This window comes from Chiloscyllium plagiosum, chromosome 31, assembly GCF_004010195.1.
Source record: "Chiloscyllium plagiosum isolate BGI_BamShark_2017 chromosome 31, ASM401019v2, whole genome shotgun sequence".
Taxonomy (NCBI): Eukaryota; Metazoa; Chordata; class Chondrichthyes; order Orectolobiformes; family Hemiscylliidae; genus Chiloscyllium; species Chiloscyllium plagiosum.
In genome coordinates this window covers 660759-804937 of record NC_057740.1, presented here as the reverse complement: position 1 = coordinate 804937, position 144179 = coordinate 660759, and the positions used below count along the sequence as shown (strand labels likewise).

At 42.2% G+C, this 144179-nt stretch overlaps 2 protein-coding genes across 3 annotated transcripts in view; both read left to right on the top strand.

The window, feature by feature from the left end:
• fam32a (family with sequence similarity 32 member A) overlaps positions 1-2380 on the top strand; it is a 24671-nt gene extending 22291 nt beyond the window's left edge. The window contains exon 6 of the mRNA XM_043721589.1: positions 1528-2380. Coding sequence (XP_043577524.1) covers positions 1528-1596 — 69 coding nt within the window. The 3' untranslated portion in view covers positions 1597-2380. The remainder of the gene's footprint in view (positions 1-1527) is intronic.
• A 21364-nt stretch (positions 2381-23744) lies between these two features.
• Positions 23745-123495, top strand: LOC122565126 (AP-1 complex subunit mu-1). Of its 2 annotated transcripts, XM_043720762.1 has the most exons (12): positions 23745-23920; positions 25916-26072; positions 35590-35657; positions 36698-36828; positions 41005-41152; positions 42170-42296; positions 49994-50136; positions 52542-52613; positions 54811-54969; positions 58431-58556; positions 92464-92539; positions 118402-123495. In XM_043720762.1, the coding sequence occupies exons 1-12, from the start codon at positions 23879-23881 to the stop codon at positions 118422-118424; spliced, it is 1272 nt and encodes a 423-aa protein (XP_043576697.1). In that variant the 5' UTR covers positions 23745-23878; the 3' UTR covers positions 118425-123495. The 2 variants fall into 2 exon arrangements, with proteins under 2 accessions (XP_043576697.1, XP_043576698.1); XM_043720763.1 differs by lacking the exons at positions 92464-92539; positions 118402-123495 and adding an exon at positions 59230-59321.
• The last annotated feature ends 20684 nt before the right edge of the window (positions 123496-144179 follow it).

Genomic DNA, 144179 nt, shown 5'->3' with positions numbered 1-144179 from the left:
TGGGGTGTAAATGCACAGCGGGTCAGGCAGCATCCGAGGAGCAGGAGAATTGATGGTTTGAATTCCTGATGAAGGGCCTTTGCCCGAAATGTCGTCTCTCCTGCTCCTGTAAATAAAAGTAGTTTATTTGAAGGCAAATGCAGAATTTTGAATTAACTAGTGTTTGAAGATTTCATTCTTGAGATATGGGAGTTGGTGATGAGGTCACCCATTCTTAATTGTCCCTGCAAAGTGCTTGATTGGCTTCTATCTGGAACTGTCAGTGTGTGGGGTGAAGCTAATCGCATAATGCTGTTAGGGATGGTTCTCCAGGGTTTTGACCCAATAACAGTGAAAGAAAGGCCAATGCATCTCAAGGATAGTCAGTTGACTTGGTGACAAATTTTGAGGCAGTTGTTGAAACTAGTTTAAGTAGAATCACAGACTCCCAGGAGTGTTAACAACGCAGAAGGAGGCATTTTTGCACATTGTATCTGCACCGTAAATGCCAAAACATTAGCCAAGAGAATGGCTGCTGGTATTTTATTTTTGAAAAAACCAAGTAAAATTTTTCTTCAGCTCCATCCCAAATTGTACCTTCCCTTTTGCCTAAAAGGAAATTTCAGCTGAGCATCACTTTGAACAATTGTCCTTTATGACAACTGATTGCTTTTGCTTTCCATTTTAATCTTTGAGTAAGTAGTTTGCGGATGGCAATTAGCTCAGTGCAGAGTTGTCTTGATGGTATCTGTGCACATGCACTGCATTTCTGTTGTATTGTTAAGGATGAGGAGAGAACATAGTGTTTTGGATGAAGAGGAGTGTGTATTGCAGTTTGATCTTCAATGAGCTGCCAGAGGAAGTGGTGGAGGCTGGTACAATTACAATATTTAAAAGGCATCTGGATGGGTATATGAATAGGAAGGGTTCAGAGGGATATGGGGCAAATGCTGGAAAATGGAACTCGATTAATTTAGGATATCTGTCCGCATGGATGAATTGGACTGAAGGGTCTGTTTCCACGCTGTCCAAAGATGTGCCATGCTAAATTGTCCACAGTGTTCAGGGATTTTGTAGGTTGGGTGCATTAGTCGGGTAAAATATAGGGGAATCGGTCTGGGTATGTTACTCTTCAGAGGGTCGGTGTGGACTTGTTGGGCCGAAGGGCCTGTTTTCACACTATAGGGATTCTATGATGATCTCTACAACTCTATGACTCTTGGGTTTTGGGTCTGGATGGGATGTGAGGGTGAGTCTGCTTGGCATCTACTGCCTGCATGAGTCCAAAAAGCTGGTCAAAACCAGCTCAGTTCCGAGTCATGGGTTGATTGAGAGTCTGGCTCTGTCTAGAAGCAGGGGTGCCCTTTTGAAGACTCTTGTATATTCCAGATTTACTTCCTTTAGCATCCCCTCCACCAGCACTGCCATCCACTGTCCCTGAATCTCCACGTCATACCCCAGCACAGCCAGACTGAGTGGCTCCTCTGGGCACCAGTTAGTTTGTTTTGTTATCCAAAACACTCATTTGTCACTTTGCTTTTCTTGCAGGAGTTTAACCGACATCTGGATACGCTCACAGAACATTATGATATTCCCAAAGTCAGCTGGACGAAATGAGATGAAGAAAGCTTTTGGGCATCTTTTTATTGGGATTTCTGTTTGTTTTCTGAACTCATTTATCTGCAGTAAATTAAAATGGATTTGCTGTCTGTATCAGTTGGTCTGTGAGGAAGAGACCTGAGCCGTTGCAGATTAATCTCTCATTAGACAGTTTAACAGTTAGTAAATATAATGTTTCTGTTGACCTGATTCTTGTGGTTACATATTCTCTAACTTTAGAACAGTTTGCAATGCTGTGAAAAAAACAATAGCTGATCATGTGACTTTGAGTGGGGAGTCAACTATTCTGTGGCAGAATTGCTTTATTTCTCTCTAATTTTTGTATGTCTTCCTGCAGTAATGTATCACAACATTCAGATCTAAAGCTAACCAGCTTGCTGATCCTTGCATAAATGCTGGGTATAGTTTTTTTTGTTTTAAACACATAATCCCTTCCAAACATAGCCAACATTGAATTAGTTTTGAATTTGTTTTTGAGTATGACTGAAAGGAAACTCATGGGCAGAGGGAGGGAAGTGGTGATAGTTGAATTTCTGGGATGCCACAGAAATTTTATAAAGGAGCTGATTGATGTACCTTCTATTGTTGGGAGTCTGACCAAAGTTGATGCCATTCTATAACATCATTGGACTGTCAGCTGTACCTTATAGATATGTGAAGGAATGTAATTCAATCAGTTGAGCTCTTGCCCTGTGGCTGAGCCAGATTCATTGGTTGCTGTTCATTAGGGTGCCTTCCTCCTGATGTTCAAAATCTGGCCAAATAAAACTCTTAACATTCACTCCTGCCTTAGAAAAATATTTGTACTTTATGTAAAGCACTGATAATTTCCAGGAAAAGATTTTGCACACACATCTGTCCTTTAGCACACTCTGATATCTAGCTCTTTATGATACTTTTTTAAGGTTGGGCAGTGAGGATGAGGAGTGGTTTGACATGATCAAAACAGGAGCTGAAAAATGTGGCGCTGGGAAAGCACAGCAGGTCAGGCACCAGCCAAGGAGCAGGAGAGTCGACGTTTCGAGCATAAGCCCTTCATCAGGAATGAGTGCCTGCATATCAGAATGGAACATGAGGGGATATGGTTTGATCATGTGAATGTAGAGTGCTGCCAGCTCCTCAAGCAGTTATTCCTGCTCACTGTCAAGAGACCTTATCTTAAACCAATGATGTGTGCACGCAAAGTAACACACCACCTAAAACCATTGACTTTAGAACCCTTGGAAAATTCTGCCTATAAGTTATCATTTGAAAGAAAGAACCTGCTTTTATGTAGTCTGAGGTGTTCCCAAATCAGCTGCTGTTGTGAAATCAGATCCCACAAAAAAAACCATGAAATATATGATATCATCTCCTTCCCACAATGAAGTCTGGATGGACCATCCAATATCAGACAGAGAACAGAAAATGACTGACAAACCTGGCCTTATAGGGATATAACTGCTAGACTGGATCTGTGACAGGTGATGGTGGAATCAGCAAGAGAGAAGTACTTGATCCTGTCGTCACCAGTTTCAGAGGCAGATGTGTTTGTCTAGTATTGGTAAAAGTGACCACCAGACAGTCCTGGGGGCAAGGTTCCATCTTCACATTGAGGATACCCTCCATGATGTGTGGCCAATGTGCTAAACAGCACAAATTTTGAACAGATCTAGCCACTCATCGCTTTGTAAGCTATTAGTAGCAACAAAGTTTTTTCTAACCACCATCTGTAAGCTCCCCTAGTCTACTATCACCCTGGTTCCAGGAGGCATGGAGAAAGACATGTCAGACATACCTAAAAATGAGGTGTCAACCTGGTCAACAAACAACATTTGACGACTTGTATGGCAATAGATGGGCTAAGTGATCCCACAACCAACTGATCTAATCTAAGCTCTGCAGTCCTGCCACATCAAATCGTGAATGGTGATGGGTAAATGATTAAAAGGAGGAGAAGGCTCTAAAAATATCACCCATCAATAAAGGGAGAGCCCAGGATATCAATGCAAAAGAAAGGCTGAGGAGTTTGCATCCATTTTCAGCCAGATGTACTGGGTAAATTAGATTAGATTACAGTGTGGAAACAGGCCCTTCGGCCCAACAAGTCCACACCGACCTGCCGAAGCGAAACCCACCCATACCCCGACATTTACCCCTTACCTAACACTACGGGCAATTTAGCATGGCCAATTCACCTGACCCTGCACATCTTTGGACTGTGGGAGGAAACCGGAGCACCCGGAGGAAACCCACGCAGACACGGGGAGAACGTGCAAACTCCACACAGTCAGTCGCCTGAGGCGGGAATTGAACCCGGGTCTCTGGTGCTGTGAGGCAGCAGTGCTAACCACTGTGCCACCGTGCCGCCCACGGTGTCTTGGCCTCCTCCTGAGCTCTTCAGCATCACAATAGTCAAACAATTCAATTCAATTTGTGTGATATTGAGAAGCAGCTGAAGGCACTAGAAACTCTGACCTGACGATGTTCAGGCAATAACACTGAAGACCAGCATCCATGGAGAGAAAGCAGAGTTAATGTTTTGGGTCCAGTAACCCTTCTTCAGAACTGATTTTTAGCTAGGAAAAGCTTGTATTTATGCTGAAGGTGGGGCAAAGGGAAGAGTAAATGATAGGTGAAGATGGAGTCCAGAGAGAGAGAGAAAAACAGTTGAGAAAGGATGGATAAAGATTAGCTTGAGAGAATCGATAGCTGCTGTTGGGGATTGTTAGTGGCTGACAATGGGTTGTTTATGGTGGATGGGGATGATTCAGGCCTTTTTTTCCAGGAAGAAGTGGAGAGTCCTGAGACCATCACATGGGGGATGGACATATTTATGCTCTCTGACTCTCCAGTATCTGCACTATCTCAGTGTAAAGGGATTGCTCATCCACGATGAAGAGGAGGAGGCTGGAGCCTGTGGATTGACAATTCTGAAACAGACATGAAGCATCAGAAGAATTGTGGATGTAAGTGGGAAGGGACTGGACAAGGGGGAGAAAAAAATCAAATTCAGGTAGGAAGAGATGGCTTTTGTGGGGCAGGAGCAGGCAGAAACAAGAGGTCTGCCTGGACAGTCCTATTTTGGGAAGGAGGGAGAAACAAGCTATGTGGGGTTAGGGGAAGATGAACTTGGAGGCATTATGGAGGTCATCACCAAATGAAATAAGGTTAGTGACTTTTGTGGACAGATAGCCCAATGTTTGATGATGGGCTTATTGTCCAGGGGGACATAGGAGGAGATAACGGAGAGCTGGGACTCAGCTTCTGCAGTGTACAGGTCGGTAGGTTGTTTCCATAAAGGTGAAAGGTGGGACCAACAAAACCAGAGAACCACGGATGTCGGGGAATGTATAGACTTGGAAGATAGGGAAGCTTTTGGTAGATACTGAGGATAGATACACTGGAAGCCCTAGAGGCAAATAGAAAGCCCAGGGCGTTTCTTAAAAAAAAACAAATTAAGGAAGTGAAGACGAGGCATGAAAAAGCATTGGTGAGTTAAATAAAGGAAGATCTAAAGATATTTTATAATTATATATTGGGAAGGAATGAGTGTCATTAGGGATCAAAGTAGCAAACTGTGTGTGGAGCTGGAAGATGTAGCTGAGGTTTTAAATGAATACTTTGCATTTACAGGGAAGCATGGTGAATGCATTGAAATCAGGGAGGAGGACTGTTGTATATTTGAACAAATTACAATCGAGAGGGTGGAGGCAATATGAGTTTTAATGGGCTTAAAATTGGATAAATCCCCAAGCCAAGGTGAGATATATCCCAGGCTGCTGCGGGAGGACAAGGAGATTGCAGGACCCTGACATTTAATTTTTGCAAGAGGGGTTCCAGAAGATTTGAGGACTGCTCATGTTCCATTGTTCAAGAATAGTAGTTGGGATAATCAGAAAACCACAGCCTAGTAAGTCCAGCATCTGGTGTAGGGAGCTTTTGAAAAAGTTCTGAAGAACGTAAATTAGTCTCACGTACAGATGCAAAGCATCAAATTCAAGAACAAGGAGTTTATGATGGAGCTGTATACAACATTAGTTAGGTCACAGCTGGAGTACTGTGTATAGTTCTGGCTGCCACATTATGGGAAAGTTATGATTGTGTCAGAGAGAGAGCGCAGAAGAGATTCACCAGGACATTACTTGGGCTTGAGCAATTCAGCTATGAAGAGAGACTCGATAGGTTAGGGCTGTTTTTGTAGCAAAGAGAAGACTGAGGGGGTACCTGATGAGGTGTACAAAGTTCTGAGGGGCATAGGCAAAGTAGATAGGGGAAAACTGGCCTTTAAATGGAAGGGGGAGGAGTTATGGCACAGATTTAAAGTGAGGGGTGGAAGGTTGAGAGGCAATTTAAGAAAATCCTAAGGGGGTGAGATCTGGAACCTACTGCATGAAAGAGTGGTAGAGGTAGGAATCCTCAAGATATGGAGGAAGTATTTAGATGAGCACTTTACATGCCATAGCATACAATGCTGTGGGCCAAGTGCTGGAAAATGGGGTTGGAGTAGTTAGGTGCTTGATGACAGGTGTGGACACGACGAGCCAAAGGGTGTCTTTCTGTTCTGTAAAACCATATAGCTCTAAGAAAATAAATCCTTTCATGGATTTCCTTTACAATGTTAATCAATCTTATCCTGTGATTGAAGATATTGGAGCAGAATTGATCTCGATATGCCTTACAGCCAGTAACATCTTTTGAAGTGTATTTCCTGATATAATGTCAGAGAACACAGCTGTCAGGTTGTGCAAACTGTATTCCCATGAACAGTAATCAGGATTTAGAAGATCGAAATATGACATACAAATCATTGAGACAAACAGAAATTCTGAAGAAGTTTGATAGAATGGTGCTGAGGAATTGTTTCTGAAACACATCGGCACAGCTTTAGGATAGGATTGAGCTAAGGAGAAATGTCTTCACTCAAAGGCCTGTGAATCTATGGAATGTGAGAGAGTTGTGGATGCTCCACCTGGCTGGGTTATGTAGATTTCAATCTCTCAGCAAATTGAGGAATTGGCAGGAAAGTGGAGTTGAATCCCAAGGTCAGCCAAGATCAAGTTGAAAGATAGCACATGCTTGATGAGCCAGATGACTTACTTCTCTTATTGTGAAAGAGCAATGATGGTCTGTTTTTTAGTGATGTTGAGTTTGGGATAAATGTTGGTTAGAACAATAGGTGAATCTCCTTGCTTTTGGAAGAGCACTGTGAGATATTGAACATCCATTTGTGAGGTCAAGAGGCTTCTATACCTTATGACTCATGCTTAAGATGGTACTACTGACAAGACAGCACTGGAGTATACTGGAGCAAGTAATATTCTGGAATGTTAGTCTGCATTATGAACTCAAGACCTTGGAATGGCACTGGAATCAATAGTCTTCTGAATCTCAACTGAAATTACTATCAGTGAGATATGATGACCATGGTGTTGGGGAGTCTATAAATAGCTATTCTGCACTGACATGTAATGTCTGACAGATGACATGTCAAACAAAGGCTGGCCAACCTTCTTGATGGGCATTGAAGATCCCACAGTTCTATTCAAAGCAGGGTTTCATTCCTGATGTTCTAGCCAAAACTCTCTGAATAAACATAATCAAAAAAAGTCAGACAATGTTTGTCATTTATCTCATTACTGTCTGTGGGAGTTTCCAGTGCACAAATTGACTGTCCTATCATCCTATGGCATGTTCTGGGATAAGATTCAAATAAGTCTAAGTGGAGTTGAAGCCATGATCAGATCAGTTCTTATTGAATGATGGAGCACGATTAAGAAATTGAGCGGCCTATTTGGTGTTGGAGAAATGGCTTTGCAGAATTGTGAATCTTTGGAATTCTGTAGTTTTGTGGACACTCAGTCATTGAGCATATTCATGATACAGATTGATTGGATTATTGGACACAAAGGAAAGCGATGCAGAGGGAAAAGTGAGGTAGATAGTCAGCATGTTCCACAGTAATCAGAACCATATTAAAAGTTTCTTTGGATAATACTTGTGTACAGAGATGTAGGGGAAAGGCAGGAGACTGACATTAGATCCACTGCAGGCATGGCCTCCGCCTGCCCTGTAACAATTCTTTGATTTTGTGATTGTTTATTGTTGAAAGGCTGTTTGCCAAATGGCTGACTCCTGCAGCTGTTTCTTGCATTATGACATCAATAGGAGCCACCTCACAGATTGGAGAGCCACAATTTGGGCGGCACGGTAACTCAGTGGTTACTACTGCTGCCTCACATCACCTGAGCTTGATTCCAGCCTCAGGTGACTGTCTGTGTGGAGTTTGCACGTTCTCCCTGTGTCGACGTGGATTTCTTCTGGGTGTTCCAAAGATGTGCAGATTAGGTGGATTGGCCATGTTAAATTGCCCAGAGTGTCCAAGCATCTGCATGCAAGGTGAATTAGCCATGGCAAATGGGGAGTTGTGTGATGGAATATGAGTCTGTGTAGGATGACCTTCAGAAGGTCAGTGCAGACTCGTAGGCCAAATGGCCTCTTTCTGTACTGTAGGGATTGTATGATTGTATTCTTGATCTGAAGTGACTTCACTCTTTTATTTCAGTAAATAATGGATCCTTGTTTTACTAAACTCAAAACAGAACTGGTTCATTGCATCACATGATACCATTTTAAAATACTGCAGTCTAGTCAGCAACTCTGCCATCCCATTAATCTGTTTGACCTGTGCACAAGCCCTTTATAGGGAAGTGATTCAAATGAAAATAGGAATATTTGCAAGTAAAATGTAAGTTAATTTGCAACTGGGCTTTAGCAAGGGATCTGAATTTAATGGGAGATGCTCGGTCAGGTTTGGAAATACTTTGCTCATTGAAATTTGAGTGAGGCTGAAAAGGTTTGGCTTTTAATAATTGAATTAATTTCTCAAATAAGGGGTCTGGCATTATGAAAGTCGCTAAAATCAACTTAAATTTCTGGCAGCAATGTTCTGGAACCTGAAGTGTCTTTGCCTCCCACCATCCAGCCAATCATCTTGTGCCAGATCATCCACACAATCTGTATACCTGTTTATTGCTGTATGTTCTTTCCTTGATAGAAGTTTGTATAATAAATGGATGCATAGAATCCTTTTCCCAGGGTTGAAACATCTAATACTAAAGGACATGCATTCAAAGTAAGAGGTGGAAAAGTTCAAAGGAGATGTGAGGGGCAAGTTTTCTATGTGGTAGATGCCTGGAATGTGCTGCCAGGGCTGGTGGTGGAGGCAGGTATGATAGGGCCATTTTTAAGGGGCTTTTAGATAAGCACATGAATATGTAAGGAATGGAGGGGTATGGACCATGGGCAGGAAGAAGCGATTAGTTTAATTTGGCATCATATTTGGGACAACATCGTGGGAAAAGGGTTGGTTCCTGTGCTGTACTATATCTGTGTTGTCCGTAACCAGGGTAAAACGATTCACTGGGCTCACATCTTGGCCCAGGAGTAATTGGGCCTTCATTCCTGAGTCAAGAGAAACAGGTAATCTCTCTTTAGGTTGGCTGAGGTAGGCATGCAGGCTCCAACGGCCAGAGTTTCAAAGAATTAGAGATAAAAAAAACTGTAGCTGCTGGAATCCTAAGTAGAGGAGCAGGAGGCTGGAACAACACAGCAAGCCAGGCAGCATCAGGAGGTGAAGAAATCAACCCTTCTTTAGGAATGGAGATGGGTGTAGGGAGAGCTGCAGATAAAGAGGGGGAGGGTTTGGGTGGAAAGGGGGCAGAATGGTGAGATTGTGATAGGTATGATCTGATTGGTCGATGGGAGGAATAAATCTGGTTGGTAGCTGGAAGCAAGGGGGGAGGCAAGGACTGGAAGGGCCATTCCCTTTGCCACTCCTTAGTACATGCCACACTCCCCACCAATCTCCCCGGTACCTTCCCCTGCAACTGTAAAAGATGCAAAACCTGCCAGCATATCACTAACGTCACCTACATCCATGACTCCAAACAGTCAGGTGAAACAGAGGTTCACCTGCCTCTCCTTCAACTTACTTTACTGTATCTGCTGCACCCGATGTGGTTTTCTCTACATTGCTGACACCAAACATGAACTAAGGGAATATTTCACCAATCATCTCAACCAGGCCTGTAAAGGCCAGCCTGAACTTCTGATCACAACCCATTTCAATTCCCCTTCCTATTCCTTTACTCACATGTCTATCCTCAGCCTCCTCCATTGCCACAGTGAATCAGACCACAAATTGGAAGAACAACACCTCATCTTCCGCTTGGGCAGCCTACAGCCCAGAGGGCTCAACATAGAGTTCTCCAATTTCAAATAACCTTCCCACTCATCCCTGGACTCTGTTTCCAGTCCCGCCTCCTTCCTTCCATCCCTCCATCTGACCCTTGCTTCCAGCTACCAACTGGATTCATTCCTCCCATTGACCAACCAGGTCACACCCATCACCTGTGTTTGCCTCTTCCTACCTCACCACTCCACCCCTCTCCCCACCCAAAATCCTCCCTCTTTTATCTGCAGCTCCCCTGACCCCCACCTCCATTCCAGAAGGGTTATATCCGAAACATTGACTTCTCCAATTCCTGATGTTGCCTGGCTAGCTGTGTTCTTCCAGCCTCCTGCTTGTCTACTATAGTTTCAAAGAGTAGCAGGGAAGTTGTCCCAGTGCCAGTGAATGATTACAGCCACTGAAGGAGGCCGTTCAACCTGTCTTAGCTAAGATTTTCCTCTGCAAGAACAACTCCCCCAGTACGAGACCCCAATTTTTTCCACATCACCTTGCAGGTTTTTCCTACTCAGATAATGATCCAAGGCCCTTTTTAGTTATTCTCCAATCAACCTGTTCAGGGATTTTATTACACATCTAGCAGGTGGGACTTGAATCCAGGTCTCCTGGCTCAGAGGGAGGGTCACTACCACTGTGCCACAAGAGCTGCAATTCCCTTTTAAACACCACGATTGAATATCGTGGCCCATATACAATCTTGAACCAGTAATCAAAATTGGGTTGTTTGGTCAATCATTCATTTGCAATTTGGGAGCCTGTACAAATGGGCTGCCTTGTTGACTTTCATTTACAATAGTGACATTATGTCACAAGTAATTTATTGCTGTAAATTGATTTGGAACATCCCAAGTCTGTGAAATTTTATGTAAATGCTTTGCCTTGCTGGTGCTCACCTTCCCAAAAGTTTCTTGAATGTAGACAAATCTGCTGAGGTCTCTTCAACAGCATCCTTTAGGAGACACACTGGCATATATCCTTACTAACACAGGACTATTGCAGGGAGGCTGATGCTATAGAAAATAATCAAAAAGGCAAATGGAATACTGGCTTTTTTATCTAGAGAATGGAGTCCAAGGATGGAGAAGTTATGCTGCAGTTATACAAAACCCTGGTCAGACCCTACTCAGCATTGAGAGCAGATCTGGGCACCACGTCTTAGGAATGATTTATTGACCATTGAGGGAGTGTAGCATGGGTTTACATGAATGATACTTGGCCTTCAGGGACTAAGTTATGAGGAGAGATTATACGAATTAGGTTTGTTTTCTCTTGAATTTAGAAGCATATTAACAGGAAAAGACAAGGTTGATAAAGATAAATCATAAATAGGTTGTGAGTTAGAACTTGGGAGCGTACCTGAGAATTAGGGCTAGATCATTCAGGAGAGATGTTAAGAAGCACTTCTTCACACAATCACTGGTAGATGTTTGGAACTCCTTCCACAAAGTGCAGTGGATGGAAGGTCAGTGGTTAATTTTAAATCTAAGGTAGGTAAATTTTTGTTAAGAGAGGGTATTAAGGGATATGGGCCAAAGGTAGGTATGCAACGTTAGACGACAGATCAGACATGATCTTATGGAATGGCGGAACAAGCTTGAGGGACTGAATGACCTACTCCTGTTCCTCTGTCAGCTGCTGTCCAGTTCATGCTCAGCTCAAAGGAATTTCAAACTTTTCCCATGATGTGGCTCAGCAAATTTACATATCAAGCTGAAGGATAATTCTGCCTTTAAATGCAGGCTGATCTGCTTGAAATGTTAAATGGCAATTAACATAATACATGCTCAGTTTCAAAGGTCAGAAAGCTGGCTTGTAATTAATTCCAATTTTCCCTACAAGCATTCACGAATCACCCGTGGAAATTGATGGGCAGATTTGGATTGAGTGCAATGTAATGGTTTACTGTTAAAAAGTTGCTCTAAGGTCAAAGTGACCGCAGTCTACAATGTGCTAGCTGTGTATACTTTGTCCAGGAGTTGCTGTAAATTGACAGCTCCTGCGCAGTCTGGGGTAGGTACAAGTACTGACAGGTTGCTCCTTAGGTTAATGACTGCCAAGGTCTACAGTGTGACATACTTTCCTGGACTGTACGATCACACTTGTGTGGCAAGAACTAATGGTAATGGAGTCAATTACATTCTTACACCTAAAGTACAGCTCACAAATTTGGCCCAAAAGGGCACTGCTGATATTTTTGCTGTACATGAACCTCCTCCCGCCTCACTTTAATCTCAGCTGGTTAGCAGACTTTTCCATTCTTTTAAGAAAACAAAGAACTGTGGGTACTGAAGGTCTGAAACAAAAACAGATATTGTTGGAGAACTGTGCAGGTCTGGCACCATCTGTGGAGGAAAAAACAGAATTAATGTTCGCCAGAACTTTCTATGGAGAGAAAGCAGAGTCAATATTTTCAATCCAGCGACCCTTCTTAAGAACTTTCTCCAGCAATTTCTGTTACTGCTTTCTATTCCTTTCTCTGTTAATGTACTTACCTGTTCTGTTAAAGACCTCTGCTCTATTCAACTCAATTACACACATTATAGGGAGTTCCACATGTTCACCAATGGATAACACATTTCTTTTGAATTCCCTACTGGATTTACTAATTATGATCTTGGTATGGCCTCTGGTTTTATTTGCCATGTATGATTGCAGTTTCAGATTGATTTTGGGGTGCAGCTAACACTATACGGATTCCATTAGGAAAAAGAGAAATTTCATTTATATGTAGTATTTCATGATCCACCCCAAAATGCTGCACAGCTCTCTAGCAACTAATTGGACGTCAAATATTTATCAGAATATTTCTGTCAAAATAACAGGTCCACAATATTTTAAAAAGGGAGAAAGGCTGGGATGGGAAATCACAGACCGGTTAGCTTGACCTCAGTCATGGGTAAGATTTTGGAGTCCATTGTGAAGGATGAGATTTCTGAATACTTGGAAATGCATTGTAAATTAGGGCTGAGTCAGCATGGTTTCGTCAAGGGGAAGTCATGCCTGACAAATCTGTTAGAATTCTTTGAGGAGGTAATGAACAGGTTACTAAGAAGAGCCAATGGATGTTATCGATCTGGACTTCCAAGAAGGCCTTTGACAAGGTGCCGCACAGAAGGCTGCTGAGAAGATAAGAAGGGTTACACCCGGAAACGTCAACGTCTCCACCTCCTGATGCTGCCTGGCTTGCTGTGTTCTTCCAGCCTCCTGTCTGTCTCTATTGAGGAAGATACGGGCTCGTGGTGTTAGAGGCAAGGTACTAGCATGGATAGAAGATTGGCTGTCTGGCAGAGAGTGGGGATAAAAGGATCCTTCTCAGGATGCAGCCGGTGACTAGTGGTGTTCCACAAGGGTGACTGTTGGGATGACAACTTTTCACTTCATACGTTTAATGATTTAGATGAAGGAACTGAGGGCATCCTAGCTACATTTGTAGATAATACAAAGATAGGTGGAGGGACGGGTAGTATCGAGGCAGGGAGTCTGCAGAATTTAGACAGGTTAGGAGAGTGGGCAAAGTAGCATATGGAGTACAACATGGGAAAAGTGGGGTCATACACTTTGGTAAGTAGAATAGAGGCATGACTGTTTTCTAAATGGGGAGAAAATTCAGAAATCTGAAGTACAAAGAGACTTGGGTGTTCTGGTCCAGGATTCTCTTAAGCTAAACTTGCAGGTTGAGTCAGTAGTCAGAAAGGTAAATAAGTGTAGGTATTTACTTCGAGAGGACTATAATATAAAAGTAGGGATGTACTTCTGAGGCTTTATAATGCTCTGGTCAGACCAGATATAGAGTATTGTGAGCAATTTTGGGCCCCACACCTCAGGAAGAATGTACTGGCCTTGGAGTGGGTTCAGAGGAGGTTCATGAGAATGAACTCAGGAATGAAAGGCTTAATCCATGAGGAACATTTGAGGACTATGGGTCTGTACTTGATGGAATTTAGAAGGATGAGGGGGATCTAATTGAGACTTACAGAGTACTGTACAGCCTGGACAGTGTGGACATTGGGAAGACATTTCCATTGGCAGGAGAGACTAGGACTCAAGAACACAGCCTTAAAGGGAAGATTCTTTAGAACAGAGATAAGGTGAAACTTCTTCAGCCAGAGAGTGGTGTATCTATAGAATTTACTGCCACAGAAGGCTGTGGGAGCCAGGCCATTGAGTATATTCAAGATAGAGATAGATAGGTTTTTGATTGTCAAGGAGATCAAGGGCTATGGGGAGAAAGCAGGAGAATGGGGTTGAGAAACTTATCAGACATGACTGAATGGTGGAGCAGACCTGGTGGGCTGAATGGCCTAATTTCTGCTCCTATGTCTTACGGTATTATGTTATATTTTTAAATTTATTTTTTCTCCAAAAAAAAGCAGAAACCAACAGCAGCTGGAACACACTAACTGTGGTCCAACCAACATAGAGTCAGTCCCCTAATCTGAGGGGATTCTAAATCTCCTGGTTAATTTTTATTACTTTTTACCCCCACTCTGCCACCTAACTGCGGTCGTGCTTATATTTTCCCCAGCACCCATGTTGTGTGTGTGAGACACAGTGAAACACAACAGGTGGACAAATCTTTACTCAATTTCCACCAGCAGGAAGAAAGCAAACACAAGGGTGGCCAGTGACAAGCAATGCCCTTCTCATCAAAGAACAATGCTGTGTGATCAAAAACAGTGAAGGGAAAGGCAGGGAATTAAATCAAAATAAAGTTGGAGGGAGAAATAAAGCACTCCACTCCCTGCAGTGCCCATCTCTTCCTGAACAGCTCGAGGGAATTGGTAGACACCGCGTGTTCCTTCTCCAGGGACACCCAGGCTCTGACATAACCGAGGAAGAGGGGCAGGGAATCGGCCATCATGGCCCGCTGCCTGGACCTGTTTATGACCAGTTTGACCAGGCCCAGGAGCAGATCCATGAGGAGATCCTCTGACCTACCCTCCCCCCTCCACACTGGGTGCCAAAGATCAGGAGGGTGGTTAGCAGCAGCAGTCTAATACAGAGTCCGCCGTGATATGTCCCTGAGGGGGACAAAACTAAACTTCCAAAGGCTCAGGTTGTGGAGCACAGGCTCCTGCAGGAAGTATGGGACCTTGGGGCTAATGTGAAATTCCGTCCAGGCAGAGGTAAGTGCACAGGGGAATTCCACTGCACACCTGAGCATCCTCGAACTGGTGCACTATGTCGGGTCTGAGCACTGCCGTCTTGCCACTCAAACCTAAAAGGAATGCCTAGCTCATGATTATTTATCATTGTGAATAAGTTGACCTCCTGTGGCATTGATGATTGGGAGTCAGAGGATGTGGAGAAAGTGAGGACTGCAGATGCTGGAGATCAGAGCTGAAAATGTGTTGCTGGAAAAGCGCAGCAGGTCAGGCAGCATCCACGGAACAGGAGAATCGACGTTTCGGGCATAAGCCCTTCATTCCTGAAGATGTGCTTATGCCCGAAACGTCGATTCTCCTGTTCCTTGGATGCTGCCTGACCTGCTGCGCATTTCCAGCAACACATTTTCAAGTCAGAGGATGTGTTAAACCAGTGATTTTAAACTACTTTCCAAAACAACACAATTAGGCAGCACAGTGGTTAGCATTGCTGCCTCACAGTGCCAGATGTCTGGGTTCAATTCCAGTCTTGGGTGACTGTCCGTGTGGAGTTTGCACATTCTCTCTGTGTTTGTGTGGGTTTCCTCCCACAGTCCAAAGATTTGCAGGTTAGTTGAATTGGCCATGCTAAATTTCCCATAATAGGTTCAGGGATGTGTAGGTTAGGTGTATTAGTCAGGGGAAATGTAAAGTCATGGGAATGGGTCTGGATGGGATACTCAGAGAGTTGGTGTGGACTTGTTGGGCCAAATGGCCTGTTTCCACATTTAGGGATTCTATGAGCATGTTAACACTTGGAAACTAATACAACCCCAGAACCAAAACAATAAAACAGCTTAGTAACTTCCAGTTCATTATGATTAAAGTTTGACAACATTGGTCAACATATCTGAAAACAAGCAAAGAAAATCCAGGGCCCTGTCAGTCACTAAATTTAGGTTGAAACTTTATTGCTGGAACAGCACAGCAGGTCAGGCAGCATCCAGGGAACAGGAGATTCGACGTTTCGGGCACAGGCCCTTCTTCAGGAATGAGCAGAGAGTGTTCAGCAGGAGAAGATAAAAGGTAGGGAGGAGGGAAATTTACTAAATTTAGTCACTAAATTTACACCTGTCTCCATCACTACTGCTACAAGACACTAATCTGGAAACTTTTGATGTGGTTATCTTGATACATTGTTAGGTCACAGCAAGCCTGGTCAAAGTGTCCCAATATCAGGTGTTTGTCTGCATTTGATTACTTCCCACTGGTAGGATAGGGATGAGAATGGAGAAGAGGTCATTGGAATCACAAAAAGCTAGCATCCAAATTCAGTGAGTAATAAGGAAAGCAAATTGATAGTTGACCTTTAATTCAAAGAGAATGGAATAGGTAGAACAGCATCTCATTTTCCACTTGGGACTCTGCAGTCTTTGGGCCTCAATATTCAGTTCAATAGTTTTGAGGCGAGCACCTTCTCCTGTGACCATACCCCAAGCCCCACGCACCAGGCCTTGTCATCATATGGGCTGCTATCACAACCAACCCATTGTCAACTATTAAAGGACCCCATTAGCACCAATTGATCCTCCCAGGCTGATCTTTACCCCCTCCTTTGTCTGTCCAACTGTTGTTCTCTCGCTCTCTGGGTTCGATCTCCATCTATTTTTCAACTCCTCCTCTCTCCCTATCTTCAGCATATATATCCACCCTTTCCTCGCTTCAATCAGTTTTGAAGAAGTGTCACCAGACCTGAAGTGTTAACTCTACTTTCCCTTCACACAAGCTGCCAGACCTGCTGAGCGTTCCCAGCAATTTCTGTTTTTGTTTTCGATTTTCAGCATCCACAGATCTTTGTTTTTTCTGAATAAAAGTAGGGAGGTTTTGCTGGAATACTGTGAATAGTTTTCGGCCCCTTATCTAAGAAAAGATACACTGACATTGAAGACAGTCCAGAGAAGGTTCACATGACTAATATCAGAGACTGTTTAATGAGGAGAGGTTGAGTGGGTTCTGCCTGTACTCACTGGAATTTAGAAGAATGAGAGGTAACCTTCTTGAAACATACAAGATTCTTAGGAACCTTTACAGGGTAGATGCAGAGAGGTTACTTCTGGGAGAATCTAGGACAAGAGTGCACTATCTCAGAATAAGTAGTCACATATTTAAATCAGAGCTGAGAAGGTATTTATTCCCTCAGAAGATGATGAGTTTGTGGAATTTCTTTTAATATTTTAATACCTGGAAGTTCCATGAAAGGAACTGGTTTTAATAAGACAACAAAACACTGATGTAAATGGCTGCAATAATCAGCTGACCACTGAGATTATCTAATCTTCATGAAATGGGGAATAAACAAGATCATCTGATCTAGAATTTATATTTCATCAAATGATATTTGGAAAGGCAAGGACTGACTAGGGACAATTAACATGACCCCGAGGGTGGGAAATCACATCTCATGAACTTGACTGAGATTTTTGAAGAAATAACGAAAAGGATTGATGAGGGCAGAACAGTGGAAGTGATCTATATGGACTTCAGTAAGACATTCGACAAGGTTCCTTATGGTAGACTGGTTAGCAAGGTAGATCACACGGAGAAGGAGAACTCACCATTTGAATACAGAACTGGCTTGAAGGTAGAAGACAAAGGGTGGTGGTGGAGGGTTGCTTTTCAGACTGGAGGCCTGTGACCAGTGGTGTGCCACAAGGATCAGTGCGGGGTCCACTGCCTTTTGTCATTTATATAAATGATTTGAATGTGAACATAGGAGGTATAGTTAGGAAGTTTGAAGATGACACCAAAATTGGAGGTATAATGGACAGCAAAGAACGTTACCTCAGAGTACAACAGGATCTTGATCAAATGGGCCAATGGGCTGAGAATTGGCAGATGGAATTTAATGTAGAAAAATGTGACATTCTGCATTTTGGAAATATAAATCAGGACAGGAGTTATACACTTAATGTTAAGGTCCTGTGGAGTGTTGCTGAACAAAGAGACCTTGGAGTGCAGGGTCATAGTTCCTTGAATGTGGAGCCGCAGATGCGATAGTGAAGAAGGTGTTTGGTATGCTTTTCCTTATTGGTCAGAGCATTGAGTATAGGAGTTGAGAGGTCATGTTTCAGCTGTACAGGATGTTGGTTAGGCCACTTTTGGAATATTGTATGCAGTTCTGCTCTCCATCCTATCGGAATGATGTTGTGAAACTTGAAAGGGTTGGGAAAAAGGATAACAAGGATTTTACTGGGGTTGGAAGATTTGTGCTATTGTGAGAGGCTGAATAGGCTAGGGCTGTTTTCCCTGGAGCGTCGAAGGCTGAGGGGTGACTTCATAGAGGTTTATAAAATCATGAGAGGCGTGGATGGGATAAATAGACAAGGTCTTTTTCCTGTGGTGGTGGAGTCCAGAACTAGAGGGCAAAGATTTAGGGTGAGCGAGGAAAGATTTAAAAGGGACCTAAGGGGCAACCTTTTCACGCAAGGGTGATGTGTGTTTGGAATGAGCTGCCAGAGGAAGTGGTGGAGGCTGGAACATTTACAATACTTAAAAGGCATCTGGATGAGTATATAAATAGGAAGAGTTTAGAGGGACATGGGCCAAGTCCTGGCAAATGGGACTAGATTAGGTTGGGATATTCTGGTCGGCATGGACAAGTTGGACCAAAGGGTCTGTTTCCGTGCTGAACATCTCAACGAGTCTAGATAGGGAAAGTGCTAAATGAATACTTTTCTGTATTCATACTGGAAAGAGACAATGTTGTTGAGAATACTGAGATACAGGCTATGAGACGAGACGGGATTGAGGTTCACAAGGAGGTGTTAGCAAGGAGTGTGAAAATAGATAAGTCCCCTGGGCCTGATGGGATTTATCCGATGATTCTCTGGGAAGCCTGGGAGGAGATTGCAGAGCATTTGGCTTTGATCTTTATGTCATCATTGTCTACAGGAATAATGCCAGAAGATTGGAGGATAGCAAACGTTGCCCTCTTGTTCAAGAAGGGGAGTAGAGACAAGCCTGTTAATTATAGACCAATGAGTCTAACTATACTTGTGGGTGAAGTGTTGGCAAAGGTTATAAGAGATAAGATTTATAATCATCTAGAGAGGAATAAGTTGATTAGGGATAGTCAACATGGTTTTGTGAAGAGCAAGCCGTGCCTCATAAATCTTATTGAGTTCTTTAAGATTTACCAGGTGCTGGCAAATGGTGTAGATTAATTTAGGATTGTGTCTTTTTTAAGTTTTCTCAAGGCAGGCAGACAATAAAATTGCTCTTTCTTTTACACATGTAAACCTCTTAACTGTCTTCTTACTGATACAGAGTTGAGAGTGTGGTGCAGGAAAAGCACAGCAGGTCAGGCAGCATCCGAGGAGCAGGGGAATCTACGTTTCGGGCAGAATGCTCCTCGGGTGCTGCCTGACCTGCTGTGCTTTTCCAGCACCACATTCTTGACTCTGATTTCCAGCATCTGTAGTCCTCACTTTCTCCTTCTTACTAATACAGCAGACATTAAGTAACTACATGGTCGGCATGGACAGATTGGATCAAAGGGTCTGTGTCTGTGCTGTACAGCTCTCTGACATGAAAACTAGCCCACCAAGCCAGCCATGAAGAAACCCTTGACTCCTATTTTGATTATATTTGGATGATAAATTTCATGTATTGGCAAAGAAAAACTTCATCTGAAATGATCCATTTTGGAAATAATGAAGTGAGACATTGAAATACAAAAGCCAGCATTTAATCTTCATTTTGTGATAGAAGCATTCCTTTTTTAAGTTTGGACTTGTGTGTATGTGAGCTTGACACTGCATCGTTATTACTTTTCTCAAGGTAGGCAGATAATAAAATTGCTCTTCCTTTTACATAAGGAAACCTCATAATTGTCTTCTTACTGATACAGCAGACAGTGATAACTACATTTTTGTTTCAGAGAGGGTTATCCTTGAGTCTAAAAAGGATTATTAAATCTGTATTGTGGCCAACTGAGGAGTTTGAAAGGGAGCTGGTTCACCCTCTTCTCACCTTGCCGTAACAGTAGACACTATTTAAATATAAATATAGAGTCATAGAGATGTACAGCACAGAAACAGACCTTTGGTTGAACCAGACCAGACATCCTAACCTAATCTAGTCCCACTTAACCCATATCCCTCTAAACTCTTCTTATTTGTATACCCATCCAGATGCCTTTTAAATGCTATAGTTGTACCAGCCTCCACCACCTCCTCTGACAGCTCATTCCATACACGCACCAACTTCTGCATGAAAACGTTACCCCTGAGGTCCCATTTAAATTTTTTCACTCTCACCCAAAATCTACAGTTCTGGTATCTTCCACCCCAGGGAAAAGATCTTGTATATTTACCCTATCCATGCCCCTTATGATATTATAAACCTCTATAAGGTCACCCCTCAGCCTCTGACACTCCCAGGAAAACACTCCCAGCCTATTCAGCCTTTCCCTATAGCTCAAAATCTTCAACCCAGCAATATCTATGTAAATTTTTTCTGAACCCTTTCAAGTTTACTAACATCCTTCCAACAGGAGGGAGACCAGAATTGCACACAATATTCTAAAAGTGGCCGAACGAATGTCCTGTACAGCCGCAACATGACCTCCCAACTCCTATACTCAATGCTCTGAACAATAAAGGAAAGCAAACTTTCCTTCTAAAGGTATATCAGGAATAAAAGAATGACTAGAGAAACATTAGGGCCAGTCAAGGATAGTAGTGGGAAGTTGTGTGTGACAGACGTTTCTGCGGCCAGCAGTGGAAAATCAGAATGGTGTGTTGCCTCCCTGGTGTCATTATCAAAGATGTCTCAGAGAGGGTACAGGATGTTCTCAAAGGTGAGAGAGGCTAGCAGGAGGTCATTATACACATTGTTACCAATGACATAGGAAGGGACAAGATGAGATTCTGAAGGGAGAATATAGAATGTTAGGCAGGAGTTTAAAAAGGAGGTCCTTGAGGGATTACTCCCAGATTACAAGCTAGTGAGGGTAGGAATAGGAGGATAGAGCAGGTGGCTGAAGAGCTGGAGAAGGATTCACATTTTCAGATCATTGGAATCTTTTCTGGGATAGAAGTGATCTGTACAAGAGGATGGATTGCACCCGAATTGGAAGGGGACTAATATACTGGCAGGGAGATTAGCTAGAGCTGCTCGGGATCTGCTTTCAAAATGCAGCACCTCACATTTATCTAAATTAAACTCCATCTGCCACTCCTCAGCCCATTGGTCCATCTGATCAAGATCCTGTTGTAATCTGAGGTAATCTTCTTCGCTGTCGAATACACCTTCAATTTTGGTGTCATCTGCAAACTTACTAATTATACCTCCTATGTTCATATCCAAATCATTTATATAAAATGATGAAAAGTAGTGGACCCAGCACAGATCCTTGTGGCACTTCACTGGTCACAAGCATCCAATCTGAAAAACAACCCTCCACCACCATCCTGTCTTCTACCTTTGAGCCAGTTCTGTATCCAAATGGCTAGTTCTCCCTGTATTCCATGAGATCTAGCCATGCTACCCAGTCTACCACGGGGAACTTTGTTGAACACCTTACCAAATGTCCATATAGATGATGTCCACCACTCTGCCCTCATCAATCCTCTTCATCACTTCTTCAAAAACCTCAATCAAGTTCATTAGACATGATTTCCCAGGCACAAAGCCATGTTGACTATCCCTAGTCAGTCCTTGCCTTTCCGAATGCATGTAAATTTTGTTCCTCAGGATTCCCTCCAACAACTTGCCCACCACTGATGTCAGGCTTACCATTCTATAGCTCCCTGGCTTTTCGTTACCACTTTCTTAAACAGTGGCACCATGTTAGCCAACTCCGGTCTTCCGGCACCTCATCTGTGACTATTGACGATACAATTATCTCAGCAAGGGGCACAGAAATCACTTCCCTCGCTTCCTACAGAGTTGTAGGATACACCTAATCAAGTCTTGTAGAATTATCCACCTTTATGCATATTAAGACATCTATCACCTCCTCTGTAATATGGACATTTTCAAGATGTTACCATCTATTTTCCCACATTCTATATTGTCCACGTCCTTCTTCACAGTGAACACTGATGCCAAATACTCATTTAGTATCTCCATCATCTCCTGTGGTTCCACACATTGGCTGGCTTGCTGATCTTTGAGGGGCCTCATTCTCTCCCTAGTTACCCTTTTGTCCTTAATATATTTATAAAATCCCTTTGGATTCTCCTTAACCGTATTTGCCAAAGCTTTCTCATATACTCTTTTTGTCCTACTGATTTCCCTCTTAAGTAAACTCCTACTGCCTTTATCCTCTTCTAAGGATACATTTGATGTCTCCTGTCTATACCTGACATATGCTTCCTTCTTTTTCTTTACCAAAAATCTCAATTTCTCTAGTCATCCAGCATTTCCTACACCTACCAGCCTTGCCTTTCAAGCTAACAGGAATATACTGTCTCTGGACTGTCATTATCTAATTTTGGAAGGCTTCCCATTTTCCAGCTGTACCTTTACCTGTGAACATCTGCCCCCAATCAACTTTTAAAAGTTCAAAGGCTATGCAAGTGAGAATGGTGAGTCAGGGGGTGGAGTTAAAGTAGGTAGGTTGAAAAGAGTGAAGGGAGCGACATTAGACTCATATGAGAATATTAAAGGATCTACGAGTCAGTGGGAAAGTGCGATTTAACTAGAATTATCTGATCAGTACCATATTGTTGTTATGGTAATGCAAATTGAGTAAACTGTCTGCTATGTGTCCAATGTTCCAATGGGGTGACTCCACTGAAGGATCTGTTTCTATGCTGTATGACTCTACAAAATGGCAGGTACTGAATCCACCCCAGGTAGAACAGTATAATTTTGGGCACTCTATTGATGTTCCCATTATGAACGTGTAGGTTTAATTGACTTTCCAACTTGCTCACTTCTCTCACCATCACCTCATTCCTTCCTGCTTCTTCTATTCCCTTCTTCATTTCCAGAGTGGGCCGACCACTGACTATACACTCCAAGTCCACTAACTTCCACAGTTAACCTCGACAACACTTCCTTACATCCCACTTCCTGCAAACTCTGTACGTAATCATATTTCTGATATGTCTCCCTTTATCCTAAACCAGGGCCTTCCACCTCAGTGCGGTGGGCAGAGCCTTCTGATGTGTTCAATCCATTAGCCACACTTTTGCCCTCTGCCTTGGGTCTTGTCCTGTTTCATCAACCTCTGCATTCATAGAATCCCTACAGTGTGGAAACAGGCTATTTGGCCCAACAGGTCCACATCAACCCTCTGCAGGACATCCCACGCATGGCTGAACCACTTAGCCAATACATCCCTGGACACTATGGGCAATTTTAACATCGCCAATCCACACAAGTGGTACATCTTCGGACTGTGGGAGTAAACCGAAGGAAATCCACGCAGACGTAGGGAGTAAGTGCAAACCGGCGCACACAGACAGTTGCCTGAGTTGGAATCGAACCCAGGTCCCAGAGAGCCATCATTGATGCCACCTCTCTCAGAACACTAGCACCTGTCCTCCTGCCCAACCCTGACCTGACCTGGCCGTTCACTTCCCTCCAGAGCATCCGTGTCCGTTCCTGAGGAGCTCCCTTGCTCAGGCTCACATGGCGTCACGCTGAGGGACGACCCCTTGAAGACGGTTAAGCGGCCGAGGCACGTGACCGGGGCTCGCGCTCTCGCGCGCGCGCAGGCGGGCGGGCTCCCGAGCGGCTTCACCGGGACAGCAGGCCAATTAGAGCGTGCGATGTTGGCGGGTGCACGGAAGTGACGCTACTGTTATGGTGACGCTGCGGCTGAGATAGCGGGTTGGAAGCGGGGTGTGAGTTCCCTTTTAGTTCGGTTTCGCTGGCAGGGAGAGGGAGAGCCAGCCAGCCTGGGATAGCCGCGACAGGCCGAAGGGAGTGAGGTGGAGGTGGCAGCGGGAAAATGTCGGCCTCGGCCGTTTATGTGCTGGACCTGAAGGGGAAGGTGAGGAGCATGCGCGGGCGGGGCATTACCCAACATTCCACTCTTCAGGGTGGGCACATGCCCCCTCCTCCGGGTCTGGGTTGACAGATGGCCCTCCCTCCTCTGGGTTGGATTGGGCTGGGCGTATGCCCCTCTCCCGGCACATGTCTCTCCTCTGGGTCAGGGTGAGCATATGACCCCCCACCCCCTTCCTCTCTCTGGGTCAGGGTGGGCATATGACCCCCCACCCCCTTCCTCCCTCTGGGTCAGGGTGGGCATATGACCCCCCACCCCCTTCCTCTCTCTGGGTCAGGGTGGGCATATGACCCCCTTCCTCTCTCTGGGTCAGGGTGGGCATATGACCCCCCACCCCCTTCCTCTCTCTGGGTCAGGGTGGGCATATGACCCCCCACCCCCTTCCTCCCTCTGGGTCAGGGTGGGCATATGACCCCCCACCCCCTTCCTCCCTCTGGGTCAGGGTGGGCATATGACCCCCCACCCCCTTCCTCTCTCTGGGTCAGGGTGGGCATATGACCCCCCACCCCCTTCCTCTCTCTGGGTCAGGGTGGGCATATGACCCCCCACCCCCTTCCTCTCTCTGGGTCAGGGTGGGCATATGACCCCCCACCCCCTTCCTCTCTCTGGGTCAGGGTGGGCATATGACCCCCCACCCCCTTCCTCTCTCTGGGTCAGGGTGGGCATATGACCCCCCACCCCCTTCCTCTCTCTGGGTCAGGGTGGGCATATGACCCCCCACCCCCTTCCTCTCTCTGGGTCAGGGTGGGCATATGACCCCCCACCCCCTTCCTCTCTCTGGGTCAGGGTGGGCATATGACCCCCCACCCCCTTCCTCTCTCTGGGTCAGGGTGGGCATATGACCCCCCACCCCCTTCCTCTCTCTGGGTCAGGGTGGGCATATGACCCCCCACCCCCTTCCTCTCTCTGGGTCAGGGTGGGCATATGACCCCCCACCCCCTTCCTCTCTCTGGGTCAGGGTGGGCATATGACCCCCCACCCCCTTCCTCTCTCTGGGTCAGCTCCCCCGTCCATCCTCCTTAGTCTTGGCCTTTTACTTTCCTAATCTGACTACAATTAGAGCGACTAGTTCAGCAGAGAGATCAAAATGAAGCATTTCTGGTCCATAGTAGAGTGGCAAATCTATACCCTGTCTTTAACTATCTCAAGGCTGCAAGTTATTAGCGTGTCCAGCCTGTTCAGTCCCAATCTTGTCGTTATCAAAGAGCAATGTTTTATTCAAGTAAACTTAAATCAGTCCTCTGTTCTCCATTTACTTTAACACTGAAATTATGAGTGGTGAGAGTGGAGATGTGTTTAATAATGTGGGGATTCTGTGCCGAAATATAACAAACTGTAGACAGACTTGCCGATGGCTGGATGGTTTATTTTGGTTGGAGAAATAAGAATTCTGCTTCTTTGGTGACTCCGCACAGTGGTTTATGAAGACTCTGGAATAAACATGGCAATTAACGGAGGACTTTTTTCACACTGAGTAGGTTAGAACATGAAACTTGGTTCCACAAAGTTGTTGAAGCAGATAGCAATGATGCACTTAAGGGGAGGTTTGGCATATAAATCTGGAGGATAGAAAAGAAACATAAGAGAAGGGTTGGAAATGGTAATTGGAATAGGAGGAGAATCCTATGCAGTTCTCCAGGCCAATTGGACTGAATAGCCTGCTTATGTTGTAAATTCTACTTAAGGTTGCCCATGCTTTGGCGCGCTCATTTAGAAGTCACCGAATGGGCAGTGTGCTCTTTGTATGATTTTTATCTGAAGTTGGACTTGGATGAAGGAACTTAGATCTACATCTGGCTATACTCATTTGGCATGAAATTGTTAGCTTTATGTTTTGGAAATGTACAAATTCCATCTCCCTGGCACTGACGGTTCAGTTGTGAAACTGCTGTGTTGCACGTAATTATTCTCATAATTCAGTGACTCAGTTTCCTTAAAGAATTGTACCTATACAAAATACCCATTTCTTCTGTTTATCAGGTCCTGATTTGTCGGAATTATCGGGGAGATGTGGAGATGTCGGAAATTGAACACTTCATGTCTATTCTGATGGAGAAAGAGGAAGAGTGCTCCCTCACGCCAATCCTATCGCATGGAGTGGTTCGATTCATGTGGATCAAACATAACAATTTATATCGTATCCTTCAAAAAGCTGGTTCTGGGCAGTTGCTCTTAAAGATCACAGGTGTTGGGGTCCTGTATTAGCAAGCAGTCACGCTATGGGAAGCGAGCTTTCACATTTAGCAAATAGCAGTGGACCCTTCCCAAGGGTGTTGTTAATTCTTACAAACAGATCCATCCAGAATTGACAATGCCCACCTAATAGATCAGAAAGCTTGGGGCAAAATGGGTCTCTTGTACCCCTGAGGTGTGCATTTGTAATTTAGTATGTTTGTTTCGCAATTTGACTGTATTCAACAATTAGCATCAATGATATGCATCTCAACCTTTGTACACTTGCCTCGAAATGCCAAACCTCTCAAAGTAACATAGGTTATTTGCTAATCAATTTGAGCTATTTGGTTTACCTTATCTGCAATATTTAATCTCCTTTGTGCCTTTTTCTTGATGGATTTATGAGTCAGTCTGAGTAATGGAGAATGTAGTTTTAGTTACACTTGCCTAACTTTTGCTTCTGGTAAATAATGTTTCAATTCTCAGTTGGTCTGTCTATCAAGTGGTAACTAGCTAAAATGAACTGTATTGAAGTTTCTTATTTACTGAAGGCTTGTTGTCAAATGAGAAGTTTTTGATACTGCACATGGATAATAAAATTATTGAACTTTGTCAGCAGCCAACTTTCCATACCTAGGTTATGAGGTTTGAAATGACTCGTTTTAAGATTAAAGTTAATTGAGATCTCAGGATTTTTAGGAGGTTTGTGCAGTCACCAAGCTCTTCACAGCAAAGACTTCATGTGCTGCATTATAACAATGCTATGCCAAATTGAAAATTCTCAGATCTCATTTTCAGTAAGTGTGTCTGGGATACACTTGATCATTTTATAATGTCCAGGAATATAGTAGGTCATCCACCCATGAATATAATTTGCCATTCAGTTAGATCATAGCTGATCTATATCTTTACTGTGGCTCTTCACTGTCTCCTGTAACTCTTAATATCATTTTACAAAAATCTACAATTTTCCTTTTGGAAAAGTTCAGTTGTCTCCAAAACCAGAATTTTTAATGGAGTGTGTTCCAAATTTTTACCTACTTTTGAATTTAAAATATTAAGTTGGAACTTTGGAGAAAAAAAAAGTCAAAACAGTGGCACTTTCAAAAAGAAGGACAGACAATAGGCAGCACATGGTCTGTGCAGGAAAGAGAGAGAAAGAAACCCACACTGCTAACTGACACAGCAGTGAACCTGCGCAGTTAGTGTCCTTGCTGTCTGAATTCATGTATTACTGGACGTCATCCAGGAACACTTAACAAACAGCAAAATTCACAACTGATCTTGGAGGAACCTGTTTGGGAGAGTTCACAGCACAGGAACAGATAAGTGGATATTTTTAAGAGTAGCCTTTCTGTAAATTAACAATAGTGAGAAGAATGGGTTCTTTCTTGATTATATGTTTCATGAAGGTATGTCTCTCAAGTCAGAAATATAAAGTTAGCCTGGAGCAGTGTTATGTAGAGGAATAAGACGGTGCTGTTTTCTGAGTCTGTAGATTGGAAGAAGCAAAGATGGCCTTGAGTAGAGTGATGTGCACTTCTTGTCTGATGTGAAAGTTTGTGTTACTCATGATTATATCTACAATAAATGCCATTAGTTGTAAATCCTATCAGAATGGATTGGTTGAAGCAATAGTTAGAGGCAGTGAGGAATTTACAAGAGCTAGGGGTTGTGATGGATGGCAGTTATAGGAAGGGAGAAAAGCTGCATATACAGTCCCGTAGATGGGTTAACTCTAGGAAAGGTAAGAGAGGTAGGCAGGTAGTGCAGGAGTCTCTTGTAGCTATCTTCATTTCAACCAACTATGCTGTTTTGGAAAATGGAGGGGGTGATGGTTATTCAGGGGAATGTAGCACGAACAGCCAAATGTCTGGTATCCAGACAGGCTGTAATGTAATGAGGGGTGTGTTGGGTTCTAAGCAATCGATTATGTCAGGGGGCTCTCTAGTCAGATGACCTGCTGGAATTTTCCAGCACCACTCTAATCTTGAGTCAGATGCACAGACAGATGTTTCTGCAGCCTGCAGCACAAATTCACAATGGTGCATTGCCTCCCTGGTGCTGAGATCAAGGATGTCTCAGAGAGGGTACAGAATGTTTTCAAGGGGGAGAGGGACCAACAGGGGGGCGTTGTACACATTGGAACCAACGACATAGGAAGGATTGCTGGAATTTCTTTTGGGGTAGAAGTGACCTGTACAAGAAGGATGGATTGCACCTGAATTGGAAGGAGATTAATATACTGACAGGGAGATTTGGTAGAGCTGCTTTCAGGTGTATTTAAACTAATAAAAGGTGAAGGGGTGGGACCCAGGGTTAGGTGAGGAAAGAGATCAATCTGAGACCAATAGAGTTGAGAAAAGAAACCAGTCAAACAGTCAGGACAGGCACAAAGCAGAGAATAAGGTAGGATTGATAAATTAAACTTCATTTATTTTGATGCAAGAGGCTTACTATGGAAGGCAGATGAACTCGGGACATGGTTAGGAACATGGGACTGGGATATCATAGCAGTTACAGAAATGTGGCTCAGGGATGGACTGGACTGGCAGCTTAATGTTCCAGGATGTAAATACTTCAGGAAGGACAGAAAAGGAGGCGAGAGAGGAGGGGGAGTGGTGTTTTTGATAAGAGGGATGATGTTAGAGCTGTACTTAGGGAGGATATTCTTGGGAATACATTGTGGGAAGTTATTTGGGTGGAATTAAGAAATAAGAAAGGGATGATCACCTTATTGTGATTGTGGTATAGACCCCCCCAATAGTCAGCGGGAAATTGAGAAACAAATTTGTAAGGAGACCTGAGTTATCTTTGAGTGGTTATGGTAGGGGATTTTAAATTTAGAAATATAGACTAGAACTGCCATAGTCTTAAGGGTTTAGATGCAGAGGAATTTTATTCAGTGTGTACAAGAAAATTTTCTGATTCAGTATGTGGATGTACCTACAGGAGAAGGTGCAATACTTGACCTACTCTTGGGAAATAATGCAGGGCAGGTAACTGAGGTGTCCGTGGGGGAGCACTTTGGGGCTAGTGACCGTAATTCTATTAGTTTTAAAATAGTGATGGAAAAGGATAGACTGGATGTAAAAGTTGAAGTTCTAAATTGGAGAAAGGCTAATTTTGATGGTATTAGGCAAGAACTTTCGAAAGCAGATTGGGGCCGGATGTTTGCAAGTAAAGGGAACGGCTGGAAAATGGGAAGCCTTCAGAAATGAGATAACGAGAGTCCAAAGACAGTATGTTCCTGTTAGGGTGAAAGGAAAGGTGGATAGCTGTAGGGAATGCTGGATGACTAGAGAAATTGAGGTTTTTGTTAAGAAAAAGAAGGAAGCATATGTCAGGTACAGACAGGAGCGATCGTGTAAATCCTTAGAGTTTAAAGTCAATCTCAACTTCCTTATCTGTTAGGCCTCTTGCATAGAAGTAAGTATAAAGGCAGTAGGAGTATACCTAAAGAAGGAAATCAGGAGGGCAAAAAGCGGCCATGAGATAGCTTTGGCAAATAGGGTTAAGGAGAAGCTAAAGTGTCTTTACAAATACATTGAGGACAAAAGGGTGACGAGGGAGAGAATGGGGCCCCTCAAAGATCAGCAAGGAGGCCTTTGTGTGAAGCCGCAGGAGATGGGGAAGATACTAAACGAGTATTTTGCATCAGTGTTTACTGTGGAGAAGGACATGGTGGATATAGAATGTGGGGAAATAGATAGTGACATCTTGAAAAATGACCATATTAGAGAGGAGGAAGTACTGGATGTCTGGAACTCTGTGGGAAGCCAGGGAAGTGATTGCTGGGCCTCTTGCTGAGATATTTGCATAGCCGGTAGTCACAGGTGAGGTGCTGGAAGACTGGAGGTTGGCTAATGTGGTCCCACTGTTTAAGAAAGGTGGTAAGGACAAGCCAGGGAACTATATAATGATGAGCCTGACATCAGTGATGGGTACATTGTTGAGAATCCTGAGGGACAAGATTTACACATTTGGAAAGGCGCAAGGACTGATTAGGGATAGTCAACATGGCTTTGTTTGTGGGAAATCATGTTTCACAAACTTGATTGACTTATTTGAAGAAGTAACAAAGCAGATTGGTGAGGGCAGGGCAGTGGGCATGATCCATATGGACTTCAGAAATGCGTTCGGCAAGGTTCCCCATGGGAGACTGGTGAGCAAGGTTAGATCTCATGGAATGCAGGGAGAACTGTATATTTGGATAAACATTTGGATGTAGAACTGGCTCGAAGGTAGAACACAGAGGGTGGTGGTGGAGGGTTGTTTTTCAGACTGGAGGACTGTGACCAGTGGAGTGCTACAAGGATCGGTGCGAGGTCCAATACTTGCCAATTATATAAATGATTTGGATGTGAACATAGGAGGTGTAGTTATTAAGTTTGTAGATAACACCAAAATTGGAGGTGTAGTGGACAGTGAAGAAGGTTACCTCAGATTAAAACGGAATCTTGATCAGATGGACGAAGGGGCTGAGGAGTGGCAGATGGAGTTTAATTTAGATAAACGTGAGGTGTTTCATTTTGGGACAGCGAATCCTAGCAAAACTTGTACATTTAATCGTAAGGTTCTAGGGAGTGTTGCTGAACAAAGAGACCTTGGCATGCAGACTCTCAGCTCCTTGAAAGTAGCGTCACAGTTAGACAGGATAGTGAAGAAGGCATTTGGTATGTTTTCCCTTAGTGGTCAGAGTATTGAGTACAGGAGTTGGGAGGTCATGTTGCAGCTGTACAGGATGTTGGTTAGGCAACTGTTGGAATATTGTATGCAATTCTGGTCTTCCTATTGGGAGGATATTGTGAAACTTGAAAGGGTTCAGCAAAGCTTTACAAGTATGTTGCCAGGGTTGGAGGATTTGAACTATAGGGAGAAGTTGAATAGGCTGGGGCTGTTTTCCCTGGAGCATCAGAGGCTGAGGGGTGACCTTTATAGAAGTTTATAAAATCATGAGGGGCATGGATCAGGTAAATACACAAAGTCTTTTTACTGGGCTGGGGGATTCTAGAACTAGAAGGCATATGTTCAGGTTGAGAGGGGAAAGATATAAAAGAGACCTAAGGGGCAACGTTTTCACACAGAAGGTGATGCATGTATGGAATGAGTTGCCAGAGGAGTGGTGGAGGCTGGTACAATGGCAACTTTTGTGCCAAGTGCTAGCAAATGGGACTATGTTAGGTTGGAATATCTGGTTGGCATGGACGAGTTGGACTGAAGGATCTGTTTCCTGTGCTGTACATCTCTCTGACTCTAAGCTCTCCATCTAACACAATGACGACTGACTTAACACTAACTTTTTTTTTTACAAACCCACCAACTCCCACAGCTACCTGGATTATGCCTCTTCCCACCTTACCTCCTGCAAAAGTGCTATCCTGTATTCCCAATTCCTCTGCCCCCATCGTATCTGCTCCCAAAGGACCAGTTCCACCACAGAACACACCAGATGGCCTCCTTCTTTAAAGACCGTAATTTCCCTTCCAACTTGTATGAAGATGCCCTCCAACGCATCTCATCCATGTCCTGCTCCTCCACCCTCAAACCCCACCCCTCCGGTCCTCACCTTCCACACTACCGACCTTTACATAAACCGCATCATCCGCCGACATTTCCGCCACCTCCAAATGGACCCCACCACCAGGGATATATTTCCCTCCCCACCTCTCTCCGCTTTCTGCAAACACCATTCCCTCTGTGACTACTTGGTCAGGTCCATGCGCCCCAACAACTCACCCCCTCTTCCTGGCACCTTCCCTGCCACCGTATTGCAAAACCTGTGCCCACAACACCTCCTCCGCCTTTGGAGCCTTTCACATCCATCAAAGTTTCACCTGCACATCCGCCAATATCATTTATTGTATCCATTGTTCCTGATGCGGTCTCCTTTACATTGGGGAGACTGGACGCCAATCAACCTCACCACCCCGTGGCCGAACATTTCAACTCCCCTTCCCACTCTGCCAAAGACGTGCAGGTCTGGGCCTCCTCTACTGCCACTCCCTCACCACCTAACACCTGGAGGAAGAATGCCTCATCTTCCGCCTCGGAACACTTCAACCCTAGGGCATCAATGTGGACTTCACCGGTTTCCTCATTTCCTCCCCACCCCACCCCCACCTTACCCGAGTTCCAACTATCCTTATGACCTGTCCTACCTGCCAATCTTCCTTCCCACATATCCGCTCCACCCTCCTCTCTGACCTGTCACCTTCATCCCCATCTCCATCCGTAATCTTGGTTACCTTCTCCCCAGCCCCATCCGCCTTCCATTTATCTCTCCACTCCAAAGGCTCCTGCCTTATTCCTGATGAAGGGCTTTTGCCTGAAATGTCCATTTTCCTGCTCCTAGGATGCTGCTTGACCTGCTGTGCTTTTCCAGCACCACTCTAATCTAGACTATTGTACTTGGGAACTGTGAAAGCAAATGGCAAACCACCTGTGGGCTGGCGTCCACCACTTTAATGATCAGTGGCTTAAGTAGCTTATGCCAATTTACTGACAAATCCACAGAGATAATTGGCTTCATGTGTAGTACTATTACATCTTAAGGATTGATCTTCTGCAAAGGTATACCTTGTAAAGGCACCCCATAGCAAACAATCTAATTGTGGATGGATGAATACCAGTAAAAATGGGAAATAGTGTTCCTGATAGCATCCGTGAACAACTTGGGTCTAATTTTAAAGTGATGCTCCCTTGTTATAGATTGTCCCAACAGACAAGATTAGAACATAGAAAAATACAGCGCAGTACAGGCCCTTTGGCCCTCAATGTTGCGCCGATCCAAGCCCACCTAACCTACACTAGCCCACTATCCTCCATATGCCTATCCAATGCCCGTTTAAATGCCCATAAAGAGGGAGAGTCCACCATTGCGACTGGCAGGGCATTCCATGAACTAATGACTCGCTGAGTAAAGAATCTACCCCTGACATCTGTCCTATACCTACCACCTCTTAATTTAAAGCTATGCCTCCTCGTAATAGCTGACTCCATACGTGGAAAAAGGTTATCATGGTCAACCCTATCTAAACCCCTAATCATCTTGTACCCAGAGTTTTATACAACTGCATCATGACCTCAGGAGTCCGGAACTCAATTCCTCTACCAATAAAAGCCAGTACGCCATATGCCTTCCTCACCGCACTATTTACCTGGGTGGCAACTTTCAGAGATCTGTGTACATGGACACCAAGATCCCTCTGCTCATCCACACTACCAAGTATCCGACCATTAGCCCAGTACCCCATCTTTTTGTTATTCTTCCCAAAGTGAATCACCTCGCACTTAGCTACATTGTATTCCATCTGCCACCTTTCTGCCCAGCTCTGCAGCTTCTCTATATCCTGCTGTAACCTGCCACATCCTTCTTCACTGTCAACAACTCCTCCGACTTTCGTATCATCCGCAAACTTGCTTACCCAACCTTCTAACCCCTCTTCCAGGTCATTTATAAAAATGACAAACAGCAATGGTCCCAAAACAGATCCTTGCGGAACACCACTAGTGACGGCACTCCAAGATGAATATTTTCCATCAACTACTACCCTCTGTCTTCTTCCATCCAGCCAATTCCTAATCCAAACCTCCAACTCACCCTCAATGCCATATCTCTGTATTTTTTGCAGTAGTCTACCATGGGGGACCTTATCAAACGCCTTACTAAAATCTATATACACCACATCTACCGCTTTCCCCTCGTCCACCTCCTTAGTCACCTTCTCAAAGAATTCAATAAGGTTTGTGAGGCACGACCTGCCCTTCACAAACCCATGCTGACTATCCTTGATCACATTATTCCTATCCAGATGTTCATAAATCCTATCCCTTACTAAGATGTTCATAAATCCTATCCCTCTCTAAGACTTTGCCCACAACACAAGTGAGACTCACCGGCCTATAGTTACTAGGGTTATCCCTACTCCCCGAGGAATCCTGAAGAAGGGCTTATGCCCGAAATGTCGATTCTCCTGTCCCTTGGATGCTGCCTGACCTGCTGTGCTTTTCCAGCAACACATTTTCAGCGCTTATCCCTACTCCCCTTCTTGAACAATGGAACCACATTTGCTATGATTCTTTCTCTTTTTGCCTTATCATTCCATCCCTTTGAATTCAGCCCTATTGTGATGAAAGACAATATCCAATCGCGTTTTTAAAATTTACTTTTGTACTTGTCCACTAACTTTGCTTTGGTTGAATTCCTAAACCTGCTCCAGCACAGTTCCTGACTTGTGACCCTTTGGATAATGTTCTGATCTAACTTTCTTTGAACCACAGTGAATGATGTCATGGTCTCCCACATTGGATTTTTTTTTTCATTTCAGTTTTGCTGACTCACCTTATCTATCCATATTCCATGTAGCTTTTTGCTGCTATCCACATTAGTTGCTGCACTTTTTCAATGAGAGTTGTGAGCATATTTAGATATGCAGCTCTATTCCTTACATATTGCTTTATTTCTATTTGTAAGTAGTGTTCCTGGTATGGATCCCTGGAATATACTCCCAGTTTGGTGCATACAGATCAATGAACTTTCTGACTTCTGCCTTGTAACTAATTCCCTATCCAAGCAGACATGTTACCTTCAATTCAAAATGCTCTTATTTTGTTGGTAGTCTCTTCGATGAAACTTTGGAGAATTTATATGAAAGTCCATCAACAACAACATCAATATGTGCAATCTCAACAGCTTCACCAAGTTAGTACCAGATTTGTATAATGCATTGTATAATCTCTACCCACTTTTCAATTATTCGTTTACTTATATTTCTAAAAGACTGGAAAGCTGTCTGAACTGGATGTCATCTCATCCCCTAACGTCAGTCACTTTCAGGATCTGAGAGGAGCTCCTTCATACTGGTCAGCCTCACAACTTGGCAGAATCATTCAAGTTTGTTGTTCATGTACCGTATGTTATCATCAGACTAGATAATGCAGAGTGCCAGTTATGAGACTAAACTCTGACTCATTTATCTGTCATTGACTAATTTGTCAATTAATTGTGTTACCATTGAATGTTTAATAAGCTAGATAAAAGGCTGTCTGTCCAATCCACACAACTCTATTCTTTCCAGCTATTATGCTGCCTTTTCTCATGCCAGCTGGTCCACCAACCTTACCCCATGCTATTATTGCTACAGCATAATGATTAAGCATTTCCTTATCTCTTACCAGCTGCACTGTTTATCAAAAAGACACTCTCGACTTTGCCTGAAATCACAGAACTTTCTGGTTGTTTTTGCTCACATATTAAAGTGTGTAGATGCTATGCAGATTGCAATGTGTTCTTTTGTGCTCTATTATTAAGTGATATCTTTTGTTCTTGTTTTACTGCACTCAATATTTGAAAATTCTGTAGATGGTTCTTAATTTTCTCCCAGGAGATTACATAGTTCCAGTTGCTTGGAGAGGATGTGGGGTGGCGTACGCAATTATGGCCATTAGGTTAAATGCCTTGACTCTAATCTCTGCAGTTGTTGCAACCTCGAAGAAGAATGCGTGTGTCTCTCTGGTGTTTGCTTTTCTATATAAGGTGGTTCAGGTGAGGATATTAGTTTTATTTCTTCCTCCTGTCCCCAAAATGTTTTGCTGGTCTGGTGAATCAGTAGCTTTCCCATTTCCTTTTTAAATGTTTTGAGGGTTTTAAAATTGGCTTACATTGAGGGTGGAATTAAACAAGTTGAAAGACTCCCTACGTATTCTGTTATTCACCCATATATAGAATGCAAATGTTCACTTGTGAAATGTGTAATTTCAACCAACAGTTTGTTGCTTAGTTACAGAGATGGTGATTCTCCAATTATTTTTGAGAACTTTGGAGCTCTGTTGAATGTGTTAAATGCTTAATTGTGCTGTCAAACATCACAAGACTCTTCTAAGTTTGTAACAGGTCGGTAAATGAATTCCAGGCCAGATGGTGAAGAATGAAATCAGACTCGCATCCTCTTCTTGCATGTCCTTTTACAGCTTTACATACGTTTGTTTATGACTCATGACTTTGCTGTTCAAAACTATCCAATTCATGGTCAAGCATTTTCAATGACCTAGCTTCCAGTGTTGTCTGGGAAAGAGAATTACACAGACTAATGACTCTGAGAGGAGAGAAAAAATTCTTGTCTCAGTCTCAAATGTGAATCCTCTAATTTATTAACTCTCCCCTGATTCTAGACTCTTCTGCAGGCTGTTTCTGAGATTAACTAGCATAGCTAAAGCCAACGACGTTCCTGTTATCTATCAGATTTGCCTTCCAGGTACTGGTTGAGATGGCTGACTATTAGACTTGCCGACAGTGACTGAGATTACCTAGCCCTGAATAGAATGACATACTCAGCTACCTCTGTGTAATCAAGGCTTTTGGGACTTTTGTTGACCTTGTCTTCTTTTGTTCCTTTCCTAACAATAGAAGCCTGTTTCTGCTTGGTGGAGGTTGGAAACTGTTATGTGGGTGTTACAAGCTTGAGTTTGCATTCTCCTATCTGCAGTGAAAGGTGTTGTTTCTGTAGCTTCATCGTTGCATGAAAGTTTGAACTGTAGGGGTCATGGTATATCGACATTGACATTTCTATCCCCTTTTCTTTCCAGGTATTTTCTGAGTATTTTAAAGAGCTGGAAGAAGAAAGTATTCGTGATAACTTTGTTATAATCTATGAGCTACTTGATGAGTTAATGGACTTTGGTTATCCACAGACTACAGACAGCAAGATTCTGCAGGAGTAAGTGACTTAATGTTTATTGGTGTATTGCTCTAAGATAAATGGTAATCAGCCAGGAGGTAAATACACCTCCAAAAATCTTAGCCTTTTTTTAAAAAGGAAGAATCTGTGATCTTTTTGTTAGTGATTGTGTAATTGCTACATTTGTATTATTCCACTGGATCCTCTTACTGTTTTTCTGAACCATCCCAGAGGTTTCAGTTTCCCATTGGTAACTCTTCGAGGAGAAAGTGAGGTCTGCAGATGCTGGAGATCAAAGTTGAAACTTTATTGCTGGAACAGCACAGCAGGTCAGGCAGCATCCAGGGAACAGGAGATTCGACGTTTCGGGCACAGGCCCTTCTTCAGGAATTCCTGAAGAAGGGCCTGTGCCCGAAACGTCGAATCTCCTGTTCCCTGGATGCTGCCTGACCTGCTGTGCTGTTCCAGCAATAAAGTTTCAACTCCCATTGGTAACTACCACTTTGCTGAAATTCAGCATGAGCAAAAATGGATCTATTGAATAACTGCTCAATAAATGGCAGTGAATGAAGGCTTAGCCCATGCCCTCATCCCAGTATGAATTATTTTTTTAAAAACTCATCTCTGATTTACAGGGTTAACTTATACCCTGTATCTGTATGCTACCTTTTGTTTTTTTTAAAAAAAGTTTAATTCCTTACTGCGGTTAGTTTTTTTCCTGCTTATGATTATTTATGCATCATAAATAGCACAGAAACCGGGAATGCAGCCCAAATGATCTTTGGTAATGTTTATGTTCTGGAGGAGCCTCCTCCCACCTGTGTAGATATCCTTATGTTGACTTTTCCTGACAAGTAATAAAGTACCTCATTACCTAACTGTTTAAAAATTCAGCATCAATGAATGAATTTGCACATTTGGTTCCCAACATGCTCTTTACTTGAAAGATACATCAAAGTTAATAGTTGGACAAGTTACATTATTAAGTTAGACTATCAGATTTAACACTGAAATTAATGATGTGGCATTTATCTCACAAGTACTTGATGCCATAACGCAATTTTTGAGAATGGAAAGGTTTTTAAAGCTGAAGTGAAAATGGATAAGGTTTCTAACAAATGGTGGTACAAGGGTATGGATTACTTTCTTCACTGATCAGTGCATCAGATCAGTGTAGCTTTAAGATTAAAACATGATCAGGTCTTTGATAGGGTGTACGTTCCTAGGCATTTGCTGTATTGGCATGTCAAACAGTTTTGTTTGCTTTGGAGATGGTGCTGTTATGAATGTAAATGCTTTGAGACAAGAAGGTATGCAGTGAATTAAAGCAGATAAGTAAATGAGAGCAGGGAAATGTGCTGATCAGTTTTAGCTTGTTTTTTTGTAATATATGCACCAATTTCTTGAAACTCTTGGTAGTTCCAAGACCATAAATGCTGAGTGTTTTTTGCCATTACCTCTGAGAAACTACTTTTGTTGGCTAATAAAAGCTCATTCTATCTTTTTTCCAATCACTGGCATTAAGGTCAGTTGTAGTGCCTCAGCATTGCCCTGGCTGTTTGGTTATCTCAACGCAGACCTTTCTAATTTGGTAATGTGAGAAAGAAAGCTTATCTTTTTCTGGGCATGTCCACCCTGGCAATCTGTTGGTCTCTCTGCTAGCTTGTCCCCGTGTCTCACTGTCATTCCATCCAGAGCCAATCTACCATGCATAACCTTGAGTTTATCTAGAACTCTGCTGCCTGTTTTCAAGAAGGCATCCACCCCTCTGATCACTGATCTACAATGAATGCATGTTAAGGGTGTAACATCACAGAGGCAATGTTACTAGACCACTAGTTTAGAGGTGTAGAATGATGACCCCAGTGTATGAGCTTAAATGCCATCACAGCAACTCTGGGAAATTGATCATACTCTCTGCCTTTCCTACCTGAGACTGTCCTTCAGCAGCAACTGAATCAGTCAGGCACAACCTTTTGGCATGAGGCTGCAACCACTCAGATGGACTCTGGACATAGTAAGCAGTACCTGGCTGGCTCGGATTCTGAAAGCTTTATTGCTTTTGCTGGTCTGAGGGGTGATCCAGTAATAATACTTCCTTTAACCCTCTTGTCCTTGCTGCCTTTTGATCTGAAGAATACTGGCACAGTGGAGTCTGTCAACCCTTTGAGTGTGGCCCAAAAACTTTAGGAATTGACTCCAGAGATGGGGCATTTGGAGACTGGATCTCCTGTGACGACACCCAGCGAAATGCGTCCAACCAGAGTTAGCAATGTAACAAAGGGTAGTACCAGATTTTTTTTGTGCACTCCTAAGAGTAGAACAGACAAAATTAACATGAGGTCTGATGTGTCCAAAATTGCAGAGCTTTGATAATATAAATTTAAAACAAGACAATTTCCGTTCTTCCTGGTATTTGTAACTAGAGGACAACTGATTTAAATGAATCACAGGGCAGACAGAGGCTGATTAAGATTCTTGGTCCTTAAGCAATTTCTTTTGGATGTGAAAACTGGAATCAATCCTGTAACTTTTCAGGAAAGAAGAGGAATATCTGTTGAAACATTATAAAAGTATTGGGCGAAGACCAAGAAATTTGATAATGGGATGATGGGAGGTCATTCTCTGAGATCTGGTGCAACTGGGTGGATCAAAACATTCTAGTTTTCCTCGAACCATTATCGGAAGACTGAAAATCTTTTGATATCTTGTGATTTGTACACATTCTACATGTATTAATGTAAACCTGGAATTGCTTTTCTATAGTGTTGAAGTGTACATTTGCACTTATACAGAGAAGGCAAAAACCTGCCCTCCTGTTCAATGAAGCCAAACACCAAAGTTTTCATTTGTATCTTTAGTTGAATTTTGCTTGGTCATAAAGAATATAAATATTGTGGTTTTATGTTTATTTCACTCTACCCTTTTCTTCATTTTGCTTTGCTCTATAACTATCTGGTCATAGGATACAATAGTGGCATATTATTTGCTGAGTGAATGGTTTTTAAAATGAAGTTGCCAATGAAAATAATTGCTAATGAAATGCAGGTACTCCTTCTGCTTTGCATAATGCTATTACTCAGTAACAGTTTGTTTTCCCACAGGATGGTTGGCTGCAGTTACTGTCTGGCCATTTCAGTGTACTTTTAATCAGACCACCCACCCAATCTGGGAGCTTTTCCTGGATATCTGTGACCCTTTAGTGAATGGCACTTCTTATCTTGTGCCACTCTCGCAAACCCCCTCTGCTGCTTTGAAGTTAAAATGAAGGTTATTCAAAACCCCTCTTAACCAGAATGTAGTGTTTATAATAAGTTCGGAAGCGCCTAATCTGAGACAGGTGTTCTCTATTTGAAAATGGTAAAACAGTTCTTGAGTTGTAAGTACTGCTGGAAAGGTTTCTCTTGGGAATATGTTGGTGAACTTCCCTCTTTGATTGGCACAGGCAGCTTGGTGTCGCAATGGAATTGCTAGTATTGATAAAGCTCTGATGAGTCATCTAGACTTAACGGCAGTTTGTTCTGTCCACGGATGCTGCCTGACCTGCTGTGATTTCCAGTATTTTCTGTTTTGAGCAAAATATAGGTCTGGAGTTTGAGGTCCCAATAGCGGTGAACTGGGGAGAGCAAAACTGTGATGGTAGGGTTGGTGAACGATGGGAGTTGAGCTGAGGATATCCACATAGTGGGGGACAGTAAAATGGGCAAGCAAAGCTAGATGTAGAGGCTACTGGTTGGACAGTGGGAAGGTGCTGGGGTAGTGATAGCTCAAATTAGAAATTCACTGAAGAAAACACTTCGGTAATTGTTGGTAATTATTTTATCATTAGGTTGAAGGTGAATCTCGAGGAGCTTGTCGTCATTTCTTCATATCAAATGGGAAATGGCATTCCAGGATTATTCTATGCCACAGGACCCCTCTGTTCACCCTGCCACTGAATCCCCACAGCAGCCAGTAGAGAACTTCTGTTGCCTGCAGCAGCAGATTGAAGAGCATAGTTTTAAATGCAGTCAGTGGGGTATGTCTCTGTATTGCTACTGACTTGGGAAATCCAAGCAATATTTACCCATCCAGCACCAAAGTGTTAGGACTGGAATCAAAGCTGTAGATAGATTGAAGAAACATGACTGCTGTACAAATTCAACATCTGGGTGTCACTTGTTAAGTTGGCCTTGTATTGGATGAATCTCCACCTTGTGTTCATTCCAATCTTAGGTACATCACGCAGGAAGGTCATAAGCTGGACACTGGGGCTCCCCGCCCACCAGCAACAGTCACTAATGCTGTATCTTGGAGATCAGAGGGCATCAAGTATCGGAAAAATGAAGTTTTTCTCGATGTTATTGAATCTGTCAACCTACTGGTAAGTTCATGCTCCGTAGACTATTTGTGCTTAGCAAAGTTCAAGACTTCCAATTCATTTGGGAGAGGGAGGAGAGAAAAGTCAAATCTGTCAAAACAAACAACACTCTTGAATGAAGCACCAGGCATTGGTAAATGCTCAGATCCTTCATACGAGTGGCTTTCCAGTTAATGAAGCCGTTTTATGACCTATGGATCATCCCTTAAATGAGTGCTGAGACCTGCATCCAACCTATTTCACTGCACAACTTAAAAAGGCCACTTGTATGCATTTCAGGTGATCTGGTGGCTTTTCCTCTACTTTGGTCTATCTACTTGACCTGTGTATGACGTATAGATGCAAATGTTTCCCAGTAAGTTGTGAGTACTACCTTGTGACAAGTATGAGGCATATGCAGCTGGGCTAATGATATGGGCTGCTCACAACGTTTTAAAGGAAGCATTGATACTTGAAAGGTGTGTGGGATACAAAAATATATTTTGAGTAGTATCACGGCAGCTTTCTGCAGTGGATAAGTGCATTCACCTCTGAATCCTGGTTTTGATTCTGCCGCTTGCTATTTGGATAAATATACAAGCTGCAATAATCCTGCTTCAGCCTGACAGTGACCATAATGCTGATAGTCAGTGGAACTGATGTTTATAAATTGGTAATGCCATCTGAAAGGGGACAGACGCAGGCAATGGATGTCATCCTGAGGCAGTGGACTTCTATGAAAGTTTGGGTTTTGTTGAGGCAGCTGTCCAAAGCTCGGTATAGGAATGACTGTCCTTAAAGTCACAGCAAAAGAATTAAAAAGTTGCCATTCCCCATTCTGATGTTGCTCACCTCGCTGAGCATTAAAAAAGTTAAACTTCATTTCTTGAATGTTTTTTGAAGTGTTGTCCCATGTTCAGTGCCTGAATGTTTCATCGTTTGATTTTCTAGTTTGCATCAGTAAAAACTTTTATATACTTTGTTTGAAAGGAAAATCAATGTGAATCAGTTCTACAGTTGTCATCTTTTCTGTCACTCTAGGTTAGTGCTAATGGAAATGTGTTACGTAGTGAAATAGTTGGCTCTATCAAAATGAGAGTATTCCTATCGGGCATGCCAGAGTTAAGACTTGGACTTAATGACAAAGTATTGTTTGAAAACACAGGCCGTAAGTATTCTTTTAGTTACTGTGACAAGCAAATTGTTAATTGTTAACCCTTCTGTTTCTTGTGCATAAAGAAAATATGGCTAAAACTCTGTACTATACTTGTGGGATTTAGCATAGGGAATCTTGGGCAGTTTCTTGAGATTTTTAACTCCTTTTAATATCCAAAGGATATAGTTTGTAAAATTGAAGCTACCAGTTTGATGAAATTTGGAGGAAGTGGAGTTAAATGTTCCAGATGTGTCCTCTTGGAAAGATCAGAAATCATATCACATCACACCAAGTTATAGTCCCAACAGGGTTATTTGAAATCACAAGCTTTCAGAATGCTGCTCCTTGGTCAGGTGAAGTAAAGGGAAGCACACAGGCACAGAAATAATGGACAGAGAGATCATACAAATGGTGTGAGTAGAGTGTCTACAGGCTGATGGAGTGAGTAAAATGTCAATAGCTGAATAAGCAAGTGAAGGGATGACCTATATGATTAATTAAGGCAGAGAGATAATTACAAAAAATTAATAATAAGGTGGTGGAGACCAACCAAATGGCTGGCATAACATGATTGGTATTTTTCGCAGTCTTCAACAAGTCATCAATGGCGACGAACTGTAATCTCGGAAAACTAATTAGGGCGTAGTCATGTAATGTGTGTTGCAGTGTAGGAAATCGAGAGTGCAAAGTTATTCCAGGGTCAAAAGACAAGATACGAGTAACTGCGAAAGGATAGAAAAAAGCTAGAAAAAGTATTGAATGCACCAAACTGGGCAAAAATAAAAGGATATGCAATAAAAGCTGTAAATAGGGCAGTGACCGCACTGTATCTGGTGGTGTTGCACGCCCATTTGTGGAAGAGTTGTGCAGTGCTATGTGAGAAGCATGTGATGAATTGTGTGATTAGCAGTGAATTGGGGGAGCTGGCTGTGAAACCTGCTAATGAAAGGAAATCACCTTAATTTGTAGAATGTCCTTTTACAATTAGATTGCATCCAATCACTTTGCAGGTAAGAATTACTTTTGAAATGTGATCCCACGGTGTAATGTAGAAAATGCATCAGCTAATTCACACACAACAAGATCCCATGAGGAGTGTAATTCCCGTAACATGACAGACTCTTAAGACACAGAAGCTGGCTATCTAGCCTAGATTTCAGAAAGCTGGCAAATTTAGTTCCACATGTCTTTTTTTTTGTGATCACTGGCAAACTAGTTTTCTTCAGTACATGGTCAATCTTATTCCACCATCTCTTCAGGCAATGTATTCAGATCTTAACAATCCTCTGTATTATATCATCCCAAGTTCATTTATCAGTTACTTTCAATTTGAGATCTATGGTTGTCTTACCTTTGTCAGAGGATATAGCTTTTTCCTACTTGCTGTATGAAAGCCTCTCATAATTTTGAATGCCTCTGAGGTTTCCCCTTAACATTCTCTGCCGTAAGAGAGCAATTCCAGCTTCTCTAATTGCTCCATGTCAGTTTGCTGGATGACTTGGGTGTAGATGATATGGGTGATTGAACTATCAATGTCTGTACTGGCTGTAGTAGTTCATGGAAGCCTGCATCTTTCTAGCTTGATGCAGAATGGTGCTCTTCAGGCTGTTTCTCTTTTAGAGGCGTATATGGTACTATGTGGACTGAGGCTTAAGTGATGCTGAGGCTCCTTTGTACCCATTTCAGGACCTTGATGTTCTTCCTAAAGTATGGTGCCCAGATTTGTGCACTAGCTAAGGCTAAATTGAGATTTGTAAAGGTTTAATACTGTTTCTTGTTTCTGTATTCTCTCTTCTTATTTGTAAAACCAAATATTCCACAAGCTTTCTTGACTGACTTCTCAAGTTGCCATTTTGTCTTCAAATGTTTGAATACCCAGCCCACGTCCCTCTGTTCTTGTAACATTTAGATAACATTGCTTGCCACATTATTTCTTCAAATTGCATCACTTTACAATTGCACAGAGTCATTTCATCTTGGATCTGCCTATTTTACCAGTCTGTCTTCAAGTCTTCTATTTTAATTTCCCAGTCTCTTCCCATATCCCTTAGCTTCCTAAGACCAAGCATCAGTCCGTCTCAGCCTTAAATATTTTCAGTAATGGCACATCCACATCTCTGAGGTAGAGAATTCCAAAGACTCTCAAGTCCTCATCTCAGTCTTACATAATTGACCCCTTTTCCAGAGGCCATCCCCCTGTATTCAAGATTAAATAAAAACAAGGACTGCAGATGCTGGAAACCAGAGTCTAGATTAGAGTGGTGCTGGAAAAGCACAGCAGGCCAGGCAGCATCCGAGGAGCAGGAAAATCGACATTTCGGGCAAAAGCCCTTCATCAGGAATAGAGGCACCCTGCCTCTATTCCTGATGAAGAGCTTTTGCCCGAAACGTCAATTTTCCTGCTCCTTTGATGCTGCCTGAGTTGCTGTGCTTTTCCAGCACCACTCTAATCTAGACTCTGTAATCGAGATTGCCCAGCCCACTTAGTGTCTAACTTGTCAAACCCCTTAAAAAATATGCTTCTGTTAAGACTTGCAAAGTATGAGCATGTTGTAAGTAGTGTTATCTGCAGACTTCTGGAATTAGCTACTCCCTACTATCTACTCCTAATTCCTGGTCACCTATGTAAAATGAGAACTGATTGGTTCCAGTATAGACCTTTTCTCCCCTGTCAGACAAACACCCATTTACTCTTCCATCTGTTCCTTGGCCAATTTTATACCAATGTTGAATCCAGCTTGTGTTTGTTGAGAGACCAACACTGGGCAAGATTCTGATGAGAACTCCCCAACTCTTTTAGTGTATTATAGCCAGATAAATACAGAGTCAACGCTATGTACAGATTCTCCTGCTCCTTGGATGCTGCCTGACCAAAACCACACACTCGACTCTGATCTCCAGCATCTGCGGTCCTTACTTTCTCCTATGTACTGATCTGCCAACTTTGCAGTTGTCATGCTCTTCATTGCTGCTGCTGTAAGAAGAACATAAATAACCTTCACAAATAAACCAGATTGCTCACTTCTCTAAAAGGCCAAATGTTATTTTTTACAAAACCAATTAATTTCCAGATGATGTGTTGGCCAGGAGTGATCTCTTGCCCACAAACCACCAGTTGCCTTGTTTGTGCCAGCAGTCCTCGTGCTTCCTGCAATTAGGAGCCAACTTGACTTGTGCCAAACCATTTGGAAGGTTGCTGCCCCGTTTTGTGCCTTGTAATTTCACTGGATTAAAGCAGCTGTTTGTTTAACCAAAGCAGAGCTCTAATGAAAACACTGCAGTCAGTCAATAATTGTGTTTTCCGCAAAATGCTTATTTATATCAGAGAGAGAAGTGGTGGATCTGTTGCTATGATATGTTACATTCAGTTTATGATGAAGAGAACCTGCACAGATAAATTGAGCGACTGATGTGACCTGGCTCACAGTTACTAGAATGGTTGTGAGCCTTCGCAGACACATTTCACAAAGTGCCTCCACTTCTGGGTGGGAAGGGGAGAGAAGGAGGGGGAGGGAAGAGTGATTTTTACAGCAGCAAGTGGAACTAATTTTGCCTTGTCCGTATTATTTTCCTGTTCCTCAGGTCAAGAAAGAAATACATTCCACTTGTGGGTCACCCATACACATCCCCAAGATGACCAAACAATGTCCAATACACTAACATCATTTAAAGACTGCTTTGACACTTGCCAGAAATAGAAAGGCATAAACCATTTAAAAGGAGTTGGTGTGGAATATTTCTGTCTTGCCTGAATAGTATAAAGAGTGGTTCCACTCCTTCTGTTTGAGGAAGCACTGTTCGCCAAGTGCTACAACCTAATGTAAGCTGCTCAACCGAAGGATGCTTCACACCTGGCAGCAAGTATCCCACTTACTTTGCACCTGCCCCAAGATAACAAACAGGAATCTGGGAGCAGCAAATAAGGGTGACCTAAATATTGATGCACATCTGCTAAGGAAGAAAGGGAAAAGCTTACTGAGTGAAGACATTTGTTTTCCTGGAATGACAGGGGAGGATTTGGGTATATTACTGGATATCTGGTAATGAATGAATTGCACACTTTTAAGTAAGTCTGTTAAAATATTTTCATGTGAAAGTCAAAACTCAGATGAGGACTGAAATTAATGAAACTATAATTGATAGTTTGATCAGTTTATCAGAGTTTCCTGATGACTAGATAAAGGCAGGATAGCATTCCTTTAAGAAAATACAATTACATTTATCTGTTGGGATAGCATTTGAAATGATATGTAGGGGAGTGAAAATTGGAAGAGGACTAATCTTTATACATGAGACTATGAAGGTACGAGTTCACATGGACATGATCTCTACTTGTTGGTGCATTGTAAATCTGTATTGAAGAGGATGTTGGAATTGCATTTACCTCTGGTCCAGAATGAAGCATTAAATTTTCTGCTGTGATCTCTCTTCACATTGAGAAATTTCTGATGATAAAGTTGTGTTCTTTCGTAGAGTCACAGAGTCATAGATTTATAGCATGAAAAGAGACCCTTCGGTCCAACTTGTCCATGCCAACCAGATATCCCAACCAAATCTAGTCCCACCTGCCAGAACTCGGCCCATATCCCTTCAAACCCTTTGTATTCATATACCCGTCCAGAGGCCTTTTTAATGTTGCAATTGTACTAGCCTCCACCACTTCCTCTGGCAGCTCGTTCCATACACATATCACCCTCTGCGTGTAAAAGTTAGGTCTCTTCTATATTTCTATCCTAGCCCAGGGAAAACACCTTGTGTATTTAACTTTTCTGTGTCCCTCATGATTTTATAAACTTCTATATAAGGTCACCCCTCATCCTGTGATACTCCAGGGACTACAGCCCTAGCCTATTCAGCCTCTCGCTGTAGCTCAAATTCTCCAACCCTGGCAGCATCCTTGTAAATCTTTTCTGAACCCTTTCAAGTTTCACAACATCTTTCCGATAGGAAGGAGACCAGAATTGCACACAGTATTCCAACAGTGGCTTACCCAATGTCCTGTACAGCAGCAACATGACCTCCCAACTCCTGTACTCAATACTCTGACCAATAAAGGAAAGCATACCAAACACCACCTTCACTATCCAATCTACCTGCGATTCCACTTTCAAGGAGCTATGAACCTGCACTCCAAGGTCTCTTTGTTCAGCAACACTCCCTCGGACCTTACCATTAAGTGCATAAGTCCTTCCCCAAAATGCAGCACCTCGCATTTATCTTATTTAAACTCCATCTGCCACTTCTCAGCCCATTGGCCCATCTGATCAAGATCCCGTTGTAATCTGAGGTAACCTCCTTCGCTGCCCACTATACCTCCAACTTTGGTGTCATCTGCAAACTTGCTAACTATACCTCTTATGCTCACATCCAAATCATTTATATAAATGATGAAAGATAGTGGACCCCGCACTGATCATTGTGGCACTCCACTGGTCACAGGCCTCCAGTCTGAAAAACAACCCTCCACCACCACCCTCTGTCTTCTACCTTCGAGCCAGTTCTGTATCCAAATGGCTAGTTCTCCCTGTATTCCGTGAGATCAAAGTCTTGCTGACCAGTCTCCCATGCGGAACCTTGTCAAAAGCCTTACTGAAGTCCATATAGATCATACCTACCACTCTGTCCTCATCAATCTTCTTTGTTACTTCTTCAAAAAATTCAATCAAGTTTGTGAGACATGATTTCCCACGCACAAAGCCATGTTGACTATCCCGAATCAGTCCTTGCCTTTCCAAATGCATGTACATTCTGTCCCTCAGGAATCCCTCCATACTTGCCCACCACCGACGTCACGCTCATTGGTTTTTCCTTACCACCTTTCTTAAACGTGGCACCACGTTAGCCAACCTCCAGTCTTCTGTCACCTCGCCTGTGACTATCAATGATACAAATATCTCAGCAAGGGGCCCAGCAATCAATTCCCAAGCTTCCCACAGAATTCTAGGGTACACCTGATTAGGTCTTGAGGATTTATCCACCTTTATGCATTTCAAGACATCCAGTGCCGCCGCCTCTGTAATATGTACATTTTTCAAGATGGCACTATCTATTTCCCTACATTCTATATCTTCCATGTCTTTTTCCACAGTAAATACTGATGCAAAATATTCATTTAGTATCTTCCCCCATCTCCTGCAGTTCCACGCAAAAGCTGCCTTGCTGAATTTTGAGGGGCACTATTTTCTCCCTAGTTACCCTTTTGTCCTTAATATATTTGTAAAAACCCTTTGGATTCTCCTTTACCCCATTTCTCAAAGCTATCTCATGTCCCCTTCTTGCCCTCCTGATTTCCCTCTTAAGTATACTCCTATTGCCTTTATACTCTTCAGGATTCACTCGATCTCTCCTGTCTATACTTGACATATGCTTCCTCCTTCTTCTTAACCAAACCCTCAATTTCTTTAGTCATCCAGCATTCCCTACACATACCAGCCTTTCCTTTCACCCTATCAGGAATATACTGTCTCTGGACTCTTGTTATCTCATTTCTGACGGCTTCCCATTTTCCAGCCGCCCCTTTACCTGCGAACATCTGCCCCCAAGCAGCTTTTGAAAGTTCTTGCCTCATACCGTCAAAATTAGCCTTTCTCCCATTTAGAACTTCAACTTTTACATCCGGTCCATTTATTCCTTCACTATTTTAAATCTAATAGAATTATGGTCACTGCCCCAAAGTGCTCCCCTACTGACACCTCAGTCACCTGCCCTGCCTTGTTTCCCAAGAGTAGGTCAAGTTTTGCACCTTCTCTAGTAGGTACATCCACATACTGAATCAGAAAATTGTCTTGTACACACAATAAATTCCTCTCCATCTAAAGCCTTAACACTATGGCAGTCCCAGTCTATGTTTGAAAAGTTAAAATCCCCTACCATAAACACCCTATCATTCTTACAGATAACTGAAATCTCCTTACAAATTTTTTTGTCAATTTCCCTCTGACTGTTAGGGGGTGCATAATATAATCCCAATAAGGCGGTTATCCCTTTCTTATTTCTCAGTTCCACCCAAAAAACCTCCCTGGATATATCTCCGGGAATATCCTCCCTCAGTACAGCTGTAATGTTATCTCTTATTAAAAATGCCACTCCCTCTCTTGCCCCCCTTTCTATCTTTTCTGTGGTATTTGTATCCTGGAACATTAAGCTGCCAGTCCTGTCCATCCATAAGCCATGTTTCTGTAATTGCTGTGATATCCCAGTCCCATGTTCCTAACCATGCCTCGAATTCATCTGCCTTGCCTGTTAGGCCTCTTGCATTGAAATAAATGCAGTTTAATTTATCAGTCCTACCTTGTTCTCTGCTTTGTCCCTGCCTGCCCTGACCGTTTGACTCGCATGTGTTCTCAAATGTACCAGTCTCAAATTGATCTCTTTCTTCACTATCTCCTTGGGTTTCCCCCACCTCCGCCCATCTTACTAGTTTAAATCCTCCCGAGCAGCTCTAACAAATCTCCCTACCAGTTATTAGTCTCTTTCCAATTTAGGTGCAATTTGTCCTTCTTGTACAGGTCACTTCTGCTCCAAAAGAGCTTCCAGTGATCCAAAAATGTGAATCCTTTCCCACTTAACACATTGTGTTTGTGTTGTTGCCAAAGAACAGTGAAGGAACAATCAACAAAATCTTTGATTTTTGTTTAGTTTGAAGAGAAGTGTTCTACGTGTCAGCACCCAGACTATGTTAAAATGTTTTCCTTTCTTTCCTGAGGCAGGAGGGAAAAGCAAATCTGTGGAATTGGAAGATGTGAAATTTCACCAATGTGTGCGCCTCTCTAGATTTGAGAATGACAGAACCATTTCCTTCATTCCTCCTGATGGAGAGTTTGAGTTGATGTCCTACCGTTTGAACACACATGTAGGTACTGAGCTGGGCACAATGAACCATGGATGAGTCGGTAACAACTGTGCAGTCAACATTATATGTGTGTATTGTGGTTAGCACTGCTTTCTCACAGCACCAGGGACGCGGGTTCAATCCCTACCTCAGGCAACTGTCTTTGTGGAGTTTGCACATTCTCCCCGTGTCTGCATGAGTTTCCTCCTGGTGCTCTGGTTTCCTCCCACAGTCCAAAGATGTGCAGGTCAGGTGAATTGGCCATGCTAAATTGCCCGTAGTCTTAGGCGCAGGGGTGATTGTAGGGGCATGGGTCTGGGTGGGTGTGGACTTGTTGGGCCGAAGGGCCTGTTTCCACACTGTAGAGAATCTAATCTAATCTAATATTAACTTGGGGAAATCATTAAGATTCCCAGTGAATTTATCAATATTGTGATCCAGTGCATTGCCAGTTACTTCAATAAATTACTCACTTGCAGGGGATTAAATACATGGAACTCTTTTGTTCTGCAAAGCTTTTAATGTTGCAAAATTACTGAGGATTAAAAAAGTTTCCATTAGATTGGAAATTCAGTTGTACAGGACACTGTTGAGACTACATTTGGAATACTGTGTATCACATTGGTCACCTTAATTAAAGAAGGATATAAATGCATTGGAAGAAATTTGAAGGTTTACTAGACTAATATCTGGAATGGGCAAGTTGTCTTATGAGGAAGGGTTGGGCAGGTCTGACCTTTATGCGCTGGAGTTTAGAAGAGTAAGAGGTGACTTGATTAAAATATATAAAATTCCTATAGGTCTTGACGGGATGGATGTGGAAGGGTCATTTCCTCTTGTGAGAATCCAGAATGAATGGTTTTGGTTTTTAAAAAAAAGGCACTTATTTTAAGATTTTTTTTGTGGGTCTTTGCAACTCTCTTCTTTAAAAGGTAGTGGTACCAAGCTCTTGGAATATTTTTAAGGCAGAGATCAATCCTTGATAAGCAAGGAAATAGGAAGTTATTAGGGGATCTTTGGCAGGAATGTGGAGTGACAGATAGCCATGATCTTAGTAAATGGTGGAGCAAACTCAAAGGGCTGATGGGGAAGTGATAGCTGCTTGGATTAGTTAAGTGGATGTTATACTTGTTGAAACCGCTGAAATCTGAAACATCAGTACTTGAAAGCCAATAAATATAACCACACCAGTAGAACTGTTCTGGATGTTTCTGCTCAGCAGAATCTGACTCCTTCAGCGAAACATCCTAAATCCAAATCAAGGCAAGTGCTGACCTTTTTTTGAAGTGGTAATTTAGAGAATCTGGATTGGATGGTGGCAGAATAAGGGGAATCTGTTATCTCAATTAGGTGAATTTGGATCCTCAGAATGAATGGAAACTGCTGTGAGTAAATTGGGGTTGTAGATGGGAATGGGGCTGTTGCCTGGGTTATGAGAATGACTGAGTGAGTGGGATCGTGGTCATATGTGACGTTGGGTGGGTTAAGATGTTGTTGGAGCTTCAGTTGGTCAGTTTGGGCAGGTTACAGTTGCAATGAAAGAGAGGGCCAGGGTCTGTGGCTTGAGTTGTGCTGCCATGCTTCTTTAGTCCTATGTTCAGCTGTAAAAGTTCCAGAGGTTTGTATAAAACATAACTTTCAACTTTGGGAAAATGCTTAGTTGGCCTTGTTTTGTTGTATTGACATGCCAAGCTATAATTATAGAGCAAGTACTTGTGGAAGTCATCAAACCTCAATGTGTGACTAGGCAACCTAGAGTTGTCCTAGCATGAAAATTAACAATTAATCCTGATTAAAGGGCTGTGTGTGATAATTAGGCTATCTTACAAGTAAGTCACCAATTTTGAAATTCATATTCACAGCCCAGAGAGTTTACAGTTTTTCTCTCAAATCTGATAATGCTTCTCCAAAGAAAATAGTTTGTTAGTTATTTTCTCCTGAATTTTATAACTTTTTCTGGTATTCTGTGCATGCCGAATTTTTGGTAAGCTATTTCTGTCTCCAAATCTGTAATCAAGTAAACAAAAGCAGAAAGATGTAGAATACATGATTTCCAATAATGCAGTGCTAACAGCCTGCAGTGTACAGGTCTTGGCTCATGATTGAAATCCTTTGGGCGTACCACTAACACCACTGTTTTAATGAGTTAGTTAATGCCTAATGTATGTGCTCTTGATTAAATGTATACATTGAACTAACTGATCTTCTTTAAAGAACTGCATCTGTAATTGTGAAGCATATACTGTCGAGGTTTCCTTGTGTGTGTGTATAGTAGTACGTAGCCACATCCTTGCATTAATGTGGACTTTTTCATTTAGTACAGATGAGTACTGAGCCTGCCCTAGGGAATGTTGACTTTTGATATGCAGCTTGTCCATTCAAAACCACAGCTGTTGGTAACACTTCTGCATCTTTTTGATCACCAGGTCAAGCCTCTGATCTGGATCGAGTCAGTGATTGAGAAGCACTCCCACAGTCGAATAGAGTACATGATTAAGGTCAGCTACTTTTTTTCTCACATGCAAATTTGCAAATGGATATTGGAGTGAGTGACCATTTTCTGAAATATTCATAGGGCTTTCAGAAACTCAGATCTAACTCTCTGACAAATCAGCTGTAATAAACTTAATCAGTATCATCTTTGTTGAAGAAGAGTAGAAAATACAATTAACCATCATGCTGGAAAGCTTTGGAGAGAGATGGGCTGGGAACAGACAGGTGGGACCTTGTTTAGTTTGGGATTATGGTTGGCATGGACTGGTTGGACCGAAAGGTCTGTTTCCGTGCCATGTAACTGACTCTGTGCTGCCTACTTCAGAATTCCCTTTGCTGTCCAGGCATCACGTTAGTTCATATTTAAAGCCAAACTGTCAATTTCTTACCTAATCTCTGGCATTAATAATACTGGTCTAAAAGAGCATAAAAATAGTGACAGCTAGAAAATCTGCAGCTCCATTCACCCTATCCCACATGATTGTGATACCTTTGAGAAGCATACTCCACCCTATCAAAAACTCATTTGCAATCTGTATTCACTTTGTGACTGCCAAGACCAGCCACATAGTATATAACTCTGTACCGTGCCTACCCTGATGTGTAGTTTTAAACATGGACACCAGGCACAAGACTGATATTGGGACTCTGTAGGTTTCTGTCCCTGGCCCAGACCAACCTGACTGATACCCATTGACCACCCTGAACTTCCCCTTCCTTGAACACACTACCTATCCCCTGCATCGCACAGGCCTGGCATAACTACACCCCTTTCCCTGCCTCTGGTCCTGCTGACCAGACCCCTGACTGCCTTTCCCAACCAAACTGCCCAATTACGGTGGCACAGTGGTTAGCACTGCTGCCTCACAGCACCAGAGACCTGGGTTCAATTCCAGCCTCAGGCGACTGACTGTGTGGAGTTTGCACATTCTCCCCGTGTCTGCTTGGGTTTCTTCCGGGTGCTCCGGTTTCCTCCCACAGTCCAAAGATGTGCAGGTTAGGTGAATTGGCCATACTAAATTGCCCGTAGTGTTAGTTGCAGGGGTACATGTAGGGGAATGGGTCTGGGTGGGTGCGCTTTGGCGGGTCGGTGTGGACTTGTTGGGCCGAAGGGCCTGTTTCCACACTGTAAGTAATCTAATCTAATCTAATCAGTAATCTAATTACTCACCTACCTATCTACCGACACTTACAGCTCCCCACAAACTCTCTGCCTCCATTTCCCCATCTTTGGTAATACTCTCACACTAAATATTTAAACTTAAAGCCCTGTCTTTCCCTGACTCTATTCTGATTCAGAGCTCCTCCATACCCAATGTACTTCACAGTTTTCTAACTTTGAAGGCCATGTTTTGACATCCCAGAGATAGTACTGGCCAGTAAGATCAAATTACTGAAGATGCTAGAATCTGTACTGAAAACAAAAAATTGCTGGAAATCACAGCGGGTTGGGCAGCTGCCTGATTTTTCCAGTATTTTTGTTTTGGTTTATAGTACCGGTCAGCGTTGGGTTAGGTGTTTTTGTGTGAAGCTGCAATCCGGTGATAATTGCTTCTTGGTGATTCTGGGCCATGTTTCTATGTAACGTGCAGTGAGAAAACATTCACCCACACGGTGTTGTGAGAAACACGCTGCAAGGACACCATAAAATTGTAAGGCAGTATAAGCACAGAGGAATGCTGATGTCTGTGTTGGTTACTTGAAGCAGCAGTTCACCTGGTGAGAGTAATGGAATCTAGCTGCCAATCTGATTGGAACTCAGAATCGGAGGTACCGGCCATAGTGAGTCTTTGTCAAAGTATAAGCTGATGTGGACAGTGTCTACATCAGCCTCCACCACCTCAGTTCAGTCAGGAGTAACAGCCTGTCTGCATCTATTCTGCAAAATTCTCTTAAAAATTTATTAGTTTTAAATGAGATCATCTCGCATTCTTCTAAATCTTAGAGAATATCAACCCATCCTCTCCTCTTAGGAGCCTCTCATTCCAGAAATTGCGCTTCCCTATATTAACCAGTTGGCACTGGGTTTTGGTGCAAATTACACTAATCGTGTTTGTATAATTCTGGTGTCAATGTTGAATTGTACCTCCAATTTGAGTGCGTAACAGAAGGTGTAACTTTAATTGAATATGTCATGTGCTGTGTTTTTGCGTTATCAATGAAAAGACATCAAAAACTTCAAAAATTTGTTGTCTCCTCCAGGCAAAAAGTCAGTTCAAACGTAGGTCGACAGCGAACAATGTCGAGATCCACATTCCAGTCCCAAACGATGCAGACTCGCCCAAGTTTAAGACCACAGTGGGTAATGTGAAATGGGTGCCAGAAAGCAGCGAAATAGTATGGTCAATCAAATCATTCCCGGTAAGGATCCTTTTTGGTGGTTATTGGAGTGATGATTTTAAAATTTTTCAAGTGGATTGATCAGATTTTTGTTCAGCGAGGGTATTAGGGCTCTTGGAGTTTATCTTCTGTGTATAGTAAAGACTATTTTAAAATGCAAGCCTGTGAAATATGTATTGAAATCTAGAAACAGGCTTGGAAGGCTAAATGCTTATTTCACCATTCAAATATATCACGGCCAATTAGTGTTTTAACTTGTTTGTTTTAATTTCTTTGGTTTCAAAAGTCTTAATACCCTTGCTTAAGAAAAATCTGATCAGCATACTTCGATAATTTTAATTGCCCCGATGTCAAAGACTTTTATGTGGGGAAGTGCTTCTGGATATTTCCCTGACTGGTCGAATTCTAAGATTTTCGATTCCCTTTTCCGATAGTAGAACTAATTTCCCTCTATTAAACGTTCTTTTCATCATCGTAAACAATCCAGTTCGGTCACTCTTCATCTCCAGTCAAGAGAAAACAAGCCTAGTCAATGCACTGGTTGTTTTCACTGACTGCTGCTAGACAGGAAGCAGAATGAGGATAAAGCTTTATTCAGCATGACAGAGATGGAAACTTTGGTGTCTTAGAGGGAACAATATTGGGACCACTGTTTTTGACATTTTGATAACACTTTTGACTTGGAATTCAAAGCACAACTTCTAAATTGCAATGACATCAAATTAGAGGAGGGCACTGTCAATAATGAGAGATGAGGACACATACTAGTTACTTTAATCAACCTGTCTGGATGTGTTATGACATACCTCCCATGGCAGGTGGGACTTGAACCCAGGCCTTCTAGTCTAGAGGTAGGAACACTACAATTACACCACTAAAACCTCATCGAGCAAATTTAAGACTACATTAATCAAGTTGTGGAATAGCAATAAGTTGGCAAATTATATTACTTGCAAAGTAAGAATCTGGATTGATTATCAAAGAGATTTGAGAAAAGGAATATGTAAATCACTAAAAGTAGCAACACAAGTGAACAAGGCTATAAAAAAAACCCAGCTTAGTTTGTAGAGGACAGAATTTGAAATGTGCAGAGGTTATTCTGAGCTTGTACTGAACTTTAATTAGACTGTTCTTGTAAGTAGTGAACAGTTAGCATAAATAATCCATGTTGTAAAATTAATAAATTGCTGGAGAGAGAGATCTATTGCTGAAGTTTTTTCTATCTTGCACTGATCAGGAAAATGAAAGAATGCCAAATTGCAAACAATTACAGTTTATACCATGGTGAGCAGGATATTGATTTGCTGACGTGGCTTGGCCAAAGTATTGCCAAGAGACAGGATACTATAGGCTCCAAAGTTTCCTGGCTAATTCAAAAAGGCCACAAGGCATGAACAAATTCCTTATACTTGCATATTATCAAAATCTGATATTTCTAGCAGGTTTAATTAGCCGTGTATGAGGTTTGATTGATTATTTTAAATTAGTTGTTACTACAGCAGACAGGCTGGGCAGAGAGTCTGTGAAAGACTAGTGGATGGATAAATTGATGGGGACTTTGTAAGACTGAGGGATGGATGAATGGGCAGATAGACAGGTGGATTGTGTGAGACTGAAGGCCAGACCAAAGTTGGACATCAACAATATAAAATATTCAAGTATTCACAAAAGGAATTCAATGAGAATGTGGAACTACCTCCACAGAGTGGTTGAGGCAAATTATAATGATGTATTTCAGGGAAGTTAGATGAAAAGATGAGGGAGAATTAGAGGATTATACTAATAGCTGTGTTAATAACTAAATAAAAACAAAGTACTGCAGATGCTGGCAGCATCTGTAGAGAGAAAAACAAAGTCAGCGCTTCAAGTCCAATATGACACTTCCTCAGAACAGATATAAGTGAGAGGTTGGGAAGATGCCCGAGTGGAGAGTAAATTTCTGCTTGAACTGGTTGGGCTGATGGCCTATTTCTGTGAAATTTCTTTCGTAATTTGATCACTTATCCACTCTTCACCCCGCATTCTAATTCAAATTGCAACACAGATCAATAATGCTTAGTGTGTGAGGTATGCCATTTCAACCAGGATTCCTTAGACTCACCGTATTTAGCAGTGAATCATCAGATAATGAGCTGATCTCACCTCCACCCCGAGTTTTGTTCAGGAATGCGTGCTCCACAATTGTGAACATCATGTTCTGTGTATCCTTATCACATGTGCTATTCCTCTTCCCATATCCCTTTTATCCCCATTCCTTGCCATTATTCTACCTATTCATCAGTGTTGACATGCTCCTTTGGTTTCTTGTTTCATAGCTCTATTTCTTTAGTTCCTAAAAATATTTATTTTGCCATCTTTGCTGTATGTCACACCACTGCCCACTTCTAACCACTGCAAAACTACTCTGATGTCCTATGCATTAGTTATTCACTTTTCACCAGGCTTTTGAATCTAATTTGTTACTCCCTTAACTGAATTTCCTTTCTTCGGTAGTCTCAATTCTACTGCCTAATAGGTACATTTAAGTATTTTGTGTTGTTCACTGTAATTGTAAAGATTAGATTCATCTTCTTTCTAGAAACATTACATGATTAATGGCACCCATTTGTTTCTTAAATGATCCCAGGTTTTTGGCTTCACTGTTCTGTCTGGGTCGATTCCATGTGTTGATCTTTCTTTGCAGAGAACTTGCTGACCTCAGTCCTAAATGTGCTTTTACTAATTTTAACCGGTGTCCCCTTGTTTTATTCTCAGAGCCTATTTTGGAGTAATTTTTTGGGTTTGCCTGTTATCTAGTATCTCCCTGTATTATCCTCCCCTAAAACATTCTATTCCAGGAATGTTTTTCTGCATGACTCAGACCCTTGACACTGACAAGCAGACCCCCACCCTGTGACTCTCTTCTTCAATGCCTTTCGTGCTGGTATGTCCAATGACCTGAACTTAAGATGCTCACCGACCAGTGCCCAATACATGTACATCACATTTCCTAACTTGGATCTGCTTTTCTCTATAGTTCCTAATTCTACTAGTTTTATTGGGTGCTGCTCTGCATTGGTTGCACTTGTTGAGGATTGAATATGCTAATATCCCTTGGTCTGTTTCAATTTTCTTGTTGTTTGGGTACTACATTGTGCTCATTTTCCCTTCCTATGTGAGTACTCCTCACTTGTCTGTATTAAGTTGCATTCACTGCAGCTTTGCAGACTTGCGTGTTTTGTCCAACTTGTTTATTTGTAGTTCTTAGCTACCTAGTTTTACTGTTTCTCCTTAGTTGGCAGTCTCTGTAACTTAGACAAGTTTTCACAGATGCAAGCTTTATGCCCAAATTATAACAACATTGAAGTTTGAGTTTGGCTACTAGTGGGAGAGTCCTGCTCAGATGCAGGAATAGTAATGGGCTGCTTGGAGATGTGCAGTAAATGTGATCACGTTCAGTGTCCTCTTGCCTGTCTGACTTGATTTTTCATCTCTGTCTGCAGGGTGGGAAGGAATATCTGATGAGAGCACATTTTGGACTCCCTAGTGTGGAAGCCGAAGACAAGGAGGGAAAGCCACCCATCAGTGTGAAGTTTGAAATTCCCTATTTTACCACTTCAGGAATACAGGTAGGTGCATGGTGCACTCATGAACAATAGATGGCGGTATTGCTTTTTTAACTTAAAATTTGGAAACGGTCTGTTGAGACAATCTTTGGAGGGATGTTGTAAGCACATTTTGTTTATGATTTCCATAATTCTAATTACATTCCTCTCTCTGATGTCCCTCCAAACAGCTCTGGCTGAATTTTTGATTCACGCGACAAGCAATTTACATAAGTTGTTGACTGTTTTAGATCTGTGATTGCTTTCCCAAACCTCCACATCACCCACTGCAACCACAACAGTTGTTAATAATGAAGTAAATGAGGATCCATCCCAGTTAAGTCCCTACTCTGTCCTCTAATCCAATGGCTGTGGTTTAACATTGGAGGATTAAATAAAAATTGGCAATAAGCTTTGACAGCTGTTTGGAACAAGCACAGAACTTTGTCCCAGTGCGTGATAACTGTGATTATACCAAGGTGAATCTGTAGTTGTCATTAATGTTTCACACGGCTGATTAACAAAGACAGTTGCTACCTGTGTTATGTACCAATTGCTCTGAGACTGCTTTCAGTAGTGTGCGAGAGTAAGATGGAGATCATTCAGCCCCTCCCCTTTTCAATTAGTTAGAACCCATCTTGGTTTAACTTGATTTAATATCCTTTGCCTAACAAAAATCCTCCAATCTACCTTTCAGTTGATCCTTACTCTCAACAGCTTTTTGATGGCGAGCATTCCAGGTTTCCATCCTCAGCCCTGACACCTGTAACTGTTGATAGCTCATTCGTCTTTGAATCCCTCGCTTCTGGTTCCAAGGGTTGGAGCAGAAAATTTTGACTGTGTACTGATTGGCAGTTGTGTTTCTTACACGAGAACAGTGATTGCATTTCAAAGAAAATGAAAAGTGCTTTGAGATACCTGGTGATCATGAAAAACACTATACAAATCTGTTTTTCTTTACGTAAAGAAACTTGAAGAAACATTTAATTGTGTGTAACATACAATATATTTATACACCTGCTCAAAGAAGAAATTGAACGCATTCCACAGTGATTGTCGTTTGCCCAGAATAGTTAAGGCTGTTCACTTCAGATCAAAAGCTTGGGTCTTTTGTACATTAATCTACCTCCATGCAGACTGCAGCCAGGGTTTTATGGCAGTAACAAAGTTTGAATTTAAATAGGAAGATTATATTCCCAATTAAAATTATGGACTCTATAACTTAGTGTCAGAAACAAGTCATCTCAAAACTCGCTAACAAGTCTTCCAAGTTCCTTGAATTAACAAAGAACTCATTTATTGCAAAAAAGTTTACTTGAGTAAAGGTGCAAAGTTTATTAACAAAAGTTAAAGCATGAAGCAGCTATTCTCTTGAAAAATAACAGACATGCACAGCTTTCTCCAAACACATGAATATCGAAAACTGTGCAGTTCCAACTTAAAAATACTTTGGTCAAGTGACAGTAATATTTGGAAAATATTCATTAATTCAATTCATTAATTGTCTACAGCTAAAGTCACTTTTCATCAAAGCTATTGACGCTGAATTTCCTCCTGGGTTAGTCATGGCTTGAATTTTTTTATCTTTTTCTGGAGGTAGTGATGCAGATTCCGAGTACTTTTAAAAGCAAAAACAAGGTCATCGATTGGGTTTTCAACTCAGAAAATTAGATGCGAGGTATTTCACAGAGTGAAGGGATTAAGGCTTTGTTCATTTTAGACCCATGGCCTTGATTAAGTGACGTCTTTTTGAAAGCATTGCACACTTGGTGACTACAGTCAAGTCATTTGCGTTATTCACAAATGTACCATTTTTGCTCTACTGTGTTCTTTTCAACAACTTCATGATTAATATTTATGTCCACTAGAGATTCTAAATAAATACTTCAGGTCACACATCGTAGCAGTCGATAGAAAGCAGGAGTCTATACAGAGACTCTTTGAACAGAAAATGGACAGCATTGCAGATGCTGGGAGTATTATTTTGGGTGTTAAGTTGTCTCTGAGCATTAAACAAATGGCCTTGCTGCCTTGCAGTACACACTGAACCTGTAAGATTTGACTGCAATGATCATTCCAGTGCGAGCAAGTTTTGAGCACATTTCCTTGCAGAGGTATCATTGCAAAGCCCTAAATTTGGTCATATTTGGCTCCAGTTGACTGGATGAGAAATGTTGTAATAATGAAAATTACCAAAACCCTACTTTGTTTATTGTTTGTTTTTTTCCTTCCATTTCCTTTAAAACAAATAAACCTTGGTTCCAGATAACTTTTTGGTCTTGGTATCAGATCAGCAATGATCTTATTGAATAGCAGAGCAGGTTCCATGAGCGTAATGGGCTCCTTCTACTATTTCATAAGACCCATCACAGCTGTGGTAAATGTAGAATCTCAGAACAGTTACTGCACAGAAAATGCAATCCATCTAGATCACAATGACAATTCTGGAGCTTGTGGGGCTTGAACTGCTACCTTCTGGCCTAGCACTGAGAGAGCTCTTGAACAATTGGCTTACCTGCAATGTTTTCATCTTCAAATGATTACCCTCTTAAAAGGTGCAATCGAATTTGCCTTCAGCACCCATTCAGGTTGTTGATTCCAGATCCTAACAATTCTGCATTGAGGAATAGTTTTCTTATATTGCTTTTAGTTCAGTTTTTCAACTTTGTCTTGACCTGTCATAATTTTGAATACCTCTATCTAATCTCGTCTGCTTTGCCTTCTCTAAGGAGAATACGCCTAACTTCAGACCATCCATGTAATTGAATTCCTGCATCTTTGAAGCCATTGTCAAACGTTTACAGCACCCACTGTAAAGCCTGGTCATCCTTGTCGACTTGAGGTCAAGTTAGCATTTTATGAAGGCTCAATGTATCTTCCTTGCTTTTGTGTTCATGTCTCATTTTGTAAAGTCCAGGATACTATATTCCTTTTTAATTAGTTTCCCAAATTGCACAGTCTTTCAACCATTTCTAAATACATATCTCCAAGTCTCTATTAGATTCATAGAATCCCCTACAGTGTGGAAGCAGGCCATTTGGCCCATTGAGTCCACCACCGACCCTCCAAAGAGCATCCAAACCAGACCCACCCTCCCTCCCTACCTAACTCTCTAACCCTGTATTTCCCATGGCAAATTCACCTTTTCTCCACAAATGGCAATTTAGCATGGCCAATTCACCTAACCTATACATCTTTGGACTGTGGGAGGAAATTGGAGCACCTGGAGGAAATCTGCACAGACACAGGGAGAGCATGCAAGCTCCATACAAGCGTTTGCCTGAGGGTAGTATTGAACTCTGGTCTCTGGCGCTGTGAGGCAGCAATGCTAACCACTGAACCTTGCACTTGTGTTAAAATTATGTCCTTATTTTATATTATAATCATCAGTCAAACTTCCACTTGTTATTAGCCCGATATATCATAAACACTGTTTGTCGGCTTCATCTCTTTTGTTTTTTGGTCATTGAGGGATTTCTGGCTTTAGATGCTTTTCCTTTCCCATCTTGAAAGTGTACTTCAATACCTGAGCCGTCTCCCCTTTAAGGCAGCATAGGAGAAAGCAACCTCCCATCCCCACCACCCTTTCTATGAAATACTTCTACATTTCATGAGGAAGTTGATGTTTCTTAAATGACTTGAAAACCCAGTGGTCCAATGGGAGATCTCACCTCCACAAGTGCAGAGTTCTTGAAGTAGTCTGAATTTGCACTACTCCATCCAGAAAAAGTCAGTTTTGTGTCTCAGTCTTTATTTCCAGCTTATGTTGCACAGGTCTATTCTTAACCCACTGAAATTACACTCCTGCAGTTAACTATGTTTTACCCTGGTTTGCACCTTGTCTTTCCCTATCGTGATCTAAACCTTATGGTACAGTGATCACTTCTCTAAATGTTCCCTTTGTGACACTTGATGCATTTGTTCCATCTGATTTTTGGAACAAATCTGGCAAATCACCTTCTGCATTAGGCTGGGGAAGTTTTCCTGAACGTGCTTCAGAAATTCCCAATTGTCACTCCTCTGCTGTTCATGGATCTATATAATTTCTCTCCAAATTTGCTCCTCTATCTTTCCAAAGAGTAGTCTGTGAGAATACATCCCATGAGTGTAATTGTACCTTTAATTGTTTCTTAATCCCACATTGAACAAGTTAAATAGAGGGGGAAAGATATTGTATAAATAACATGAATTGAAGATTAAATAAGAGATGACAGTAAAGGTCATACTCCGATAAAGAATAAGAGGAACAAATGCTGTTAGAGTCATAGAGTCATAGAGATGTGCAGCATGGAAACAGACCCTTCGGTCCAACCCATCCATGCCAACCTGATATACCAACCCAATCTCGTCCCACCTGCCAGCACCTGGCCCATATCCCTCCAAACCTTTCCAATTCATATACCCATCCAAATGCCTCTTAAATGTTGCAATTGTACCAGCCTCCACCACATCCTCTGGCAGCTCATTCCATACACGTACCACCCTCTGCGTGAAAAAGTTGCCCCTTTGGTCTCTTTTATATCTTCCCCCCTCTCACCCTACGCCCTCTAGTTCTAAGGAAAAGGAACCACTAATATAGATAACTTAAGCTACTTGACATTCAAAATAAAACAAAGGAACTGAAGCAGCAGTTTGGCAAGAAATCATAAGTAGCATCAATAACTAAATCATACCTGTGTAAAGAAAACTGACATCTACAAATTACATGTTGTATCACAATCAGAACTGATTGGCAAAGCAGGAGGTGGTGAGTGGTTATTTAATTAAAGGTTAAATAATTTCATCAGAGAATAGACAGACAGCTAACAAAAGATTAGAAACTTGATGTATCTGTATCTAAGTAAAATGTTGGTAGGGATCAGTTGCCATAAAATAAATCAATTGCAACTTCACCGTAGGTGCAGTGGAAGCGGAGGAAGAAATATGTAAACAAACATGAAATAAGTAAACAGCATAGAGTAATAGTTGAGAGATTTTAATTATACCAAAAGAAACAGCTAAGAATTGTAGACTTTTACAGTAAAAAAGGAGGTTGTTCAGCCCATCATGTCGTGCTGGTTTCTGAAAGAGCTCCCCAGCTAGTCCCATTTCCTAGCCCTATCTCTGTAGTGCTCTAGATTCAACACTTTGCATATAAGTGGCATGAAAAGGGACCCAGAGATGGACTTTGTTTTTACATTGGGTGCAGTACTCCATTCTTACACAGTATGTTAAAAGTGCCACAGAGAGCATCCCGATGGGATTAACCACAAAGGCAGGGAGGAGATTGCAGAGCCTTTGGCTTTGATCTTTATGTCGTCATTGTCTGCAGGAATAGTGCCGGAAGACCGGTGGATAGTAAGTGATGTCCCCTTGTTCAAGAAGGGAAGTAGAGGCAGCCCTGGCAATTATAGACCAGTTGTGGGCAAATTTTTGGAAAGGATTATAAGAGACTGTTTATAATCATCTACAAAGGAATATGTTGATTAGGCATAGTCAACACGATTTAAGAAGGGTAGATCGTGCCTCACAAACCTTATGAGTTCTTTAAGATGGTGACCAAACAGGTGAATGAGGGTAAAGTGGTTGATGTGGTATATATGGATTTCAGTAAAATATTTGATAAAGTTCCCCATGATAAGCTATTGCACAAAATATGGAGGCATGTGATTGGGTGGTTTGGATCAGGAATTGGCTAGCTGTAAGAAGACAGCTCATTCTGGGGTTCAGTTTCTAGTATGTACCGCAAGGATCTGTTTTGGGACCACTGCACTTGGTCATTTTTATAAATGACCTAGATGAGGGCGTAGAAGTATGAGTTAGTGAATTTATGGATGACATTAGGGTCGGTGGAGTAGTAGACAGTGCCAAAGATGTTGCAGGTTACAGAGGGACATAGATGAGTTGCAGAGCTGGACTGCGGTGTGGCAAATGGAGTTTAATGCAGAAAAGTGTGAGGTGATTCACTCCGGAAAGAGTAACAAGAATACATAGTACTGGGGTAATGGTAAGATTCTTGGTAGTGGTGGATGAGCAGAGAGATCTGTGTCCATGTGCATAGATCCCTGAACGTTGCCACCCAGATTGGTATGATTATTAAGTAGGCATTTCATTGGTAGAGAGATTGAGTTTCGGAACCATGAGGTCCTATTGCAGCTGTATAAAACTCTGGTGCGGCCACACTTGGCGTATTGCATACAGTTCTGGTTGCTGCATAGATAGGAATGATGTAGAAGCATTGAAAAGGATGCAGAGGTGATTTACCAGGATATTGCCTGGTATGGAGGGAAGGCTAAGGGACTTGAGACTGTTTTTGTTAGAGAGAAGGTGGTTGAGAGATGACTTAATAAAGGCATAGAAGATAATCAGAGGATTAGATAGCGTGGACAGTGAGGGCCTTTTTCCTTGGATGATGATAGCTAGCATGAGGGGACATAGCTTTAAGTTGAGGGGTGATAGATTTCGGACAGATATTAGAGGTAGGTCCTTTACTCAGAGCAGTAAGGACATGGAATGCCCTGCCTGTAGCTGTAGTGGACTCGTCAACATTAAGGGCATATAAATGGTCATTGGATAAATATATGGATGATAATGGAATAGTGTAGATTAGAAGGGCTTTAGATTGGTTTGACAGGTTGGTGGAACATAGAGGGCTGAAGGGCCTGTACTGCACTGTAATGTTCTACATTCTATAATTGGAAGTTGACACAACAAATGAGATGAGTATGCAGAGGGAAACACCTGGGCAACAGGAGTCATAACATGATGTGGTTTATAGTTGTTGAGTAGATCATGATTAGAAATAAGACCAAACTAGTAAATTAAGGAAAGAAACTAACTTTGTGGATAAGAATGGAAGGATGCAAAGTATACCAGAAATGCACTGCAAAATGGGAATAGAGCAGAACTGGTTTGAGATCTTGGAGAAGATTTGTGGATCATGTTGTTGGTTTGCTTGCTGAGCTGGTGGGTTTGTTCTCAGATGTTTCCTCACCATGCTAGGTGAAGCGTTGGTGTTCTATCCCACTTGCTATTTGTGTGTCTTGGGTTGTTATAGTGGGTAATATCATTTCCGGTTCTGTTTCTCAGAAGTTGGTAAATGAGGTCCAAATCTATATGTTTATTAATGGAGTTCCAGTTTGAATTTCAAGTCTCTAGGATTTCCAGCAAATGTCTTTGTTTTGCCTGTCTCAGCATGAATGCGGTGTCCCTGTTTGTCTTTGTGTATGGATACCAGTGATAGTTGGTGCTCATGTAACCTGGTGATTAGTTTCCTGCAGGTTTACTCAATGTAACGTTTGTTGCAGTCCTTGCAGGGTATTTTATATATTACGTTTGTTCTGCTGCTTGTGGGTATGGGGTCTTTTAAATTCATCAGTAGTTGTTTCAGTGTGGTGGTAAGTTTGTGGGCTACCATGATGCCTCGGGGCCTGAATAGTCTGGTCACCTCTGAAATGTCTTTGTATGGTAGGGTGATTAGAGACTGTGGGCGTGTTGCATCTTCCTGTTTAGGTCCGCTATGCAGGAATCAATGGACCTCGCTTATCGGGTGGCTGTTGTTCATGAATATATTGTACAGGTGTTTCTCCTCCGCTTATCGTATTTCCAGGGTGCTGCAGTATGCTGTGGCTCATTTGAATTGTGTCCTGGTACAACTCTGTGGGATGGTTGCTTTTTTAGCTGAGTATCTGGTCGGTGTGTATGGCTTTCCAGTAAATGCTGGTCTGCAGTTCTCCGTTGGCTTTTCATTCTACGATGACGTCCAAGAAGGGGAGTCGGTTATTGTTCTCTTCTTCTTTGGTGAATTTTATGTTGTCTGTGTTTGTAGGTTTCTTCTAATTTGTCATGTTTCATAATGATAAAGGTTTAGATCAGAGTGGTGCTGGAAAAGCACAGCAGGTCATTATGATAAAGGTGTCATCCACATAGCGGACCCAAAGCTTAGGCCAGATTGTGGAAAGGGCTGTTCATTCTAACCTCTGCGTAACTGCTTCGGCTGTAAGTCCTGATATCGATGATCCCACAGATGTCCTGTTGATTTGTTTGTAAATCTTGTTGTTGAAGGTAAAGTGGGTTGTGAAGCACTGATCCAGCAGTTTGAGGATGCTTTCCTTGCTGATGGAGTTGTTGCTGTACCCCCTGGTCTATCCAGCAGTGAGGTCAATATTTCTTTGGCTACGGTTTTGTTTATTAATGTGAATAGGGCCATTTTGTTGTCCTCTATCTTGGTGTCTTTGATGTTAGGGTATTCCTGAGTGGAGTGGATTGAGTCTTCTATTAAGGTGTTGTAGTTTTTGTTGCAGTTCCTTTGCTAGCCTGTTTGTGAGTGTGCTGGGACTGTGGGTCTGAGGGGGGCCCCTTGTTTGTGTACCTTTGGTAATCCATAGAAATGGGGTGTGTTAGACCCTTCTGGTTTAATTCTTTGGAGGTCTGTCTTGGTAATTTCACGTGTCTTGTGTAGTTCCCTCAGGGTTCGTGTAATACAGTTTTCTAGCTGTGGAGTCGGGTCCGTCACCACCTGTTGGTAGGTGTAGGTGTCAGTGTGTTTGCTTTTTTAATGTAGTGTGTCCTGTTCAGGATAACTGTCATATACCCTTTGTCTATAGTCAGGATTACACGATTACTGTCTTTTCAGAGTCCTTCCAGGGCTTTCCTTTCAAGTGTGTTGAGGGTATTCCCTTCTTTCTTTCTACTTTATGTTGATGCTCCTGTCTATCTGCTGGCCTGCTGGGTTTCTCCTGTAAGTCCATTATCTTTTGGGGTTCATTTGTGTGCTGCTAGGAAGCCCTTTTTGTCAACGTCTCTTGTAGGTCACCCCTCGTACTAGGACGGCTCTTCCAATGTGTGTGTGTGTGTGTGTGTGGTCGGTCGGATATGTTTATCCAGGTTTCTGATCTGCTGTGTGAGAACTTGGTTAGTTTTTCTTGTATGACCAGATCTTTCTTTGTCCTGGTCTGCTGCTGTTTAATGCTGATGACTAGTTCGAGCAGAGTTGTCCATTCATGGTCAGTCAGGTTAGTGTGCAGAGTTTGTTGGCGTGAAATTTCTCATTTTTATGTGTGGAGTTGGTTGTGGGTGTCATTTGTCATTTCTTGTAACATACTGCGGCCATTCTATACTGCTGTTCTCCTGGCTTGTGAGGTATTGAGAGGTGGTTTGTATTTGACACATTGTAGAATACCTATTTCCTGAGGCATTCATGTCAGAAGTACAGTTGCTGGAAATTGGATGGCGTCGGTTAATTTGCGCGTATGGCACCTGCAAGTGTTTGAGATCTTGGAGATGATTTGTAGCTCAGATTGTGGATCAGGTTGTCAGTTTGCTCGCTGAGCTGATGGGTTTATTTTTAGATGTTTCCTCACCATGCCAGGTAATATCAGTGAGCCTCCGGTGAAGCGTTGGTGTTCTGTCCCACTTGCTATTTATGTGTCTTGGTCTGTTTGGGTGTTTTCATTTCCAGTTCTGTTTCTGGTATTGATTTCAAACAATGACCTGTAGTTCCAGGAGAAATACATCGAATAGAAAATCAAAGGAAAGAAAATCTTGTCAGTAATGACACATTTGCTAAACACCTAGCCAACAGAGAAAAGGGTGATAAATGGCAATCCTGCAAAGTTAGGAAAGAGCCCAAGAAATAGGGGGGACAGAAAGTTGTTGAGAGAAGTATCAAGGTATATTACTGATGTATTAATACGTTAAAACAGTCAAGGGCTATATATTATAAATTTCCAGGTAATGAGAACAAAATATAAAGATATTAATGATAGAAAGAAGTAACCTATTTGATAAATTTTTCAAACATGAGTGGGTAAAATGCATGGTCAGGCTAGGTGGTATCTGTGCATATTTAAAACAATGAAGGGAGAGGCACTACAAGTTTTGTAGTTATAGATTAACTATTCTTATTTTAGGAAGGAAACAGTGCCAGAGAATTGGTAAATAACAGTCAATGTGATTCCGATAGAACAATGCCATGTTACCAATCTGTTCTAAGATGTTATTGCATACCTCTAGCCCAGGTGGGATTTTAGTCCAGGCCTCCTGGCTCAGAGGTAGGGATACTACCACTGCCCCAAGAGCCTTAGAACAAGTCCAAAGAGCTATCGATCAATTAACTTAACAGTGTATTCTTATTCAAGAGTGTTAAAGACAAACCTCTGAAAACTGGAAACAAATTAAAGAAGAGCTCCAATTTTGAAATTGGAGATCACTATTGACTCTACTTATGACATTCTTTGAAGAATTAACTAAGAGGAAAAATATGGGTAAGGGAGTAAACATAATGTATTTGGAAAGCTTTTGTAAAGCTTACAAAAAAGCTTTTGAAATGTTTCTGCATAGCACATTCTTGACTAAGGTCAGAATTCGTGGTATTGGACGTCAAGCAGCAAAATGGCTACAACAGTGCAAGGATTCCAGATGATAGTCCAAACTGACATGATAGAAGGATTGGTTTCTGGGATTGCCAGAGTTCACCATTTATATCAACCATATGTCCTTAGGAATTGTGGTACTAAATTGGGAAGTGTAGTTATTACGAAAGACTGAGAAACTGCAGGAGGACAGTAATATACTTGCAGCTATTTAATGAATGAAGGAATTTCAGTGTGACCATATACTGTTAGGGGTGAAGAATAAGGAGTCCACTTACACATGAGAAAACAATTCTCAGAATGAGGTAGCAAAGCAGAAGGAACGATTTCTAAATGTAGTGTTGGAGGTTGAAAAGATCATGAAAAAGTAAACCCAGCAGTGGATGCTTTAGAGGAGTCATTAGACTCAAAGCATTAATTCTTTCTCTCACAAATACTACCAAACTTCCTGAGTTTCAGTAGCATTCTCTGTTTGTTTTTATTACAGCACTGGGTTAATTTCTGGGCAAGTGCGAAAATCAGGAAGCTATATTCAATTTGTTTTTAAAAATCTTGATTCAACCACAGGAGAGCATTGAACAGTATTGGCATCCATATTAGAAACATAACTTACTAAATGTTTTATCGGAATTGAGAGATTATATCTTGTTAGGAAGGGTTGAAAAGCTTTGGGCTCTTCAGCCCCTCCTTATAGCTCAAACCTTCCAACCCTGGCAACATGCTTGTAAATATTTTCTGAATCCTTTCAAGTTTCACAACATCCTTCCTAGAGCAGGGAGACCAGAATTGTGCACAATGTTCCAGAAGTGGCCTAACCAATATCCTATACAGCTGCAACATGACCTCCCAACTCCTATACGCAATGCTCTGATCAATAAAGGAAAGCATGCCAAATCCCGCCTTCACTATCCTATCTACCTACGAATCCACTTTCAAGCAACTATGAACCTGCACTCCAAGGTCTCTGTTCAGCAATACTCCCCAGGGCCTTCCCAATAAATGCACAAGTCCTGTCCTGATTTGCCTTTCCAAAATGCATCAGCTCACATTTATCTAAATTAAACTCCATCTGCCATTTGACCCATCTGATCAGGATCTGGTTGTACTGAGATAACCTTATTCGCTGTCCACTACACCTCCAATTTTGGTGTCACCTGCAAACTTACTACCTATGCCTCCTATGTTCACATCCAAATCATTTATAAAAATGACAAAAAGCAGTGGACCCAGCACCGATTCTTGTGGGCGGCACGGTGGCACAGTGGTTAGCACTGCTGCCTCACAGTGCCAGAGACCCGGGTTCAATTCCCGCCTCAGGCGACTGACTGTGTGGAGTTTGCACATTCTCCCCGTGTCTGCATGGGTTTCCTCCGGGTGCTCCGGTTTCCTCCCACAGTCCAAAGGTTAGGTGAATTGGCCATGCTAAATTGCCTGTAGTGTTAGGTAAGGGGTAAATGTAGGGGTATGGGTGGGTTGCGCTTCGGTGGGGCGGTGTGGACTTGTTGGGCCGAAGGGCCTGTTTCCACACTGTAAGTAATCTAATCTAATCTAATCTAATCTAATCGCAGGCCTCCAGTCTGAAAAACAACCCTCCACCATCACCCTCTGTCTTCTACTTTCGAGCCAGTTCTGTATCCAAATGGCTAGTTCTCCCTGTATTCCATGAGATCTAACCTTGCTAACCAGTCTACCATGAGGAACCTCCTCAAACTCCTTACTGAAGTCTATATCGATCACGTCCACTGCTCTTCCTTCTTCAATCCTCTTCATTACTATTTCAAAATACCCAATCAAGATGTGATTTCTCACACACAAAGCCATGTTGACTATCTTTAATTAGTCCTTGCCTTTCCAAATACATAGGAATCCTGTTTCTCAGATTCCCTCTAACGGCTTACCCACCAGCGATGTCAGGCTCACTGGTCCATAGTTCCTGGCTTTTCCTTACCAAGTTTCTTAAATAGTGGCACCACGTTAGCCAACCTCCAGTCTTCCAGCACTTCATCTGTAATTATTGATGACCCAAGTATCTCAGCAAGGGCTCGAGCAATCACTTTCTTAGCTTCCTACAGTGTTCTAGAGTGCACCTGGATCATTAATAAATCCTATAAAAGGCTTCTGTGCCAACAGCATGGTTAGTATGTAGAATATCCTCCTGTGAGGACCAGTTGAAATAAATACTAGAAATATGTTTAAGGAAAATCTAGACAAGGGCAAGAAGGAGAGGGGCAAAAAGAATATCTTGATAAAGTTAGCTGCAGGGTTGGGAGGAGACTCCAGTGGAGCATAAATGATGCCATGGAACTATTGGCAGATATGTCCTGATTCTGTGGTGTAAATATTTTCTACTCTAACTGAAATACCATTCCAGGCTGTGCTAATGCAGTTTTTATCCAAAACTAACCAGGTAGGTATAATTGTATCCAAATCCTATGCCAAACTAAGCAATATGAACAGATGACCCATCATTTAAGGAAGGAATGTTGTTCAGAAATATAATCTGTTTTGTCTGCTCTTGTTCTTTGTGAAAGTTGGCAGTGCATTTTAAACTGCTAATGCTTGTGAGGCTCAGTAGTACATTTGCTGCGGGCTGTGTATGTTAATTACTGCCAAATTCTTGATGAGTATATCGACTGAAAACATTCCAGAGACTGACTGTACAACTCTTGTCCACTGAAACTTGAATACATCCACAACAAGCCTGCTAAGTACTTCCAGCCTATTTTAATTCCATTATAATGTTTAGTTTTGTGTTTGCCTTGTACTAAAGGGTGGTGTAGAACTTAAAACTAGGGGGATAAGTCTGTCTGGTGGAGAGAGAGCAATGGGTATGCTCAATGGGGAAGCGGGACAGGAAATGATGAGAATGTTCACTGAGGAGGGAAGCAGGAGTGGGCTTAGAGCCTGCTCTGCCTTTGAATATGATTACAACTGGTCATCCAAATCCATACCTAAGAGAGATATCTAACTCCTTGAAAACATTTGCGCATCACTCCGTGATGAAACGTTTTCTCATCTCACTGCTAAATGGCCTACCTCATATTCTTAGACTCTGACCCCTGGTTTTGGACTCCCTGGTAATTGGATGATTCCTTCCTGTGTTTACCTTGTCTAATCCTGTTAGAATTTTATAGGTTATTTGAGATCCCCCTCATTTTTCTAAACTCCAGGGAATATAATCCTCATCGATCTAGTCTCTCTTCACACATCAGTCCTGCTATCCAACGAATCAGTCTGGTAAACTTCTGCTGCTGTTCCTCCATAGCCAGAACCTCATTCCTCCGTTAAGGAGACCCAAAATGCACACAGCACTCCAGGTGTGTTCTCACCTATGTCCTGCACAATTGCAGTAAGACATTGCTACTTTCAATTTTCTTGCCATGAAGGTAAACAATCCATTTGCAGCATTCACCACCTGCTGCACCTGTATGCTTACTCTCAGCGACTTGCTTACAAGGCCGCCCAGGTCTCGTTGCGTCTCCCAATTTCCTAGCCTGCTGCCATTCAGATAATCCTTCTTGGTTTTTCTAACAAAGTGGATAACCTCCTATATATCCAGATTGTACTTCATCTACCATGAAGTGCCCACTCACTCAATTTGTCTGAATTGTGCTGAAGCATTTCTGCATCATTCTGATCGTTCAACTTCCTACCCAGCAATATATCTGCGAACCTAAAGATATTATGTTTAGTTTCCTGGTCTAAATCAAAGTTTGTGAGAAGATTTGTAGCTCGGGTGCTCGTTGCTGTGGTTCTGTTTGCCGAGCTGGAAATTTTTGTTGCAAACGTTTCGTCCCCTGTCTAGGTGACATCCTCAGTGTTTGGGAGCCTCCTGTGAAGCGCTTCTGTGGTGTTTCCTCCGGCATTTATAGTGGCCTGTCCCTGCCGCTTCCGGTTGTCAGTTTCAGCTGTCCGCGGTAGTGGCCGGTATATTGGGTCCAGGTCGATGTGTTTGTTGATGGAGTTTGTGGATGAGTGCCATGCTTCTAGGAATTCCCTGGCTGTTCTTTGTTTGGCTTGCCCTATAATGGTAGTGTTGTCCCAGTCAAATTCATGTTGCTTGTCGTCTGCGTGTGTGGCTACTAGGGATAGCTGGTCGTGTCGTTTCATGGCTAGTTGATGTTCGTGGATGCGGATCGTTAGCTGTCTTCCTGTTTGTCCTATATAGTGTTTTGTGCAGTCCTTGCATGGGATTTTGTACACTACATTAGTTTTGCTCATGCTGGGTATCGGGTCCTTCGTTCTGGTGAGTTGTCTGAGTGTGGCTGTTGGTTTGTGTGCCGTTATGAGTCCTAGGGGTCGCAGTAGTCTTCCTGTCATTTCAGAGATGTTCTTGATGTATGGTAGTGTGGCTAGTCCTTTGGGTTGCGGCATGTCCTCGTTCCGTTGTCTTTCCCTTAGGCATCTGTTGATGAAATTGTGAGGATATCCGTTTTTGGCGAATACCTTGTACAGGTGTTCCTCTTCCTCTTTTTGCAGCTCTGGTGTGCTGCAGTGTGTTGTGGCCCTTTTGGATAGTGTCCTGATGCAACTTCGTTTGTGTGTATTGGGCTGGTTGCTTTCATGGGTCTAAATCATTATTGTAGATTGTGAATAGGTGGGGTCCAAGCGCTGATTCCTGTGAAACCCTCTAGTCACTAGCTGCCACTCAATGGTGTATCTAATGGGAGAGAGAGGGAATGCTTACTGTGTCTAATGGAAAGAGAGGGAGCAGTAGTGGTCTCTCTAATGAACAGTCAGCTTGTCTCATCACTTCTTGCTCTTCTTAGAATTACTGCTGTACTGTGTACTTCTGGCATTTCCCTCTTGTTCGTTAGTAAAATGGTCCACAAAGGAGGCTTATCCTCACTAAATTTAGCAAAGTGCCAAATTTGCTCTTAAGTTAAAATCGATACATTATCTCGGAAATTCCTGATTTTACCTCTTAAGAGGCCAGTACATTTACAGATTATTGTAAGCAGTTGTGATATTGAAACCTTCTTCCAAATTCCATTTTTGCCCTTTGTTCTGTGTTTGGATGACCTCTTGCTATGAAGATTTGCATCGATGATCCAAATGCTGGAATTTTAGTTTCAATGTATCTTGTACCTTGACATAAGGGCATTGTTCAGGATGGTATTTTCACTCTAAAATACCCTTTTCCTCACAATCAGCCAGTTTTTTTTTAAGATTAGATTACTTAGTGTGGAAACAGGCCCTTCAGCCCAACAAGTCCACACCGCCCCGCCGAAGCGCAACCCACCCATACCCCTACACTTATACCTTACCTAACACTACGGACAATTTAGCATGGCCAATTCACCTGACCTGCACATCTTTGGACTGTGGGAGGAAACCGGAGCACCCGGAGGAAATCCACGCAGACACGGGGAGAACATGCAAACTCCACACAGTCAGTCACCTGAGGCGGGAATTGAACCCAGGTCTCTGGTGCTGTGAGGCAGCAGTGCTAACCCACTGTGCCACCATGCCGCCCACAAAGTTTATACTTTAAATGGCATATATTTGTACTTCTTTGCACCACTGGAAGTGGTGTTGGTTATTTTCTACGTCAACGATGTTATGTAGATGTAATTTGTTGAGGTCTTGGGCTTTGTTAATTTGATATACATAAAACCCATAAACTTGAGTATATTTGTGTATAGTACTGACGAATTGTTGCTGGAGATGCCTTTTTGTTTTAGTGGCATTTATGCAGAGGCTTCATTGATTTGTTTAGGTGGATGTGAAAGATGTTAAACATTATTCAAAGAAACACAGGGGGACACTTCCAGCACTTAGTCTAACAGCATCCAAAGCTAGTTATTCATCTCATCTAAACTTGTTGCATGGTGCATGCAGATTGACTGGCATGTCTGTCCACACACACTTCAAAATGAATCATGGGCAATGGCGTATCTTTAGCTTGTTGACAGGTGCTATGGAAGAATTATTTCTGATTCTTCTTTATTAGAGGGCTCACTAACCAGGGGCACAGTTTTAAGATAAGGCATTGGAGAATTAGAGAGGATCTGAGTAAAATTATTTTCACATGGAGGTTTGTGGGCATCAGGAACTTAGTGCCTGAAAAGGTGGTAGAGATAGGAACCCTCAACATTTAAGAACTATTTATATGAGCACTTGAAATGCTATAGCATACAATACATTGATCAAATTGCTGGAAAATGGGCCTACAATAGATGGATGGTGTGATCATTAAAGGACCTCTTTCCATACTGTAAAATCCTATGACTCTGGGGTTTCCCTGTATAAAATCATCACATTTAAAGGTAATCAACAAGTTGTGATTTACTTTGAGATGATCTGGTTTGTAAGTCAGCGGTGATGTAAGTACAAGTTCACTTTTTTTTTAAGCTTACTGTGACGTCGTCTGAGTTAACCCTCTTATGGTTGCCTCCATCTGATCCTAAAAATAGGCTAAATGTTCAATATTGTTTGGAAACTCTGACAAGTATAGCACCCAGTAAATTGAGTGATTCTTCTGTGTCTTCCATGTGTGAAGATCTGAATTTATGAGCCAATGCAAGGAACCTATCCACACTGTTAGTGATTGCCTCTAATCACTGTTACAGCAACAGTCAGTACGGACAACTAACAGAAATCCATTGCAGATGACCGTACCATCCTGTACATTAGTGAGTAAATACAATGCAAGGCATTGCCTCAAAGGATCCAGGCAAAGAAGCACTCTCAGTTCTCGCACTTCACCGGGTTAGGCAGGGACCACCCAGCAGAGGGTTCCCAACCTAGAATGGATTTTAGTAACAAAGTTAGGATCAGGTTTAACCAAGCCATTTTCTTTTGCCTTTACCATTAAAACCATAAGCTGTAGGAACAGAATTAGGCCATTCAGCCCATCGAGTCTACTCTCCTGCTGAATCATGGCTAATATGTTCTCCACCCATTCTCCCTGTAACCTTACTAATCAAGAATTTATTAGATTACTTACTTTATTAGATTAGTTAACTTAGTGTGGAAACAGGCCCTTTGGCCCATCAAGTCCATGCCAACCCACCCAGACCCATTCCCCTACATTTACCCCTTCGTCTAACACTATGGGCAATTTAGCTTGGCCAATTCACCTAACCTGCACATTTTTGGATTGTGGGAGGAAACTGAAGCACCCGGAGGAAACCCACGCAGACACAGGGAGAATGTGCAAACTCCACACAGAGTCGCCTGAGGTGGGAATTGAACCCAGGTCTCTGGAGGTGTGAGGCAGCAGTGCTAACCACTGTGCCATCGTGCCGCCGTTATTTATCTGTCTTAAATAAACTCAATGACTTGGCTCCACAGCCCTCTAACGCAACGAGTTCCACAGATTAACCACCCTCTGACTGAAGAAATTCCTCCTCATCTTAGTTCAAAAGGGTCATCCTTTCACTTTGAGGCTGTGCCCTTGGGTCCGAGTCTCTACTACTAGTGGAAACATCATTTCTGCATTCACTCTATCCGGGCCTCTCAGTATTCTGTAAGTTTCAATCATAATCCCTCTTCATCCTTCTAAACTCCATTGAGTACCAATTCAGAGTCCTCAACTCATTGAATCTCTACAGTATGCAAATGCAGTCTGCTCTTGTATCCTAGCCACCTTGAAATGAATGGTACTGTTGTTAACTGCCAACTGAACCTGCATGTTAACGTTACCACAGAGAGATTGCTACGTCAGTAAGTCTAAGTTTCTGCATTTTTGTTGATGGTGTTGGATTTGTGAATATTTGAAGTAAATTCTGCTGTCTGTTAGGGAGCTAATTAAGGTACGCAAGTAGATGGAGAAAACTGAGATGAGGCAGAAAATTAACCATGATATTTGAGCGCTGAGCAGGCTTGATTGGCTTGCTTCTGATCCTAATAACTATATTCTCATTAACATATCTCCTAGATTAGACTAGCGAGCGGATGCAGAATGATCTTGAGGTTGGAAAATGGCATTTCCATAGATTTTTAAAAAGTTTCTATTTGACTGAAACCTGTAGTTCTTTTTTGATTCATTCATGGGATATGGATGTCACTGGCTTGGCCAGCATTTATTACCCATCCCTGATTATACAGAAGGTTGTCAAAAATGAACTACATTGCTAGGAATCTGGGGTCATGTAGGCCAGACAAGGTACAAACCATTTCCTTCCCTAAAGGACACGACTGAACCAATTGGGTTTTTCTGACAATGCTTTCATGGTCATCATTAGATTTTTGATTCCAGATTTTTTAAAATTCAAATTCTACCATCTGCCATGTCAGAATTTGAACCTGGAATATGACTAGGGTCTCTGGAATAATAATCTAGTGACAATATCCCAGGAATTAAATTTAATCTTTTTAGCTTTGTTAATTTGGTTTAAGTATTGTGTTGAGTCCACCACACGCTGGTGGATGGGCAGACAATGATAGTGGTATCTCCATCTTGCACACCACATTGTTTGTGTTTTGCTTCAAAATGTGTGTAATACAACCCTTTTTAAAAAAAACATCTAAATCATGCAGTTTGAAACTGAATAAAGATATCACAGTGGAGGGCTGCCACCTTTACTGGGCAGTGGTTTGAAGGAGACTGTTCTTGGGTTACTGCAGTATCTAATCATCTCAGTCCTGAGGTGCTGCTTCAGGAGTTCCTCGGGGTAGTGTTTCAAGCCCAAGCTTCAGTTACTTCATCAGTGACCTTCCTACATCACAAAGTCAGAAGTGGGATAATTTGCTGATGATTACAATGTTCACCACCATTTTTTAATTTCTGAAATACTGGAGCTGTCCATGTCTAGTTGTCGTAAGACCTGGCCAGTAACCAGGCTTTGGTTGATCAGCAGTGAGTAACATTCACACCACACAAATGTCAGGGAATGGCCATGTCCCAAGGGAGAATCTAATAATTTCTTGCTATTCAATTGCATTATTCTCCCTGACTCCCCCACTCACAATATCCTGGAAATTACCAATGACTAGAAATGAACTGGACCAGCCATAATAATTACTATGTTCCAAGAAGAGCAGGTCAGAGGCTGGGAATGTTGCTTGGCTCCTGCTTCCCCAAAGCCTGTTCGCTATCTCCAAAGCACAAGTCTGGTGTGTGATGGAATACATTCCACTTGAGACAGGTTTAACAACGCAAGAGAAGCAAGAATAGCCATAGTCAGGCCCACAGTGAGTGTTAAATTGGGGGAAAAAGTTACCTTTGTGGACAGAATCCGCTACTCCGATCATAGGCTGGTGTTCTCACATTTGCCCTCCAGTTCCAAACCAACATATCAGCAGTAAACATAGAAGTGAAGCAAACTGGTACTGTAATCTGGGGTCCTTGAGTGCAAGGTATTCGAGGCTGGGGTGTACTGAAGCTGGGAAGCGTTTTGCCAGTGTACCAAGGCTGGAGAGTTGTTTGCCAGTTCTGTCTTCCCCTCCCAGTTCTTTTACCATCTTCCCCTTTCTAGCCTGGTGCTACCTTGCAGCATCTCCCTGCCCCTCTTCTCGCTTTGCAGCCTTTCTTCTTCAACCTGGCAGTCTCCTCCTCCTCTTCCCTGGCAGACAGCATGAAGGTCCGAGGCAAGAGGAAAGACTGAGGGAAGTTTGGAGGCAGACTCCAAGGATGCTGCATGGAGCATACGAGGGGACTGCAAGGCATTTGGGTGGGGATTGGAGGGTGTAGAGAGGGGAAATAGGAAACAGGGTGGAAGAGGGTGTGGATGCAAAGGATTGTGAAGGAGGTGGGAGAGCAGTTTTAAACCTGTCAACAAAGGAATACTGAACTAGGAGCCAGGAAATCCTTAAATCGCTGAGTTGATAGAGATTTCACACCTGTCTGTAATAAACTATGTGTAGAAATTACTATAGAAACAGATGTGTGCAGTGGATGCTCCTATTGTAAAAAAAAACTTAAGTTGAAATCTGGGATGCAGCAAAAAGGGTAGTAATTAAGGGAAAGTGATGGCCAGGTAATGTTTTGGACACCCAGGTTTGAATCCCACCGTGCAATTCAAGGCATTTGGACCCATTGAGTCTAATGATAACCATTAAACCATTATCGATTGTTGGAAAAATCCATCTGGTTCATTAATGTCCTCTAGGGAAGAAAACTACTGCCTTCACCTCATCTGGCCTACGTGTGACTCCGGACCCTCAGCAATGCGATTAACCAGCCTCTGGGCAATTAGGGAAGAGCAATAAATGCTGAACAAGCCAGTGATGCCCTCATCCTGCGAATGAATTTTTTAAAACTTTGCCTGGTTGAAATCTTTAAGCTTTGGGCAAATCTGGTGGATTGTCTTGTGGCAATTTAGATACTGTTATGAATGCTTTGCTTTGTGTTCTGGCTTTAACTTTAATGGAAGTTTTGTACTGGATATTGATGAATTCATCTAATTGTGCTTATTTGAAAGTCCAATTACTGCATATTCAACACAAATTCCAAATTTTTTTTGCTCTGTGACTGCATCACTGAATAACTGAGTTAGTAAGAATGAAAAAGAAACCCGTGAAGATCAAAAAGTAGTTTGCAAGAAGAGTCTCAGGAGTTTGGGGAAGAATACCTTGTGCCTTGCTGAATACTGTGACGAAACTGCTGCCTGGATTGGCGTCCCCATCCACTGCCCCAGCTTCCAGTCTCTCCACTACCAATGCACAGTGACGCCAATGTGTATTGCATACCAGATGCATTGCAGCAATTCACTAAGGCTGCTATGACAGCAACTTTCAAACATGTGACCTCTACCAAATAAAGGTCAAAACCAGCAGGTGTGTGGGAACAGCATCTGCAAATTCCTCTCCAAACCACTCACCTCTTGCTGTTCCTTCTTTTGGACCCTCTTGCTGTTCCTTCACTGCCTCAGCATCAAAATTTTGTAACTCCATTCCGAACAGCACTGCTGTGGTTTAAAAAGACAGCTTCTTGAGTGCAGTTAAGGATGTACAATACAAGCTGGCTTGGCTAGCAATGCACATTCTGCAAACGCATTTTTAATGGAGGATTTGTCCAGAAGTAAACTAAAGAGCGTTTTTAAACAGGAGTGACTTTTTTGCAATGTGGATACAACTGCATTACCATAAATTTGCCATTTTGTTAGTCTTGCGGTTCATATACTTCCTGTGATTATTTTCCGTTTTAAACTTCATGTGTAAACATGTCACTCTGTAATTGTCTTCTGCCTGTGAAGGTGCTGCATTGCAACTGCAACTGTAATTGTGGCATGATCAGTTTTCACTGGCAAATTCCACCATAAATATCGACATGAGAGTTTATAATGAAAAATTCCATCTTTTTAATGTTCGTAATATTGCAAATCTGGATCAAAAAAAAGGCATTGAGGCAACAAACGAGTGAAATGGGACTAATTCAATACCTCTTTCCACCTGCCAGTGAAAGCTCAATGAGTCAAGTTTTTTTGCCTGTTCTGAGATTTTATACAGAATGTAAGTAAGGATTGATTATAGGCAGTTAAAAGAACATTTCAAATATGTCCACATATTATTGCACAATTATTCCCTCCCTGTCCCATAACTCAACTTTATCTGAGAACTGCTTAATCTTGACTACCTCTGTGATATCATAGAAGATCAGTTTTACTAGATGAAAATAATTTGCTTTCTGTGTGCAGTATATAATATTGAAGTGGTTAAAGTTCACTGAGCAAGTTTCTAATGCCAGTGTCAGTGTCTGCAAGAGGAAGTAGCGGGGAGAAAAACACTTTCATTTGTAGGCACTGGTGCAAAAAAACCATAAAATTTGCATGTTGATTTAATCAAACGTGCAAAAATTGAGATTACATTTGGGGAGATCCTTTAGTTCCTGTTTGAAATGAACCAAGTATATCTTCTCTCTCTCTCTCCCTCTCTCTCTTTATTTCTTTCTTTCTCTCTCTCTCTCTCTCTCTCTCTCTCTCTCTCTCTCTCTCTCTCAAGCTAGAATGCTCTTAGCACAAACCTTTCTTTTCACGCTCCAGTGTTATTAATTCTGCCATCAACGTGCTGCATTCAGCATGCCCACCACACAACAGAGATAAATGTTAAAAAAAAAACAGTTTATGTAACTCAGGCTGTCCTACTACAATAGGACATTCAACACGGTCTTGGTGAACTAATAATGGCATTTCACCATATAATCCACACATGACCTGTTGCCCTAAATATTTGAGGAGCTACAATTATATCCCTTATGCATTGATATTAAAAATGTACAATTTGGTATTTTCGAATAGCCATTCCATGCTTCCCAAGATTAATTTAATGTTGCTGTGGCGGTAGTGTTGCTTTGGCTGCTTCCCTACTGCCTATGTGATAGCATGCTCTATTTAGGGCTCCCCTAATGGTTTGTTTGTTAGGTTCGTTGCTTAATCTGACACTGAAGTTCATTAATGATTCATATGATCCCTGGGTTTTGTTTAGATGTCATTGCTGCGAGGAAGTGAATTTAGTGTTTACCTGCCTTCCCCCCCCATCTCTACATAACAGATTCTTTTTTTTTATATAAAGACATGTGAAAGTCGGTGGAGTTGTTGACAGTGAGGAAGGATGTGTCAGGTTACAGCGGGATATAGATAAGCTGCAGAGCTGGGCAGAAAGGTGGCAAATGGAGTTCAATGTAGGTAGGTGTGAGGTGATTCACTTTGGTAAGAGTAACAAAAAGATAGGATACTGGGCTAATGGTCGGATACTTGGTAGTGTGGATGAGCGGAGGGATCTTGGTGTCCATGTACACACATCTCGTGATAGTTGCCACCCAGGTAAATAGTGCGGTGAAGAAGGTATATGGCGTACTGGTTTTTATTGGTAGAGGAATTGAGTTCCGGAGTCCTGAGGTCATGTTGCAGTTGTATAAGACTCTGGTGCGGCCGCATCTGGAGAGTTAGCTATTACGAGGGGGCATAGCTTTAAATTAAGGGGTGGTAGGTATAGGACAGATGTTAGGGGTAGATTCTTTACTCAGCGAGTCGGGAGTTCATGGAATGCCCTGCCAGTAGCAGTGGTGGACTCTCCCTCTTTATGGGCATTTAAGCGGGCATTGGATAGGCATATGGAGGATAGTGGGCTAGTGTAGGTTAGGTGGGCTTGGATCGGCGCAACATCGAGGGCCAAAGGGCCTGTACTGCGCTGTATTTTTCTATGTTCTGTGTTTTAATGCGGAGATTCTAGCGCTGAAGTTTAGTAAGGGTACCTGTGTTGTCTTTTATCCCCTTGATGTGGAAGTGCCAGTGTTGCACTGGCGTGGATAAAGTCAGAAGTCACACAATACCGGGTTATAGACCAACAGGTGTACAGTCTTTGAAATCGCGTGCTTTCAGAGCACTGTTCCTTCAGAGGGTGACTACACCTGACAAAAGAACAGTGCTCTGAAAGCTTATGATTTCAAATATACCTGTTGGACTGTAACTTGGTGTTGTGTGATTTCTGACTTCGTCCCTTTAACTGGAAACATATTTCCACTGATGGGTGAGTGCCGAACCAGAGGACACAGCTTAAAAATACGGGGTAGACCATTTAGGACAGGGCTTAGGAGAAACTTCTTCACCCAGAGAGTGGTGGCTGTGTGGAATGCTCTGCCCCAGAGGGCAGTGGAGGCCCACTCTCTGGATTCATTTAAGAAAGAGTTGGATAGAGCTCTCAAAGATAGTGGAATCAAGGGTTATGGAGATAAGGCAGGAACACGATACTGATTAGGAATGATCAGCCATGATTATATTGAATGGTGGTGCAGGCTCGAAGGGCTGAATGGCCTACTCCCGCACCTATTGTCTATTGTCTAACTGAGAAGATGGATTTTATTTTTTTGATTAGTAGTGGTTGAAGGGTTATGGAGAGCAGGCAGGAAAGTGGAGTTGAGGCTGAGATGAAATCAAATAGTAGAGTAGTCTCAAGTAGCTGAATTGCCAACTCCTGCTCCCAGTTATGTTCAATCTAGTCTACTCCATTCAATGCTAATTATGCGGCCTCTTTTACATTGACAAGATCTAAATCAAATGAGGTGTCCAATTTGTGGAGCACTACCTCTCTGTCCACAGGATCTTTTAGCTACTCATTCCTGATGAAGCGCTTTTGCCTGAAGCGTTGATTCTCCTGTTCCTCGGATGCTACCTGACCTGCTGTGCTTTTCCAGCACCGTACTCTTGACTATGATCTCCAACATCTGCAGTCCTCACTTTCTACTACTTTGAATAAGATAAGCAGGAGGCTGGAAGAACAAAGCAAGCCAGGCAGCATCAGGAGGTGGAGAAGTTGATGTTTTGGGTGTAACCCTTCTTCAGGACTGAGAGTGGGAGTGGGGGGAGCAGCAGATAAAGTGGGTGACAGGGGCAGGATGGTGAAGGTGAAGCCAGGTAGAGGGTATGTAGGAGAACTGAATCTGGTTGGTGGTAGGGAGCAGTGGAAGGGATGGGGAGGGAGGTTATTTGAAATTGGAGAACTCAATAATGAGTCCTCCGGGCTATCCGGCTGCCCAGGCAGAAGATGAGGTGGTGTTCCTCCAATTTGCGCTGTGGTTCGTTTTGGCAATGGAGGAGGCCAAGGATGGTCATGTCAGGAAGGGAGTGGTTGGGGGAATTGAAATGGGCAGCGACAGGGAGGTCCGGTTGGCCCCTCCTGATCCGACTGCGATGCTCTTGAACTGTTCCCTAAGTATACATTCGGTCTCCCTGATGTAGAGAAGACCACACCGGGAACACCTGATGCAGTAAGCTGGGTTGGAAGAGAGGCAGGGGAACCTCTGTCTCACCTGGAAGGACTGTTTGGGATCATGGGTGGAGGTGAGGGTGATGGTGTACCGGCAAGTTTTGCATCTTTTCTGGTTGCAGGGGAAGGACCTGGGGGATCAGGGGGAGAGTGGCGCCAATCAAGGACTGTCGAAGGGAATGGAAGGTGGGGAGGGGCAGATGTTCTTGGTGGTGGGGTCGAGTTGGAGTTGGTGGAAAGGTTTAAGGATGATGTTTTGGATGCGGAGACTGGTGGGTAGTAAGTGATCTTTCAATAAACTACCTTGCTGTCATGTTAACATTACTGACAAGGCTTTTTGCAATGCTCCAACAAAGCCCAGTCCAAGTTCACTTTCTACTTAAGCACTTTACAGCCTCAAGGTCTCAATTTTGAATTTAATAACTTAAGCTGACCACATTATGTATATTGTTCATTTTTCTTGCTTTGCAACTCCCCACAAACAGCCTTTTCTGTGCCTGTTTACTTTCTACTTAGTAGAGAGGACCCTTTCTCTCCTTGTTACACTTATTTCCATCAATTTCACGTTGTCTTTGCTCCTTTTTGCCATTATCACCAATCCTTTTTCCTTTTGCATTTGGCCACTACTTCTAATAAAAGTATATATTAAAAAAACTGTAATCCCTTTCTATTCTGAAGAAAGTCACTGGACTCGACATTAACCAGAGACGCAGCTAGGCTTGCTATGTTTCTCCAACATTTTCAATTGTCAGAGTTCCAGCATCTGCAGCAGTTAAGGTATTTCCTTGAGCTTGCCCCCATTATGGGTAGCCCTCAGAAACTAGTGCATAGGCTTAGCCATGAACAATGGCTACGTTGCTAAACTAGGATCTCCACCTGTGTTTTGACAAATCCATGGCATCAAGAGAAGTATAAAGTGAAAAGTGGAGGTGAAAACTTATAATATGATCTTTCCAAAATGTTTTAAACTCCAGGATTGTCATTTTAACATTTTTAATCAACCTGTTTGGACATGTTGTGACCCACCACTGGGGCAGGTAGAGCATAAACTAGGACATCTGGCATAGAGAAAAGAGCACTACCACAAAATCTTTGGAATACCAGTTTAAACATTGGGTTTGCTAATCAATTAAAATTTTCAGTTACAAACTGAAGCAAATGTAGGTATTTTTTGCCTGCTTCCCAGTCACATCCTTTTCTCTGGTATTATCTTACAAGACATCCTTCAAATGTTAGAGCTTTGTAGTTTGAGCCAAAGTTAAACATGATTTTCACAGCTGAGCGCTTGTTAATTTTTCCTAAATGTGTGGGATTTGTTGCTAATGTGCCAAAGAGAGAAGTTAATTGCAAGCTGCGATATGAGGTTTGCCTGCACTGACTGCTGTCTCAGTATTGACAACGGTTGACCGGGTTGGCAGCACTTGGAGGTTCTGTGTATTTATATTACAGACCACAAATACTATACCAGCAGTGCTAATCAGTAAGCGGCATTTAGTTAGATTATACAGTGGTGGGATAAAAGATCTTCAAACCACATCAGATATATGCAGGAAAAAAAAATGAACTCAGGGCCCCAAGTCATGTGCCCTCATTCCTGAAGAAGGGCCTGTGCCCGAAACGTCGAATCTCCTGTTCCCTGGATGCTGCCTGACCTGCTGTGCTGTTCCAGCAATAAAATTTCAACTGCCATATTGTTGTCATGCAACTGATGGCTGGAAGATAATTCAGCCATTACCATCTTCTCACATTGTTATGTCAGTAACTGAAATCAAGGAAACTCATGTTCATGGTAATCATTTAAACTTTCAGAATTTCCAAAGGATGACCAGTGAATCTGGTCAGCAGAGCTTACAATGTTGTTGCTTTGGCTTGTCATACAGAAACCTGCTGAATGGCCTCCTTCTTTGCTATTATGATTCTAACTTTGTCTGCAACTCTTAGATGAGGTGGAATTAGAATAACGGGAGAACCTTTTTGTTGCTCTTCACTGGTCACTGGAGGAAGAGGCTCCACAAATGATGAGGAAGTCCAGTGCATCACTGCCATCATCACTCAAACGTGCGGGGTAGATAAGAGTCATAGACTGCAACAGCATGGAGACATGCCCTTTGGTCCAAACTGGTCCATGCCAACCAAAATGTCCATTAATGCTAACTCCATTTCCCTGCACTTGGCCCATATCCTTCTAAACCTTTCTCATCCATGTATTTGTTGAAATGCTTTCTAAATTGTTAGGTATACTCGCTTCAACCCCATCCACTGGCAGCTCATTCCATATGCATACCACCCTCTGTGTCCCTCTGTTCCACTACACTCCTTAAGGCCCGACCATTTACCATGAAAGTCCTACCTTGATTTTACTTTCCAAAATGCAAGACCTCGCATTTCTGTATATTAAACTCCATTTGCCATTTCTTGGCCACCTTCCCTAGCTGATAAAAGTCCTATTACAATTTCTGATAACCTTCTTTCGTGTCTCCGATACCTCCTAGTCAAAAAGTGTGGCACTGGAAAAGCACAGCAGGTCAGTCAGCATTGGGGAGCAGGAGAGTCAATGTTTCGGGCATAAGCCCTTCATCAGGTATGTCCCCCTGTTTTAGTGTCATCTGCAAACTTATTAATCATGCCTTGTACATTTTCATCCAAAGCATATAGAAAACAAACAGCAATAAGCCCAACACTGACCCACTGGTCACAGGCCTCCATCCAACCAACATCCTTCCATTAATAGCCTCTACTTCCTACCATCATCCAATTTGCCAGCTCCCCCTGGATTCCATTCCACCCTTCCAGAGCACCCTGCCATGTGGAACCTTATCAAAGGCCTTACTGAAATCCATAAAAGACTACATGTACTGCCCTGCCCTCGTCAACCTTCCTGGTCACTTAATCAAAGAACTCGTAACAAATTTGTGAGACATGATCTCCGACACTCAAAGCCATGCTGACTATTCCTAATCAAACCCGGTCTTTCCAAATGCGCGTATATCTTATTTCAGAATTTTCTCAAGTATCTTACCTACCACAGATGTTATGCTTATTGGTCTTAGCTGATCTCTTTCTCTGCTTTCTCCTGAGGCCCTCAACATCTCCGATGTCAGTCTTCAGCCTATTTAATCCGTATAATAATAAGAAATTACTGAAGGCAGTTGATACTGCAAAGGCAATGGGCCCTGACCACATTCCAGCGCCAGAGACCCGGGTTCAATTCCCGCCTCAGGCGACTGACTGTGTGGAGTTTGCACATTCTCCCCGTGTCTGCGTGGGTTTCCTCCGGGTGCTCCGGTTTCCTCTCCCAGTCCAAAGATGTGCAGGTCAGGTGAAATGGCCATGCTAAATTGCCCGTAGTGTTAGGTAAAAGGGGTAAATATAGGGGAATGGGTGGGTTGCACTTCAGCGGGTCGGTGTGGACTTGTTGGGTCGAAGGGCCTGTTTCCACACTGTAAGTAATCTAATCTACTAGAGAATTTTGCTGCAGAACTGACTGCAGCCTGAGCTAAGCTCTTCCAGTGCAACTGCAACAATACGGAAAATTGCCCGGTATATCCTGGACATGAAAACCAGAGCAAATCGCTTGATGCTATTTGACAAGGTGCTGCACAAAAGGCTGCTGCGTAAAATAAAAGTGCATGTAATGTATTAGTATGGATAAAAGATTGGTTAACTGAAAAAAAGCAAAGGGGGTTTTCCTGGTTGTGCTTAGGGATCAGTGTTGGGACTGCAATTGTTTATAATTTACATGATTTAGAATTGGGGAAGAAGTATAGTTTGTCAGAATTTGCAGATGACACTAAAATCAGAGTAATGTGTGCAGAGGATACTGAAAGTCTGCAAAGAGCTATAGGAAGGATAAGTGATTGTACTCCATCTGCCAGATCCTCGCCCAATGTTGGTAAATGTGAGGTCATCCATTTTGGTAGGACTAACAGCAAAGTGAACTATTATTTAAATGATGAAAAATTGCGACATGCAGCTATGTAGAGGCACCTGGATGTCCTTGTGAATGAAATGCAAAAGTTGGTTTGCAGATGTAGTAGGTAGTTATGAAGGCAAATGGAATATTGTCCTTCATTGCTAGAAGGATGGAGTTCAAAGTAGGGAGGTTATACTGCAGCTGTATAGGGTGCTGGTGAGGCTACACCTCGAGTACTGTGTACAGGTTTGCTCTCCTTATTTAAAGAAGGCCGAAGAGGAGGTTCACTAGGTTGAGAGGGTTGGCTTATGAGGAGAGACTGAGTAGATTGGGATTTTGAAGAATAAGTGGGGATCTTAATGAAGCATACAAAACTATGTTGGGAATAGACAAGGTAGAAGCAGGGAAGATGTTTCCACTGGAAAGTGAAACGAGAACTAGGAGGCATAGCCTCAAACTAAGGGGGAGCAGATTTTGGACTGAGTTGAGGAGGACCTTCTTTCAAAGAGTTGTGAATCTGTGGAATTCCCTGCTCAGTGAAGCGGTGGAGGCTACCTTGTTGAGTGTTTTTAAGGCAAAAGTACATTTTTGAATAGTAAGGGAGTTGAGTTATGGTGAGTGGGGGGAGGGTACATGGAGCTAAGTCCATGAAAAGATCAGCCATGATCTTATTGAATGGCTGAGCAGCCTTGACAGGCCAGATGGCCTATTCCTGCTCTTATTTGTTACGTTCTTATGAATCCAACCAAACCAAATAATGGCCTATCAGTTTATTCTCGTCATCACTGCAGTGCTGGAAAGTGTAATTAACAATTCTATCAAGCAGCGCTCACTTAATGAGCTAGGTCCTGATCTCATTACAATCTTTCTCCAAACATGTTCAAATGAAGTTGAATTCTAGAGGTGTAGTAAGGGCAGCTGCCCTTGACAGAAAGGCAGCATCTGACCAAGTCATAGAGATGTACAGCATGGAAACAGACCTTTTGGTCCAACCTGTCCAGGCCGACCAGTTATCCCAACCCAATCTAGTCCCACCTGCCAGCACCTCGCCCATATCTCTCCAAACCCTTCCTATTCATATACCCATCCAGATACCTCTTAAATGTTGCAGTAGTACCAGCCTCCACCACATCCTCTGGCAGCTCATTCCATACACGTACCACCCTCTGTGTGAAAACGTTGCGCCTTAGGTCTCTTTTATATCTTTCCCCTTTCATCCTAAACCTATGCCTTCTAGTTCTGGACTCCCTGACCCCAGGGAAAAGACTTTGGCTATTTACCCTATCCATGCCCCTCGTAATTTGTAAACCTCTATAAGCCCCCTCAGCCTCCGACGCTCCAGGGAAAACAGCTCCAGCCTGTTCAGCCTCTCCCTATAGCTCAAATCCTCCAACCCTGGCAACATCCTTGTAAATCTTTTCTGATCCCTTTCAAGGTTCACAACATTTTTCCGATAGGAAGGAGACTGGAATTGCACGCAATATTCCAACAGTGGCCTAACCAATGTCCTGTACAGCCGCAACATGACCTCCCAACTCCTGTACTCAATACTCTGACCAATAAAGGAAAGCATACCAAACGTCGTCTTCACTGTCCTATCTACCTGCGACTCCACTTTCAAGGAGCTATGAACCTGCACTCCAAGGTCTCTTTGTTCAGCAACCCCCCCCAGGACTTTACCAGTAAGTGTATAAGTCCTGCTAAGATTTGCTTTCCCAAAATGCAGCAGCTCGCATTTATCTGAATTAAACTCCATCTGCCACTTCTCAGCCCATTGGCCCATCTGGTCCAGATCCTGTTGTAATCTGAGATAATCCCCTTCACTGTCCACTACACCTCCAATTTTGGTGTCATCTGCAAACTTACTAACTGTACCTCTTATGCTCGCATCCAAATTATTTATATAAATGACAAAAAGTAGAGGATCCAGCATCGATCCTTGTGGCACTCCACTGGTCTCAAGCCTCCAGTGTGTGGCATCATGCAGTCCCAGCTAAACTGGAGTCCGTGGGAATTGTATAAAGTTCTTCACTTATTCGGAGTCATACTGGGCACAAGATATCGTTGTGGTTATTGGAGGTCAATCGTTGAAGCTCTCCGACATCTCTGCAGGAATTCCTCTGGATTGTATATTAGTCACAACTATCCATCTTCGTGTCATCAATGACCTCACCATTATCAGGGCACACCTGGAGATGCAACAAGACCTGGAAACATTTAAGCTTGTGCTAATAGGTGGCAAGTAACATGCATGTCACATAACTACCAGCCATTGATCATCTTCAAGAAAGAATCCAGCCATTGCCCCTTGATGTTGTTCATCATTATCTGTTAAGCCTGTAAAACAGCAAACTGCAAACACCGAAAAGAGTTATTTATAACTGTGTATAGAGCAATTGCTCACCAGTTGTACTGAGCCCAAGTCTGAACCCTGCACGGGTCAAGTCTTTCATTTGGCAGTATGTTCTTTCAAAGCCAATTACACAATAATTTACTTCTTTAAAACGTTCATTTTGCTGTGCCTATAGTAAACTGTAAATCAAATCTCTGTTCAGACTAGAAGTTTAAAATGCTGAAGCTTCAGTTTAGTGGCATTACCATTTCTGAATGCCTGTATCACCCTGCTGAATTCGAACAGCTGTTGCTACAAAATCTGGAATGGGAGGCTGGAATTTCTGTTATAACTAATTCCCCACCTTTCTGCTCAAAGCCAATCTATAAGGCACAACTCAGCAGTGTGATGGAATGCTCCTAACTTGCTAAGATGAGCACACTAAAGCACAACATCCAGGAAATAGCAACCTGCTTGATTGCCACCACATCCATCACTTTCAACATTCACTCTCTCCACCACCAATGCACAGTGACAGCAGCGTTTACCATCTACATGATGCACTGTAACAAGTCAGCAAGACTCTTTAGAAGCCCCTTCCAAATCTATTACATCTACACCTAGAAAGATACGGACAGCAGATACGCAACCACCCGCAAGTAATCCTCCAAGCCACACACCGTTCCTTCATGGTCAAAATCCTGGGAACTCCCTAACAGCACTGAGAGTGTTTCTGTCCTTAAATTACAGCAGTTCAAGAAGGCAGCTTATCACCACCATCTCAAGGCCATGAGGGATGAGCAATAATTATTGACTTAGCTAGCATTCCCCAACATCCTATGAATGAATAACAAAAAAGCATTATTGTCATGATATCTTTGTCCATGTGGATGGATAGAGGGGACTTGGTTGAATATCATCTCCAAAAGGCACAACCTTCAGTACTAAATCACTCTGGATTATGTGTTGAAACCTCAGGAATCTGGGTTTGAATAACCTAGAGAAAGTAGTCAATTAGCTAAAACTTAATAGAACCAAGTGGTTGTTTGAGGGAGGGGGTGGTCCCTGAAGAAAGTAAAATAAGGTACAAGTTTTGTATAATTTTAAACTGCATCACTTTCAGCCAGGTGTTTGTTTTCCATTTCCTGCTTTCACAAATACCAGACCACATGTCTAAATCAATCAGAGTTGGGACTTTCATAGCTTATCATTTAAGGACAGGCTTCTAAACTTATCAAACTAATTTAATTTGATGTTTCAGAACCTTCATTTATTTTCACTCTTGAGGCATAGAGTGCTAAATGTAAAGTCTGTTAAACAGCAAACTGAAAACACGTATAGAGTTACTTATAATTGAGAATAGAGTAATCGCTCACTGGTTGGACTTAGTTCAAGTCTGAACTCTGAATATGTGAAGTCTTTTATCTGGAAACATACATTCTTTCATAGCCAATTACAGTGTAATTTACTTTTTAAAAAGTCTCATTTTGTAACATCTTTAGTCAACTAAAACAAAGCTCTCTTTTCAGACCAGAAATTTAAAATGCTGAGGCTTCAGTTCAGTTGGAGTGGGTATCAAAGGCCTCTCTGATCTTTGCTAAAATTAAACATATATATTTGCTCTTGCTGTGTTTACAAAAATAAATGTGGTTAGTCTTTTAAAAAAAAAGCCTGTGGAGACTGAAGTGACCTCTGCCCTGAAATCATGTGGTTCAGTTGGTTGAATGAGTTACCAGAACCACCTCCTTAGAGCTTTCAAGAAACCACCTTTCTGGTTCATCAACTCGATCTGGAGCTGAGATTTATATTGCAGATCAAATTATCATCAGCCCCAGCTGCACACCCCAACCTACTCAAAATAAACCCCAGAGAAATCTATTCTTAGTCTATCTTTTGCAATCAATTCTTTTAGCACATTTTCATTTTCAGTTTTCACAGTGCATACCTTGCCTCTACCTGATACATATCTGTTTATTGAAGGAGCAGTGCTTGCATAGGCACTTGTGCAACTGACTGAACTGGACAGAGGTGTGTCAAATGCAAAATCATCTAGATCAAAGTATGTAAATGACATAGAGAAGAGAACAGAGAATGGGGCAATCTCCTAAAATTTATAATCCCTGTGGAGACCAATATTGGAAACAACCAAATTTAATAAATGACTCCAACAAAAAGCCAATGGATCAAGCCAAAATCAATATTGAACATTAGTGACAAATCATGATCAATTTATTCATAGTAGGTATGCAGCAAAGTTATATCTGACGGATTTACAAGGTAGTCTGTTCAACAAAGGTGGCCACAAAGCTCTGGACCAAGCTAAAATTCCAACTTTTCTTCAAAGATTTAGTAAGTGATCCTTCTGGAACAGCAGCTCCTAATTGACCCATGTTAGAACATCATTGTGGAAAGAGGGGATGGGTGTAGAGGAGAGGTTGTGGCTTCTTGCACACCACATCTGATTTTTTACTTTTCCCCTTTGCTATCGTCGCTGTAATGTGCTCCATTCATGTTCTTGAGATGGCCCTTGCCCAGTATAGGTCATGGCAGCTGGAAAAAGTCATTCTATTTTATCAAAATATCTACACATGACCTTCACTCTAAAGCTTGTGAAGGAAATCTAATGGTAGGTAAAAGGGGAGTGTGTTTGACCATTTTACCATGAATCTATTTTCATTTGGTTAGGTTCGTTACTTGAAGATTATTGAGAAAAGTGGCTACCAGGCTTTGCCATGGGTTCGTTATATTACTCAGAATGGAGGTAAGGAACATGCATATTTGTACTTCTGATGCTGACTCTGAGATTTACAATGTATTTTCAAATGTTAGTTTAATCCAGTACGGAGTGGACTCCATTGAAGTATTAAAATAAAATACAAATTTAAAAGACAAATTTCTAGCAACACAACCCTTCTGTCAGTATCTGCCCAAAGACTCTACCTGACCAGCTATGTGTTTCCAACAGTTTCTGTTTTCATTTCTATCAGAGTTTTTCTATGATATAAAATATTTATGAGCAGAACCTGCAATTTCGTAATGAAACATTCCTGAATATCTCCTCTGTATCCCTGATGTATTATAATTTTGCTGGACTGTTCGCTTGCAAGTGGTGGAAAGATTTGTTGACTGAGTGCAACATGGAAAACATACTCTGTTTCAGATTTTATTTTAATCACTCAAATTAAAACGTTTTAAAAATGCACCAGTTTTATATTGAGAGGTAATTTAGCTTCATTCCCATATTGAGAGGCAAATTGTTTTTATCTTTAGTTTCAACATATGGTGTATTGCAGTCACCATGGTTAGTTCACTGCAAAAACCTGTCCAGATTTCAACCATACATTTCACCGAGTCTCATACTGCTCACTGCTGAAATTGTGATAATTAGTACATTTCTAAATCAGGATGATCAAAGCAGAGGATTATGTCGGACAGCTGCAATTCATCCTTGCTCAATGAATACAGAACTATTTCTGTATGTGCATTGCAGAGTGGTGTACTGCTGCTGGATTGTAACTACTATCTCAACAGCTGATACAGGTATATCCATTATATCCAATAAATGAGCCTCAAAACAGCCAATCCAGAATATGTGTTTAATTTAACTTTATCGCAAAAATCTGTAGTTACTTTATACAAATTTAATCTAACTTGTGTCACAGAACAATAGGCTTAAATGCATACCTTGATCAGCTTTTATAAGAATTGATACCGTTACAATGCGAATTTAATCTTCCCAGTTTCATGGAACTCTATTAATTTATAGCATAACACATGTATTTACTTAAATAGAAATTGCACCGTAGTTTCTGGTCATTTGGCCCAAGCAATCTGTGCTGCTGATCATCCTGCATAATCTTGTGCTCCTGTCTTGTATAGCTACTGTTACAACTATGACGGGGAATACACTAGTCCAGCTCTACCGCTTCAGGAGTTGTGAACCATTAGTATAAATGTTTTGATTTGATCACTAAATTGGCCAACCATTTCCCTTTTGGTACTGCAATCCAGAATGAAAAACAATTCACCAGATTTCCTTAAATAACTCAAACATAATCATTTTATTATAAAACAAAACTAATTTCTTAAAAAAATGACTGGCAAAACCATTGAGCATCTAAGCTATAATTAGAACGTCATCAGCTTTTCATCCCAAACAGACACACTTTGACAACACTGCACAATAATTATGCAGTGATATGTTTTAATAGGGCAAACAGGAAGCTCTCTGAAAATCAAAAGCAAGAATTTCATGGACTCTCTCAATCTTTGTGACAAAATAAAAATGCTGATAGCTGCAAACAAACTTCAGCCTGAATAGGAAGCCACTGGGTTCTCAGTCTTGGGAAAGTCGCTACAGTTCAGCTTCTCAAACTTTATGTAAGGTGGTCAGAAGACTGAAATATGGAAACTTTGAGGTTCCCAATTAATTCAACTAAGAGAGGAAGAGAGAAACTTGCTTTTATTGCAAGTTTTGACGGTCTTGGACGATCTGGATCCATAAAAGCTTTTTAAAACAGAAACAAAGGCTGGGTCAGTAACCATCAACAAGATGCCCATAGTTTCTTCCAGAACCGGGTTTTTTGAGCAGTTCGTCAATTAACCCTGTACTTAATCTCCCTAAAAGTGTTTGCTTGGCTGCTTTTTCCAAAGTCGTCATTCTGACACTTGGCAGGGGGAAACCAGCAGGGGGAATCACAGCTCATGTCAAACTGTTGATCTCGTTCTTTGGTTTCAAGTGTCCAAACCATTCAATATCTGTTTCTTTTTCACATAGTTCACAAATATGGATATGTCATCCCAACACTACCCATAGCCTTCCTTTCTGAAGCATTTTCCTTTTTCTGCCCGTTCTGTCATTCCCTCTCTTTGTTTTCTCTGCGTTCCTTTTCCCGTGCTTGAGTTCAGTCCTGCTTTCCCTTAAGTTACATGAGAATTAGGAGCAGAAATAGGTCATTCGACCCTTAACCTATTCTCTCTTTCCTCTTTCTCATGATTTCTCTCTACCTTTTTCTCAGTCTTGCTTGCTGTTTCTCTTGCTTTCAGTATCTAAATCTTCAAAATTCAACTTGGTTTCCATTAAAGTTCTATATTCACAGCACCAGAGTGAGGTTTCTCTGACCCTAAACAGAAGAGGCATCAAATAGTTCTAACAACAGATCTTGACAGTGAAAATTTGAGGACTGTTTAGGTCATTGGGGTAAACAAGTGGTTGTTGCATGAGATTTCTGTCTCTGTTGGTGGCAGGCTTAAATACTATATTTATTACTGAGCACAGTGATTTCAGTTTAACAACATAAAACATAGAATGACAAAGTGTAATTTAAAAGTCACCAATCCTGTCTCTCCCACAGACCTGTTGAGAAGGTGCAGAGAATTCCTGGGTATCTTGTTCTGCATAATGTACTATGGTTTAAATTTTTTTTCCCCCTAGACTGCTGAGGTTTTATGACACCTGTTCATTTCCACTTCAGTATTGTTTTGGGGTGGGAGTTAATCCTTAGCAAGAAACTAAGAAGTGAGGGAGGGAGGCACTAATCATTGAGTTTTTGAACCCATTGTACGAGTGTGGTATTTCATGGTGACTGATGGTTTGCTCGTTCTATGGACATTGTTAAATAGAATTTCATGAAGGTACATGAATTGTATTACCGTCAAGCAGACCAGTCAGCCTATCTTACACATATGTAAGTTTACGCTCCCCATATTCCAACTTTCTTGATTTAATCATATCAGCATAGTGCTTTGTACCTTCTCCACCCCCTTTTGTATTTTTAAATACGTTCCACTTGAATCCATCCATTTTATTTGCCTTATTACTACTTGCGGTGGTGGAATTCCATATTATTAACACTCAGGATTTAGAAGTTTTCCTAAATTCCCCATTAAGTTTAATAGTGACTATTGTACTTAAGACCTTTTAGTTTGGAACTCTTGTGAGGGGAAGCATAGTCTTTATTTCCAGACTGTCAAATCTTTTCATAATCTTAAGGATCTGTATTCGGTCAAGTGGACTTGTAGAATTGTATAGTTATAAAAGAGGCCCTTCAGTTCATTATGTTTGTACTGCCAAAGCTACACTAAATCCATACGAGTCCAACTTTCTTGGACTAAGCCAATAGTCTTGAATGTTATGACATAACAAATGCTCATTGTTGAAGGTTGTGAAGTTTCCTGCCAAAGCTACCCTCAAGGGCAGTATTTCAGACTTCCATCATCCGCTGGGAGAAAATGTTTTTCCTCACACCCCTCTAAATCTCCTGCCTTTTGTTTTAGAATTATGACACCTTGTTATTGACCCTTCGACAGTGGGACAAGTGCTTTCTATTCACCCTCTCCATGCTCTTTATAATCTTAATCCGGTCACCCCTTAAGCTGCGCTGCTCCAAAGAAAACAGCCCGAGCTTATTTGACGTCTCTATAGCTGAAGTGCTCCATCCTAGGCAATATCCTGGTGAATCTCCTCTGCACCCTCTCCAGTGCAATCACGTACTTATATAGTGAGGAGACCAGAACTGCAGACAGTACTGCAGCTCTGGTCTGTACAGATTCAACATAATCTTGCTGTTCTAATAATCTGTGCCTCAACTGATAAAAGTAAGTATCCCATATGTCACCTAAACTACACTATCAACCTGGCCTGCCACCTTCAGAGATTTGTGGACAAACAGCCCACGATTTCTCTGAGCATCCTAGTGTTCTGCTGTTCTTCGAGTACTCCCTTGTCATGTTACTTCTTCCAAAGTGCATCACCTCGTTTGGACTGTTGAAGATTAATATTACTCTTTGCATACGGCTACCCCCAGTGTGCATTGGATGTCAAATCTCATTTGATGAGATCGGAAAGGAATGAAACCTGTTTTTAAAAAATCTCCCTTTTAATAATCTGTATTAATTTTATATTACCTGTAAAATACCACTAACATTTCTGTCATGGTAAAACAGGGGGCATCTGTGCTAGTTCTTTAACAGAACTGCTAATGATTCCTCCTCCCCTTCCTTCTGCCATCCTTGCACAAATAAATATCAAATTGTAACAAAACACTAAGTTTTAAGAAAGAAAAATCTCCTTATTTCCCCACTTTTGTTTTAAACTTGGTCTGCTATTGCAGTTAGGCCGATAATAAATGTATTATAATTGGCCAATACTACTCGGAAGAGGGACTAGAGTGTTCCCAATGCTCTGTCTGGAATGTGTGTGTGTTCACAGAGTAAGGCAAAACCACCATAGGTCTTTTAATTGTATCCTTTGGAGACACTAAACATTCAATCCTGTAAGACCATAAGACATTGGATTGAATGGCCGAATTTCTGCTCCATTGAGTCTGCTTCACCATTCGATCATGGCTGATAGGTTTTTCAATCCCATTTTCCCACTTCCTCCCCAAAATACTTGATCCCCTTGCCAATCAAGAACCTATTTACTTCTGTTTTAAATATTCTCAATGACCTACCCTCCACAGCCTTCGGTGGCAACGAATCCCATAGATTCACACTCTCTGGCTAAAATGATTTCCCCTCATCTCTGTTCTAAAGGGTCTTCCCTTTACTCTTGGGCTGTACCATTGGATCCTCGTCTCTCGTGCCAATGGAAATATCTTCCCAACATCCACTCTGTCTAAGCAGTTCAGCATTCTGTAAGTTTCAATCAGATCCCCCTCTCGTCTTTCTAAACTCCATCGAGTATAGTCCCAGAGTCCTCAAACATTTCTCATACGTTCAGCCTTCCATCCCTGGGATTATTTTTGTGAACCTTCTCTGGACCTGCTCCAGGGCAGGCACATCTTTCCTGAGATATGGGTCCAAAGTTAGATTAGATTAGATTAGATTCCTACAGTATGGAAACAGGTCCTTTGGCCCAAGTCCACACCGACCCTCCGAAGAGGCACCCACTCAGACCCATTTCCCCTCTGACTAATGCACCTACCGCTATGGGCAATCATCCAGCAGGAAACATCCATCGGTATGGTGGGGATTCTTTCCCCAGGGTTTGTCTTCCCTATTCCCTGAACCCTCACAATTAGAAAATTCAAATAAAGTTATACAAGAACAAGTGAGTTTTGATTTAGTCCTGAAACTAGAATTTAAACTTGACCCCACCCCTCCCACCCAAATAGCACCACCTTTTGATTTCAGGTACTTCCTGCTAGAGTGCAATTCTGCTTTTTGTACAGACAAGGAACTGACTGGATTTCTGAAATTGGCTGCTATCTCTAAATGGGACTTTGCTTTGGGTTTCCTGGGTTTTGAGTTCTGGGCATTAAAGAAGAATAATTTAAGTATTTTTAAGAATAGGGCAAGGTTATTGACTCAGCCTTGCCTGTTCCATTTTGTAAGATAAGTCTGTTTTTATTTCTTCCATATCCTAAATCAGAAATGTCTTCGGCACCCTTCCTGCTAACTGATTCCACAAGGCTTCCTTTTTTTCACTTATTTTAACTAAATGTCTGACATTTGAATGTTAAATCATTGTGAATAACTACTTGGTCTTACTTTGCCAATCTCTCTTTGTAAACCATATACGTGTTACCTAGTTTACAATTCAAGCCTGTTTTTGAACAAAAGCCAGCTTAACATTCTTTTGAGTCTCCTCCGCTTAAATTTCTGATGCCTGAAATTATTCTGGTTGCTTATTGCTGCAACCTCTCAGGACCTTTTGGTCATTTTGCAACATCCGGATAGATTCATCCGGCACCTTATCTACTATCAGTACAGCTGCCTTAGATCCGTAACGTGTGGCTGTTTTACACTTAATTGAAAGCGCTATATGGTAAATGTACTCTGAGTTAAGTAGTCCATTGGGATGCTGCACTCCAATCTGGATGCAGTCTACTGCTTTTCCATTGCGTTTTCTTTTCTGTTGGGTTAATAAACTAAAAGTCCTGATGAAAAGTTCGCAGAATACAGCTGTTATCTGACTTGTTGAGTAGATGTGCTGGCCCAGGTGGTATAGATCCAGAAAGGTCTGAGATTCAGTCTCTGGCTTGTATTGAGTTAGCTAATTCCTGCCAAGTGTCAGGGGGCACACTGCAATTCACGTCAACACCCTTGGAAGCAGGAGCATGTATTTTCAGCCAGGGCTCTCATTCCTGAGAGCTATATTGTATGGCCAGTTGGCTGAGATATAAGAAGATTGCTAGCACCTGTGGGGCAGTACCACAGATCGAGTTAAGCTGTGAAGATGGAAGAGAAAAATTTAGAGAGGAAGGAAAAGAATTCTGCCAAATAATGGATGTGAAACAGCTACAGAATAATTTACTTGAGGCTATTGACCACAGGTGTAATCGAGCTGTATGGTTTGGGTATGCTGCAGCCTGGAATTAGGAATTATTTCACACTCCATTGTCCATTTTTCAAACGTCCTTCATGTGATTTGGGTGAAACCAAATAGAGATGATGTTATGGTAGCAGAAGCTTTACTCCAATGGCTGTTTTCTTTAGAAACACATCTGATCTGATGTAGCATTTCTCTATTATGGCAGAGCCTACATGCTAACACAGAGCAGGTGGACATTCGGTGCACACCCAACAGCTGCTGTTAATGGGACATAACAATACCGAGTGCTGAGTAAAAGCCATTAGCAGTTGGTGGATATATTGGAGAAGTCCTCTGCTATATCAGCAATAATCTCGAGGTTTGCTAACTTGCTATCGTTTGTATGCTTGACCAGGAATCTGCAGTGATGCTCGGCATTCATCATCCTCTGAAACTCTGCTAGCACTGCAAAAGGGTTTTAGATTTGTGGACCAGTCCAGCAATAGCACAGATTTAAAATTCTCGATGCTGTTTTCATATTCCTCCACATCTTTACCCCTTCCTCTCTATGAATGTTCTGAAATCTCTGCATTCCTCCAATTTTATCTTTTGTCTACTTTGTTTTTTATTGCTCTTGTATTGGAAGCCATGCCTTTAGCTGTACATCTTTCTCCTTTTGGAGAGAGTTGGGCCAAGCTTTTGACCACCTATTTTGATATTTTATCATTGATAATAGAAGCAACTTGTGCTACTTTGCTGTGTTGTCGGCATTATATAACGGTACATTACTGAATGCAATATTCATGTGATCTAAACTGACAAGTGTACACCCATGATTGACCACACCAAGACTTTGTTGTTTCTGGAGACTGCAAGCAAGCTCTCTCCTTCGGTGAGTTTGTCCCTCATCTCTATTGTTTCACCCACTATCCCAGTTCTCTACATTGTGATGAAAACAGCTAAATGCTGTCTCTGCAGGGGTACATAATTTATGGCAACATATTTATGGCATAATAGTCTCATGTTAAAAGTAAAACTTTGTAAAACATTTTTCATGTTTCCTGTTGTGTTTCTGGGTGGTGAGTAAAAAAACGACCTGGGTATATCCAATGCAAGAAAACCAGTGAATGATGCCTCTGAACTCCTGCATATGTGTTTTGTCTGTATCTTCTTTTATATAGTTAGATCTATTCTAGTTCACTAGTTGCGTTGCACAATAATGATCTCTTCCCTTTCAATTTTCTATCCATTTCATTGTTGCCAACTGAACATCATCATACATTCAGTGCTGTGGCTCTTCTTATTTAATCTTAGTGGGGAAACCTTTCTGTAATAGGGTCATTTTAAGCGGTTGTATGAATTCTGAAACAAGCAGATTCAATTGGCAGGTTAACATTTGTTTCCCCTCAATATTTGTTTGAACCTTGTTTGAGGACGGAACGGTGGCTTTGGGGTTTTACACTGCTGCCTCACAGCACCAGGGACCCAGATTCAATCCCTACCTCTGGCAACTCTGTGTAAAGTTGTCTGCGTGGGTTTCCTCCGGTTTCCTCCTGCAATCCAAAGATGAGCAGGTTAGGTAAATTGGCCAAGTTAAATTGCCCATAGTGTTCATGGATGTGGCAGTTAGGTGCATTAGCCAGGGGTAAATATAGAGTCGGGAAATTAGTCTGGGTGGGTTACTCTTCGGAGGGTCGGTGTGAACTTATTGGGCCAAAGGGCCTGTTTACACACTAGGGATTATAAGTTCTTGTATATTTTGAAAAGGCTAGGTCTCTGTAAAACTTTGGCTGTGATATTTGAACCTCTGCTTTGCTACTGCTTGAACCGTTCAACCTGGTGTCATCATTTCCTAAAGAACCCTACACCCAGTCATCCTAAAACTCTTCCAATTTCCCAAGCAGATGCACAAAGGAACCACCATGCAGTTGCATTGAATGTATTGGCCACTATTTATTCAAATGTAGGTGTGTGAACAAATATAAACTTTTAATTCAGGAGTAGAAAATCAACCAAGACGTGGAGCCTTGCCACTTTGTTTAAAGTTTTCTGTTATTTTAAAGCCTCAAAAGATACAGTGAAGGTTTCTCTCCGACATTTTCAGTCTGACCACACTAGGCTCTTCCATGAGCTCATTTAAGTGTGTGTGTGTGTGTGTGTGTCCCAGAGTTGCTGCCCTCCATCTGTGCCAACTGACCAACACATGGCAGTATCCAGCTTTTCACGAAGGCTTTTAAACTGTAAATCACCACCAGAATTTTTAAGGTATTGCTTTTGCATTCTATCATTTCAAAAAAGCTGCTGAGAAACCTTTTTTTTAAAAAGTACATCTGTGCATCAGTCTTTAACTTATCAAAGCCACTAAAAATGTGCTTAATCAAAGGGCAGAGAAGCAACGTAGTAAAGGCAGCCAATGATGTTTCTCTGTATACTTGTGGCACTGTAAGCTATATGTTGAACGTTTAGGGTTGCTGTGTGTGGCTATTTCGATGGTGCTGGACTCTGTTGAAAGAGATGTTATATAAAATATGACTTTTTTTAATGGTTTTGAAATGTAGCCTAGGTAAACCGCCAGACAAGTGCTGATTCTTTGAAGTCCAAGATAGAATTACGGATTTTTTTTGTCCCCAAGGCAATTATCTAGTACTTTCTGTTAAGTGTACGAGGGGTTCTTGTGGTTCAATGGATCCTCTATGTGGCAGCCACCAATGACCTGCCCCGTCACATGCTGCTGTCAATCATGCAGTTTCTCCTTTTTCTTTGGAGGGTGAAGAGAAGGCTGTTTTTTAGGCTTGTGCAGTTTTGCTAACAGCATCTTACCATCTCTTTCAATTCCTCAGGGTTTGCCTTGTGACCTTATATCATGTTGCCTGGTCCAGGGGTTGCCCTGGTGTCACCAGGAATTAACTGTTAAACTCTGGCCCAATGCTACAACCAACCAAGGACAAAAATATTTACCATTTTAATTTTCCTTTAATACTTTCTAACATTGAAGATGGATAACAACAACTGTATTAACACTGTTAAGAATCAACCAAATGTTTTGGGAAGTCAGCACAGAGTAAAATTAGACATATTGAGTGAATGTCAGTGGAAGGGTAGAGGTGAGTGATCATATGTGGAAATTCCAGAATTCATTCAGCCTAACTTCTAACCCTACATTTGGTCAAAGCCCTGATTCAGTACTTTGACCTTTCCATAAAGTTGGCTGTCAGACCTGTTTGCAGTCTATATTTAACTTTAGACACTCATAATTTTGTTTTATTTCATTCATGTGATGTGGACATCAGTGTCTAGCCAGCCTTTATTGCCCACCCTAGCTGCCCTTGAGAAAATAATGGTGAGCTATCTTGGTGACCTGCTGCAGTCTATTTAGAAACATGGAAAACAGGAATTGGAACAGGCCATTTGACCCTTCAAGCCTGCTGCACTATTCATTATGACTAATCACCCAACTCAGTACTCTGTTCCTGGTTTCTCCCATACCCTTTGATCCATTTAAACCTATAGGCTATATCTATCATCATCAAAACATTCAATATTTTGGCCTCAACCACTTTGTGGCAGGGAATTCTACAGGCTGACCACTCTGTAGGTAAAAATTTTCCCTCCTGTTTTTACCATATCTACTTCCGTTTCTGAGGGTCTTCTGACCTCCAATGGATATCATCCTAACTGACCCAGTGTCTCTTCATAGGTCAGTCCTGCCATCCCAGGAATCCGTATGGTGAAGCTTTCTTGCACTGCTCCAAAGCCAGAACATTCTCAGATAAGGAAAACAAAGCAGCACACAATACTGCAGATGTGGTCTCACCAAGGTCCTGTACAATTGCAGCAAAATATCTTTCCTCCTGAACTTGAATCCTCTCGCTATGAAATCCAATATATTATACCTGCTATATCTGCATGTTTACTTTCAGTGACTGTTGTACAAGGACACCCAGATCTCATTGCACTTTCTCTTTTCCCAATTGATCACCATTGAGATAATTGGCTGCGTTGTTTGGCAGGAGAAAGTGAGGACTGCAGATGCTGGAGTACCAGAGTTGAAAAATGTGGTGCTGAAAAAACACACCAGGCCAGGCAGCATCCGAGGAGCAGGAGAATCGATGTTTCGGGCATAAGGCCTTCTTCATAACCTCACATTTATCCACATTGAACTTCATCTCCAATTCATTTGTCCACTCACTCGACTTGTCCAAATCACTCTGAAACATGCCGCATCCTTTTCATTGTTTACCAAGCCACCACCGCTGCCCCCCTCCCACCAACTTTGTGTTGTCTGTAAACTTGGAGCTGTTTAGTTCCCTCATCTAAATCATGAATATATTAGAATTCTAGTGCAGGTGGGCTCTCAATGCTCTAGGGAAGGAAGTTCCAGAATTTTGATCAAGCAACACTTTTTATAAAACTTTTATAACCAAGTGATGATGAAGAGGGTTCTGGAGAGGACTTGTAGGTCACCGTGGGCGGCACGGTGGCACAGTGGTTAGCACTGCTGCCTCACAGCACTAGAGACCCGGGTTCAATTCCCGCCTCAGGCGACTCTCTGTGTGGAGTTTGCACATTCTCCCCGTGTCTGCGTGGGTTTCCTCCGGGTGCTCCGGTTTCCTCCCACAATCCAAAAAAAAATGTGCAGGTTAGGTGAATTGACCATGCTAAATTGTCATTAGTGTTAGGTGAAGGGGTAAATGTAGGGGTCTGGGTGGTATACGCTTCGGCGGGTCGGTGTGGACTTGTTGGGCCGAAGGGCCTGTTTCCACACTGTAAGTAATCTAATCTAATGATTTTCTTGTTGTCTACTGCCTTTCAGCTTCTATCTAGGTGGTAGTTTTTGAGACTTTAGAAGGTGCTGTCCATCTAGCTTTGGTTGGAGTTGTTGTAGTGCATCTTGTAGATAATGCACCATGCTGCTACTTTATGTTGGGTGTGAAAGGAGTGGATGTTTGTGATCATGCTAAGTAAGCAGCAGCTATGTCCTGGATAGTGTCAAGTTTCTTGAATGTTGTAGGAGCTGCACTCATCCAGGTATACCATTGCACTCCTGATTTGTTAATTATGGGTGGTGGTCAGGCTTTACAGAGTCAGGAAGTGAGTAACTTGTGGCAGTATTCTTAACCTCTGACCTGTTCATGTAGTCACGGTATTTGTATATCTCGTCTAGTTCAGTTTCTGTACAATGGTAACTCATAGTGGGAAATTCAGTAATGGGAACACAATTGAATGTCTAGGAGGTGGTGTTTTTTGGAGATGGTCATTTACCTGGCACTTGTGTGTCATCATTGTTACTTACCATTTGTCAGCACAAGCCTGAATGTTACCCAAACCTTGGTACTTTTAGACGTAATACCTGAGTCTTCTCAAATAGTGATGATCTTTGTAGAAACATCCGTAAACGTCTCCACTTCTGACCTTATGATGGAGGGAAGGTCATTGATGAAGCAACTGAAAATGGTTGGGCTTATAACACTGACACAAAGAACTCCTACAGTGCTGTCCTGGAACTGCGGTTAATGATGTCCAACAGCCGCAACTATTTTCCTTTCAGCGAGATATGCAGCCAACTAACTCCCCAATTAGCATTTGTGTAAGTTATGATCTAGAGGCTTTTTGTGTCCACAATGAAGCCCCAGCTAAGCAATATATCTGTCTACCCTAATCTGTGTACCTCAGATCTGAGCAGGACCTTGAATCTCCGTTCTGACTTTGCAATTGGGCAGTATTTTTGATTGGAATAGAAAAGTGTAAGATGCTAATTGTCCCACCCACCAGAGAGTCACACAGCATGGAAACAGACCCTTTGGTCCAATTAGTCCATGTCGAACATAATCCCAAATCAAATTAGTCCCAACTGCTTATTCCTGGCCCATATCCCTTCAAACCTTTCCCATTCATGCAATTATCCAAATGTCTTTTAAATATTATAATTGTACCCACATCTACCACTTCCTCTGGAAGTTCAGTCCATTCGCAAACCACACTGTTTTAAAAAAAAATTGCCCCCATGTCTTTTTAAAATCTCTCTCTCTCACTTCAAAATGGGCCCCCTACAAGTCATGAAATCCCCATCCTACGGAAATGACAATTACCATTAAAGTTTATCTATACCCCTTTTCATTTTATAAATTTCTATCAGGTCACTTTTGACTGAGTTTGGTCTGGTGCATAACAAAGTTCTCCACTTTGTCCACATTAACCTGATCTTGGTAAACACTGCCCACGCTGAAGTTTTTACAGAAAAACTGTTTAATGTGAAATGCAAGTTATGTTCAGTTAGTGACATTGGTTGGCGTTGGTGGTGGTTGGTGGGGAAATTCTGTAACTCTGTTCAAGTCCGGTTCAAATCCTGTTGTGTGCTAATTTGGCTAAAAGTAGTCTCTTGCAGTATCTCTCTTTGTGGATAAAAATGTGTTTTCAACATTTTGTTATTTCAAGTTTGTCATTGTTTTGTTTTCACTGGAGACTCCAATATTTGATTAGTGTAGTCTGTACAGGAAATGAGAACTGCAGACATAATTGAGTTAGGAAGAGGTTACCTGGACAGAAATATGCATTTTTATAAAGAGCACCAAACAACGTGGTGGGATTGGAGAACTTCCACCAGTCCTCCCCAAGTAAAAATGTTAACAAAGAATTCAGTTGTTTTTGGGCATTTTCCTTCCTATCTCCCCAGTGGTCTTTATCACTGAAGTGCTAAAAAGCTTTCATTGCATTCCAACCACTTTCAGTGAATGCTGCAGGAAAGCTTGGAGATTCCTCACGTTTTTATTCTGAGCACGAGCAAGCCATCTGACCAGAAGTATTTAAAAAATCTAAGTGTTCTAAAATTAAAAGCTGCAAATGGCCTGAGTTTGGGCCTGTTTGCTTGATGTTTATTTCCCTTTCCTATTTTGAAAGTTTCCAATCTGGTTTTAGCCACTTGTGGGTTTGTGTTGGAAGCTGTTCATCTAATTGTTGGCAGGGGATCTTTGCTGACTCAAGTGCAGAAGCACACCCTATTTATTGCTGTACCCATTTCTTCCAGAGAATGGGCCATTGAGTTTCACTCCTGTGGTTCTTTTTCTTCCGGAAGACCCTTCGTGTGCAACCAGCTGCCTTCAGTTAAATATAAAAGAGAGAGCTTGCAAATCTATAGTGCTTTTCACATATTCAAGAACTCAATGCTCTTGAAAAGAAACAGAGGACTCTTGAAATATATTTATCTTACAGTTGAAATTTGCACATTGATCAGTTCATGCACAGGAAGATGCCAAAATACCAGTATATTTAATGTTAAAAACCTGAGTAGCGTTTCTCTTTATTCTATTTTGATGTTGCTACCTATTTTGGGATAATCAAATAAATGGCATTGGTGCTTTGAAATAAGTCATTTTGACTTCTCTAAGAATGACCATACAGGCAGCAGCATAAATTACTCTTATAGAGTCATAGAGATGTATAGCACAGAAATAGACCATTCAGTCCAACTTGTCCATGCCGACCAGATATCTGAATCTAATCTAGTCCCATTTGCCAGCACTTGATCCATATCCCTGTACACCCTTCCTAGTCATATACCCATCCAGGTGCCTTTGAAATGCTGTAATTGTACCAGCCTCCTCCACTTGTCTGACAGCTCATTCCATACACACGCCATCCTCTGCGTGAAAAGGTTGCCCTTTAGGTCCCTTTTATTTCTTACCCCTCTCACTCTAAACCTATGCCCTCTAGTTCTGGACTCCCCCCACCCCAGAGAAAAGACCTTGTCTATTTATCCTATCCATGCCCCTCATGATTTTATAAACCTCTCTAAGGTCTCCTCAGCCTCTGACGCTGCAGGGAAAATAGCCCAGCTATTCAGCCTCTCCCAATAGCTCGAGTCCTCCAACCTTGGCAACATCCTTGTAAATCTTGTTTGAACCCTTTCAATTTTCAAAACATTCTTCCAATAGGAAGGAGACAAGAATTACACACAATATTCCAAAAGTAGCCGAATCAATGTCCTGTACGGCTGCAACATGACCTCCCAACTCCTGTACTCTATACTATGACCAATAAAGGAAAGCATACCAAACGCTACATTTACTAAACTATCTACCTGCAACTCTACTTTCAAGGAACTATGAACCTGCACTCCAAGGTCTCTTTGTTCAGCAACACTCCCTAGGACCTTATCACTAAATGTATAAGTCTGATTTACTTTTCCACAATGCAGCACCTCACGTTTATCTAAATTAAACTCCATCTGCCACTCCTCAGCCTGTTGGCCCACCTGATCAAGATCTGGTTGTACTCTGAGGTAACCTTCTTCACTCTCCACTACACCTCCAATTTTGGTGTCATCTGCAAACTTACATACTATACCTACTATGTTCACATCCAAATCATTTATATAAATGACGAAAAGCAGTGGACCCAGCACCGATCCTTGTGGCACACCACTGATCACAGGTCTCCAGTCTGAAAAGCAACCCTTCACCATCACCCTGTGGCTTCTATCTTCGCGACAGTTCTATATCCAAATGGCTAGTTCTCCCTGTATTCCATGAGATCTAACCTTGCTCACAGTCTCACATGGGGAACCTTGTTCTTGCAGAAAACAAAAAACTTGAACCACTCCCAACCCTATCAAATGCAGAGGGGAGTAACACTTTCCAGTTCAGGTGGTCTTACGGTGAAAGTATCTTATACAAGCTTCATTTCTTCTAACCACAAGTTCTGTGAGCAATCCTATACTCGTTCTCTCTCCACCAACTTCTCATCTTTTGCAAAAAGTATCGTTAACAGTGCATCCTTGCTTATCACGTCAGCCTGAGCTCACCTTGGTACAAATCACTTGAACGTGACTGATCATGTAATAGTTGATTTCCGTTTCACAAGTTTTTCACAAGATATTGAATGTGGATAGATCTGTGCCTGTGATTCAAATTCTCTGTTCCAGTTGATCAATATAACTTAAGAAATAGTAGATTATTGAACTCATTGAATCTGATATAACATTTGTAAGATTATAGAATCCCTACACTGCGGAAGCAGGCCATTCGGCCCATCGAGTCCGCACTGATCCTCCAAAGAGCACCCCTTCTCCCTACCGTAGTGCCTGCAATCCTGCATTTCCCACGACTAACCCACTGCGCCCACACATTCCTGGACGCTATGGGCAATTTAGCATTGCCAGTCCACCTAATCTGCACATCTTTGGACTGTGGGAGGAAACCCACACAGACACTGGGAGAGCATGCCAACTGTACAAAGGCAATCACCTGATCGAGGAATCAAACCTGGGTCCCTGGCATTGTTTGGCAGCTGTGCTAACCACTGAGTCACTGTGCCAGCCCTCTGGGTGATATTCTGTCTCAACTTCATTTCCTGCTTTCTTCCTGTAACTCTTGATTGGAGTTATTTGGGATCTGCAGTCCTCTGGGAAAAGAATTCTAAAGATTCAAACTCCTCTTAAGCAATGTTCCTTGCAAGTTGCATGGCTGCACAGTTACCTCAAAACCAATTGCAAAGGCCATGGGCCAAAGATTATGTGACTTCCACCATGCTTTAAATATCTCTGGCACAGAACTGGAATGTCTGCTCAGGAAAAAAAATCTTGCCCTTGAGTGAAAAAGTTTTGCATAATTTATGCTCAATGATTGATCCCCTCATCCTTGGAATATTCATCCTGTCCTAGATTTTCCAGTCTGGAGAAACAACCTCTGAGTTAAATTTGTCAAGCTTCTTCAGAATCTGGTCTGTCTCAGTAAGCTCGTTCACATTTCACACAAGGTCTGGAGAATGACCCTATTTACTCAAGCCTTTCATCAACTGTTTTCATTTGAGTGACCGACTTGTTGACCCTTTGCTTTACTGCTTTGAAAGCAAGAATATCTTCTTTTCAATGTGGAGACCATAACTGCATGCAGTATTTCAGTGTGGTCTCACCAAAGTCCTGCACTGTTTCAGTAAGGCTTTCCTATTTTGGTAGAGACTGGTGTAATCTCTTGGCAATCAAGGTAGAAGTGCCGTTTGTCCAGCTTTAAATTTGATTTAATTTCTGCATTGAGGTTCAGAAGGAAAGTTGTAGTTTTGATTTGCTTATTGAATTCTGAGAATGGTGACAGATTGTTGACAAATATGTTCACAGACATTTGTATAAGGCTTTAAAGCTCTTAATTGAATAGTACAATGCTTTAGAAACAAAGGTAGAGAGGAGAAAATGTCCTGTGACATGTAGAGAAGAGACAAAAACAAATTTGTTCCAAAAAGACAGTGCCATCATGAAGATCAATGTGTTGCAAGTTTCTTAGAGTAAGGAAAGGGTCATTTCAGAGAGAAAAGATCAGGAAAAATAGAAGTGCTGTTTAACCATCTCCGAAGCAACAGAGGCAGAAGAAAAGCTAAATGGTTTAATGTCTAAGAATATGGCTTCAGAAACAGAAGACTGTGAATGAGGAATTTAAGTAGTTTATGTTAATTAAGAAATAACTGAGCTGTGCTGACAGTTTCTTTCAGCGTCTCAGGAAAGGTTATTAATGGAAAAAAAAAGCATTGAGTGAATGCAGAGGTTTGCTGGGAAGAAACCAATTGCAGTCATGACCACTGAACAACAACTGTTAAATTGGATCTTCCTAAGCTGACTCTTTACTAAGATTTGAGTATCTGGGTAAGATACTTTTGAATAAGATCGTTGTTGACGGTGAAAGAGTTGAATTCTTTACAACTGTTAATTGTAATAAGACTAATTCAACTAGTTCATGTATAGTGTAAAGTTGTTTCTTTTTCTCCTTTTTCATGTAATAAACATTTGTTCTTTTTATTAAAGTACATTGGCAGTCTCTTGTGAACCTGTTCAGTGACTGACCATCATAGAACACATATTGCAAAAATAAGTCAAGGTCTGTCATGACATTTCACTCTGGAATTGAATTTGTCCAATATTACCAATGGCTAGGATCATAATGCACTCAATTCTCCTTGAACATGATCATTTACAAATATCACACCTTCTAAAATGTATTTTATTTTCTATTCACTAGTGAATGACTTCACACTTCAGAAAGTGCTGTTTTGCAAACTCACTTACCCTTTCTTTGTCTCTTTAGACCTGCTTTATCTCCTTCTAAAACCTTGGTATTATATATATATATAGGTCTAGAGATTTTGTTATAGTTTTGTTTGGTTTATTACTATTGTTTTTTTCATCCATATAATCAGGATAGATTGTAACTAGCTGAGACCCTAGTACTGTGAAATATAATGTATAAACTATTGATGATCTCTCATTATAAGATGGGGTTAGGGTGTTCTTATGGTAAGGTGGAGAGGAGGAATGCTGTCGAACCATGAAGTGGGCTTCCCATTGATTCATGCCAACAAATGCTTCTCATACAATCAGCATTTCAAACACACAATTGGATTTTCATCAGTATTGGGTGTCAGTAATTTTTCCAACTCCATCCTGTGTTAATGTTCCCTACAGGGCTGAGTCCATTATTGAATCTTGGAGCACAGTCAAGCACCCATACTGAGACTAGCTCCAAACTTGTTCTGTTGATTAAAAACTGGTACAGCAGGCAAGGAAGAAGGTAAATGCTAAGTTGCCCTCCAGAGCAAGAGAATTTGAGTACAGGAACAGTTGTATATGGTCTTGATGAGACCACGCTTGGAGTACTATGCGCATTTTTGGCCTCCTTATTTGAGGAAGAATGTTTTGGCTAGGGAGAGTGAAGTGAAGGTTTACCAGACTTATTCATGGGATGGCTGGACTGATATATGGAGAGAGACTGGATTGATTAAAACTAAATTCAGTGGAGTTTAGAAGAATGAGGGAGGTACATCATAGAAACCTATAAAATAGGACTGGATAGGCCTGTTCCTGATGACTCGGAAATCCAGTACCAGAGGTCACAATATAAGGATACTGGGTAGAATTGCAGGCATTTAGGACTAAGGTGAAGAGACATTTCTTCTTCCAGAGAGTAGTGAATTTATGGAATTCTCTGACACAAAGAGGCCAAAAAATTTAGTATTTTCAAAACACCAAGAATAAAGTTCTTGGGACGAAAGGATCAAATGCTATGTGGGGTGAAAGATTTTTGAATGGAGGATTAGGCTTGAAGGACCTGAAAGTTCCTATTTCTGTTTCTACATAGTTGGGCAGTGTTTTTGTTGCCTGTAGGTTGGTTTAGAAAAGATTAATAGGTATTAAACTAAAAACTTTTAATCATTAATTCTGTGAATGGCTGGGATTAAATGACAGATATGGGCATTGTTGGCTAACCAGCGTTTATTGTCCATCTTTAATTGCCCATCTTTAATTGCCCTGAAGGTAGTTAAGAGTCAACCACATTGCTGAGAGTTTGGAGTCACATGTAATCCAGACCAGTCTACTTCCCTAAAGGACATTGACAGAAAAACCCGTCAGATTCACCAATGAACAATGCTCTGAATTCCAGCTTTTTATTAAATTCAAATTCCAACATTTGCTACAGCAGGATTTGAACCCAGGCCCCCAGAACATTGATGGAGTCTCTGGATTAATAGTCTCTTGATAATACCACTAGACTTTCATCTCCCCTCGAAGGTAAGAGGGGGAATGCATTTCAGAGGGGATGTCGAATGGCTTTATTTTCCTTTGGTCCCTGACTTGGAACAAAGGTTCAACCATGTTTCACGCTTCCTGTAAGGTGCCATGAGTCACGTCTGTAACGAAACAGAGCCCGCTCTATCAAAGTTGCTGGGTGTTTGATATATCCAATCCAACAATGGTGCAAACTTGAGGGTGAAACTGCTGCATGTTGACTTCCTTATCCCACACCAGTGAAAATTACCAAGGCAGCAAATGGGGTAGTAATCCTGAAATTTGATACTGTTTGCTGTTTTAAAAGGCTTCCTGACTTGCATAATGATCCCTTTTTGCTTAAATTACTTTTGCAACCTGCTCTGCTAATCTCCTGTTCTCTTTTATCTGCTCTCTCTGCACTCTTCCAGTTCGTGTCTCTCTCTACATCACCACCTCTTCTTGCTCTCTCCATTCCTCCTCCTCCTCAGCTCTCTTTCCACCTCTTCTCTGCATTCTCCACCATTCTCTACTTTCTTTTGTAGCCCTCAATCTGTCTTTCTCCTGTACTCCCATCATTTCTGCTTCCTTGCTGCTGCTCCTCTTCTGACTCCTTGTCAGTCGGTCACTCAGTTTCCTGCTTTCTTTCACTGCCCTCTTCCCTAAAAACTGTTGCAGAAAATGTGGAACTCTTCACCCACTGTTATCTTTGGGGATATAAAACAATATGTTTGTGATAAAGTAAAATCACTGATTAGGAATTTGTAACATTCCTTAGTAAGTTTTCTGGAATGCTTTAAATGGAATGAGAGGCGTCTGTCATGTTGCAACCAAACTACATATGCTGCTGTACAATTGGTAAACTATATCAGGAGAACTCCTGCATTAAAATAAGGTTTGCTCTATAATTTGGGTTTCAAAATGTGGGGAAGTGGAATCTGAGCTACTGAATTTGGCTTTAATGGAATTGACAGTCACAGCAGTGATAAGTATGCCTCAGGAGTAGTAAATAAAAGTTGGTTCATTGGCTGAGATTCACCGATCACTCTTAGTCCATATGTCATTAACATTCTGAACTTGTTATGGAAGTGGATGATGATGAGAAATATTTGTCAAGTACAGTATTTGTATACCTGTGTTATTGGAAAGCACTGTCATTCATCAGCATCTTCCAAACCCATGACCTCTACTACTTAGAAGAACAAAGGCAGTAGCTGTGTGTGAGAACCACCATCTGCAAATTCCCTTCAAGCTACATTCCACCCTGACTTGGAACTATAATCAACATTTCCTTACTGTCGCTGGGTCATAATCCTGCAAACCTCTTACACCACATGGACTGCACCAGTTCAAGATGGTGACTCGCCACCACTTTCTTGAACTGTTGTGGATAACGGCACATGGCATATGAATTAGGAGCAGGAGTTGGTCACTTGGCCCCTCAAGCCTGCTGTGCTGTTCAGTGGATTATTAGATTACCAGCAGTGTGGAAACAGGCCATATGGACAACAAGTCCACACTGACCCTCCGAAGAGTAACCCACCCAGACCTATTCCCCTAAATATACCCTTGACTAATGCAGCAAACACTATGGGCAGTTTAACATGGCCATTTCACCTAATCTGTACATCTTTGGACTGTGGGAGGAAACCAGAACATCCAGAGGAAACAGACGCAGCCATGGGAAGAATGTGCAAACTCCACACAGGCAGTCGCCTGAGGCGGGAATTGAACCTGGGTCCCTGGCGCTGTGAGGCAGCAGTGCTAACTATTGAGCCATCGTGCTGCCCAGGTTATGGCTGATCTCATTTGCTCCACATGCTCCCCTCTCTCCATGCTAATCAAAAATCTATCGACCTCATGACAAAAAGAAGTTCAAGGACTCTGCTTCAATTGCCTTTTGAAGAAGAAATTTCAAAGACCCGTGACCCTCTATGAGAAGAAAACATTCTCTTTATCTCTGTTTTAAGTGGACATGCCCTTGTTTTTAAATATAGCCATGATGTGGAGGTGCCCCTGTTGGCCTGGGGTACACAAAGTCAGAAATAACATGACACCAGGTTATAATCCAACAGGTTTATTTGAAATCACAAGCTTTCGGAGCGCTGCTCCTTCATCAGGGGAAGTCTTCACTTCACATCACCTGACGAAGGGGCTCCGGTCTGAAAGCTTGTGATTTCAAATAAACCTGTTGGACTATAACCTGGTGTCGTGTGATTTCTGACTTCAAATATAGCCCCATTGTTCTAGATTCTCCCATGAGGAACATCCTTTCCATGTGCACAGATGAGGGACCTGCACATTTCAATCAAGTCAAGTCTTATTCTTCTAAATTCCAATGATTATAGGCCCAATCTGTTGTATCTTTTAAGACAATTCACTAATTCCCGATACTAATCTATTCACCCTTCTCTGAACGGTACACCCTTTTTTAAATACAGCTAATACTGTACACTGTACCCTAGAAGTGGTCTCACCAATGGTAGGAAGAATATTAGCTAAACAGGAACAGACTTCAGAGCTCTGAGAATTCACAGGGATCAGGTCTCACCACTACCAGTGTAACTGAAACAAAGTCTCCCTACTTGTATATTCAGTTCTCTTGGCAATAATTGGCATTCTGTTAGCTTTCCTGATTTAGATTAGATTAGATTAGATTACATTACAGTGTGGAAACAGGCCCTTCGGCCCAACAAGTCCACACCGACCCGCCGAAGCGAAACCCACCCATACCCCTACATTTACCCCTTACCTAACACTACGGGCAATTTAGCATGGCCAATTCACCTGACCCTGCACATCTTTTGGACTGTGGGAGGAAACCGGAGCACCCGGAGGAAACCCACGCAGACACTGGGAGAACGTGCAAACTCCACACAGTCAGTCGCCTGAGGCGGGAATTGACCCGGGTCTCAGGCGCTGTGAGGCAGCAGTGCTAACCACTGTGCCACCGTGCCGCCCACCTGCGGACACGGTGGCACAGTGGTTAGCACTGCTGTACCTGCAGACTAACCTTCTGCAATTCAAACACTAGGACACCCAGATCCCTGTGCAATCTCCTGCCAAAAATGAATAATTTCACATTTTCCCACATTAATTTTCTAGCTCTTTTTCCACTTACTTAACTCACTGCATTCCTTTGAAACTTTCCTATGTTCACTTCTCAGCTTATTTTCCTACTTTCCTAAATACAGGTTTTGCCAGTGACACCCACATCCAATGGAAGAATTTTTAAGAACTCATTGGATAATTCCAGATATGGCAGTCTTGTTCTCTAATAACTAGCATGTCACTATGCCTCCTTTAAGTGTTTGTTTTATTTTAAAACACACACACTACATATTGCAAAGCCAGTGGGACAATTGACGTGCTTCAGGAGAGTCTGTACTGCCAGCAGCTGAAATGATCTGTTGGGAAAATCCCTTTGAAATGCAGCCATGAGAAGAAGCGATTTCAGATGCAATTTTTGAGAATGCGTGCAAACTGGACACAGATGTGAAGTTGTGGGAGGGAATTTTAATAAAAGCCTTCAAACATTTCAAACTCACCTCATTTAAGAAAGGACCATTGAAACTGGGTGTGGTCAAATTTTACCTCTTGCACCCTCCCTCCCTCTCTTCCCCATAAAGCGATTGCAAAAAGCGATTATGTCTCTTCTGTGTTTTGCTGTCAAGAGGCCAGTGGTCGTGTTTCTTTCTGCTGATCCCTCACCATCTCAGAAATGGTGTTCACTGGTTTGCATTGAGATGCTGTTTGTCCAGGGCACAGTGTTTCAGTTCACGTTTTTCCATGGGCTTATCTCTGTAACCTCCTCCAGCCTCACAATCCCATAAGATATCTGCACTCACATAATTCTGGCCTCTTGAGCATTCCAGAATTTAATTGCTCTACCGCTAGTGCTTGCACTTTGAGCTGCCAAAGGTCTAAGCATCTGAAGTTTCTTCCCCAAACCAGTTCAACTCTCTACTTCTCTTTCTTCCTTGAAGAAACTACTCCATTTTGTCAAATTGAAAGATTTTAGGCTGGCGATCTCACTCTCATTTTCTCCATAGTGCTCCTTTGAAGCGCCTTTGAATGCTGTATTATGCTAAGGTGCTGTATAAATGTAAGCTGTCCTCAGCTATCCAGGTTTGCTGCTGATGTAAAGCTCGCTGTGACCATGGCAGGTGGAATATAATATGGCAAGTTGCTCACTTTGCTAGGAAAATGAGAAACTGGAATAATATTGTAAATGGTGAGAGACTTTAAAATATCAGTATTCAGAGACAACTGTGTGCCCTTGCACAAGAATTACAGGAAATTACTATGCAGGTACTGCAGGCAGTTAGGGAAGCAAATGGTATATTAACTCTTTATTATACAGTCATACAAGTATTAGGGTGAAAAACCCTTACTGCTTTCATAAAGAGTCTTGGTGAGTGCCTGCCTTGGAGACTATTTGCATGCAATAGGAGTACAACAAAGATTCATTAAGCTGATTGGCTTTTAGAGGAACGATTGCATGTAATTGGCCTATGTTATCCAAAATTTAGAAAGTAATCTGATTGAAGCTTATATTAACATTTGGAAGAAATTGTTATATAACAGACTGAGAATGATTAATTCCGGTTCGACTGAGACCGAAAGTTCTGAAGTAAAAGCTGGACGTTGAAATTGAGGCACAGAACAGTCATGATCAATTCAGGCAGACTCAAGGAGCTGAATAGTTGATACATGTTCATATATTTGTGGAATCTGGAAACCATCTCTTTCAGTGAAAATAGTCTGCCCTACAATCTACTGCTGTAGTTAGGATATCAAACAACAACGAGACTGATGTTAGTGGCATGGTGTAAAGACAACAAACTCTCTACCAGCGTCAGCAAAGCGAAGGAGTTGGTCATTGACTTCAGGAATTGGAGTAAAGGGCATGCCCCTATCTACATCAATGATGCTGAGGTAGTGATGGTCGAGAGCATCAAGTTTCTGGGAGTGGTGATCATCAATAATCTGTCCAGGCCCAATCATGTTGATGTGACGATTAAGAAAGCACAATAACGCTTCTACTTCCTCAGGAGTCTAGGGAAGTTCAGCGTGTCCACAAAGGCACTTACCTATTTTTATAAATACACCATAGAAAGCATCTAATCTGATGCATCACAGCATGGTATGGCAACTGCTCTTTCCAAAGCAACAAGAAACTATAGACAGTTGTGAATACAGCTGAGTCCATCATGCAAACCAGCCGTTCACCTGTTGACTCCATTTATATTTCCTACTGCATCGGGAAAGCAGCCAATGTAATTAAAAGCCCCTCCTACCTTAGTTATACTGTCTTCCACCTTCTTCCGTCGGACAGAGGATATAAAAGTTTGAATACACTTATAAACAGATTTAAGAACAGCTTCTTCCCTGCTATTATTAGACTTTTGAACAGACCTCTCAAGTGTTAATATTGATCTCTCTCTTTGCACTTCTCTGTGGCTGTAACAGTGTATTCTGCACTCTGTTCTGCTATTCTGATGTACTTTGTATGCTATGACCTGCCTGTTTAGCATGCAAACTCGCAACAGAGTGAATCATGCTGCTGTTTTGGCCACCTTTAGGTGATGATGCTAATGTGGAGTAGAAATTTCAAGTTGCTGTGCTTCTGAATGTCAGTGAATTTGAATCTAGTGAATCAGATTTCTGGTATAGCTCTCAAACTTGTGATTTGCTTTTGGTGCACCTGTGTTTGGTCAGTGCTGTCTAAGGTGAGGAATTGCAGAATCATTTTGGAGCTGCCGAGTCATTCAAGCAAATTTCTAATGATCAAGAATAGGAGACAATGTTCATAAGTCCACAATTTTGAATTTATTTTCTGTTTTAAATTTGAGTTGTGATTATAAAAATGTTACTCAGAAATCTGGCTGGGAGGAAACTGTTTCAGGTTCCCATTAACTGCATAGAGTATTTCTGGTCAGGTGACAAGCAGCCTTTTTCTGAACTAAGCATTTCTCAACCATAGATGGTGTAGTATAGTGACCATTGTCTGTCCTGTTCCATCTGTCCGCAGTGTGAGAGATTGTTTGTGCAGGCAGATTGCTGGCCGAAGGGAGCTGGATCATTTATTTTACATGCAACCATTGAACCTAGAACAGAGAGAAGAGCTTTAGCTAGTTGGCCTGGACTGGATCAAAGCTTTCAAATGAAAAGACACTGTTTAAAAGTGATGGCAACATCCAAGCCTGTATCATCAAAGGAATAAAATAGTTTGAGAACTTGATGGCAGGTTGAGTGACCGACTGTTGCCTAGAGACCAAGGAGGGGTTTAGCCTTTCTTTGTGCTGAGTTGCTGCTCTGGCAAAGGTAGCAGAGTGTTGGACTTGGCTTAGAGGGCAAAATCAACCAAAGACTTTTGGCTGCTATTGAGCTTCTCTTGCAGGGCATGTGGGAATATAAACATCATGGAGTTATGACTGATACCTCCATGAGGCGAAGGTGGCGATGTTTTGAGAACTGCAAGTAAATTTTGTATAAATTGTAGGTGGAAGCAGCAGAGTTTGTATGCAAGGGAGTGTGATGCTGTTGGCTTCTTGTATAAACTGCTTTTGGTAAACCGTATTCGCTTTTCACTGGGTTAGAATGCCGAATGATGTGATGTTGCAGAAGAATGAAGAACCATGTAGCTTTAGGAATGCAAAAGAAGCTCTTTTTGTCTTTCTCTTCTAGTAGCAACCATGTGAAGTGCTAAAATGATGTGCTACTTCCCATAAGTACACAGGCTGCAATCTACCTTGTGCTATGAAGTTTGTATATTACACAAAGCATTTTGTATCCTGTCCAGTCTGATTTTTGTCATTTCCATTGTTTTGTTTTGCAGACTACCAACTTCGAACACAGTGAAGGAAGATTGCACTTGAAGAGTCATTGGGAGGGAAGGATCTAAATTCAGTGGATTGTGTACAAGTGTTAGGTGTATTCATCATGTTTCAGGTCTCTGTCATAGAACCATCTTTCATGAGGAAAATTCAACATTTCAACTGTGCTCATCCATGGAGCTGAAAGAAAAACAGGGCAGTATTTTTTGTTTTTTTCCCCATATGTCCCTGTCATCACCAAATCTTCCTCTTTCTTTTTTGTTCCTTTGGATAGTTATTCTTTCTTTGTTATCTTGTTTCTCTCAACACTCAGGCAAGATAAACTGCTGGACTGAACTTGGAGTGCTCCCGACGGGTTTGAACATTGTTGCTGCTTGGCAGTTGTATTTTGATGCGAGTGGGAATTCTTTTGGCTAATAGTTGTACTTTGTCTTGTCTCATTCTCCGAACAGTATCAAATTAATGTGAAACTAACCAATGATCATAACGCACTCCATGCAGATTTTCAACACCATCTCCCACCCCCACTTAATTAAAGAAATGCATATGGAAAACCACGAAGAATACTTTGCTATCCTCAGAAGTACAATATGCATTCCGAGATTTGTCCAATTATTTGTTTGCCTTTTCGATGCAAATGTAACAAAATATTCAGCATGAAATCGGGTGGTAGGTGCCAATGCAACAGGTTGTTTGTTCCAGCCCAGATGGTTTATCAGAGGTTCTCCCATTCCACAGTTCCCCATATGTCACAGCCCATTCAGACCAGCAGGTACAAGCTGGACCTCCTCTGCAATCTGATATGTTTTCCTCCTGCATTCTGCTCAAGCCAGATTGCATGGCACAGGTCAGATCCAGTTTTGTGTTTTGATGCTTTGCTCTTGTTGCCAGTTTGAACTATAAATGGGCTAAGTCTTTCCAGACTGGCAGTGCATTCCTTTTCTTGATGTGTGCTTCTTGCTGTCTTTCTGACCTTTGTCCTTGCCTCACCTCTTGGTGATTTCTCATCCACACTGCCCATCGAATCCACCAGTTGGCATGAGTTTTTAGTCTGCTATATGAGCATTGTATCTGTTACTGTTCATGTTGATTTTATTTTTAAAAGAGGGAAATATTGGATTTTAAAGAAAAAATGTTCAGCTGTTTAAAAATACTGGTAAGTGCTGCTGCATTGCAGTTCTGGTAATAAGGCTGATACAGACTAGAGCGCTGAGCTCTGACTGTGACCTGTTTTCTATTACAAACCAGTCATCAAGCTAAACTCAAAGCTGAGCTGACCCTCAAGCTGCAGGGAATGTAGGGCTGGTTCAGAGCAGGTTGCTTCAAGAAAATATGCTCTTAAATGTTAACTTTATGCAGTTGTTATTTTTGAATGTTTGTACGTAATGCTGTGTGAGATTTCTGAAGAACAGTGTTAGAATGAGTGCTGACGAACTGCAGATCTAATATGGTTCTCGGTTGGCACAAAATTATTTATTTCTGGGCCAAACTGATTTATTCATTGCCATTTTGACAGTGGAAATGGTTCTGTTGCTGGGACCTGCTGCACCATGCTGCAAGAATCTATAGTAAAAGTGTTCTGAAACCGTATGTGATGGAGTTAAACCAAGAGGGGACAACCACATGGATTGCCTGCGCGAAATGATTCTATGGCACAGGAACTGTCAGCTATTAAGGGTCTAATACCACTCTGCTAGGGTGTATTGATTTTAAGGCATCATGTAATACTAAATGAAACAAAATGGGTGATCCCAGATTTGTGCTGAGTTATCTGAATTTGACCAAGACAGCAATAATGATGCTACAACTGCTTAAAAAAGCTGTTAAAATGCAGTCTGCCTAGGTTTGGGCTCACCTATGATTCCATCTGTGATTGAATATTCAATCTCTTTCACACACACTCTCATAGGCACATACAAGCACTCTGCTACCATTCTTGTGAGGTGCGTACACCTTCTTTCATATGTTGGTGCAGTGGTAATGTCCCTACCTCTGTGCCAGAAGACCGATATTCATGTCCCATCTGCTTCAGTGTTTCAGAACGCATCTGAATCGGTTGATTTAAAAATAAAGTTGATGCTATCTGCCTGTGGACAGCCCCACTGGATACTCATCACATACAATAGCCAGTGATTAGTGAAAGCAAGTGAGGCATTTCATTAAGGTTCTTGTCCTGTTCTGTGTACATTATGGCCCTGAAAGTAGTCAGTCACTGAGCCACATACACTGGTATTGATTTGTGCTAGATCCCTCACTGCAGCCACAAACAACAGGGCATGTTCTGAACTGGATCTTACAGCTCATGGGAAAGTAAACAAGCAACATTTCATCATGTACAGTCAAGAAGGTATTGAGTGTCTGCCATATCAGTTTTATCTACATGAGCTTCACATGATGTTCTCCAAACCACATTTTCTTCATCCTGCAATAGTTCACTGTAAAAACATTCACCTGTGAATTTACTGCAGAGGTTCTTTTGTAGGATATAGCCCATAAACGCCATTATGCCAGGGTTGCTGCCAATTTCCCACATCAGCAAAACCTCAGAGGCTCCAGGCCAATGTCCCTGACCCCCTACTGAGAAACATGATCTGGGCATAGACCCCCTTATGTACTGAGTTAACTCATCTCAGCCAAGACTGGAATATGGTTAGTAGAATTGACAACAGTACATCTGTCTTGAGAAAGAGAAAAATCAGACAGACTGATCATTCAAAAAAATGGTCCTTCTGGAAGTGTGGGTGCTATGAGATTATCACGTTCTCCAGAAGTCATGTATTGTTGGTTGCTGCTTTCAGAGCTGACCATTCGGCTGCTGGTATGATTTACTAGAACAGCCTCCGACTAGAGTCTTGATTTAGCAACAGCATCAGTGTTTTCAGGAGAATTGGAGAAGGCATGACTTAATCTTTTAACTGAACGTGACATTTTGCAGTTGTGTAAAGTACGGTATTTGAAATGATTAGGGAGTGGAGCAGCAGCACATTCATCACAGTGGGGGTATGGTTTCAGGCCTCCCTTCCACCATTGCCAAGTTACTATTTGTAGTCTCTCTGATCACTGGGCGAGCTCACCCCGAAGGGCAGCTTGGCTGTTTAAGTTACCACCCGGCAACTAACAGTGGGAGTATGTAGCATGTCAAGGATGATGCATAGTGTGGAAAGGACCAATGAAAAGAAATGAGTTGAAAAAAGAAAGCTGTAATTATCCTTTAGCCAAATCTTCTGGTGTGAAGTGTGCCTTCATACAATCAAAGAAAATAGTAGGGTTAGTTTTTTTTTCAAATACATTACTCTGATGATTTGAACTTAACCATTGGCAAGGTACAGTGGGGTTTATTAGTATTGCTGAATGATTTAAAACAGCACAGATTGTCCTCGGAAAATGCCAGTTATTTATAAACATAACTCTTTCTGGAAGACAGAGGAATATACTTTACAATTTCCCAGTATGTGAGCTCATCAATCTTCCCTCTTGGACCTTCATATTGCTTTGAGCAGCAAAGCAGTTTCCGAGGCAGCGGGATCTGCTTCAGAGCTGGTTTGTGTTGAGGATGATTGCCTTTCCTCACTTCTGTTTTTTGTGTTTTTGAATGTTTGGTAGTGACCATCTCATACTGTTGCTCACTGATAGAGAATTATGCTTATGCTGTAGCAGGTCTTTACTGAGTGAACTGAACAGCAGAGGACCTTTCTGTAAAGGGTGATTTACATGAGCAAGGGTAGCACTCTCCTTACAGAAGGCTTCCTAAAGTGAAGATATCTAAAAGTAGGTGCGCACAGTGAATTGTTGGTTTTGAGCGGTCTGCTTGAAGCATTCAAATATTTCAAACTAGCTTTTACACGATCATCCTGATGTTTTTGATTTTTTTTAAAGGAAATGCAATGACAAAACTCATTTTGGAGTTCTATAATTTTAGCTCTCTGAAATATTTATTATTTAAAGAATTCTTTAGAGAGCTGTGAATTCCAAGGAAAGATAAATCCCAAACTGTGCTAACTTAAAACATGCCATGGCCTCAAACACAGGACAGTGCAGGCAGGGGAACGATTAGCCAGCATAACAGCTCATGTTTTCTGTCTGCAAAGGTTCCTGGTGCAATCTGTATCAGTTGCCATCTGCTGTGCCTCTGAGTAAACTGTGACAATAGCCCTCCTATGTGGTCGAATAAAAAATCAGCAATGAATGTTTTCAGTGTGGTCTGAGAGAGAATCCAACACTCCGTTGCCTTTTTCTGACAAGGGGGACATAAAAGTCAGGGAGAAATTGAGGTTATTGTCCATAGCATCAAGTCAGGACCAGTACCTGACATATTGCATAAGTTGAATTTCGATTTGTTTAGCTCAGTTTCGGGTTGTCATCTCTGAATTCTAACAACGTGAGAAGCAGGTGGAGGGGCAGGTGAATCTTGCAGGTCTGATCTCCAAAATTAGACATTGCAGTGTTAAGATGCTTCAACTTTGGATTCTGTTTTCTCTGGGGTAGCCATGTGGTGTAGTGTTCAATATTGTCTCAAAGAACTATGCCAGATAATTTTGTGGATTGAAGTGTCAGAATGTGAAAATGATTGAAGGGACAATGTCTCGTGAATATTTCCAAAACATTACCTTGTGCGCCGGTTTCATACAGCAAGACCAGAAGCTATTTCTTGTGAAGCATGCCTGACCCTTTGAACACACAACCTTAAGTAGAAAGCTATTCAGGTCATAAACACATTTAATTGAAGCAGTCTCAATCCTTGACATCCCAAGTTGGGTCGTGTGAGGAAAATGAAACACCAATGCTGCAAAGAATCATTTAGGAGATTGAATTGGTTGTGCTCTCTGAGAAGCAGCAGTGTGTTCGGCTCTGCTCTGGGTGTGGTCTTACTTCATAGTTCGCGAAGAATTTGGCTGGCTCCAGAGGAGATCTAATCCTCATTGTGTTCATAAAGCAGTTCAGATGCCCACGTACACCAATGGATGTAGCTCATTAGATTTCTTAAAACTTCCTTTCTTCGCCTGTTTGTCAACGGATGTTGAGTTCATTTACCTTCCTTCTGTGATATCAATTTATTTCATTCTTTGCATCGTCAATTAAAAAAAGTCACAAAATCATGTGTTTGTGTGCTTTATGTACAAATTATAGATAAGCTGCACCACCCCTTCACACTGTGCCACATCCTGAGTATATTGAAATAATAGACTTGTAATAAATTCATAATGTGATAAAGAGCATGCATTATTACATTGAACACCAACAATACTGCAAGTGTATGATGTGATCAGCAATAACATTGTGTACAGATACATGTAAAACATATACATTTTTCTCTTCTATTTAAAAATATTCAGTAGTTTAAGAATTTGCAGAATTGTTCATATCCATTGCCCTTCATTTGCGCTCTTCTCAGTGACTCAGGAATCATCTATCAAAAGAGTCCCATCAAATTGACTTCCATGTTTCCTATCTTTAACATAAGACATTTGCGATGAAGCTGGCTAACTCTGGAAAGGCCATCTCAGCCTATTTGGTTTTATTTTGTGCCAAATGCAAGCCAATTTTTAAGGATGTTGATGTTTGAGAAAAGGTGCTTCCAGCCTTATCTGATTCACCTAACTCCCAGAATAGCAGGTGCCCACAATGCGCCTAATCCTGAGCTTGGGAGTGTTTTCCATTTGAAAAGTGACATGGATGCAGTTCTCTGACATTATGTTGGAATAAACCCATCATTGACAACAGCAACATGTGAAATCATACAATAAATACTATCCATTTGTTCAGTTAGTCTCAAAACGTTTAAGGAAGGGAGCTGAATGCAAATGAGATGTTTTACAGTATTGGCATTGGCAGTAGTAGATTCTATCAGGCTTCTGAGGCAAAATCTTTTAGATTATATTAGGTTACCTACAGTGTGGAAACAGGCCCTTTGGCCCGACCAGTCCACACCGACCCTCCGCAGAGTAACCCATTCAGACCCATTTCCCTCTGACTAATGCACCTAACAGTATGGGCAATTTAGTGTAGCCAATTCACCTGATCTGCTCGTCTTTGGACTGTGGGAGGAAACCGGAGCACCCGGAGGAAACCCATGCAGACACTGGGAGAATGTGCAAACTCCACACAGACAGTGAGGCAGCAGTGCTAACCACTGAGCTACCATGCTGCCCTAAAATCGTGTTTTTTTTTCCCCCCAAGTTCAGCCCTGTGGAATTAGCATTTAATGTAGGCTGACGTTCCAGGGAGTACTGCCTTGTCAGAATGCAATGTTAAAAGCCAAGTATAGAAGATCTTCTGGCACAATGTTAGAGTGGGAGCATTCACGTTGGTCTTAGTCTGATGTTCTGGATCATAATTATCCTTCAACCAACAAATGGAAGCTGGTCACTATTGTATTACTGTTTGTGCCACCTTTGTGTGTACGAATTAGTTGCTATTTAAAGCTGTACTTAAAACTGTTGCATTGACTGATGAGTTAGCCCCAGGCCAACATTTCTCGAGTGTCAATGAAGTGTGGAACTGGAAAAAGCACAGCAGGTCAAGCAGCATTACAGGAGCAGGGAAGTCAACATTTCAGACTCCTCTTTCATCAGGTTTCGATCTGAAATGTTAACGCTCCTGCTTCTCTAATGCTACTTGACTTGCTGTCCTTTTTCCAGCTCCACACTTTATCGACTCTGACTTTCCAGCATCTACTGTCCTCACCATCTCCAACATTTATCCAATATCTGGGGCCCTTGCCCTTTCTGAATCCTGTGGCCTGCGCTCCCTCTCCATTAACTAGGGACCATTCCTCTCTTCAAATGTTCTTTTCCCTCACACATTGATTCTGTAGTTCAGCCAGAGCAGTTGGCTGGTACCATCTAGAAGCATGATGAGAGGAGAGGGAATAGTGTTGGGAGGAAGGGTCACCAGACCCGAAACATTAACTCTAATTTCTCTTCACAGATGCTGCCAGACCTGCTGAGCTTTTTCAGCAACTCATTGTTTTTTTGTTTCTAATTTACAGCATCTGCAGTTATTTTGTCTTTTTTATTGAGAATTGATGGGTGTTATTTAATAAATAAATCAAAAATCTCAGTCATGACCTAACACTATTGGATCTGAACAGTTTTTAAAAGTTCTTGAATATAGTGTCAACCATTTACGTCTAATGTTAAGTGTGTAAATACTGATTGTGAGAAAAGGGAGGCTGAGGTCAGGCTGCTTATTTGACCAGCAAGGTGCTGATGGTGATGCTGCTGCTTAGAAATGGGTAAGAGCTGAACTATCCTGCATCTAAGTGATGGTTTTGGGAAGACTAATAGGGCAAATTTTGCACACTCCAGATTCAATATCCCACCTCTCAATGCAAGTAAGAGCCTGATTAATCCCTTTAACAATGCAATATGAAAGTAATGTTAAAATATTTTAATAGGATTAATTAAAAAGATGCTTCACAAAGACCGTTGAGGCCTTCTCAAGAACAGGGCCATTGCTAACCATTATGGTATAGTGTGTACAGATTGCGGATCTCTTTAATGCCTTGCCATTCTCCTTCCCAATACACATGGCTTGCAAATGATGCCTGCAGATGTGGCTTGTAATATTGCATATTTAAAATATGAGAAAACTTCTGTGGATGTTGGAAAATAAAATTTTAAAAAACAAGGAATAATGAGAACACTGGCAGTCTCCAGTGAGAGAAAGCCAGTGTTAGTTTCAAACCTTTTGTTGGATTTGTGGGAAGTTTGGGGATGAGGTGAGTGTGACTGCCTTTGACCGCCTTTGACCAAGTTGACATTAATGAGTCCATATAAATTTGAAGTCAGCAGGAAAAGTGGGGGGCAACTCTCAACTGACTAGGCACATACTCTATACCAAGGAAGATGCTTGTGCCTGTTCGAGGTCAATCATCTTGGATCCAGGACATCCCCACATGATTTCCTCAGGGTAGTGTCCTAGGCCCAATCATTACTTGCTTTACCACAGAGCTTTGCATCATCATAAGCTTCACAGTAGGAATATTTTCTGGTGGCTGCAAGTAACATTTGTATGAGGCAGTCCCAATTTTCAAAAGAATCTAATGCACCTTGATTTTAAATAGCATGACTATCAGCAAGGTTCCTCCTATCAATATCCTGGGAGTTACCATTTACCAGGAACTGAACTGGATCAGTACTATAAATACTGTGGTTACAAGAGAGGGTCAGAAGGTGAGAATTTTATGAGCATCTACAATCACACAAGTCAGGGATGTAATGGAATACTCCCCACTTGCCTGGATGAGTGCAGCTCCAACAATGCCCAAGAAGATTGATACCAGCCGGACAGAGCAGCCTGTTTGAGTGGATATTTTCTAATCCATCTGTTCAGAGAAGTTATACACCTCTGGGGCTGTTCTAGATGTAGGGACACTAATACAGTGCCACAAAAGCCCCTTTGTAGATCTGTAAGTGCTAAACAGCATGAAAAGCATCAGCTGCTGTCCAAAAAAAAATTACATGGATAGAATCCCTACAGTGTGGAAACAGGTCATTCGGCCCCACCGACCTTCCAAAGAGTATCCCACCCAAATCCACCCTCCCTACCCTGTCACTATAACCTTGCATTTTCCACGGCCAATCCACCTCACCTGCACATCTTTGGACTGTGGGAGGAAACCTACATAGACACAGACACAAACTCCAAACAGTCCTCCAAGGCTGGAATCAAACCTGGGTCCCTGGCTGCAAGGCCCCAGTGCTAACCACTGAGCCACCAAACCACCCCAGAATTTGAAGGAATGGAAGAATTCTTTTGGAAATCAGTGCAAAGAAGTGAATGAATTCGAAATCTTCACTGAGGTCTCAAAGTAGATTTTCCTTGTTGAAGTCGAGTGAATTCCAGTGGTCAGCCACTAACAGTAACTGGATTAGGACCAGTGCTAAACCTGCCATGAACAATTCAGAGACTCACACAGATGGAAGTTTCACAGAGACAAGCACTTGCCAGTTGGTTTCCCTTATTTGCTGTCCTCTCCAATTTCATTCCAGATGTTTCTCACTGCTGATCCCACAAATGTGCAACTACCTCCTCAATATCTAATCGATCAGCCACTGCAGGAAGTGACAAATGGGTTAACTCTTTGGTTGTCAGAGCTGAGCTGATTCTCTTTGCCTCACTGTCTGTGTGTAGACACTTCACAACAGGGGTCATTAGGTAGTTTGAGAGCTATGTGAGATCTTGCTGAATCTGGTGGTGTAACCTTCTAGCCACCAGCTTGAGGTGCAGCTGCTTAACTCATTGGAAACCAAGGATGACAGCAGTAACTGCTGTGTGGAGTTTAGCAGTGTGCAATCACCCACAAATGCTTTGCTACGAGTCTGATTATCAACCAAGGTAAGTGTTGCAGCTCAAATCAATAACAACTTCACTTCATTATGACAATGCCACTCTAATTCAGTCATGATGCCATTTAACTGGGGAAGAGGCACTGAAATGAAGACAGGAGACGTCACAGTAATTAATATTAGTGAATGACTGCACTCTTTTTGCTGAGACATAGTTTGTGCTTTGATCAATGCTTCTTAATCCACTCATCACCTAACCAAAATAAATGACAAGACAATCTTTGTAATATCCATTCAGGTATTAGCCAGGACACCTGGGAGAATCTTTTATATTAACCTGATCAGACATTGGTGAGGGGAGTGGTTTAACATCCCTCTTAAAGATGGCACCTCTGACAATGCAGTTCTCCCTCAGTACTATACTGGAGTATCATTTCAGGTTCTTATGCCCTGTTGTGAGATTTGAACTGTAGACTTTGTGATTCAGAGGTGAGAGTGCTACCTGCTGTACCACATGGTCGATCCCAATCTGGAGACTCAAGCAAATAAACGAGACTGGCATCTTGGTGCGGTATGGAGGGAAGGTCAGGTGCAATGTTAAACCAAAACCCACATTGCCCTCTCAAGTTCACCATTCAAAGGAGATATAATACGCTTTGACCAAGATCAATCCTTCTACCAACACCTAAGTCAGATGGACTGATCATTATCACTGATGGCTGTTTGTGTCAGTTTATTATGTGCAGATTCTGCCAAATTTCCAACAACAGCATCTACACTTTCAGAACTGCTTCATTGGCTGTAAAATGTTTTGAGATTGTGAAAGGGGCTATAAAAATGCAATCTTATTTATTTCACTTCCACATTTCAATTCAATCGTTCCACTGTCAGACATAAATACGACTTCAGTTTCCCTAATCAGCATCTTGAAGCCACAATGTTGCAAAGAGCTGCACAATGTAAAAGTTAATTATAACGCTTCAAAACTGATTTTTTATTTAAGAGAGAGCTATTTATTTTTCGGAGATCTGACAGTGAAATTTCAGTCTTTAATTGAAAGTAGGAGAGACTCAGATACAGTTTGTCATTGTACTGTGAGGTGGTACCAGTCATTGCGCTCACACATGGGCATTCTGAGGAACAGCTAGATGGCACTGTGAGCTAAGCCTCTCACAACTCCCGGTAAAAGCTGCACAATCTCATTCCTAAAAGAAACAGCTTTTCAGAAATCACCAGTGCTATGAAGCACCGCAGAGTTCTGCCCAGTGGACCAATGCATTTCTGGATATTCATTGGTGATGTGACTAGAGTAAATGAAAGTGGTATACACTTCCACAATACCCAAATAAGACTACACAAAATACAAAAACCCATAGCCAAATACAAAAAAGCCTGTCAACAACTCAGTGTCAAAAGAAAGGTAAGAACACACCAAAACAGAAATGCCTACAATTTATGAACATGCGATGAGATTTTAATTTTTTTGTAGTGCAGAATTAATAGAATAATGACATCACTGAAACCCCTACATTCAAGAACAAGGAACAACCACGATAAGGAGGCCATACAACCCTTCAAATCAGCTCTGCATGTAGCTGAAATTCTACGTTCTACATTCCCACACCACCACCAAAGAGGATTGAGTCCTCCATGATAAGGCAGAATGTTACCAGGTACCATGAAACTACACCTCAGCCCCTTCCCACACCAACACAGGGTTCTGCACCTAATCGTTAAGGTGGTTATATGTCACTTTCCTTGCCCCAGTCTCCAGCATTGAGGACAGAAGCAGCAATGTTTGAGAAAGCTATGAATTCCAAATCTCACACCATCCAAATTTGGAAAGATATCTGCATTCTTACAGTGTCGCAAGGTCAAAATTGTGGCCCTAACAACACTGGTTCAAGAAAGCAGTTCAACACCAGCCTCTCAAGGGGAATGAGAAATGGTCATTAAATGTCAGTTACAAAAATGATATATAATGATTCAAAGAAGCATAGATACTCAAGCACATAAGGAACTGTCTTGTTGTTGATTGTGTTCCCATTGCCTCCAGATTTCACGTCATCCATTTTCCTGTTGGGAACTGTAATGTGACACATGGACTTTGAGTTTAACTGGATGTCTTTCTAAATAATTGGTACAGAGAAGGCTGGAGGAAGTAATGTTAACATGAAGGTTAGAGAACCCAATTGTGAAAGTGATGTAGGCGGCATGGGTTTGGGTTCTCCCAGCGATTATAGAGAGGTAGAGCTAAAATGAGCAAAGCATTCGACTCCAAATGATTCTATTTGATTGGAGCACTGAGTTTAGGTACCCGATTCAGGTATTTTTGGAAAAAGCTTCAGAACAATTATGGCTGCTGTAAAAACCCGGTTTTGTTGAGTTTTAATGTGTGCCAATGTGAGAATGTGGGCGCACAGACATGCTATAGAACCTCTTCAAAATCACCAGCTGTGTAAGATCCACATCACCAAAAGCATTTTGGAGACCAAATAAAACTCACACGTAAACACACACACGTATGCATGCACATAGACATTACAGCTCTTCACATACACTCAGCCCTGGTTTTCCAAGTGGAAGATATTGAGAAAACATCATCTCTGGAAACTGCTTTTGTGAAATTGAGATTCTGGCCAAATGCTGCCTGAATCAGCCATTTCAGCATACCATCTGAGGCCAGTGAGAAACCTCAGATCCAGTCATGTGTTCAAACAACCACCCAGTGCCAAAATACTTCGGCATCACTTTTGACTGTTTATTGATCTAGTTTCAATACTCCCTCAATGCAGGACCCAGAGTGAATTTTAGGGCAAGTTTGTCGCTGCCATTAGGGGCAGCAGAGACACCACCTGATGCTCTGATCCACTCACCCTGTCAACTTGTCTGCTCTGTTTCTCAACCTGAGAAATGTGATATGTATCTGTCTCCAGGGACACTGTGAGGATTATCTCTGCAATGTTGAGGACAACACACTTGAGCAGCTGCTATGTGCTCGCACACAATGAACCTCCTGATGTCAGCAGGGAAAACATCATTGGCTGATGAAGAATTACTGTTAAGACAGATCTTCGTAAAACTACTCTGATATGCTATAGCCCCAGCTGGAACACAATCACGTTCCTACAAAAACTGGTGACAGCCTCACAAAAGGTGCATCTTCTAATTGGCTGCAGCAATCACAACTGTATCCTGGCAATGACCTGGATGGGTGATGTCCCAGGTTCTCACCTTTCACAGCAAATCTGGGAAAGTCCTCAACAGCTCAAAGATGGTCTGGGGCAAGATGTGCTCACTTGTGGAACATGAGGTGTTAAATTGTGACTCTGGCTGTCAGACCTTTAGCAAACACTGGACTCTTGGTCTGAGGTACATTCCTGGTAACATCACAACCTTCCACACTGCATTAGCTGAAGCCGTTATTAACCATGATATCCCAGCCATGTGAATAAAAACTATTTCATTATCTTTGTTGAATGGCCTCCAGGACCTGGAACCAGAACTCAGTAAGCCCTGGCAGGAACCATGAAGCATGGCTCATTATACTTTGTGAAATAATGTAACATGAAGCATTTAGAACAAAGAACAAAGAAAATTTACAGTCCAGGAACACGCCCTTCGGCCTTCCAAGCCTGAGCCGATCCAAATGTACCGTCTAAACCTGTCGGTCAATTCCTAAGCATCTGTATCCCTCTGCTCCCCACCTACACATGCATCTGTCCAGACGCATCTTAAATGAATCTACCGTGCCTGCCTCTACCACCTCTGCTGGCAACGCGTTCCAGACACCCACCACTCTCTGTGAAGTACTTGCCGTGTGTATCCCCCTTAAACCTTCCACCTCTCACCTTGAAAGTGTGACCTCTCATTATTTAAAGGACTTAACGTCATTCACTGGAGTTTATAAGATCCTAGAACAGGGATCTCACAAGGTTGAGCTAAGGCAATGAGCTAAAACAAGATGGAGGATGGCAAAAGCTCTTGTCATGCGCTCCACTAACCAGAAAATATGCAAATCATCCTCTCAGCCACCTACTCAAACAGTATTTGGTTCTACTGTGTGATAGTTAAATGGTTACAAGCAAGAATATGGTTCAGAAACTAGACACAGTGTAGTTTTTGTTTAAGCATCAAATGGCCAGCAAAATGGCTAGCACTGCATCACCTTCATCAGGACCATCAGCAGGTGGCTTTAACATTGCCCAAAGCCAGCAGTAGGCCCTGAGCCTATCAAATCTGGGCTTGCCCTGATTTCTGAAGCCAAAGTGAGTATCATGATTATCCAAATAAAATCAATACAACAGAAAATGAAACAAATTAATTGTTGAAGGTGAGTCATGTTTGACCCAAATTATTACGAATTGTCGCAAAAGTGCCACAATTTGCTGGAAAGAAGCTAATAAATTCGGGTTCAGAGTTCCCCAAAGACAAAGAAACAGATTCATTCGACAGTCTTCATTAAAAACTGCCAATAGCTTAGTCACATTGTGGCTACTGTGAGTTAGTTGATAACAAGGCTGACCCTGCATTGTAGAACTGAGAAAGCGAGGGATTGGTTTTTGGAAGAGATGTTAAACAAGGGCACTGCCCAAGTTACTTGATTCCCTGAGGACAATGATCCTAATCCAGTTTAAGTGTAGGCTGCTCCAATAGTACATCGCCTTCTGTTCCTTGTATTGGTGCCAATGTCAGTAAAACAAACCTCCTTCAGCCATGCATTTCATTTGGTGCTAATTGGTGTGAGGCTCAGCTGACAATCAGGGGTGATACCCTTTGAAGTTCTGGTTTTCAATTTGAACCTTAATTCCTCAGACTCTCTCAGCAGAACATCATTCCTGTGTTGCTGGCTCTTAAATACAAGCACAGTAATGGATTCCTCCATGCCCTACATTCATGGGGGAGTGCTATCTTTAACCCTGGCACTGAGCGGATAACCCAGCTTTCGGGACTCCCATCTGCGGCTGTAGAGAATGAAATCTATTACCTTGACTCTTCTGATCCTTATCACCAACATGTTGCTTTTCTCTGCTCCCACTTGATTGATGTCATACACCTTGAAGTGAGAGTCGGTTTTCCGCAAGCTAAGGTCCATGTTCTTATCAAGTACCTTGTGCCTGTTATAGAGTTACAGAGTCATACAACACAGAAATAGACCCTTTGGCCCAACCCGTCCATGCCGACCAGGTTTCCTCAACTGAACTCGTCCCATTTGCCTGTATTCTCTCATAAACCTTTCCTATCCATGTACCTGTCCAAATGTCTTTTAAATGTTGTAGTTGTACCCATCTCTACCACTTCCTCTGGCAGCTAATTCCATACACGCACCGCCCTCTGTGTGAAAATGTTGCCCTGCAGGTCCCTTTTAAATTGTTCCCCATTTACCTTAAACCTATGCCCTCTAGTTTTGGACTCGCCTACTCTAGAGAAAAGACCTTGGCTGTTCATCTTATCCATGCCCCTCATGGTTTTATAACCTCTGTAAGGTCACCCCTCAGCCTCCTATGCTCCAGAATTGTATGTGATACTCCAAATGTGGCCTTAGCAATGTCTTGTACAGACATAATATGACATCCCAACACCTATGCTCAGTGCTCTACCAATGAAGACAAGTGTTAGTCAATGCCAAGTGCCAAGGGTCCTTCACATTTACATGCTGAACGTTCACATATTCCTGATGTACAGGCACATCCTCCTGCCGCCAATCATGGACAAACTCTTAAACCCAACCTTAGCTAAGGGCTGCAATCTCCTCCTGGAACGAAATGGATTAGCAATTCTCCCCTTCATTGGTGCCCTGCAATGATCTACAAATCAAAAGCTTTGAGCTGCAGAGTCTTATTGCAGATATGGTTCTTCGGGACTGCAGTGTTGTCCATAAACTCCCAAGTGTTTCGGTTATGGCACATCACTTTCCTTTACAGTAATGTCTGCCAAATGTTATCTCCTTACTTATTTGATTGTTTTTCATTGGAGATACTATTTTACTTTTATTAATAATTGTTTTACCTAGTTTCATTAATTTACTTAGTTAATTAAAAGCAATACGCACCGTAGCACTCTATTAACAATCACTGTACTCCAGACTGAGTGACTGGGGTACATGGTTGGGTGAATCAGGATGTTTTGTATTTTGGGAATACAGGGATGCTGTTCCAGTGCCACTTGTTCTGTGACATGAGAACATTTAGTGGAGGGCGTAGAGCCCATAAAGTGCCAGGAGTAGGCCATTCACCCTGTTGATTCTGCAATGCTGTCAATGAAACCATTGCTGATCTGGTCATTCTCAGTCTGCCAAAAGGACAGAACTCTTAACAGACGAGATGGAAAGGAGGGGTCCTCATCCAATGTCAGATGCATAGAGGGTCTTCTGGACCCTCCCTGCTCCTGCTGAACCAGAAGTCAGGAACAACATGTGAGGAGACTCCAATTAGTAAAGCAGTTTGTGTAACTACTTCACAGCAGCTATGTGAGGAGAATGCTTCCCTGTGACTGGGTAGATCAGCTTCACAATAATATCCTCCGCAAAGGGCTCTTCCACACAGGAGCCGCAACGTCAGTGATATATAGCAGATTGCTTTCATAGAAGTTTGCAGGAAGTACTGAGACACTATACACAAGGAGAGTACAAGGTGGCTCAGTGGTCAGCACTGTTGTCTCATTGCACCAGGAACCCGGCTTTGATTCCATCCTTGGGAGACTGCGTGGAGTTTGCACATTCTCCATATGACCATGCGGATTTCTTCCAGGTGCTCTGGTGTCCTCCTAGGATGTGCTGGTTAGGTGGATTGGCCATGGGCAATGGAGAATTACAGGGAGAGGATCTGAATGGGATGGTCTTCAGAGGGTCGGTTTGGAGTCAATGAGCCAAATGCCCTACCTCCACACTGTAGGGATCCTATGACAGGATGACTGGAGGGAACTGCAGGTTAGAAGGGCATCTGGGTCTAGTAGGTTACCCGTTGGTGCAGGCACTTTCCACTAATGGGAAGGGGGCACCAGTGTGGGGGCGCTATCACTAATAAAATGGGGAAGTGGAGTCTAACTACATCTGTTCTCCCAGGGGTAATCCTCCACCAGTCCCAGCAATGCTGACCATCATCAGGCCCGAACGCCTCACTACAAGGTGGCTGCCTGGAGACAATGCACTCCCTCACATGTGGCTCATGACCCCTGTCCTCCACCGAGGACCTTCAAAGAGAATCATGGACCAGTCTGAACCATCGCCGAGCAGTCCACCATCCCCAAAAGCAAAGATTCTGCTGGTTCGATTGCTCAGGGGGTGTGTGTGAATGACATGCCGATAACATCCACGTTTGGAGCCATAAGCTGATTTCTCCATGTCTGGGACAATCTGATGGCCCAGCCTCTTCCTCCTGCTATCCAGAGTGCAGCTGCTGAAAGAGCAGGCGATGGCCACATTCACCACTGAGCTGAGTGAGGAGGGGCCTACATGATGAGGCTTCACTTTGAGCAGTTCCACTTGGCCAACATCATTCCATTTAGGTCAATGGATAGAACCTTCCCCCTAACACCTTTAGCCAGCCTCACGTCAGTGATGGACAGAAAGAGGCTTTGTGATCAACCTTGTACTGTTTCCTTCCAGCCTGTTGTGTGTGTTCTGTGTCATCAGCCTAGTTTCTCCTTAGCAGTGTGGTCAGCCATTGTGAAAGGGGAGTGAACGATGGACGACAAGCTCGAGGGTGGGGGATCTAAATGGTCAGCCTTTGTTTCTGTGACCATCCAACTGAACCTTTCTAAATTTTGCGAATCTACTGGTATGTTCTTGAGGCATACACACTGGGCATTAACCAAATTGGTGAAGGAGCAGACTCAATGGGTTGAATGGCCTGATTCTGCTCTTATATCTCAGTGAAGGCTGTAAAGTGTTGTTAGATGTCCTAAGATTTTTAAAGGTGCTACATAAATGGAAACTTCTTGTTTCATGATTTCTGTTCCCCTCACATGGACCAGTGGCTGAAACTTTGCTTCCTATTGAATTCCACTGAGATTGGGGGTTCCCTTTCTAACTAATGGACCCAGAGAGTGCAAACCAATCTTTTAGATCCATTCAAGGGATTCAGACATTGCTGGCTGGGACCAGCATTTATTGCCCATCTCTAGTTGCCTTTGAGAAGATGGTGGTGAGCTACCTTCTTGAACCAGTGCAACCCACCTGCTGTGGGTTGACCCTGAATGCCATAAGGGAGGGAATTCCAAGATTTTGACCCAGTGATGCTGAAGGAAAGTCAATATATTTCCAAGTCAGGATGGTGAGTGGCTTGGAGGCGAGTTTGCAGGGGGTAGTATTCCCATGTGTCTGCTGCCGTTGTGCTTCTACATGGAAGTGGGTTTGGAAGGTGCTGTCTGAGGATCTTTGGTGAATTTCTGCAGTGCATCTTGTAGATAGTACACACTGCTATTACTGAACATTGTTCATGGAGAGATTGGATGTTTGTGAATGTAGTATCAATCAAGTGGGCTGCTTTGTCCTGGATGGTCCCACCTTCCTAACTATTGTTGGAGCTGCACCCATCCAGGCAAGTGGGGAGTATTCCATCACACCCCTGACTTGTACCTTGGTGGTGGTGGACAAGCTTTTGGGAGTCAGGGAGTGCTGCAGGATTACTGGCCTCTGATCACTGTCGCCACCACGTTTGTGTAGTGGGTCCAGTTAAGATTCTGGTTACTTATTGCCCCAGGATGTTAATAGTGGGGTGATGTTGATGTCAACGCTGGAGAGACAATGAAATTGGAAGACTAACATAGAATGAAGTGGCCTGAACAGTAAATGCCAGTTGTGTGGGGGAGGGCGACCTATTTGGACACCGTGTGGAAAAGTATGTGCACTTATGTGGCACCTTTTACATCCTCAGGAAATCATAAACAACTTAATCACCAATGAAGTGCTTGTGGAGTGTAGTCGCTGTTGCAATGTTGAAAGCCAGCACTTTATTTGTGCACAAAAAGATCCCACAAACAGTGATGCAACCACGCCAAGATATTGACAGTGTTGGCTGAAGGATCAATGTTGTCCAGGACATTGGGGCTGTCTCTCCTTGTTTTTGTAAATGTAGCATCATGGGATCTTTAAAATCCACTCGAGAGGGCAGTCCCATCAATACATCACTCAAGTATCAGACTAGAACTTGCATCCAAACCTTAGGAGTTAGATTTGAACCCATAGCCTTCAAACTCAGTGAAAGTGTAGCCAACATTAACCTTTTTGAAACCATGAGCTGCCATTCTTAAATCAGCCTCTCCAGTCACATTTAGCATGAAATAACACATGCCCCAGGCACAATCCTTCACAAACAGTCCCATGGGTGTCTCAGTTGGTTAGTTACGTAATCGGGAGTCCCTCAATAAAAATAAACCTTAAGAATGAGAAGAATTATTATGAGATAATGCAAGTCTTTCTTTGACTTTGTTTGCGATGCACTGCTTGATACGGCAGTAGTTGGAGGTTCAATAACAACTTTCAAATGGAAAACCTTGAAGGGGAAAGAGGGGAGGGCTATTTGGAGAGCTCTTTCAAAGAGCTAGCACAGCAATGAGAGGCTGAACAGCCTCCTCCTGTGCTATACTATGCTGTAATCCTGATCAGGATTTTGAGCAATGAGGACATAGCAAACCAAGGACTTGTTGCTGTGAGGTGGAGGAGACAGTAATGGGGATAACAGAGGTCTCTGATCGGCAAAAATTTAGGAGACAGAGCACTCACACAGGAGCTGGCTCGAGATTAACTCAGAGACTGATCGAGACTGGCAGAATCAGGCCACCTAGAATGAAAAATATCATCTTTAATTATAAGGCTCAAATTATTACTGTATAATTCATGTTTATTTTATTAAATTTCTTGTCTTTAAACTATTTGCAGTTCTCGAATGATGATTATTATTCCTCCAACAGACAGTTTTAAGGCAAGAATGCTAAAAATGGAGAGCTGACTGTCTCAGAACACAGACACTACCCCAGTGGATAATGGCTGTTTATTGCTGTAGATACTCATTTGGATTTCTAGTATACATCTTCCCAAGGCTAGGAGAGGGAAGCAGGTCAGAAATTGTGATTGAAGGTTCCTGTTTGTGACTCCAGAGACATGGCATTTCTAAGGGGCAAAGACTTAAAGAGATTTTAGTGACTACTGGAATGATCAACAAGAGTAGTAAACCTTTTTTTCTGTGTTTGTTACAGCAAGCAGTTCCTCCAAATCCTATCTTGAGTAGTTCTTTTCCAGCTAGGGTCTGATTTACCCCAATACATTGCGACTGCCATCTGTCTGATCTGAAGGAGGCTCTGCTGGAGTATCAGAATTGGAATAAACTCGACAATATAGAGCTGAAATTTCACAATCTGTCAATAAAACACAACTGGAAATGGGAATAAATTCTCAAAAAAGCTGAAAACCTGACAAGAGCAGAAGGAAGGATGCTGACTAGAAAAGAGATTTGGGAATGAGCTCTAACAAATGGGGGAATGAGGTGTGGCCAGTAAATGGGACAACATGGGGTGCCCAGTGAATGGGACAATATGGGGTTCCTGTGAATGGGACAATAGAGGATGTGCAGTAAATGGGATAATATGGGATTCCCTATGGATGGGACAATGTGGAGTTCCCAGTGAATGGGACAATGTGGGGTCCCTGGTGAATGGGACAATAGTGCTCAGTGAATGGGACAATATGGGGTTCCCAGTGAATGGGACAATATGGGGTTCCCAGCGAATGAGACAATGTCAGTAAGGCGTTTGATAAGGTTCCCCACAGTAGGTAGGGCGTTGCACAAAATACGGAGGCATGAGATTGAGGGTGATTTAGCGGTTTGGATCAGAAATTGGCAAGCTGGAAGAAAACAGAGGATGTTGGTTGATGGGAAATATTTGTCCTGAAGTTTAGTTACTAGTGGTGTATCGCAAGGATCTGTTTTGGGTCTACTGCTGTTTGTCATTTTTATAAATGATCTGGGTGAGGGCATAGAAGGATGGGTTAGTAAATTTGCGGGTGACACTAAGGTCGGTGGAGTTGTGAATTGTGATGAAGGATGTTGCAGGTTACAGAGGGACATGGATAAGCTGCAGAGCTTGGCTAAGAGGTGGCAAATGGAGTTTAATACAGATAAGTGTGAGGTGATTCACTTTGGCAGGAGTAACAAGAATACAGAGCAGTGGGCTAATGGTAAGATTCTTGGTAGTGTAGATGAGCAGAGAGATCTCAGTGTCCATGTACATAGATCCTTGAAAGTTGCCAGCCAGGTTGATCGGCTTGTTAAGAAGGCATATGGTGTGTTCGCTTTTTATTGGTAGAGGGATTGAGTTTTGGATGCATAAGGTCATGCTGCAGCTGTATAAAACTCAGGTCCAGCCGCACTTGGAGTATTGCGTACAGTTCTGATCACTGCATTATCGGAAAGATGTGGAAGCTTTGGAAGGGGTTCAGAGGCGATTTACTAGGATGTTGCCTGGTATGGAGGGAAGATCTTAAAGGAAAGGCTGAGGGACTTGAAGCTGTTTTCATTAGAGAGAAGAAGGTTGAGAGTTGACTTAATTGAGACATATAAGATAATCAGAAGGTTAGTGAGTGACTTTTTCCTCGGATGGCAATGGCTAACACGAGGGGATATAGCTTCAAATTGAGGTGTGATAGATATTGGACAGATGTCAGAGGTAGTTTCTTTACTCAGAGAGTAGTAGGGTTGTGGAGCGCACTGCCTGCACAGTAGGAGACTCACCAACTTTAAAGGCATTTAAATGGTCATTGGATAGGCATATGGATGAGAATGGAATAATGTAGGTTAGATGGGCTTCAGATTGGTTCCACAGGTCGATGCAACATCGAGGGCCAAAGGGCCTGTACTGTGCTGTAACATTCTACGTTCTATGTGGGATTCCAAGTGAATGGGACTTCGTGGGGATCCCAGTAAATGTGATAATGTTGGGTTCCACATTGGTGAAATGGTAAGTGATCACAAGGGGAACAATACCCCACTCCCAACTTTGGCAGTTTACAGCATTGAATTTAGCAACACCTGAGTATTTCCTCTGTCCTCCATTATGATAATCGTTAACATTGGTAGTCCCTTGCAGACTAGGATGACACTCTTCAGGGTGAGTCTGTACAGACTGATGTGGCTACTGCAGCCTCTGTTACACTTGGGGAAGATGGTGATCATGGAAAGGGGTGTTTGGACGTTGGTGTGGCAGTGTGCTCCATTCGCTGTGTTTACTTGGCTTCCGCTTTTTCCTGACAGCAAGTCTTGTGGTGCTGAACACCTTCCCGGATGCTCCTCCTCCACTTAGGACGGTCTTGGGCCAGTGATTCCCAGGTCGTTGGGAATGCTGCACTTCCCCATGAGGCCTTAGAGGGTATCCCAAAAGCACTTCCTCTGTCCACCTGGGGTTTGCCTGCCGTTTCAGAGCTGGGAATGGAGCACCAGCTCAGGGAGTCTCATGTCAGTCATGGGGATGATGTGCCCAGGCCCATCGCAGCCAATCAAGAGAGGGTCAGTGCCTCGAAGCTGAGGTTATTGGCCTGGTCGTGGGCAATGGTGTTGCGGTGTCTTTCTTCCCAGTGGATTTGCAGGATCTTGCACAGGCAGTGTTGGTGGTACAGCTCCAGTGCCTTGAGGTATAGACAATTCTAGCACCATATAGGAGGGCGGGAACCACCACAGCTCTGTAAACCATGATCTTGGAGTCGGATCTGATCTTGTTGTCCTCGAACACCCTTTTCCTCGGTAATCTCCCATTACTAAATAATATAACAGAAGAAGTTATCAAGAAACACAATGAGAATCCAGAGGGACTGTCAGAGAAAGCTTGTCTGATAAATCTGAAGCTGCAAAAGGAAGTGAAACAACTGAAACATCTGAAGTTGAATCCTTGGGTTATGTACGAACAGCAAAGAGGACTTTGCTAAGATTCAGCTGTAGCAGAGAGGCAGTGACTACAAGATGTGAAAGCAGTGCAACAATTAGTTGGATTTGTGAACTATTGCTCAAAGTTCTTGCCTAATTTGTCATTGGAGTGAACCTCTACACAAGCTCCCTGCTAAGAATGTGCAGTGGTATTGGAGCACAGAGCAGGAAGCAGCTTTTACTAGAATCAAACAAGCAATGATAACAGAGCCAGAGCTGAGCTCCTGTCAGGTCAATGATGACGTGACGATGCAGTGTGATGTTAGAGAGACAGGATTTGGAGCAACATGAATGCACAGAGGATTGTGTGTTGTATTCACATTCAGGATGTTAACACAAACTGAACAATGCAATGCTCAGACTGAGAAGGTGTGTCTGGTTGTTATCTTTGATCACGAGCATTTTCATCAATGCCTGTTTGGAAGAGACAACGTGACAGTGGAAACCAACCACAAGCCACTTCAAACCATCTTCCTCAAACTGCTCCTGCCTGCTCCTTCATTTGCATATCACCTGGATGTGACAGACAAGCAAAAGAAATGGATCTACCATTGCCAACATGCTGTCAAGAGCAACACTCCCAATGAAGAGAGTTGAGAGATGATACAGTGGGAAATCTTCAATGAGAGGAAACAGCTCGAAATGCTGAGGAGGTGACCAACCAGCAGAGACATTGAATCAAACTTCTTCACAAGATGCAAAACTTCGAGAACTGTATCTCGAAATAGCAAAGTAGTAATGCGAGGATGGTCTGAGAGCATTAGGACACACTGTTGGTCTGAGGAAGAGTCTTAACTGGACTGGTAACAGTAACTCGGTTTCTCTCCAGAGATGCTGCGAGACCTGCTGGGTTTCTTCACCATTCTCAGTTTTATTAAGGACGCACTGTTGTTAGAAGACACAGAGATGAAGTGATGGCCCAAGATGCCTTTGTGTATAAAGGACATAAACTCATGCTCCATAAGGAGATGAGAAAAGAGATGCTGACACCTATCCGTGTGAACCATCGAGGAATCGAATCTAGTCTGAGGAAAGCAGGAGGAGTGCTGCACTGGACAGACGTGAGTAATGAGTCTAAATCCCACCTCCAGCAGTGCAATGCTACCAGGCCAAACAAGCACACATGGCAGCCCAGACTGACCCTGAGCTGACATTTGGAGTAGACTTTGTCACTCTCCCAGGAACTGATAGTCTTGTCGTTGTTGTCTCCTCTGAGTGAGACCAGCTGAACAGCAACGGTTACCAGGGAGATTGTAGAATACCCGACGATGCTCCTCAGTCACTACAGTCCAGACCTTTCTGACATTGTGATGAGTGACAATGGCCTTCAACCCATGAGTGAGAAATTCAACCACTTCATAACGAGCTGGGGAATTCAACACCACCCTCTCATCCCTACACTATCCCCAGTCAAGTGAAAAGGCTGAGGCAGCAATGCAATCATCAAAAGGGTCATAAGGAAATTGTACAAATCTATCACAGACTTGTACAAGGCAACCCTCGAGTGGGAAAACACACCCACTGAAGCCATGGGAAGGTAGTCCCGTCTAAAGACTAATGTCACGCAAAATCAGTGGTATAAGCAACAAAATCCAGGTAAAATTACAGAATATCAAATTTCATTTGGTAAAGCTACTAAATCAGTGCTAGAGCTGAGCACAGAGCCAGTGTGAGTGTTTAATGCTCTGAGTAACAGTCAGCTCACATGGCAACATAAGAGCTACATTGAGCAATTGTCACCTCAGTCTTATGCAGTGAACATGGACAATCATACCTTGTTATAACTTGGACAGCTATGTTAACTGGAGGAGGAGTTTCTTCAGGGCACGACGTAGGTCAGGAAGATGTGATCTGATCCCTACACAGCGTGCAGAATGATCATCAGTCCAGAGGCCCATATGACAGAGACAGATCAACAACAACAGTTACTACAGCACATGCCATGGAACAACACTAGTCAAAGAAGGAGCAACAGCTTTGGACCTAGTAGATATCAGAAAAACAGACATCAACAAAATGTATCATTAGGAGACCTAGAGGATTTATAGCTTATGCACGCAATCAATGTGCAGAAACTGATTAAAGTGGAACTGACTAGGATTAACAAACTGTTTTGGTGATGCATGAGAATTTTCTTTGGGACCATGTATATTGCAGAAATTGTGTAGTATGTAACTGCAAGTGATAGAGCATGTAGTTTTTTGTTTATTTTTGTGATGAGAAAGAAGATGTTAGGGAAATGTCATTATACCCTTTGGGTACTAGTGGGCTTCCCCTAGTGATGTTCCCTCAAGCTTTGTTGCGGGTGTCTTTCTGTGCAGATATGGGAGCCATGAAACAGGCTTCTGCCTGAATGTTTATGGAGCAAGTTTTCATGGAAAATGTAGAAAGCAAATGGTTTCCACTCCTCCTGTTCAGATGCACCAGGTTTCACAATGGCTGCCATTTGCAATCAGTACTGACCTCCCACTTGCTCCCACCATCCTTATACCGGGAAAAGTCTGAACTGCTCGGGTAAAGTTGAAGTGCATTGTCTGTTAACGGTTTTATCACTTTCCTGCCACTTCTCACTGTGAGTTATTGCCCTCTGTCCTTTGCAGATTTCATTCCCAGTATGTGAGTACTAGGTCTTCCATCTGTGACATCCCCCCCACCCACTCCCCCACCCCCACAATTTACAGACTTGCCTTCAGTGGTCTGGGATCACTCATACCGACAGGAATATAATGTGTCACTGTTAAGATGACATTGTCAAACACGTGTGTCAGAGTGAAATCAAATGAGAAATGAAATGCCCAAAGCCAGTAGCTCCTATGACATTAACGGGAACAGACAGACTGTTGCGTCTCCAACTCCTTCATACATAGAAAGAAAATAATCATCATTTTTAATGGTTTAAAGAATGAAAATGCATAAACCCAAATCATTCTATCTTGGGTCCTATAATTAAAAAACATGTGTTTACCTAAAGGTATTCTTAACGATGCTCTGATCATACATTTGTGCAGGCCCATTCTCGGTCACCAGAATGTTGCATTTAGTTTGAGTCTGACTGCAACTTCTGCCTCTCGTTAAACCCACCAGCCAGTCTTGAATATTGAGCGAGACAGGCTACATCCCTGCACAGAGATCTAACTTAGTCGTTTCCTCACGTCGTTGAGTCAGAATAATGATTGTAACCGTATCTCTGAAGAGTCCACAGTGGCTCAGCTTATGACACCAGCAATATATTACATTTATATAGCTCCCTTAACACAGCAAGATGTTCCACACTGAAGATGGCAACAGAGTAGCATGCGGCGTTCTGCACAGAGGTCATCTATTCTGTCGACTTTTGTTTTTTTTTTACACTTGTTTCTCTCTCTTCTCTCAATTTTTTTATTCTTACTTTAATCTATTTAACTTCAGCGGACAGTTTGTTTGTGCAGTGTGGTGGAGATCAGCACAGAGGAGAGCAAACCCAGGGTGGTGGAATTGAGCCATCGTGGGATGAGCAAGCCCAACATCGTGGAGAGTGAGGTCCCCTGACATCTGTGGTGGCAATGAGAACAGAAAGCCCCAGGTTAAATTTGGCAC

What these genes read in the sequence shown, in the direction of transcription:
- LOC122565126 (XM_043720762.1), top strand. Translation starts at nt 23,879, where the DNA reads ATGTCGGCCTCGGCCGTTTATGTGCTGGACCTGAAGGGGAAG. An exon ending in TGCTGGACCTGAAGGGGAAG is followed by an intron (nt 23,921 to 25,915) that starts GTGAGGAGCATG and finishes TCTGTTTATCAG; the next exon opens with GTCCTGATTTGTCGGAATTA. An exon ending in GAATAGAGTACATGATTAAG is followed by an intron (nt 52,614 to 54,810) that starts GTCAGCTACTTT and finishes TGTCTCCTCCAG; the next exon opens with GCAAAAAGTCAGTTCAAACG.